Source organism: Oculina patagonica, chromosome 2 (assembly GCF_052425735.1).
Source record: "Oculina patagonica isolate OP01 chromosome 2, crgOcupat, whole genome shotgun sequence".
Lineage (NCBI taxonomy): Eukaryota > Metazoa > Cnidaria > Anthozoa > Scleractinia > Oculinidae > Oculina > Oculina patagonica.
In genome coordinates this window covers 36,879,835-37,021,520 of record NC_135759.1, presented here as the reverse complement: position 1 = coordinate 37,021,520, position 141,686 = coordinate 36,879,835, and the positions used below count along the sequence as shown (strand labels likewise).

The following is a 141,686-nucleotide window of genomic DNA, read 5'->3' as shown; positions in this document are numbered from 1 at the left end:
GCCTGTGTTCTGGCTTACTCTGCTTACTAGCTCTTTAATGACATTGAATCCAACAGAAGAACACACAAACGTTTCTGCTGTTACAAGGAAAGTTCCTCTTGAATACTATCACCGGCTAGGATGGGTTAACTTCATTGTCTTCCACCCACCCAATGAAAGGTACTTTAGTCCTATTTACTGCTGGTTAAGTGGCTATAACAAGATTTGGTATGGAGTACTGATTTGTATTGGTCATATAGAAATTTCTGAAAAGCTAAACGTCAAATATCTCATCCATTCTACTGAAATTCGACAATTTTGCTGAACCTTCGTTGTCCCTTCAAACTTTGACACGAAGACTTGGAAGACCTCGCAGTAGGAGAAACAACTTCTTTAATCGAAACTGATCTCGAGTTAAGGAGATTAAGCACCTTTTTTCTGATGAGGTTAGCCAATAACCCGCTCTCGGAAACTTCAACGAAGAAATGGCGACAACGATGACTGTTACTTCGACTGCAAAAAGACCTTTTCATATTTACACGGAGTACCTTAAAAGAGTTAATGTTAATGCCACAGTGTTTTATTTTTCTGATGAACAAAATTAATCTCAGAGAACGAAAAACACCAAAGAAGTAACAACAAACCAAAAATAACAAGGATGTTTACGACAGAGAAGATTAAGATAAATTACAAACGACAAGATTAAAAAAAATGGTCAAATTCCAAGATGCACCGTCTCCACGAATAAGCTCCATTACTCAAGGTTCATTCCAGACTCTGCAGTTTGGAGTTCAGAATCTCGAGGTGCACTAATACGCGCAACTAACTCCTAAAAAAAAAATTTACAAATCAAAACGTACGCCACAAACGCGCGCGCTTGTTAGAGTGAACATTAGAGAAGATCAAATAAAGCTAAAGTCCACATTCAGTCCACAAGGTCGCAGGGTCTTGTGCCGGAAAATCAGCTTTGCCTCAAAACGCTTCCTTTCCATGCGCGTTTGTGGCGTACGTTTTGATTTGTAAATTTTCAAATACTTTGATCACGCGCGCGTGCTGATTTCAGTTAGATGGCATTTCACATTTTCCACTGAAGAAGGGGCAGTAGCCCCGAAACGTATGGAAACAATATACTACCATCAAGCGCATTTTTCATTTTTCATTTTAATTATCATTTTAAATTCACTAGTTATATGCGCTACACAGTCACACGAAATTTCTTTAGAGATTTCTATTTTACTTTATCTCTAGGAGGCAACTTCACTAAAACTCAACTATTTCATATATTAACACTATGTAAATTATATAGATATCACAAGTAATAATAAACTAAAAAAAGATTGTTTACATATAATTATTTGTCAATGACTGTACATTGTACAAAAATACTGCAACAGTGTATACACTGGAAATAAAACAAAGTTGCATATGACTTATTAAACAGAAATGAGACATTGAAAATGACAATTTGACCACAACGGTGACAACAAAAAAGAAAAAAAAAGCAAACACACAATTGAAGTCCCAAATGACTTTGATTTTCAACAAAAAATAAATGACATATTTCCCTAATCTCTATACGGTTATTTAAAAAAATGTTGTCGGATCCAAGGGTCAAGCTCACACCACAGGACCAAATGGTAGTCTGAGGATGGTTTCAAATTTCACAGGCCAACCAGTCGGAGACACTGTTGTAAAATCCCCTGAAAAGTGCAAGGACATTCCGACTAAATTGTCCAAAAATTTTGGGTTAATTGAAACATCCTTGGTATTCATTAAAATTTTGCATAGAGAGGGAAAAGAAATCAACAAGGCTATGTTTTACACATGGAAGTACTTGTTTCAACCCTCAAGCGATCTTTTGTTTTTGTTAAGGCTTTTTTCTTTCTTATTGTGAGAGGCTTGGGGTTTTAATAAAGTTTGGCTGAAGTTTGCGTGTTTAATTGTAGCATGCTCCTCTTATTCTACCCATTCCGCCACATGGCCTTTTTGCATAGGCTTAAAGCTCTCATTAACAACTTTTTTTTGAAATAGCCATATCTTTGAAATAATCATGCTATCAAAAATATCAGAACCCTTTGACCAGTGTATTTTTTTTCTCAAAAAAGAAATTCGTTTTCCTTCTACCGTGAAAAAAGCATCATTTCTTTATGACTGCACAAATTTAACAGCAACAATGCACTGCAAACTACACTTAATTGATAAGCAAAAATACAAACACTGAGGCCACGGACCAGGTGTGTCAACAGCTAGATCAGCTTGTTCACACCACCAAAGGAGCCTTGTCATGAGTTGACGCTGTTTGCTCTGCAAACATAGGCTGTCCATAAGCACCTGGAGGGTATCCAGCAGCAACTGGGGGGTATCCTGCCTGCATGGATGAATGTGTGACCATGACCCCAGGCGCAACCATTTGTGGTTGTGCTATGATCACTGTGGGTGCATCCTGTAAGAAGCAATTTGTATAAAAGTGCAATGATGATCAAATGGATTTGAAACATTAAATATGAGACAACAACCCACATGGCATCGTTTGGTTAAGACTGATGTAAAATCTTTCACTGGCAAAGTTTGCTTGTATTTCACTGTTGCGTTGCTAGGGACAGGGGACGTGGGTGGGGTGGGGTTCGGAACCAGACAGAAAAGGGGCGAGAATGATAAAGGATGAACTAAAAAAGGGGGAGATGAAAGGAAAATAAATATAGCTATCCTTTCATGTATGGAATATCACTACGATTTCCATTCTAAATCATCAGTCGAAGGAATTTTCAAATCTGAGTAAATAAAGAATCCCACTTGGCCTAAAGAAGGGCTCATTTCCATTAAGGTCGTATCCCTTCCCTGGCAAACACAGGACAAAATCATGAAACCTAAACCAAAAGCAATGCATTTAAACCATCATGGGGCTTTTTGGCATATCTGGGTGTTTTTTGGCACAGAGGGGTCTTGGAGTGACTACAGATTGCAATTAGTGATTTGGCATTCAAGTGAAGTTCAGTGTGCTCAAAATTTATGCTGTTTGCACAATAAGTGCACTAAACTAAGTGAATCATACAGGAAAATACTTCACTTACCGGTGGGGCACAACAAGTTGCAGCGCAACCCAAAATGGATCCAGCAAAGGCCAAACCAGCACAACAATAGCAGAAAATTAAGACTGCAAGCAAAGCGACTGTGACGGTATCCAGATAATCGCAGTTGCTAACTGGAATAGATAACAAGTATAAAATACAAGAATAAGTGACTAATGACTAATGCTTCTGTGGTTAAATATGTGTCCAGAAATAAGAAATGAAGTTTTGTTTTAATTAAAACAAAAGAAATATCCATATGATGTGTCATGACAATGGCTGACTACTGGTAAACGTTCAATCTGATATGCTAACTTGCAGCTAGGCAATGGTTTTTATGTGCAATATGGCTTGTATACCCAAAAAGCTCTAAACACACCCTAAAGGATGGGCAATGCAATTCACTGGAATCACCGTAATGACTGGTCTCATGCAAGGGAAACAGTTAATTTTATTGCCTGAGAATATCAATGCTTCCTGAGGTGGAAATTAACTGGTTTCCCACGCATGCAGGGACCAGATTTGTTATATAGCAAAACATTAGACTAAGAGAAAAACACTAGTTGTAATAGATTTTGCAATGTTGCCCCCACAGAGACATTTGGCAGAAAACAGTTTTATTGTTTGATGTCACATAGCCAATAACAGCGCAAGCTGTTGGGGAAAAATTTCCAGTTACCGTAAAGTTCCGTGTATAAGCCGCACCTTTTTCCTCAAAATTTTGGTGAAAAATCGGGGGTGCGGCTTATCTACGGAAACATCTCTGGTTGGAGTTCCCAAAGGCCTAATTAGTATTCATAAAAAACTTTTCAAAACATCACTGAATAAACATATAACAACCCATAAACTTTGTTGTTGTTCACTGCCTTTTCTTTCCTCTGCAAAGCTGTTTGCAGTGACGCCTGCCGGTCACTTCAAGGCATCTCTTTCCGCCAAGATAGCCGCAAGTACTCACAAGACAAAAAAATGCCCGACCACTTCACTTTTTTATTGACCTTCACAGCGATTTATTTTTTGGATTATCAGACTCCTATTCTGCATGAAGTTTTTATCCTGTTGTGGGTAGCAGTCTCCAAAAATCTTAAAAAGGTTGTTTCTTCCGAGAGCCAAACCGAAAGAAAGAGCCGCCATGTTTGTTTTCATGCCCAGACTCCTCTCTTCATTTCAAAGCTTGGCTACTAAGCATTCATTCGCGTACGAATTTCATTGAGTGTTCTCGAGTGTTTAGAAGTGATTATCTTGTAAAAATGATATCAAGAGAGCATCTCAAGTTTAAGATATTGTGAATTCAAACTAAAAAAGAGGTATGACAAGTGAAATTTTGCTTTCGTAAGACTTAAATCATATTAAACTTTGCAACAACCTCCGTGTCAGTGTTTTGAAACCGTGCTTGTTTGCCCTTGTTTGTTTATTTACCAATAGCACTTCACTTGAACTTCAAACTTTTTTGTCTCTATTTTGTTTTTCTTCGAAATTTGAGTTTCCATATCAGGGGTGCGGCTTATCTTACAGGTGCGGCTTATACACGGAACTTTACGGTATATATCAATCTCAATTCAGTGCAAGGACTAAACTGATTTCACTCACAACTGAATCACTCAGTGAGATGTGTTCACATCTTTTTTTTGGCAGCAATGACTATAAATTATAACTATATAAAGCAATTATAGGATTTGATTTTGTAGTATCCAGGAGACTCAAGATCAAAGGGTTATAACAATAAATACCTGAATCAGCCTTAACTTGATAGATTTGGATATCAGGAAAACCTCAACCAGTAATAATTTCCACTTAAAAATAATTGTTAAGTGGTGTTGAGCATTACAGAGACCTTCCAAGGGGTAAAAGCGACAAGGGACATGACCCTGAATACTGGTGACACAGGAACATTTAATAGCAGGAAAACAAACAGCGACATTTAAAGCTGCTGGCTAGGGGACATCAATTCTCAGAAACATGCAGCATTACGAGAAGGCTACCCCTTTGGAAGGGTGGCCATAAAGTGACTTGTCAAGACCTCAACCTTGGATTACTGACATAACCTATCTAGATAAACTTAATAATAAAAATTAAAACGTACTGTTATAAGTCTCAGTATCATAAGGATTTCCTGTATCACAAACGCAAGTGTTATGCACAGTCCTACAGTTTGAGGCATTAACTGCACCATTCCAGAATGCCAGGGCAACAGTGACAACAATAGATGCAGCTGCCGTTGTAATGGTCATGATAATGTTCAGCACCAAAAATGTAACCATCTGAAAGGAATAAATCAGGACTATGTAAAATTCCTTACAAAATCTTTCCAGAAGACATATGCTGTGATCATGGCTACACAAAATTCAACTGTGACAATTGTTTTTCATCAAGACTTATAATTTTGTGTTTAAAAGGACAACAGTGACTTGTGGTGCCAGCTGAGATATCCATATCCAAACCTTTTAAGGGAAGGTAAGAAGTTAAACTGAAATTTTCGTTTCAGCATATGGTTTAGGACTGGCACTAGCTAGTTATGCAGTACAGTGCCAATTACTAATGATACTATACTGGACGTTCCATCTGGCCAAAAAATAAAAAAAATACTGTAGTGCTTAGATCCCAGGAGGGGTACTCCCATCAGTGGGCTATATAGGTATGTGCCGCAGGATAGGGTATGGTTTTTGAGGTTCTCGGTCCTTAAATAGGGTATCATTTTTTTCCTTTTGGCTTTGTGTTCCCGGTGTAATCCTTAGATAGAGTACCTAAATTCTATCAGCTAAAATAAACACCCAGCTAAACGAAAAAAAAAAGTACTTTAAAACTGAACGTTCTATTAAAGAATTAGTAAAGTGATTTTATAAACATTTGTGTTTTGCCCTGTGCGGTTAGCTGTTATTTGGGTCGTCACGGAATGCTTCTCCTCCCCTTGAATAGGGTGTCATTTTTCGGTTTTGGGACTTAAAAGGGGATCAATTTTCGCTTTCTTTATCCTTAAATAGGGTCAGGGTTTAAGAACATTCATGGCACACCCCTATCTGAAATTTACGGGAGTACCCCCTCCCCCCAGCTTAGACTTACTTTAAGACTTACTCCTTAGAGCAGTGTTCTCCCTAGGTATTTAAGGCCAGGCGGGCTGCCTAGCTTGATTCACAGGAAAATCGTTGCCGCCTGGCTTAAAATTGAAGATTAAATACAACGTAACCTTTATTTGAAATCTGAAACTGAGAATTCCTATTAAGAAAATAAGAAATCACTTAATTAAGTCAATGAAACTGGATGGTTTTTATTTTGACAAAGTTCTCTCTCCATTAATACGATTATAAAAGTGATTTACTCTCGCATTAATATGTTCAAACCTGTGACCCATTCATTTTGTTGGACGGCTATCTTTGTCAAATTGTCACAGAAACCACAAAGGAACTTCAAGGTGTCATACCCGGGATACTAAACGAAATTCCCGTGTTCGTGGAAAGAATGGTGAACTCAGTTGACTTGGGTTGCTCGGAACAGAAACAAAAAGCTTCTCAAAGCCTGGCGCAAAGTTAATAAGTTCATTTCTTACTCTGGAAAAGAGACAGAAAAGTGATAGTAACGTGGGGGAACAAGTTCCGCAAATCAGGTTTTGACATTTGAAAATCACAGTCAGAATACCCCCTGGCCTTCCCAAAGTCCTAGGGAGAACACTCTAACAACACCTTCTTTATCCCCAGGACCTAATAAAACCCTCCTGGAAGGTCACTGGAAATTCTGAGGGGGGTGGGGTTATACTCAGAGATTTCTGAGGGGAGGACAGGGTTCACAGGCAGCTTCTCTTCCAGAAGGTAAAGAAACATGAAAAAAATTAAAGCGACACATGATTGACCCGAAGTATGAATTACCTACATATGTTGTTATGAAAAAACAAAGATTCCTGAGGGGTAAGGGGTGCAAACCAAAAACTTACGTACGACGGTAAGGGGTATGGATATTTTCTGGAACCAAACAATATAACAATGATTCATATAACTTACACAGCACTGATTCTTTGTGATGCCTGCAGCAATTCCGAATGCCCCAGTGATCAGGAACTAAAAATTAAAATAAGTAGTTAAATTGTAAATTAAAGGTATCACTGCTTAAGAGCGTTACAGTTTCTTCTCAATCTCGTACCTTGAGTCTTTGTTCCTTATTGCTCAAGCTTGATGAAACAAGTGGCTCTTGAAAGTTCCATTGAAAAATTGATTTTGATCGGTTTCCAAAACAGTATTAAAATGGTCAGAAGTAAAACACCAATAAGTTTTGTTGACTCATGCTTTTGAGTGCTAGGCAGTGCAATTCAATGGGAAGTCCAATGGTTGGTTTCTTCTACATAATGGCTACGCTGCGCATACGCACGTAGCCACAAAAAAAATCTCGAGAAGGCTTTTCGGAGTCTTGTTGAAGAAAACACTTATTCATCCTTTTACAACATGGAATCGTGTTTACCATCTTAGCTCATCTTTACAGTGTTTATGAGTTTTCTATGGTCTTGGCAAACAATTAAACTACTGGTCCGTGGAGCTCTAAATTATATACAATGCAATTTATAAACGAGTGCACGATTTGCGCGAAGAACCCGGAAAAAGTGTTCCATCTAACTATTATAAAAATCTGAAATAATAAGTTCGCTATTATCAACTTTGTTACAAAAACAATTCAAGCAACTGTTGCATTAAGAAAGCACTTGTCAATTAAAGAGCTGCCTCGAAATAAATTTAAACCTCGCTGTAGACTATTTTTCAAAGCAAACAATCTTTGCAGTAAGCAACATACTCACCGGGAATCCACCCCAGTATGGCGTCTGCGAGGTATTCATGGAGCCATAACTCGCAAAAATAAACGAAGCAATTATCAAGCCTACAGCCAAAACGAGCTGCAGAACACCGATAGTGATGGAAGTAACAGCATGGCATTTGGTCATCCCCATTTTAGCTGCTGGTCGTCGTTCTTTAAGCGTTTCAGGACCGAATCTTCGACGCAAACTAATCTCCCGAAGTGCGTGCAAATATTTGCGGGGATCATTTGCGGGGATTATGCTTTCCTGGAAAACACGTGACTAGATCACATGGCTCTTTCTAAAATAGTAGTCACGCGAGCTAAGTCACGCGATCTTCATTTCGGAGCGGAAAGTCGAGACTGAAATGGATTGATGTACTAAAATCCCCTCAAAAAATCGAAACGAAGCCACCGAAACGAGCAAAATTAAACAAAATCAACGAAACATGAAGCAAAGTCATTTTCATTAACCCTTTGAGCCAACGGAAGTGTTATTCGGCTAAACCTGAGCGATATTCAGGCTAACCGGAGTGCAAGGTTAGCCAGGTGCCTGCACTATGGTAAGACCCTGAATAGAACTGTTACTCCACAAGTCCAGTTAGCCTGAAAAACGCTCAGGCTAGCCCGTTTACAGTTAGCTGTCAGTGATGGCAATGGGTTTTGCTTGTTTCGGTAATTTTGTTTCGTTTCGCTCGTTTCGGCGAAGCTCTAGGTGGAAATGAGTGACATCCACCAAAACCCATTTTTTTGGTCTAGAATGTTTGCTCTGAAGGTCGCGTGATTGATAACCGCAGTAAAGCGAAACTCATTCGCCCCGATTGTACAAAGAATAAACTACGCCACCGCACAGCATAGTTACGCATAGTGATTTACCTAGTGGATACTCACGCCTTCACTTACTGAGTTCTTATAAGTTTGACCTGTGACAACCCACCATTATAGCTAAACGTATTTGCACAATAAAATTCTTATAACTCTTGTATCCTGACAACTGTTCCCCGAAGGGCAAATTCCGGTTATATTATTGCTAAATTTCTCAAGCAAAACTTTGCGCAATTACAGACAAACTGAAAAAAATAAGGCTAACGTCAAGAAAAAGTATACAAGGAGTTTGTTCACAGGTTTCTAAGAAGGAAAGAGCCATTAACTAAATGCAGTCATCATCTGAAACATACTCCACCTGGGTAAATCTGGTCAGGGCTGATGGAAAAGTTTCAGGGATGTCACGTGAACCGGCGCACGATATTTAATGATCTAGTTTGCTAAAGCGGCTTGGCGATAGAAAAAAAGAATTAATTCAAAGGGAAAAAGTATTCTTTTTATTTTCTTTATTCACCGCGTATTTGTAATTTTGTTGTAGTCCGTGAAACCACACCCGGTACATCGAACAATCTGAGGCGAGTTTGTCGAAAATAACAATATTAGAAATAAATTAATTGCCTTGAAAGCTAGAAAAAAAATTATCCGAGAGTCAGTAAAATTAAATAAGCATTACAAATTTGTGTCGGTCGCACAGAAATTAAGGTTTAATTCGACCTTCTTGAGAAGATAAACGTCAAATGCCTTAATCCATTCCGCAAAAATTTGATAATTTTGCTGAGATTTCGTTGCCCATTCAAATAAAAATACTTGACACGTATACTCAAAGACCTCGCAGTCAATAAAACTGTTCCTGAGATCTTGACTTAGTCATGGAGACTGTCTTAAAAAGTATCTCTTCTCAGTTCTGACTTGCCGAAAACAGTCGGAAACCGCTCGGAAACTTCAACGAGAAATTGGCGAAAACGTCGCCTGTTACCTCGACTGCAAAAAAGCCTTTTTTTGTATCCACACAGTAGTGTTATTCTTCCGATTTTTTTCAAATTGAAGGAAATCTCAAAACACCAAGAAGTAACAATACAACAGAAAAAAGACAAAGAAAGTTTTAGATGAATAATGAACGGCAAACTTGAAAAAGTGACCACTTTTTTCTAGAAGCGTCGTCCGTGACGCACTGAGCTCTTTTAAGGTTTATTTCGAATTCGAGATGACGCAATTAGCGAACCTAAACTGTAAAAATTCTCTTGATTTCTTTCTATGCCATTCTCAAGTGGACTAACAGAGGGTTAAGATCAGCGTCCTGCTCCGGGACATCATCTCGGCTGAGCCAGAGAAGGAGGAAATAGCCTTGCCTGTACATAATCGTCAAGAACCTAGAAAATCAGTTAAAGAAACAATTAAGATGCTGTTCTATTATCACTGGAGGCGTCAATTCGATCTAAAAGCCATGAACTACTGTATATTGTAGAAACGATCAGGATATATTTGAGGAGGAAAAAATAAAAGCAGCTCACCTCTCTAAGCGCTTCCACAGTAAGTTCAGGATAATTATAGGTAAAACCTAATTCTTCAAGCTTTGATCCATTTATACACAAGTGATTGTCATACAGAAGTTCCTGTTAAAAATACATAATATAATACACTTGTTGGTTTTGGGGTAAGTCTGAATCTTGTCAGTGTCCAATACCACCGGAGCTTATCCCAGTTTCCGTAGCATTAAGCGACTAGCAGTCTAGATACAGGTCTATGCTTCGAAAGAGTGAAGTATAAAAGCAAATACTTAAATGAAAAGCTTCAAGAAATGTACACTTAAAAAAGAGTGATGCATGGTTGATACAGGCGCATATGCCATGTATTTCCTTTTTGTCTCGTGTCGTCATGACGACGTTGTCATGACGACACGAGATAATTCTACAGGGGGAGAACTGCATTCCATGCGTGTTTGCTTTCTGAGGCCGCCGAATTTTCCCGCCATGTCAATATTTTTCCCGCCATGTCGGGACCGCGGAATTTTCCCGCCATGTCAACATTTGTTTTGTGATCGAATGCCGCCGGAATTTCATATCAACGAACAGATAATGTTTCTTTACAAAGGTCGCAACTAACGCGCTGGTTTATCAAACAGTAAGTTAGGAGTATTTATTGTAAAGGGCTTATTATGTAAAAATACAGGCACGCTAAAAAGAGATGACGTTTTTTTCTGAACTTGCAGCAAACGAGCAAATTTTAAGTGGTCCAACAGACAATAAAAATGGAACAGAAATAAGGCCCCTTTTAGCTGGCAACAGTGTCTATCCGCTAACGAACTGGCTAGTGAAACCCTACCTGGACAGAGGACGCCTGACTCAGGAGCAGCGAAAGTTTTTAAACCTAAAGTTCGGTGCGCTACGATCTGTAGTGGAACGAGCATTTGGCATGTTCAAAGTTCGTTGGAGAATTGCGTTGAAAAAGGTTGAACAAAAAACGAGCATCCTAAAAAAGACTATGATTGCTACGTGACTTTTGCACAACTTTGTATTGAAAGGGGTGACCTTTGTGGCATGAATAACAACAATTTAATAACAGACGATAAACGATTAGATAAAGACAATTATTTTGATGCCAAATCTTTAAAAATGTCAACTGTGGCGTTTGTTTGTTCAAATCTTGCGTTGTGCTGTTTCATACTTTTTCCCACATTTCAATAAAAGAACTCTGCCAGTCTGGAGTCGTACTTTTTTGCCTTTCTTTTTTCAGGCGGTTCTGATTCATCGAGAGAAACATTTACACTTTCGATTTGCAAAGCCTAGTTTACACTCGGCTCTGAGGTAAAGGTAGAACTTAATGTATGACCGAAAGAGGGAAATTATATTTGATGAGTTTTCTTAGGATTGAAGAGCAGAAATGTCAATCTAAAGCGCAAAACATACATTGTTTTTTTTTTTTTATTTTTTTGACCCGAAGGTTGACCTGAGTCAAGAGGCACTACATGTAGCTTCATATATCCTGCTGTGAATTCCACGCTACGAACACAACTTTTGTAGACGACAACAACAGCATTTTCAGTGCATGAATGAAGCTCTAAAGAGGAATACACGTAGATGTGACGCATTTTTTTTCTTTAAATTAGCTGTACGCTTTAATTTTGGATATATTTGAGCTGCAGCCAGCAGTTATCAAGAAAAATACAGACAAGTTTTACGTTCTTAAAATAACATTCTAACCTTTGCCGACAAGATTGTACTGAAAATCAATGAAATTCATTGTAACTCAAGCAGAAAACGCGTAGAAGAATAATGAAATACACCAGGTTATTACAAACGCATAATACAATGTACTAACCGAAAGAGAGAAATTATATTGATGAGTTTTAGAACGGATCTGAAAAGCAGAAGTGTCTAATAATCAACAAGATGTCATTAGACGGACCTGCCTGTAAATTTTTCGTTGTCGTTGTTGTGCATATAACGCTAGTATACCGCAACTTAAATTGAGCGAGAAAAGCAGTTTTTAACATGAAGCTCTAAAATCTCTTTGGAGTGTCTTGTCTTGTGGTCGCTTGTAAAGTTTTAATTTGTGCAATTGTGAGATGTATCAGAATAACAGCTTCACTTTGCCAATTTAAAACATGTTTTAAAGAATAGCGTGCTTTCATTTGATATCTATTATTTTATCTTGAGAGTTTTGGAAAGTAGTTGAAAATCATTTCTGCTTACAACGCGTAGGAAAATGGTGGAGGTTTCAACAGGATATTTACTGTTACAACTGTATTTATAGAGATTACAGTCGTGGAATATAGCAGATATAGCTTTTATATCAACGTAACTAGTATACCTAATGGTAAAAATGTTGCTGAAAGAGAAGACGATGTAAATATCAGTTGTTCGATCTGTAAGCATTGTTCTTATCTTTGTGTAGACAACTTTTTTTAAATTTAGCCGCGGCAACAGATTGTATCGGGGTTAAAGAGGGATTGTAATCTAAGCAATTAGTTGGCGGTTCGGGATTGAATGTCAAAATTAATCTTGCACACATAGCACATGACGTTTGAACAAAAGGTTTGAATCGTTTAAATCGTTAGTCGATTGAATACCCAACAATTTTAAAGTTATGACCAGTTATGGTACAGCATAGTAAGCTCTGTGTAGAAGTTAAAGTCTCTCTTTAAAAGTGAGATTGGTGCGAGTTAAACACTACTACATAGTTTATTGCGTACGTTCGCGCGGAATCACGTGTCAAGCAAGATCGAATGTTTTCTATTAGGCAGAACCTAGCAGAATATTTCATTCAGTAGATTTCATCCAATAAGCAGGCCAGAGTCTAAGCGCGGGCCGGCCGAAAATAGCGAAGAAAATGACTGTAATTTACACGTTCTTCAGCCGCTGCGTTGTAGCTTTGGCGTTACAAAAACATTAAGACCGGCTCAAGAGTGACCAAAACCAAATTTCTCCTCACAATATCAATACTAAATCAGGAGAAGAGGTTATAAGAATTAACAAAATCATCACCACTCGCATGTCATTATCACTTAACAGGCTAAGCGTTCACGAATAAACACCCAAAGCGATATCTCATGCATATAGCGTGAAGAAAGCACATAGAAGTCATGATAGTATACAGTAGAATGTATGCTTAGTGAACCAGTGCAATAAAGCGTTTTTCCACAGCTAAGTATCTGTCTGTCATCTTTTTCTGCTGTTATTGGAGTCCTATAACTGATCAACGGCCAGATGCTGAAGTGTACTTTGAATTTTGTTTTTTTATGTTACATACACGCTTTTCAATTTTTGATATCTTTGCAAGCAATAAATAGACGTGAAAAGCGATCTCTTTTTTAAATAAATTCTAAAAAGTGACACGAGACACTAAGCCCAGAGGGCTTTTGATTCTTCTTTTGGCAAGCAAATTCAAAAGCACGCCTTCTTATATTCAACTGCAGGGCTGCACTGGAAACTAAAGAACGACTTTAATATTTAGATATTTCGCTTCAGAACAAGTTAGAAATTAATACATTATAATTTATCATAATGAAGTGCAACTTGACCTACCTGATCCAAATAAGGACTAAGAGGGGTAGTCTGAATACCATCCCTGTCACAAGCAGCTGACCAAGGTGCTAAGTGTTTTTCATTAGAATCTTCAACAGTACTGGCCATGTTCAACTAAAGAAAATAATATGTAAGTCAAGTTCTGAAAATAATTCAATTACAGTTTAAGGCGTATCCCCTAGTATTTATGTTTTGGAACATCTACGGTTGCTTCTTCTGCAAACAACCTTTTCTCTCCAAAATTGGGGTGACCGGCAAAAAGAGTGCACAGGGATCCACTCGAGGCAGAGCATTATGAACTACAATGTTAATAAGAATAACAATTTATCATGGTTTTAGCCCCTCCACGGCTCGAATTTGATTGACCAATAAAAAAGAGACAGGGGCACCCAGCGAGAACATTTTACTATAGTTGTCGGAACAGTACCGTTTTTACGTTATGAGTGTCCTATTTGTGCGTTTTAAAGCCTTATTTTTTGACGCTTAGAAACGTGTAACTTAGCTGAACGTTCAAACTTCAAAAAATTTTAGGGAGAGAAATATTATTACTCGAATTTTCGAGCCGTTGTTGCGTTTTCGAAAATCGTAGCTGGCCTTTTTATTATGCTTAAAACGACATTTTTTTTCTCTCCGAAAACAGAAGGCATTACTTTCCCCATGGCACGAAAGTTTGAGCTGTAGAAATCTTCAGATTTTCATCACACTTTAATCCGCAAATCGTAGGCGATTATAGGCCCAGGAGGACAAAACGGGGTCAAAACAAAGCTGTTCCACAGATAAGCTGTTCTTCATGCACTTCCCAGCTGGCTGAGAAAACGCACGATTTCTAACGAAGGAGTCATTAGATTTTCATGAAATTTTACATGTTATATATACTTTATAAAGCAAGAAAACTGCTGATTAAAAAAAAGCCAGCCAGATGGTTCCAATGTTTTTTTCTCATCCAGCTGGAAAGTGCATGAAGAACAGCTTTTCTGCGGAACAGCTTCGTTTTGTCCTCCTGTAGGCCTTCCAAACAGATATTCACCGAAACGTTCCGTTGAGTGGTCCTGACGAGAAAACCTCTGGTACCTGGAAAACATGTAGGACTCACCCGTGCCATATTGGACAACACAGTACCAAAGTAGTCATGTTGAATTCCAAATATGTCACACACAAAGTTTGTAATACTTCCTTGAGCTGAAAAAAAGAAGGTTGTTTTTTAAAATAAGATGTGCAATTTCAACACCAATCAATCAAAATTTAAATTGCACTGGACATATATGTGGCTGTTTCACTGTATTTGACTACTTTATTTTTCTTAAATTACTTTATTTTGTCTTGTTGGTATTGAACTGTGCTCACATCGTGGGTGGCTCTTCCTAAAATGTTCTGCAATTGGTATAGGATTTAATGGAGCCAAAACCAATTGTGGAATTGCACGCATTTTAGGTATCCTACTGATGAACGGTTACGGCAATAAGATTTTGTCAGGAGCGCCATTACGTTCATGGTCTGCCCCTTTATAAAATTCAGTAAAGAGCCTTACTGGAATCACTTTTGTCTGCCAAGTTGAACACATCCCCACTGTTGCCATGGCTGGTTAGGTGCCACAGCGCACGACACACATCAGTCACATGAACAGTGCTCATCTTCAGGTCCTTGGTCCACAGCAGCTAAATTAAAAAAAACAAACTTAAAACTGACGAGTCCATTTCCAGTTCAGGAGTAGATCCATATAAATGCTGTTAATAAGTTAATACATGGTTTAAAAAAATCTCTTTTACCAGCTATACAGAAAGAGAGAGGAGGAGAGGTCAGCTTCGAGCCAAAGTGGCGCATACTGCCGGAGCTTATCCCGGTTTCCTTAGCATTAAGCAGCTAGGAGTATTTCTACTCCCCCCTGGATGGGATGCTAGTCCATCGCAGGGAACCCCCCCAGCATTATATCGCCGGTACCCATTTATACACCTGGGTGGAGAGAAGCACTATGAGAGTAAAGTGTCTTGCCCAAGAACACAACACAGTGACCCCGGCCAGGGCTCGAACCCGGAACGCTCGCTCCGGAGTCCGGCGCACTAACCATTAGACCACCGCGCCTCCCACAGAAAGCTAGCAAGGAAACTGAGTACTCTACTCTGTAGGCAACAAGCAAGCAGTACATCAAATTAAGGAGAATTTTGGTACACACACATGTATACTTGGTTTTACGCCATCAAAAGATATTCATAGATCTATTTGAAACTTCAAGTGATTGTAGTTACCTTCATTTTCTCTTCCATTTGTTTATAGACAGCACCAATAATCAACCTTGGGGCTGGAAATTAAGAAAATGAAACATCTTTGTTGAAAACAGTCCAATAACTATAAGCTGATTAAATTCCAATGAGAACAGAGTGAAGGGGACAATAATATTATTATAGGTGGAAAAATTTAAGTAGTAGGAAGAGGAAAGGAAAGAAAGCAAGGGGTGGGTGAGGGGGTAGGCTTTGGTAGATTGTGCTCCTAAAAGTAACATATTATGCTACTAGCAGTGCTCAAAATTTTGCCAAATTATGCCAAAATTAAGCCAGAATTCCCAAATTATGCTCCTGATTTCCGAAATTATGCTCAAAAAATGGCGTAGATTCTGTACATAGAGGTGCGCAATAACGACACCAAATTATGATGTTTTTCAAATAAACTGTTGTTGTAAATTTATTTGTGTTTTATGGCAGTTTTTCACAGCCGTCAGCTGTCCAAATTAGCTGCTCGCATCTCTGAACCGTTTGTAAAATGCCTCCAACGACTTAACAATTACAATTGTATAGCTAAAACACGTATTGCAAGAACAAACTACCTAAATTTCATTTATTTCTGTAGAAAGTACACCATATTTACTAATTTTTATGAATTTATGCTCCAAAAATTACTAAAAATCGCTAATTATGCCGTGGCAGTGCTCGTTTCACAAATTATGCTTTTTAGCTCCAATTATGCCAAAAATTATGCTAGCACAATCTACCAAATCCTAGTGGGGGGGGGGGGCAATTAAATTACCTATTAATCCCCCTAATTTGGCTCCCCTCCCCTCCCTCCCCTCCACATAACATGGTAAGATGTGTCATGGCTTAACAATTACACACCAGGCAGCCCTTTGGCCAAATCTTTTCACAAATTCGTTTTTAAAATATCTTAAAATAATAAACTTTAACTTACTTAGTCCTTGTCGGTCAGCCAACCCATAAATGATTGCTGGTCGAACAATGACATAGTTTAATCTGAAAAATAAAGGTGACAAAGAAAATATAGCTGTTACAAATACCACTGACAAAAAAAAAAAAATATATTTAACAGATGTCTTTGATTTTATTTAATTTCATACCCTTCAAGTTTAGCTAATTCTTCCTCAACCATAAGTTTGTATTTTGCAATCTGTGTCCAAGGTGATGTTTTGCTGTTCTCACTACTTACACCCTGCCACAAGAACAAAACTTCATGTAAATAAACAGTCACTGTGGTACATTTCTATATTCCTTAGTAGCTTAACTGCCCTAACATCACTAGAATATTAAGGTTGAGAAACAATTTCCCTTGTTTTGCTTTTCTTCAAGGAATACATGTAGGTCAATTACAGTTGAAGCTAGTAGTAATGTACTACACTCTGAGGCAAAAATTTTTGCCACAGAGATTTAGTACATACTACTTCCAGTGCTGAATTTTTGCGCTTGATCTAAAACTGAATTTTTGCGCTGGACCTAACCTGGATTACAAGCGGAGCGTTTCATAGTATTTTATTTATAAAATGCATGAAACTTATGATCAAATATAATAAAATATTATATTTGCTCCTTATCTTAACAACTGACACAAGCCTGAAAACATTCTTATAATCTTTTTTATTTTTTTACTGGCCTGAATTCTAATCTGGAAATTAAATCTTGAATACAGTGCTGGCAATACGCGATAGCTTTTTTGGCAGTGAGACGGAGTCGAGCCGGGGATGAAAAAAGCGAGTAATCGCACAGGTGCTTGGTGGGAAGAGAGCTTTGCTCGATGGCACCTGTCAGCACTAGAAACAAAACTGAAAAATAGGCCTGATTTTTAAAAATGACTCCAAAACTGTAATCAACACTGGATCCAAGCGGAGCAAAAACCAACCCTAACTCAACCCTAGGTTCAAAATAAAAAAAACTTCTTATACTCTTTTTCAAAATTTTGGATACAGTGCTTTTCAACAAGCCGAGTTTTTATGCTGTTGTTATTATCATGGTAAATCTCTTGTACTGAATATCTGTTGTGAATTATCTTCTAAAACTGGATCCAAAAATGGATTTAAAATTGGATCCAAAAATGGATTTAAAACTGGATCCAAAAATGGATTTAAAACTGGATCCAAAAATGGATTTGAAAAATGGATTCAAAAAATAGAATCAAAAATAGAACTAAATCTTAGAATCAAATCACAGAACCAACCCTTGCTAAACCCTTTAATCAAAATAAAAAAATCTCTTATACTCTTTTTTAAAAATTCAGTGCGTTTAAAATCAACTCTTTTATTACTGCTTGCCTTTTCATATGCAAAAATCAGATTTGGTTCCCACTGTTATCATATTATTAATAATTAAATACTTCTTATCCAAGGTCATAAGAAAATTCAACCATTTATATATATATATACTTTAGAAATTTTTATATGGTTTTATGCGTTTTTTACTAAAAGTTATATCAGTAATATTCATACTAATTTAAAATATAATTTAAAATCATTATATGTGTTCTTTGATATCGCCCTTAAGGAAAAAACGCATAAAACCATATAAAAATAAAATCTCTTTGTAATATATATATATATGAATGATAAAAGATTTATAATCGGTTTAACCTCGGATAAAAATGATAGATCGAATGATATTAAAATAATTGCTAAAATCTTAGAAGATGAATTTAATTTCAAGCACATGGTATTTAATCAGCCAAAGAGTGTAGTTGTTATGGATGGTGGTGCTAACCCATGGGCTGATTATATTGAAGCATATTTTGATAATTATAAAGATACTAATTACGTAATATCAAATTTGTTTAATTTAGATATTGTCGAAATGCTTTTTGATAACGGCTGTAGTATTATAAATATTGATACCTTTTTTTATAATGAAGATCAATTGGATGAAAAATTAGTTGTTGATAAATTCAATGTTTTTTTAAAATGAGTGTATGTCTTAAAATATTTTTTGTAATCAAATACTGATTTATAAAAATATTATACTTAATATTTTTATTTGCATGTGTAATACTTGATAATTGATTTTGCCTCCTCATATATATCTTTCAAATCCTTCATTGGTATCCAACTATTAAAATCATCACTATATCCTTTCCACTTTACTAAAGCTTGTTTCTTCTTATAATCCCTCCGAATGACTTTATCAATACTGAAATACTTCTTGTTTTGCTTTCAATAGTTCGGGTTCATAGAAACTGCCTTTTATTTCTTCATTATTCAAATCTTTTAATTTATAAGTAATTGGATTAGTGTATTGTATCTTATCGATTGTAAAAATTTCTTCTGTCCAGTTTGGCGTGTACCCTTTATCGAAAATATTTCTTTTATACTTCGATATTCGAACCTTATCACCTATTTTGAATTTCGGTTTCTGTTTTGATGTTTTCATATCACCGTATAAATTGAAATATACTAAGCCTTCATTCTTTTTCCTCGATGCTTCTACGGGTGTCATTTTAATGCTTGAGTGTTTGGTATTATTATACTGTTTTAACAGCTTGGGTAGCATATCGAGGTACGTCGTATTACCTTGAGCAGTGAATTGTTTCCACATTCGGGTTTTAATTGTCCTATTCCATCGTTCGCATACGCTACTTTTCTCTTCATTTTCGGTTGAGTATAGTGTTATACCATTCTTTTCCAAAAGCTCCTTCATATTTTTATTGTAATACTCTTTCCCTTTATCAGTCCAAAGATATTGAGGTTTACGCCCCTCTTTGAATATGGTTTTGAATGCTTGAGTTACAGTTTCACCTTTTTTGTCTTTTAGAGGCACTATCCAACCATATTTACTGAAAACATCCAGTACCATGAGAAGATATCTGTATCCCTTGTTCCATTTACTGAACTGTTGCATTTCGACCAAATCCGAACACCATATTTCATCAATATGGTTAACTATAACACGCCGTCGAGTAAAGTTACGCTTTATTGGTTTGTGTAACTCATCAGCTAATTCTTTTTGCCAACTTTCTTCACTCGACGGCCTTTTCCGTTTTTTGACTTCTTTTTTTTTATACCCATACCTACTTTTGATTTACCAGCTATTATATTTCGAGCCAAAGCATGCCCCCATTGCCTGTCTTTCCATGGTATTGCGTCTAAGGATTTAACCATTTTCCTGTCTGCTTCATTTTTACACTTTACTTGATCTTTTGAGGATTTATTTGCACATACGCTGTAATCTACATCATGTTGCATGCTGACGGCATCTGTTTTTCCTGTTGGTTTTTCATATATTTCCAGTATTTTACCTGTTTTTTGATCCCACTTTACCTGTTTCTCTAAAGGATTACCAGGACCTGTATACCGATGACCATGCATTACAAAACCCTTTTTTGGTGCTACTTTTAAAATAGCTTTATGGATATCGATACCTTCACCTTTGATGAATTTACTCTTTTTGTTTTTACAGATTGAGCAAATTGATTTTTCCATAAGTCGGCCATTCTTTGCTTTTACTTTTTTAGTATTGATTGAATTTGTTTTTTTATTACATGAAACGCAGTATGACAGGCACATATATATTATATGTTAGATATTAATCACAATAATGATTAACCCATTTGCCGTTTTTATATTCTGTGTAATTACATGATGGATTAAATTTTTCATTTGTATATGCACCAGCAGGCTTCCAAAAATTAGATGTCTGAATTCCGCTTTTTTTATTAAATATACCTTTAGCAAAGTCACCGCGCCAATATTTTTTAAATAGATCTTTATCACCTCCGGTAACTGCCATGATAGCCGATGCTAAGTCTTGAGCCTGTTGAAACCCTGGAATCTTTTCGCCGACCTTTTTGTTAATCGTTTCACCTACTCCACGCCCCTTTTTCTCACTAACAAAACGGGTTTTAGTGATACCACAAGAAACGCATTTCGATTTGAGTATTAAACGATTGTTTTTTGTTCTCATATATTTTTCAGAATTAGGAACTGAATTAGTTTTTATTTTTTCACGTACACAATACGATTTAGTCATTGTATATATATTACGTTACATATTTTTGAAATAATGTTGAATGAATTTTTCATTATTCATTGTGTCATATATGTCAAACACTTCTAATAAATTATAATACGAATTCCCCTTATTCATTTCGTTGAGAAAGTATAAAGAGAAGTATCCGCATGTGGTTGTATTTATATTCTGTATCTGATTGTTTTGATGTATCAATGTTAAATTCTTCTTTTTTGCGTGATCGACTATTTCTTGAAATGGATTCATACCAAAACTATCAAAATAATTGATTACCTTATCTTTTACATAAGTTGCAACCCAATGGCTACCGCTCATATAAGATGGTTCAAGATTGTAAATAAATAATGCTTGTCTATGGTTATGTGGTACTCTTTCATTCCTTGACAAAACATCACTGATTGGGATGCTTAAATATCTGCACCATTTTATTAGATCAAAATTACTCATCGGTATATTCTTATGGAATGTTGGCTTTCTTACTTTCTTTTTGGTTTTAAGATCTTTTTTTTTTTTTGGAAGCACCAATCCGCCTTTAAGAAATTTATCATATTCAGCCCACGAACCAATAATTGGAGGACTCCTATAAGATAATGCATCTCTTTTAGTCGGTAGTTTGATTTTACCACCGTTTTTTGATCTTTGTTTCCTAATGTTTGGTGATGGATAATAAGGGTATTCTATTTGCATACCGGACCCTCCTTTATCAGGAGTGACTTGTATTCCTTTTCCAATCACCTTTCGCATTTTACTTATTTGTGTTTTAGATAAACTCAATGTAATCCCTTTACCCTTACTTTTTAGTTTATTATACCGTGTTATTTGTCTTTCTGTAAGGTATAACTCAGTATTACCCTTCTTTTTGATCTGATGCTTATCAATCAATAAACTCACTTCACTTGAATTTTTGATTGCTCTGGCTAGCTTTTTCATTTGGCCTTCTGTTAAAGGAATATATGTTGAAATATATTTTGTGCTCATAGTCTTGCTCTATATATAATAGTGTTAGATTAAATATTACATAAAAATAAGTTCATTCCCAATTTTGTCAATTACAATTTTTTCTTCATAAAGAACTACAGCGTATATCATGTAATCGTCAGTAGCTTGTACATTCAATCTGTAATGAAACAATAACTGTTTTGGATCATCGGTAACCGATTCCTTATGATTTCTTAAATCGAAATAGATAACAGGAAATAATTCAGAATAATTTTGTAAATTTAACTGAGTTCCTGTATTGTAGTCGTTGGTTCTAAATGCATATTCTTGAATGTCATTATATAATCTTGGTTTAAAATCACAATCATACTCTAGTTCTGGAGTAAAATATGAATTTCCAAGTTGCAATCGACAGGTAGATAGTGTACATGCATTATCACCCGCATTTATTTTAAAAGTATCAAAAATAAAGGGATTTTCTAATTCATTATTTGACTTGTTTCTTTGTAGATATACAAAAACATGTTTTGCATTTTTAATAGCTGGTGTAATTTGATATATTCCGGAAATAGCATTTGTTGGCGATGAATGTTTAATAAATTCTCTTAAATATGTCCATTTTGTTGCTGTTAAAAAACTACTATTCACTAATTTTTGTCCTGCTGATGTAAAGTTCAAACGTGGTAACCATAACTGAAAATCTAGAACAACATACCGTGTTTCATCCCCATCAACTCTATAAATAAATTCTCTATCATCATTTAGTGTTATGTTTAGTTCAATTTGCATAGGTGGTATCATTTTATCGCGGAGTTCTTGAAAAATTGAAAACCTATTTAACGGAATTATTGCGTATACGTCTTTTGATTGTGAACACAATTCAGCTCTTTTAATTGCTCCTACTTTTGGGGCTGTTGTTAAATTGCCCGCTAATACAGCTCTATCGTCGAGATACCAATTGAAATTGGTAGCTACTGTACGACTATAGTCATCAGAGAATTCAAGCAATCCTTTTATGAAACAGATTTTATGCAAGTCATTACCATCGTAAGGTTTTTTACCTCCTGAAGTTATCATAATGTGATTTATAATACTGGTACTATCATTTATCGTTGACGTTAGCGCAGGTGTTTCTAGAGCATTGACCGCAATGTTCGATCCATCAGCCTTTTTCTCAAGTTTATATTTCACGATAAAATACCCATTATACCAATCAAACCAACTAGACCTATCAGTCATATTGAATATATACCCTGTTTTTTCCTGATATAGCCCATTTGCAGGTCGAATAATAGGTGTTTGCAGATTGAATCGGAGATAATCAACTTTTTCAACATTTTCTATGCTTCTGAAACTCATTTATATTATTAGATTATATAATTTACTTCAATTGTGCTAATCGTTTTAAAATAAGATCCCCAGCTTTTTCACTTCTATTTAACACGGTTTTTAAACTTTTCTTTTGTGCTTTGATTATTGGTGATTTATTGATATCTTTTATCATTTTTTTAGCATATTGTCCGATATTTGATAAATCATTAGTTATTAAACCTGATCCTTTATGGCGATATTGATATAAACCTTTTTTAGGGTTATAAAATTTTGACCATTCGTATACTCGATTCATTTTATATTATTAGTTTAGATTAATTCACCTCTTTGATAACGATATGAAACGCCGTATCGATTTCATTTAAATCAATGGGACGATTATACGAATCGGTTATATATATTCGAATTGAATCAATGCTATTTTTATTAATTGGAGAAAATTTCAATCTTCTCGGTTCAAGAGTGAAAGGAAATGACCTACGAATTCCTTGTGCTATAATACTAAAACAAAATAAAACGTCTCTTGATTCATCTGTCAAGGATCTTTTAGTCAAATCGCAATGAATACATATCATATCAACGCTCCTTGTTAAATCAGGTATTTTGTCACTTATATTACTACCTGAAGTTAAAATTTTCTTATCAAAACCCAGTATCATATTAAAGTCTGATACAGATAGATCTAATTCATAATTTGGCTGTATGGTTATTATTGTTCTAAATAATGATAAATCAAACGTAACTAAAAATGGATAATCATCGCCATCTTTACCAGTTGTATTTTTTAAAAAAGTATCAATATCACTATATGAATACATGCCATTAGGAAATTCAACATTTTTAAAACTTGTATCACTACCTGTTGTTTTTCGATATCTAATCTTATTATTGGTGAATGAAGCCGAAATATTATACCAGCTATACGTCATACTGATTATTTCGTCTAGTGCCATCTCATAATTTTTATTTGGATCAAGGAATAAAGGCTGGTCAAGATAAATTGTAAAATCATGTGCTTTCTGATTATAATTATTGGCTTGTCTTTTTGCCCTAAATGAACTAAGTATCAAATGTTTCTCCATTATATATATTTAAATTAGATAAAATAATTGTTATAAATTTTTTCATATAGACGCTTTGTAATTCTTTTCACTCTTAACAGTTCGTCCAATATTGTAACACCTTGATTTCTTACTTCATTACTTGAATTTCCAGCGTTAATGCTTCCGCAAATTACATCCAGTTTTTCAATAAGTTTTTCAGGGTCTCTGTAATAAATAGCCTTATAATTATGGGCTAGACCGCCACCTTCCCATTCATCGTCTTCTCTATCAGAATCAGGCGCTGTGTCCCTTCTCATAGCATCTATCTTATCAAATAATGATTCCTCTATAGTTGGTTTTTTTTTATATTTAGTTTTTTTGGGGGTCTTTTTCAATTTTTTTGATTTTTCCTGTAAATCCGAAGCTGAGAAAGGAACCCGTTTGTACTCCATACGTTGTATTTTATGCTTAGTTAATAACAACTGGTTTTCAATTCTATCAATTTGGTTTGTAAAATCTTCATCTATTTCCAACAGGTCATTATATGATTTTCCTTTGTATTTACCAGATTTGATCATATTTTTACCACTTTTCTTCAGTTTGCCTAATAAAACACTAACCTGACGCCTTTCTTCGGCGAGAGATTCCCTTTGACGATCTAACTCCTTTTGATTAGCACTTGTGTCCCATTTTTTTCTCTTCTGTTCTATTGAGGGTGGTGGATCAAAATCGGGCATTTCATCTTCATCTTCTGTTTGAGCTTCATCAATGGGTGGCGGTGGATCAAAATCGGGCATTTCATATTCATCTTCTGTTTGAGCTTCATCAATGGGTGTCGGGGGTGGATAATTTGGCATTTCATCTTCATCCTCATCTTCATCAATTGGAAATTCTGGAAGAGGGTCAAGCTCTTTTAACCCTTTATTATTCAACTTTTTAGTTGCTTCAATTTGTGTATCGAGACGAGATGTTACTGGTTTAAACATTTTTGTGAATTTGATTTGGCCTAATTCATCTGCCAATTTTGAAGACATTATTTGATTATTAATATTCTTGATTTGATTTTCAACTTCTTCTTTTTGATCAGCAATTTTTTGCCAAGCTAATAGACTCATTTATATATATTAGTGTAGATTATTATCAGTCTTTCATCAGTCTTCCAGAAGTCTTTCATCAGTCTTTCATCGGTCTTCCAGAAGTCTTTCATCGGTCTTTCATCAGTCTTTCAGGCGTCTTTCATATTATATAACTGATATATATAATATGAAAATACCAAATTATGACACTGAAGACGATATAGTCTCGAACTTTAAACAAGTATACGATTTCATGCCAAATCAATGTTTTCGTATGCTACTTTGTGCTCCGAGTAATATGGGAAAGACTAATACTTTAATGCATATGATTTACAATTTATTATATTTCGATAAAATATATTTATATGCAAAAAATTTAGATCAGTCTAAATACCAGAATCTTATCAATGTGTTCCAACCAATAAGCGATGAAGCTGGTTATAACATTATTGAAGCTAGTAACGACCAAATAATTCCTGTTTCTAAACTAAATGATGATAATCAAAAGCTCGTGATATTTGACGATTATGTTTGTGATAAAAATCAAAAACCATTAATCGATTATTTTATACAAGGGAGACATAAAAACTGTAGCGTGATATATTTGTCTCAAAGCTATTTTAAAACGAAAAAAGACATAAGACTTAACTGTTCGCATTTCTGTATTTACGAATTCCCAAGTGCTAATGAGAGGGCACTGATATGCCGTGAAAACAGTATTCCAAAAGAGCTATACGAGCAAGCAACTAAAGACCCATTCAGCTTTTTATATATTGATAAACCACGTAAATTCATAACAAAAAATTTCGATGAGAAGATTTAATCTAACATATTAACATAAAATGGGTTACATTAATGACGAAAATGATTTTATGCATACCAAATATTCTCAAAGTGCAAAACCTGCAATTGGTTTTAAACAACTGGGAGCTGATTTCGATATGGATAACAAAAAGATATTCAGGTTAAAGACTCAATCCGATGTAGCCATCGACGCCGATTACGATTCGTATGCTCTTGATTTGTCTTCAGGTGTCAACAAAGGATATCTTAAATTGAATTGTTTGACAAAAGATGTTGCTGGAAACGATTTCGATGCCAACCAAGCAACGATAAACAACAGTGCACCGTACTATGACGGATTGTACCAAAAAACAAGTCTAGTATCGAAAGAATACGTTGATTTAATGGACACCAACCTTGAACAAAAAATAGATAGTAAAATACAAAATAAAGCCGATCTTAGTATCAATAACGAACAAACGTTTAACAGCATAATAAATGTTCCGAATTTTGATCAAGGATACAGCAATATGTCAAACGTAATGAATAAAGAATATATTGACTCCAGAGACGCGCTTAAAGCCGATAAAACATATGCCGACAATACTTTTCTAACGAAGAAAACAGGTGCTATTTTAGCTAATACCCTTCAGAGCAAGGCTTCCAAAATATATGCCGACAGTACTTTTTTAACGAAGGTTGTTGGTAATGGTTTAGCTCAAAACATACAAAATAGGCTCAATATTCACGGTAGTAACATGATGCAGGCAAATCTCGATATGGGTGGGTATAATATAACACATCTAAAAGACCCAAGCAATGATACAGACGCTGTAAACAAAAAATACATGCTTGATTATGTTGGTGAAAGTCATGTTCAATCAGCTAATGGTGAAAATAAATTCAAATATATAATGGATGATCCCAATGCACAAGTGAGTCAAGAAGATGATGTCGAATTGCGGAATGTTGTAACCTTTCAAAATTCACCACATAAGGTAAATAAAAAGGTTGTTGACATGAAATTATTGCTTGACAATTCTAAAGGCTATTACAGTTCAAGAATTGGACTAAATCTGTATTTATTGACCAATGATCAATATACTGCTGTTCTTGAGATTATGTGGGTTAGTGATGATATTGACCCTGACAGTTTGGAAATATATGGCACATCATCCATAGAAACTATTCATAACGTTAGCAGAAAAACGTTTAAAACACAAAAGTATATCAGGTTAATAAGTCAATTCACAAAAAGTCAAAACATTGGGAATAATTACCTATATATTGATATAGTCATGAAAAATATGCCTGGAAGCTCTTATGATCAAAAACTACAAACATATTTTACTGTTTATGGTATATCTGGCCATCAATCCAATGTCGAACCAAGTATTTATGATCAAATATATTATATAGCTAATGACCAAATTAATTTCAACACAGCCATCAATATGGATAATAAAGCTATTTATGGCGTTTTAGAGGGAAATAGTGATAGCCAAGCCGTCAATTATAAACAACTGAATAGCTTCAATGATAATCTTAAGGCCTATCTTGAAACAAAAATATTATCACTCCAACCCAAAAGTTATTATAATGAGGTGTTTGAATACTTTTTTGATTTATTAGATCCATCAAATTTCATCATGTCAGATAGCAACGGAGCTGTATTGTCTGGATTAAATGATAATCTTGTCTTTAATCCCACAAAATTGTTAGCAGATTTTGATCCGAAGAATGGTTTTTTTGGTGTTTTTAAAATTAATTTAAATACAAATATCACTCACGCTGATAACTGGACTTTTTATATGGGATTTAAATATGACTATAAGCCCAGTGATAATAAAAGGATTAAAATTGAATTTATCGATGGTGATAGCTTTAGTTTTCCGTGGGTTAAAGTGGAGCATAATAAGCTATTCCTCGATTATGATCTAGATTCATATACAGAGCAAATTAGAGATGGTTATATAGGTAAATATATGAATCTCTGGTATACAAAGATACAGGATCAATTTAGAATCGCTGTTTGCAATAATGTTATGAGTATTGATCAAACATTTTCTGGGTTTAATATCAATACATCTAGCATTAAAATTTCTTCAGATTACTTTGTACAAAGAATCGGTTTTAGTAAAAATATATACCCGATAAATGGGCCCATCTATCATAAAATTCAATTTTCAGATAAAACATACGATGTATTCTTTGAATAAATCGATTTAATCTAATTCACTTATATGAAAACAGTGAAATTGGTTAGCAATATTATTGATTCTATTGAGAGATTAATTCAAAACATTAGGAAGCTGTATTACACAATAAAGAACAAGCGCAATGCTAAAATGACAAAATGATAAAACAAAAAAATCATATATAACTAATATATATGACTAAACATCGAAAATGCATATTTACATGGAACCATATATCAAGCGAACTGACTGAAGACCAAATTATAGAATTGAAAGCTTATTATCAAACATATCATCGAAAATGTTGGGCTTACAAGCAGGCTGTTAAACGTTTCAAAAAATGGAAATTATTAGGGAATTCATTGTCTATCATATTTGCATCAAGCGGATTCGCCTCCTCTATAGCGACTGGTGGTATTGCTTTGATCACAATATCAACAATTTCATTATTGATTCAGGCTTTGATGATACATAAGAATCTCGAACTAAAAATTCATAACTCCATATATGCTTACCAAAGCTATCAACACCTTTTGAACTCTATTAAAGGCGCTATGAGAAGTGGCGATTATAATCCGTCTAGCATCCTAAATACAATGAAAAGCATTGACGATTATATATGCGATACCGGTCCAATAATCGATCGGTATCTGCTCAAGTATGATGATAAATTTACCAAATAATCCGTGCGATCTGGGACGATTTTAATGCTAAAATATTTGCCCAATATCGATTATAAAATTCAAGCGTTTTTATCGATTTTGAAACCTTTATAAACTCAAAAGGAAGATCAAGCAATTTAAATAACTGCCTGAGGATATATTTAGTGCTTATCATTCGTCTTCGGAGTTTATTTATAGATGGAAGAATACTATCAATCTCATGAAATATTTTATAAATTTTATCGCGATTATCATGAGACAATTGAACTCCATTTTTAATACATAAATCGTTTAAAACATTCTCAATGTGGTATTTACGATTATAGATGCTTTTACGCCATATCTTATTTCTGTTCTTGTAAAAATCAATGAACTCATTGTAATAAATAGAACCATGAACCAAACCGCAATTAATACAAACATTTATACCGTTTTGATTTGACATATCCTGCTTACTACAGCATGGCTCAGCATCCTTGTTACCTTCTATCAATAGTTGATCGCATAAATGGCATATAGGTTCTTTTAAAATTTTTAAATCATAGTGGATTTCAGAATTACAAACCATTATATATATAACACACATAACTTCACGGCACAGCTGTTTTTGGCAGTAAATTTCAGAATAAACTTTTTGAGTAAACTTTTGAGTAAACTTTTGTGTAAACTTTTGTGTAAACTTTTGTGTAAACTTTTTGAGTAAAATTTGTTGAAATATGATTGGTCAATAGAAATCACACCAGATTAAAATACCTGCTGACGCGTCAGCAGGTATTTTCGGTCAATGGTTTAGTCATTAATCATTTATAACTTATGGCTAAAACCGTAAACTGAATAATTATTTATTTAATGTTGATCTTTACGAGGTCTTCCACGTCGTCTTTTCTGGTCTTCAGGTATACACTTTAAACGTACATGATTTTTGTCTTCATTTGATATTTCAGATCTGCTGTTAAGGTCTGAAGATAGCATTTTAATAATACAAATATTTGTTTTAAGGATGCTCTGAATACAATACATTTTATTAATGAAGGCTATATCATTCGAGCTTTGATCAGCTTCTAGTAGGTGTTTGATATTTAATGTTATATCAGTCATTCTATATATATTAATAAAGAAAATAATTATCTGTTTATATCTAAACGCACTATAAAAAACATATAAAGAAATATATATATAGTATATAATAAATGGGACGAAATAAAAAATACGATAATGAAGAAGACAGACAAAACGCTATTAAGGAAAGCAAGACCAGATATATGCTAAACAAATCATGGATATGTGATGCATGTCAACATGACTACACGCTCGCTGGAAAGCACTCGCACATGAGGACAAAGAAGCATATTAAAAATACTGTTATCAAGGCTATTGAAGACCAATACAACATAATACCAGTTGAAAACATATAAAGCAATATTATATAATTATATATTGTATAGCACAGTATATATGAATTGCTGTTATCTGTCGCCTTAGGTGACCAAAAATATATTTATTTCTGGTTATCTTTTAAACGCACCAAAAAAATCTCAAAAATAATTTTTACTATAAAAGGACTTAAAGGTTTGGTGATTTTATATAGTACACAAAAATGGATAAAAATATCTCATATATTAATATGAATGAATTAGATCTAGAAAAATTATCTAAAACTGAACTCATAAAACTTGTATTATCACTAAAAGCAAACCAACCAAGAGTTTACAAGCCGAGACCCCCAATCCCAACTCCTCGTAAGAGTGTAAAACAGAGGGTTCAGGATTATGAAGACAACATAATTCTTCCACCATTAGAATTTAGGGATGATTACAAGCCTGTGCCATTGCCAAGAAGTAAAAAGCCTGTTCCATTGCCTAGAACTAAGGTCTCAAATGAATTTAATTTCGATGACAGCATTTTTGATTCAACATCCAATGACCAACCTCTATTCAAAATAACTGAAATCGGAAATACGGTAAATAAAAAGTACAATGCTTACACAAATGAATTTAAAATAATTGTACGCAAAAATTTCATAGGTAATAAAAATGACGTTTTCAGTGTCTTTGAAAAAATGGTTGAAATGACAATAAAGAAAAGACAGTTAAAACCAAATGATAGGTTCAGATTGGTAATTTCAAATAATGAATTAACACATCCGATTTCAACAAAATTGTTAAAAGTTTCTGATTTCAAGTTAAATCAACTTTTAGATGTAATCAATACGTTGGAGTATAAAGAAATAAATTTAGAAAATTGCAAAATAATTATTCAATCTGTTAAAATACCTTCAGGTAAAGGGCGGTTATATTTATCAAAACAAACAGTGAATAGAAAACAATGTATTATTACGATAAAAAATAATGATACATTATGCTTAGCAAGAGCCATTGTAACAGCTTATGCTAATTTACACCCTGAGAATTACACCACAACTCAGTTAAAAGATGGATTCAATAAAAGTCGAAAACTACAACAAATTAAAGCCAAAGAGCTACATAACAATGCTAATGTTGAAATTAATGATTATGGAAATTCTTTAGAAGATGTAAATAGCTTTGCATCACATTTAGATATTGAGATTAACATTATCGATTCTGAGCAGTTCAATGAAATCATATATACATCCAATAATGGTAAAACAGACAAAATTTATTTATACAAAACACGGAATCATTTTGATGTCATAAAATCAATGACAGCTTTTTTAGATGTAGCATATTACTGCCATTCTTGTAAAAAAGCTTATACGAGACGTGATAAACACAAATGCCCCCAAAAATGTCTATCTTGTTTCAAATATTTTCCAGATGGAAATAAATGTAATGGTAAAGACGTTACATGTAATCAATGCAATCGTGTTTTTCATGGTAATACTTGCTTCAAAAACCATACTAGTAACCGATCGAAAAAAGATAGTGATGATTCAGTATGTAGCAGTGTAGCAAAATGTTTAAAATGCAATCAAATCATACTAAAACCATATATTAAAATACATAAATGCGGTTTCAAAATGTGTAATAATTGTAATAAATATTGTGAAAGCAAACATGAATGTTTCATGAAAAAGATAAAAGTTCAAGGGTGGAAATTGCGTCAAAAATAGCAAAAAACCATGCCGATTAAATAAAAACATTCTCAAAAAAGATTATTGTCTACTCATGTAAAACGTATAATGAAAAATATTCATTTTTTGATTTCGAATGTACACAAAACACTGGAATACACGACGTCAATCTAGCTATCTGTCATGATTTTAATGGTAATGAATCAATCTTCAATGATATTAATGATTTTTGTAACGGAATTCTAAATGAAAAATATAGAGGATACACCCTTCTTGCTCACAATGGCAAAGGGTATGACAATCATTTTATACTTAAATGGTGTATAGATAATGGATTCAAACCTTATTGTATTTACAGTGGTGCAAAAATTATGATGATGGAAATTTCACAATTAAGAATCAAAATAATCGACAGCTTAAATTTCATCCAACAATGCCCTTATCATCGTTTCCTAAAACGTTTGGTTTAAACGAGCTGAAAAAAGGATATTTTCCACATTATTTCAACAAAGTTTGTAATCAAAAGTATATAGGAGAGATGCCTTCCAAAAAACATTATGGGTATAATCAAATGAAAACCCAAGATAGAGAGAAATTTTTACAATGGTATAATGATGGTGTTAATGAAAATTATGTTTTCGATTTCAAAAAAGAAATGATTGAATACTGTCGTTCGGATGTTGATATATTAAGGAGATGTATGCTAAAATTTAGGCAAGATTTTATAAATGAAGAAAATATCGATCCACTAAAATACATCACAATAGCTGGTGTTTGTATGGCTATTTATAGAGGGAATTATATGCCTAAAAATACCATAGCTGTAGTTGATAACGTTGTTCAAACAGAAAACCATAGTGCAGTCAGTATTGCATGGCTTGATTACATAAGTAAGAAAAACAACATTAAAATTCAACATGCCTTGGAAGGTGGTGAAAAAGTTATCAAATCAACAATAACAAATTAAAAGTAGATGGATTTTGTGAATCTACAAATACTGTTTATGAATTTCAAGGTTGCTTCTGGCATGGTTGCCCAGATTGCTACAAGCCTGATGTTATCAATAATAAGAATCAAAGCGATATGGGTAACTTTGTATAATAAAACACAAGCAAAAAATAACAAAATAACAACTGCTGGTTACAATCTTATTGAAAAGTGGGAATGCAAGTTGAAAAATGATAAAAGTTTTCAGAAATATTATAAAAATGATTGGTATAGAGAAGTCGTCGCTCCATTAAACCCAAGAGATTCATTCTTCGGAGGTAGAACTAATAGCACAAAGCTACTTTATAAATTCAAAGATGATGAATGCGGAAAATACGTAGACTTTTGCTCCTTATATCCCACTGTTCAGTTCTACAAAAAATACCCCATTGGACACCCTATAAAAATTATATCACCAGAAAAATACGATAAAAAATGGTATGGACTAATAAAATGTAAATTTTTACCACCAAGAGAGTTATATCATCCTGTTTTACCAGTCAGAAAATCCAATGCGAAAAGGCTGAAAAGCTAATGTTCCCTCTGTGTATATCATGTGCAAAAACAAAGCAACAAGAAAGATGCCAACATAGTGAAAATGAACGATCATTTATTGGTACATGGACAACAGATGAGGTCAATAAGGCCATTAAAAAAGGATATAAAATTATAAAAATATACGAGGTTTGGCATTTTGAGAAGTCATTTGATGATCTATTCAAAGGATATATAAAAAAATTCATGAAGCTAAAACTCGAATCAACAAAATACAATTTTAAAAATGACAAAGAAGAAATGATATTCAGAAATAAAGTCAAAACGAATTTAGACATTGAATTAGGTAAATTACATGAAAATTCAGGCTTACGAGCTATTTCAAAGATGTGTTTAAACTCACTTTGGGGTAAATTTGGACAGACGAACCAACATGAATCAATGTAAATACGTAACTGATATAAATGAATTTTATCAAGTAGTTCTCGACGATACCATTGATAATTTAAACATGAATTTCATAAATGAAGAAATGGTACAGATGAGTTATACTTATAAAGATCAGTTTGTTGATAATAGCTATAATACAAATATCTATGTAGCATGTTTTACGACTAGCAGTGCACGGCTAATGTTGTATGAAAAACTAGACTATTTAGATAAACAGGTATTATATTTTGATACAGATAGTATTGTGTATATCGAATCCAAAAATGGTAAGGCAATAGAAACAGGTGATATGTTAGGTGATTTAACAGATGAGTTAGACAGTGAGGTTATAAAAGGTACCTTTGTAAGCGGTGGCCCTAAAAACTACAGTTTCATATATGGCGATAATAAACAGAAATGTGTTATTAAAGGTTTTTCCCTTAATCATGAAAATTCACAAATACTAAATCACACAAATATGATTAAGATGGTTAAGGGCGATATCAAAGAACTCACATTAGTAAATGAAAATAAAATAACCAGACAGAGTAAACAAATTTTTAACAAATATGAGGAAAAAGTATACAGCTTTGGATATGACAAGCGCGCAATAAAATACATATCGGATAGCTATATAGAAACATATCCTTATGGATATTAAAGACAAACTCATCTGTTTATCCTAGGTTTTGATTTTCATTATGTCAACGAGGTTTGTTTTAAACGCACTAAGATGCAAGATTTTTAAAAAAGAGTATAAGAGATTCATGAAAAAACGCATAAAAATAAAAACATACACTATATATATAGATAAATGACCAACATGAAAATAAACATGGAAAATTTAAAGAAAATATGTTTCAAAGCAGATACATTCAAAAATATGCCTGATGACGCAATAAACGCACTGAAGTATATCGTAACATTAAAAGAATTATCAAAACTCGGAGATTTGGTATATGAAAATCTAGACACTTTAGTATATTTAGAAAAAAAACTAAAACAAGATGGACATTGCAAGCCATTAACAAAATTATTAAATGAAGAAAATGAAACAAGTAAATACCTATGTAACATTTACAATGATTTAAACAGTGTATTATCCGACCTTGAAAAAGAAAAAATGAATTCAAAAATAACAAAAATCATAATCGTTTTAGAAGATAATTCACAACAGATATTCAGTACAAGAGATTTACCATGATAATAACAACAGCATAAAAACTCGGCTTGTTGAAAAGCACTGTATCCAAAATTTTGAAAAAGAGTATAAGAAGTTTTTTTTATTTTGAACCTAGGGTTGAGTTAGGGTTGGTTTTTGCTCCGCTTGGATCCAGTGTTGATTACAGTTTTGGAGTCATTTTTAAAAATCAGGCCTATTTTTCAGTTTTGTTTCTAGTGCTGACAGGTGCCATCGAGCAAAGCTCTCTTCCCACCAAGCACCTGTGCGATTACTCGCTTTTTTCATCCCCGGCTCGACTCCGTCTCACTGCCAAAAAAGCTATCGCGTATTGCCAGCACTGTATTCAAGATTTAATTTCCAGATTAGAATTCAGGCCAGTAAAAAAATAAAAAAGATTATAAGAATGTTTTCAGGCTTGTGTCAGTTGTTAAGATAAGGAGCAAATATAATATTTTATTATATTTGATCATAAGTTTCATGCATTTTATAAATAAAATACTATGAAACGCTCCGCTTGTAATCCAGGTTAGGTCCAGCGCAAAAATTCAGTTTTAGATCAAGCGCAAAAATTCAGCACTGGAAGTAGTATGTACTAAATCTCTGTGGCAAAAATTTTTGCCTCAGAGTGTAGTACATTACTACTGAAGCTCTCGTAAGCGGACGCCCTCGGGACACGAAAAAAGTGTCCATAACTGGAGCTGGCCGCCGCGGCCACTAGAATTGTAGCAAATAGATGGCCGCTTACGGGAGCTTGCCCAGCTAACAATAACCAGACGGACGTAGATGACGACAAAACAAACACTGAAACAGTGTACTGTAGTTACTGTAAAGTCATTGTGACCAGCGGCGATGTGAATTTAATTGATAAAAACAAGATACAGAGGTTGTTAACAGGATTTTCTTTGGGGTGTCCGCTTACAAGAGCTTAAAAACAAAGAAAAAGTCTAAGTCGTAATCTCTAAAAGTGTCCACGGCCGCTTACGAGAATGTAAAAATACAGAGTTTGTATGGGAGTTAAAACAGAGTTTCAAACAAGGCGGCCGTAAGTAGAGCTGTCCGACATTGACTGATTAGCGTTTACCTTGAAGCATTGACTTCAAAACCATGACTTTCATGGCGCCAGTACATGAAAGCGTCATACAACTCAACCACCAATCAATGAAATCAATATACATTTAGGAGAGGAGTGGTAATAAATGGTCATCCCGTTGTTTGATTCCAAATGTACATGCACTTTAAATCACTTGCAATGACTTGCAGAACTTTACACTTTTTTTCACTAGAATGATTTCATCTGATCTAAATTTTAAAACACTTAATTTTCAGTGGCCTCTATCCACCTTTGAACATCAGAGTAAAACGAGTTTGTTCTTTACACTTCTCGCTTTATAATTTCTATTTATTTTCAATTGTCTTCTTTATGAAGTTAACAGCTTGTTGTTTTTCCTTCATTGTTTTAATGTGTTTGGATTTGAATGGAAGGTTATTTGATTTGTCCCAGGGGCACAACCAGACGCAGAAAAAATAATGATGTCAGCAAGATACTGTATTTTGTTCTTGCACCATCTGGCTGCTAACCTTTCTTTTACATTAATTGGGTGACTATTTTGTCTTTGCTTGTCCCAAAGGTGACTTAAGACTTTTCTTTTTTCTTTTAATTTCAAACCCTGATTGCACACATGTAGCTATTGTATGATTGATAGGTAGCCTAAAAATAATGCAACTTTTGGTTAGTTCTCAGAACTTAAGAATTTGTGAAAATTTGGTAAAGGCCGCAATTTGAGAATTGGAATAAATAAATCCTAAAACTTGACTCTTTGCATAAATTCATACCTTGTCACATGAATACACCTGAGCTGTGGAAATCTCAATGTACCTCCTCACGTTACACTTCAATGCTTGTTTTGCACAGTTCACGCTCAATGTAAAAACCCCATCTGCATAAACCTAATTAAACAGTCAAGTTAAAAAGTAAGGAAATAATTACCACAAAGTTCAGAAAGAAGCTACCCATGAGACACTTATGGATTTATAAAGGCAGGACACAAAAATTACAGTAGTCACTGTTATTTATACTGAACTGTGTCACTTTTTTTTTGAGAAATATGCCAACTCCATCATTTCGAACCCCTGCTATCTCGAACAATTTATCATTTCCCTAGAGAGTTCAACATTCATGGTCTTCTACTGTTATGTGCAATATGAAACTAATTAATTTGAACTTTCACCTGTTCAGACTGTCCATATCTGGTCTCTGCAGCACAGTTGATACAAATATCAAAATCTCCTTCAGCATCCAGAAAGGCTTTCTCCACACTAGCTGTACAAAGCAAAAAACTAATAATAAATATATTATAAAAACCAACCTCTTTAATACAGACAAAAGGGACAGGGAACAGTGACCATGTATTATGGAGGTTCTGTATTGGTATTAACATAAAGGTAAAGTTTATGAATTTTTGTCTCTTTTGGACCAAGTGAACTGACTGTAATAGGGAGGCACTGTCATAGAGGTGTTCATAAGGAGAGGTTCAACTGTAATTAGCCATGGTTTTTGTGCTGAGCAACATATTAATGAAATGTTTCATGAATGTGGATCTTGATCCAATGCCAAATTAAAATTGCCACAACAATCAATTCTAATTGGGTGCAATCACCATGATAATGACAGATTCAGAACCCTTGAAGAATTTACAATTATTTCTTTCTTAAAAGTTTTTAACTAATAACCTTCTAAATACCCGGTATTAAGATTCTTACCAAGATTTATAAGATTGGCACTCTTGAATTCAACAATACTGTGCTGAAAGGCTTCCTGTAATAAATTCAATTTATTTCATTTATTAATTATTAATTGATTTAAAGCATCAATAACAAATTACAGTGAAACCCCGTTAATACGGACACCAAGGGGACAGGCCAAATTGTCCGTATGAACGGGGTGTCCGTATTAAGAGGGGTCTCAGAAAAAAGTCATGTATACATGTTTTATCGACACAAAGACGAAGGGAAACGTTTTTACGGCAACAAAACGTTATGTAATTGTACTGTAATTGTAGCAAATGCAAACTATAAACTCTCTCTTAATAGTTTTACAAAACCCTTAGGAGCTAGTCAGACACTCGAACTAAACGTTAATAATTTCAACAGTGGAATTTTTTGAAAATGTCGCACGTGGATTTACTCGAACAATTACTAGACGTTGATAGTAACCCAGCAATATGAACAGAGGCTGTTGTTGTAAGTGGCAAGCAAAGGACCTCTTAGAGGAAGAAGAGTACAAGATATAGCCATAGTAGAGTAACTATGCTATAGCTGAAGCAAAAAGCAAAGAAAGTGAAACTTTTAAATAGGAACAGCAGTCAGAAAACCTTGACTGTTGTTCCTTTTTAGAATTCGTCGAATGCTGTCATTATTTGACCAGGGTCAAATGTCTTCAAGTTAGCAAGTAAACGCGACAGAAAAAATTAACAGTCAACAGATAAACGTCCGTACAGCGGGGTTGACAATGTATGACAGTTTGTCACTCGGGACACGGAAAAGTGTCCGTTGTCCGTATTAACGGGTGTCCGTATTAAGCGGGTTATTTTTAGAGAAAATGTATGACGTTTTCGTCGGGACCAACAAAACTGTCCGTAATACCTGGGTGTCCGTATTAAGCGGGTGTCCGTAAAGCGGGGTTCTACTGTATTGTGTGGTTCCAGAAAATATCCATACCCCCACCACGGAAATTGGAAATTCCAGAGGGGTGGGGGGGTCAAGGGCCCAGGAAATTCCGAAGAGGAGGGGGGTTGCCAGTGGAATTATGTTTCCAGACGGTCAAGTTTGATGCAGTGCAAACTAGTTTCAAAAATTGTTTCTTACCTACTCTACAAGTGTTTTACATAGCAAAAATAGCACTCTGGGTTCTTGATTCACAATCGCTTTACATTTAAAACGGGTTTTCTTTCTCCTGAAAGCACACTGAAAGCAAATAATTTCACTGAAATCCTCCATGTTCGTTCGTCCGCCATTACTTGTTACCAGTCCCCCGAAACACGGTCACGTGGTGACGTGTCACGTGGTTTGACCGAAAGGCACTGGTGTCAAGGGTTGCTTGTTTCACGTTCGATCGAAGGAAAATCGTCCTTGTTTGTGAAAAGTTTCATGTTTATTAGCGATGAAAATAGTGTAATGATGTCAGAAACTCGAGATTAACATGGTTTTGTTATTTCTGGCTATTTGTTTGTAATTTTCCTGTTAAATTTTGCTTTCTCAGCGAGCATTAGCGATTTTGCGATCACGTTTACGGTGAATGTTTATGGTTTATATCAACACTTCAAATTCGTGTTCTGATACATTTTAATAGCGGTTTTCTTAAGCGATTGGAATGAAAAGGGATGGATGGTTATACAACAAGGTAATTTGACAAGTGACTACCAGATATTTTGTTTGTTTACTTTTGAGGAAATTTCTTATTTTGTCTTCAGCAGTACATGTAACGTATGTATCGTTCTAACATATCTTCCGATCGATCAGTTATACACTGTAACTGTTTACAAGAGAGGTGGCCTAAAATTTAGAGCATTGTACAATTTATCTTTTTTTCCAGAGGGGCTGGGGGGTACGCAATATACTTTTGGAAATTCCGGAGGGGTGGGGGGGGGGTTATTTTTCTTAACAAAAACGGAAATTCCAGAGAGGTGGGGGGTCTTACGTGAAATACCCTCCGTGGTGGGGGTATGGATATTTTCTGGAACCACACATTATAATTAATTAGCACTCTGCACACCTTGCAGACCTATGAAGCTAAAAAGTTATCCTGCTCTCAGCTCACATTTTAGGCTATGATACAGAATATTAAATGATTATTAACAATGTTTTAAACTTGCACTTAATAAAAAATTCTTAAAAACTAGATTTGATTAATCATACTGATAATGGTAAGAGAATGTTGATAATCCATGGCAGACAAAATCAAACTTGACATTCATTCCAATCTAAATCCCTGAAAGTAAAATAATATGTACATTCTAAAGCAAGAAACTCTCACTTTATGTCTTTCATTCAGCCAAGCAGTCTGTGGCGGGACTTTATCAACAGCTCGAATCTGAAAATCATACAAAAGACTTAAAAGTAACATGCAACCCCCTATTAAGTCCCCCCTTGGGGGGGGGGGTTGAGGCTTTTTTCTCTTTAGGACCTTTGAGGGGGCTTAATAGAGAGTCTGAGTGGGCCTCGTATATCAGTTAGGGTACACATATAGAAGAAATAACATATTAGACTTTTCAATGTTTAGTGCTGTTTCAGCACAACACATAAATTTTCACAAATTGGATTAACCTAGCTTGTTTCCCTGTTCTTAAATTGCATCAGTTATCATCTAAAGAAGGGGGAGGGGGCTTAAAAAAAGACGGGGCCTAATAGAGCTTTTACTACATATGTATCAGTTAAAGTTACAGAATTTATGTACATCTTGAAAAGTATAATATAGTGGTTGTGATTTCTTGATTGATATTGTACTGGGGATAAACTCCATATTCTTACCTTAGAACACAGTTCATGCTCAACAAGATAGCATACAAGGTTACGACCAACAAATCCTAAACCTGCAAATTAAAAATCAAAACACATAGACATTCTCAAATTAGTCTGATCCTAACAAAAGCCTCAATGCTCCTCCGCATTTTCACCGTCCACGCTAATTAAAACGCACTAAAATGCAGATGCCATGAAATAAAACAACAACAAGAGGTATGTCTTAATGAAGAGAAGATCCTTGCAGTTATGAACATATTTTTTTTTTCCAGAGGGGCTGGGGGGTACGCAATATACTTTCGGAAATTCCGGAGGGGTGGGGGGTTTATTTTCTTAACAAAAACGGAAATTCCAGAGAGGTGGGGGGTCTTACGTGAAATTCCCTCCGTGGTGGGGGTATGGATATTTTCTGGAACCACACATTGTCTGGATCAGCAGCACACCCCTGTAGTAAATTTCATGGAGTTCCCCGCCCCCCCCCCCCCCGGGCCCCAAGGCTTGACAATGACAAGCTCTGAGGTACATAATACAGAGATTTTATCTTTGACGTTGGGACTGATCTACTATATATATCATTATCTAATAACTAACATCTAAATAAATATATGGCAGTCAATTAAATTAAGTGAAAAACTGGGAATATAATCGACAGTTACGTTATTATAATAAGATAGTGGGCGGATCAAGGCTTATTCGATCGAATGTGAAATAAATGAACCGTACGTAAATAAGCTTATTGTTAATTACAAGTTTGGGCCCTCGATAAAAACAGTACAACATTGATGAGACACTCACCTCCAAGTACAAGAACTCTGGGTTTTGATGCCATTATCTTTGACCTTACAATTTCTCTAAAGATGGACGGGCAGCTGCAAGCTAAAAGCATATACGATCGATAATTTGCGGTCAGTAAATCAGGACCTCTAAAGCCGGCTGTTGCCGAAAAATATGTTTAAGGAGAGAAACGAGTGAAGGAATGTTGCGTTTCTTACCCACATGGAGACTTGCAAACGATTCCTGTTGGTTTTAACTGCAGTAAGGCATAAACGATAATGAAAGGCTCATAGAATCGAGAGGAAAATGACGAAGAAAACTAAACATATCCGAATGAACAGCTCCTGGACAGATCCGAAACAGATCAAGAGATGACATTCGATTGAGCAGCCGCTGGTCAGCACGTGGTTACTGTATGAAGTCGGCTCGAAAAACAAAATATCCGGAACGGAAAATTTTACAGCGTAAAATTCCAATAAGAAAGCTCGGTTTCTTGGCTACTGGGCTATAATTGGAACTTCCTGAGAGCTATATTCTAAATTTTAAGAAATTTGATAAATAAAATAAGGTTAGCCCCTCCCCTCAGGCCCTCACCCCTCCCTCAATAGGCCGTTTTACGGATACGGCATTTTGCCCCCTTCGCATCCTATAATGCTTATTAAAATGATTTATTCTTTTATTGTGATAATTCCGAAATTACCATAATAAAAGAAAAAATATATATTATAGGATGCGAAGGGGGCAAAGTCAATATCCGTAATACGGCCTATGGAGCAGACGCCGGTTCGCACCGGTTACCTGCTCTATGCACCTCTTGGCTCTTGCTCTGCTACTGTATATTCTACAAACCGGTAAATGCAATAAAAAAAGAGTTTAAGGGAAAACAGTCCTCAGTATAAAGGAACGTTCCTTGTGGTGCCCTTACTCCCCTGGGCCGGCCCTGACTGCCCTATTAATAAAATAAGAGATAATTTTCCTCTGGAGCAAATTTTAATTTGCTGCTATACCTGAAACCGAACACTGCATAATTTTGATTTGATTCGTATCTATCAATAATAATCTACTTTTTTAAAGGAAAGATCGACTCTGGGACTTTCTGTTACCAGTCAGTTTAGCCTTCAGGAGTTGGCTGCCACTTAATTCGCTTGCAACGTGCGGGGCTTGCAAGGAGGGGCCGTAAGGGGGTTTCTCGTGAAACGTGATTGTACGTTTTTATTTTCCGTGATCCGTGATTATAAAATAATATTGTCCGTGAACTGTGAATGACATACTTGTTGTGACACGTGAAAGCAAAAAATAAGGTTGTGTAATCATAATATTTGACTAGAATTCAGCACTTTCTCCGTAAAAACCAACCTGCTGTGCAAGGAACATTACTTTTGGACACAATTTGCGTGATGGCTAAATATTTAAGAACAGGTAGTCAGACATTTTTGCAAAATCGCCCTTGCAAGACTAAAAACACTTCGATATGGAGGCTTAAATGCACAAGACTTCCTCGTCTATGTTATTTTCCGTGAAACGTGATTTACCATTTTTAATAGTCGTGAACTGTGCGCATGACCCCCCCTTACCGCCCCTCTGCAAGCGAGACCGGCTTTGTCAACTTCTTGGTTACCAACTAAACTAATGACAGAATTTAACGTGTAGTTAGGAAAAGTAAACAGTTTTCTTAAAAACAATTTACATGGATACATGAAACTTGCAACGATATATATGCTTTAAAATGACCTGAAACGACTCCATTTCTGGCGGGAAGACTTTCGATATACGGGATCTTTGCAGAAAACTCAATTAATTGAAGTAGGGAGAAGTTTGAATGCGATCAAAACAAAAGTTAGTTTGAAGCGCAAAATAATCGTCAACAGCGACAAATTATAACCTGTCTTTGAAAATTATGATTTTAAATGTAGCGTTTGATTTTAGTGTCAAATAAATTCAAATTCAGATGAACGGAAGACGTTTCATTTGTGACTGGGAATTTTCACAACGAGTATTTTCTTGTTACAGACAGATCACGTGATCATGCGTACAACGGCGTCCAAGGAGCAAAGGAAGTTCCAAACGAGTGACGAGAACCAACCATGTGCTTCCGCTGCTAGTTTCCGGCCTTATTTTGCAGCCTGTAAACTTTAGATGGCCTGATTTTTTCACGCAATATTTTCCAGGGCATCGTGGATCATTTCAGGGATTAAATTGCGGAAGGAGTGCTTCAAGGTAGGTCCAATCCAGTCGTAATTTCCAGAGTCGTCGAGCAGAAGTTAAAAGGGAAAATTCTCGCTTCCGTGTTGTTGTTCTTTTCCTTCGAGAGTGGTTGTTATACGAAGACGGCCCGTGTTTTTATTTTGTCCGCGAGAGAAACACTGCGAATGGAACAATTGTTGAACTATATACCAACTCCGGCATTTTTTGAGCCTAGATGCGGCGAGTTCTCTTCGCAAATGGAAGTTTGCTGCACCGGTAGTCTGTGTGTTGTGGACGCGTTCGTATTTGTGCATAAATTAGAAACTCCGGATGTGAAAAGTTGGTTGGCGTGTGTTTTCTATATCATTGCCCCGTTCACCCAGCCTTGCACCTGTCCTTCTATACCTTGAGTAAAGTACCTTTTCTTGTGGATTTCAATATTTTTTTAGACTTTTTACCAGTAATTCAGTCTGCAATCTGGTGAAATTCGTACTTGTCAAGTCATAGTGAAGATGTGTGTTTACTCCGCCGATCATCTCCGATTCCAAAATTCGTGTCTGTCGTTACGTTGATATGATATGGATAGGTTTAAAACAAAACTCGAATAGAACCATTCTTTCGTGTGAAAAACTTTTCCCTTGATTTACGTACTCTATATGTCTACTTGTTTATCGTATCGAGCGTAAGTTTTGTTTGGCGTTGATGAACGCTGTACGCCTGTGTACGCGGAGCCAAGATGGCGGAGTTGACTTCCGGACGAGCAAACTTTGCACACAACAATCGTTTTGCGCTGTGATCGTTTCGTTAGGCATGCCTTGGTACGAATGTTTTTACCTGTTGTGAATCGGTAGAAGTCTAATTTTCTTATATATAAACTTAAAAACATTATTCGTTTGAATCAGCTGACTACAGGAAATTTGTTTTAAGTTTATACAGTGCACAATCGTTTGCTTTATATTTCGTACAATTTTTGGTTAATTTTTTTCTTTCTTTCCTTTTCTGATTGCCACTTTTTTAAGCTGTGAATTTTATTTAGGTACCAATAATTTAAAAATAGTTTTCATGTACGACAATAATAACAATTTTTAAACTTACAATATTACATTAATTATAAAACGTGTTATTAAATGAAATGACATGTATCATATTCCAGCGATATTTCTTTCGAGTCGACTTCGGTTACCTTATGTAAATAATACCACTGTGTGAATTTGATTCTCGCTTTTCTTTAGAATTTTAACACGTAAACGTAATTTAAAGTTCTATATCTACATGTAAGCCCTTTGTTGCATTTGATTTGGAATAGTAGTCAACAATGACATGAAAGTTTCTGTATTTCCCCACCTGTGGGGGCCTTTTTTTGTAGAAAAGTCCCCAGATTTGGGTAAGGTGAACACCCAACAGATCCAGGCATGTCAACATGACTGTGTTAGCCAGTCTGCAATCATTGTTACATTTGGCAACAATAAAATCAAAACGCAATATTTTTAATAAGCTCTAAGGCGACAATATTGATAGATAACAGAACTTATAGAACATTATGCCATCAGTACCACAATACTACATTTTAAAGGACAAATAGTTGAAACCCCTACTGACATTATAGAGGAAAAAGTTACAAACTGACTGTACCAAATGTATTTTTAATTTTTAGGTTTTCCTGCTATATAGTTACATACAGTGACTGTACATAACCAGTATGAAAGAGAAGGAAAAGTCATCACTAGTAGACCTAGGAAAGCGGTTGCTAGAAGCGTCTCGTAAAGGACATGCAGAAGAAGTTAGTATGCTAATGGCATCTGGGGCACCCTTTACAACAGACTGGGTAAGAAATAAAATTCAATGCTTCTTAACACTTCTGAGGATCAACTCAAAACTAGTAGATTCATAGATTGACACTTTAATATTTGTTTCTTGTAATCTATATAGCTCGGTACCTCTCCACTACACTTGGCAGCCCAGCATGGTCACACACAGACAGCAGAAGTGTTGCTAAGGGCTGGGGTCAGCAGAGATGCTAGGACAAAGGTACTCTTTCCTTCACACCTCTAATGGTACTCTTGATCAAAATATATGCCTTGTGTAGATGTTGCAGTTAATTTTTGATCTCAGTTATTTTTTTTTTAACTAGTTAGTATTTTTTCTAACTAGTTTTTTTATATTCTAGGTTAATCAGTAGAAAAAGTAATACACCTCCCCTGCCTTGATGTTTCATTACCCCAACCCCCCATCTTTACTAACACCCCCCTTACTATCTGCTATAATTAATATTATCCCCCTCCTCTAAGTACTATCATGTATTTTTTTTTTTTACTAACCTGCACTGGATTTGAACTCTTGACCTCTGGATTTGCTGTCCGACCCCTTACCACTTTGCCACATAGGAAATGTTGGATGAACCACTATTTTTTAAAAAAATATATGACTCCAACCCAAACCCCAACCCTATTATTTACCTAGTATAAAAAATTAACTAGTTAGAAAAAAATTAACTAGGTAGAATTTAAAATTAACTGAGATCAAAAATTAACTGCAACATAGACATACATGAATGTGAAGTACGGTTTTGTGTATACATGTACAAAAATTACATTTTATTAATTTAATAATTCCGATGATTGTTAGTCTTTACAGTGCGGCTACTGTTACCGGGGTCACCCAGACAAAGTTAACCAATCACAAAGCAGAACAGAAACAATAAATTTCAGCATTTTTTCCTTCAGCCAATGAAATGTCGAGTACAGAACAAAGAAATTTCAACTTCTTCGTTCGCCACGAAAACACATCAATGCTAAATTTTGGCTGTATGGCGCTGGATTTTCAATTAACTTCGATTTGCATCCCTTTTGAACTTGAGTAGTTGTGACAGCACAAGTTGGAAAGTAAATATCAGCGACGTTAGTGAAAGAGGAGTTCAAAACTGTGTCAAAACAGGGAAAGCAACAGCCATGCCATACGTCTCCAGACGTAAAAGTGCGTGGCGGAGTTCACTCAATTTCCTCTACGGCATCAACCGAAGTTTTGGTAGTACCATTTGGATAATAAATGCACGTAAGGCCAGCAAAGGAAGACATTCTAAAGTGCATATACATGTAGATGCTAATACTGAACTTTGTTACTTGAAAGCAACTTACAGTATATAATTTTTTTTCAGGTTGACAGAACACCTTTGCACATGGCTTCTCAGCATGGTCACACACTTGTGGTAGAGCTGCTTATATCTTCTGGAGCCTGTGCAAACAACATAGACATGGTAACGCATCAAATATTATTTCAGGATTTTCCTCTGTGCTATATTTTCATTGGTACTATCATTTTTCTCGGTAGTACTACCTGAATGTATCTTGCCTTTTCATTGTTAGTAGATGGAGTTGTCAGGCTGAATTGTTTTCAGAATGTCCCTTTGTTCATTGTTCTTTTCTTAATTTGTCTCCAGTTGAACATGACTCCTCTTCATTGGGCTTGTGAACACAACCATGTTGATATTGTCAAAATTCTGCTCAGGGCGGGAGCCAAGATAGATATCAAGAGCAAGGTAGGATTTGTGTTGGTGGCATTTTTTAAATGTGCAGTTCCATAAATTATGCATACCGTATTTACTAGAATAAGTGCCGCGGCGCTTATTCGAGGGCTGCGCTTATTTGGGGGTTGTCCTTATTCAAGTAAATACGGTACCTCCCCCCTGCAATAAGCTTGTGTTGTGGGCTACTGAGTTAAATGATCGTAAATTGTGCATCAATTGGTGAAATTGTGATGAAGTTTCTGTTGTTAATTCAGTTTGGCAAGACACCAGTTGATATTGCAAGAGCTAAGGGCTACACTGAAGTGTTGACAGCATTATCATCAGATCAGGTTAGTTCATGTAACTGATGAGTAAAATCTCTGAATTCTCCATATTGGTTTATATTTATGCGAGAAGAGTATGAACTGTAAAAAATGGTATTATGTACCTGTAGTGTATCATCAGCTTCCAGGCCAAAAATACTACTGAGTAAAAATCAGAAGGTAAAATCGTGTCTACCCAAAATAAGTAGACTTGGCAATGATATGTCTTTGATCTTTTTGCTTGCTTTAAATTCTCCTAAAGTTATGTTGAGAGAATACATGCAAATAAACCATTCTGTAGCTTTAAGACTGTTCTGCCTTGATACACATCTGAGACTCAGTGTTATTAAGGCTTTAGCAATCCATGGCTTTTTTTAAATTGTTTATAAATTTTTCGTTCTCTAGGATCAAGATTTAACATTACCAAAGACTCCAAAGAGACAAGGTAAATATTGCAAATTAACATCATGTACCAGCATGTACCTATTATACCCTGTTCAGACTGCTCTTATAATTATTGTATCAGATGAGTATTCAACTTGTGATTACTTTACTTAGAGCGATTTTACTTCAACCGTGAAATAGTTTCTACTCAAATAGACACTATTAAACACTAATTTCATTGTTTTCTTTTGTTTAGTTTTGACTATTTAGCACTAATTGATAGATTTTGTTTCACGGTTGAAGTAAAATCGCTCTAATATTACTTAATGGTTTATTATTTATCAATTTTTCATAGCTGATCGCAATAACCTCTCACTGAACTCAATGAAAAAAAGACAAAGAACAAAGAAGTTTCCCATGACGGCTGGATCCTGGACTGGCCCAGAAGGCCCTACAGGTAAGTACTGTTAGTACCATGCTCCCTCTGCTGGAGTCGCTATGTACATAATACTCCTGAAGCTTCATGTACATCCCTTGTAAAAATTTTACCGCGATCGCGCTGCGAATCGCGGCGCGTTTTTGGCCGCCGCGATTGGCGCGATCGCGCCGCGATTGAGCTTGGATCGCGCCGCGATTCGCGTCGCGATCGGCTTGGATCGCGCCGCGATTCGTGCCGCGATTCGCGCCGCGTTTTTGGCCGCCGCGATTGGCGCGATCGCGAGCACAATTAAATTTCGCAAAGCCGGAGAGCGTGATTGAGTCTTTAGTTTACAAGCAAATAAGTGAACAGTTCTTCTGTAAAATGTGAACAACACATACATAACGGCAACTAACCTTTTACTCGTGCTCAAGCGAAAGAAGATGCAATGATGTGATCTACCAAACGAGCGAACTATCTCTTGCATCTGCGAAGTAGCCGAACCGTCGAAGATGCGCTTTCTTTTCCCCGAAGCTTTTTTAAATAATACAACATTTAAGTCCCAAGCATCAACAGGTACAACTATGCATTGAATGGTCCTTACCGTCAAAATGTTTTCCTCTTTCCACTGTTCGAGTTTTGCATTTTTTTTATATTCACAGTTTAGCTGTAGTTCAGTCAACAAAGTCCATGACGAAGCGACGAAGCGCTAGCTGTTGAAATTATAAACAAGCAGTCGCTCGAATTAACAAAACAAATTCTAGCAGTTTTCACAGAGACGCTTTTCCCTCAAGTTAGGTCGCTTCTAAACTCTTGTTATTAACAGAAGCAGCTAAAAAAGAACACATTTTTCCAGTCCTGATTGTGAAGAGAAAACATACCAACTTTCTCGAAATAAAATTTCTTTTCTGCTTGGGATGGCGTAGCGATTGCGTGTACTATGCACTACGTGACCTAACTCAGCCAATCGTAACGCTCAGTTCACGACACCTTGCGGCAAAAGGCGGGAAAGGGCTTTGATGTGTGTGGTCTACGATCGTGGTCTACGGGAAGGTAAATATAAAGCTCTAAAAAAAGCTCATTCTGACAGCCTCTTCGGAGCCACAATTAAATTAAATGCCATATAGAGGATTTTTCATTGCAAAAAACGCAATTGCAGCGAATTCCTGATTGTATTTGCATTTGAAGAAAATGGCCGACAGAAATTTGTCATTGGATTGCTCAAAGGTATTAAGGCTCCTCAAAGATAAGAAAAGAAAGAAACAAAGTGTTTGAAAAGATTAAAAAACGGACTGTTAAGAAATAAAAATTCTTATCTTTTAATTTATCTTTACTCATTATCACGCGCCGCTTTGTCGCGCCAGTTCGTCTAGACTAAAACTAAATAAAACTTTTCTCGTGGGAATCACGTCCTCACGGCTCACCGTCACGTAATAAAATGTTTTTCGACATTTTAAATCAAACTAGTTTTATAACTACTTTGATTAATACTTAAAGTTTAATTCATCAATACAAGTCATGATTTGCGTTACGACCACAGCATGATTTGTGAGAGTTTCAAAGCATATTGACTTTCTCCTGGTGATCGAGAAGTGAGTTCTCGCCGGGAACACTTCCCGAGATTTATTCCAGCCCCCCAAATCGCGGTGCGGTGGTAATCAATCGCGCCGCGATCGCACTCATCACGCCGCGATCGCGACTTCGGCGCGACCGCGATCGCGCCGCGATCGCAACTATCGCGGCGCATTCGCGTTCATTTACAATCGCGTCACGCACGATCGCGTCGCGATGACAACATATTGCGGCGCGATTGCGTCAGTCGCGGCGCGATCGCGACATTCGCGGCGCGATCGCGGTCGCGGTAAAATTTTTACAAGGGATGTTATGTAACCTAGATAAGTCCAGTTAATTTGTAGTCACAAGCCTAACAACCTTAGCCTCGTATCTGCCTTGACTTTGGTTTTTAATAGCATTGCGTGTCGCAAAACATCACTGCTATTCCCTTGATTGAGACACTTGTCTGCAAGATATTTGGTAAGCCACAAATTTGCCATATGAGTGATATCTACAGAATGAGTCATGACTGTGTTTTATCAGATTAAAAAACTTGAAAAAAAGCAAGAATTTAACAAAAAATTAAACTAAAAAACATTTTTATATGTTGTAGTTTGACAAGTTTACCCCTTCTTTCGTTTTGGTGTATGGTAATATACCTGTATTGTGTTGTTCCAGAAAATATCCATATCCCTCAAACAGAAGGTTTTTGTTTGAATCCCCCCCCCCCCCCTTGGAATTTCCAGTGATCTTCCATGGGGTGGGTAGGGATATTTTCTGGATCTACACATTGTACCAAGGGCAAATTTTTAATAAAATTGACCCACAACATTTATTCAACACTACCCCATTGCAGAAAATGGTAAGACACGTAGAAAGGCAACTACACCAGGAACTGCACCCAAATCTGCAGTGGGCGGAGGCAGACGGGTGTCGGCACCTCCTCAGTTTCCTAATGCAGGTACTTGTCAATTATTTTACATTTGTACCAATAACTTGTTCAAAACAATAAGGTGCCAGGGCATCTCCGATGTCTACAGTGTGCAAAGTAAGCAGATGATATTGAGAACGAATAAGGAGCTGATTGTCTAAAAAACAGACCTTGCATGTTTGTCACAGGCCAGGAAATAGTACGATTTTTTTTTATGTCAGGGAAAAGTCAGATAATTTACTGTACTCTTTTAAGGTGTCCAAGGGCTTTGTTAATGAGTGTTGTTCACTGAATGATGATAGTTATACATGTAAACTTTAAGTTTTTTGCAAAAGAAACTAAAGAAATTTCGAAGCAGACATGGATTTAACTGGCCTTGTGGTCAATATTAAAAAGTTGGGGAAAAATCAGGGAATTAATAAGTTTTCTTCATGTGTGGCAACCATACTTTAACAAGAAGACTTACAAAACAGCGTGAAAAGCAGTGAGGAGAAATCTTTCGATATTAAACATGGGAGTCGAAGGTCGCACTGGACATTTACAGTTACTGCAAACATGCATGCATGCCTAAATTATACTAAATAGGCACACTTTGATTTTCTAAAAAAGGGCTTTGATTTGGAAATTGATTGTACTTGTGGTCTTTCCAGGTTCACCATCCCTGCGTAGTCCAACTGAGAACTCTATTGCCTCCCTCGTGTCTGCGGCAGCCATAGTAAAAGCAAAATCTGAAAGTGAAGGAGAGTGTCAGGTGTCGACTGGTAAGCATTTAACTGATATTCTACCTGACTGCTACAATGGCGTTTTTTAAGGCAAATCCCAGTGTTTAGTTTGTTATTACAGCTTTTAACACTCCTTCTTATTAAAGCGTGAACACTTAAAATATGTCTGGAATGTTCTTTGTGTTTTAACCAATCACATGCGAGAACTTCAGACCGCAGAAACCACAAACAACGAATGATGGGTTTCCATCGGTCACGGAACAATATTCGGTTCTCGTTTCGCTCCAATTTACAAGGAAACACTAATTGTAATTCCTTTCTTTTTGAGAACATTCACTGCCGTACTGAAGAATATGTATGAGTGATTTTTTTATAGAAAAAATTGAAAAACCAATGCGCCCGATGCCACGATTTGCCCCAGTTGCCGCCAATTTTCAAAAATTGTAAGGAATTCGTTTCTGCAGTTACCAGTTCGCCTGATGGCATGTTACAATTTGAACTGAGGTAAGCTTGCATTTTCCGGTTTTTATCTCACCCCAACTATTGTAGCAGACCTAAACACTGATAGAAGGAAGGTTCGTTTCTTCGATATCAGCGAAACGATAGCGGGAAGGAAAAGCGAAAATCAAGCGATTGAGGTGTTTACTTTGCACCAATCTGTTATCACGGCAACATTTTGAATAATTTTCGTCTGGAGCCTTAACAGTTTGCAGTCTTACGATCACGGAACCTCTGATTGCCTTAGGGTTGAAATCGTTTGCCGAAATAAATCGAATCCCTTGTTCTACCGAAAAGATTTACAATCAGTAACGAAAACTCCACAATTTTGTATTTTATTTTTGGTTTATCGTGTTTACATCTTATGTCTAGACGTGTCTACAACATACTGCATGCACTGAACCATGTCGTATAACGTCGCTGAAGGAACCGTCCTTTTTTTTTTTCCTTCAAAAATCCCTGAAACCTTGTTCTGGATGGCCCTCGATACGACAGAATAGCAGTTCTTTAAATTCCTGAAAAAGACAGAGCGTGTATCCTGAAACAAAATAAGAACTAAAGTTGCTCCGTGACCGATGGAAACCGATTGGTTGTTTGTGGTTTCTGCGGTCTGAAGTTCTCGCATGTGATTGGCTAAACATAAACATTCCAGACATATTTTTTAGTGTTCACGCTTTTATAAGAAGGAGTGTAAGTGGTCTGAGCACTGTCCCCTGCCTTTTTTATGCCAGATTACTCAGCTGTTGACCAATCCAAGGTGGGAGCAAAGTAATTTCAATCAACACCTCAACCTTTTTTTAACTTGGGCAGTACTTCCTTTTTTCGCATCAAATAGTCTGTTTGTTGGTCTTCAGTGTGATGTATCATTAATTGCGCTTTTTTATTTTCTTGTAGTTTTGTCTGAGGGTAAGAGCACCTCAAGTACCACCAAACCCCAAGATTCCAGTGTTCTTGACACACTGGCTACTCTTGCTACTGCTACGTTTAGCCACAGTACATCTGCGACCTCCACGACGCCACAACAGCAAGTTTCAGCCATGGCTGGCAGACCTATCGGCATTGCACCACTCACCCTCCCACCAACGACGCCCACCTTCACCACTCCATTGACTCCTTCAAGTCTCTTCCCCATGCCGTCACCCCTCGCAGCACTCTCTGCCCTGTCTTCCTTATCATCACCTGCTCAAACATCACCTCTGCCACTGTCATTCTCAATGCCAATAATGACGCCGCAGCAAGCAGCCACATCAGGGGCACAGCTTATGCTGCAAACTGGTGCACCTTTTTTCTCCAACGCAGCTGGCATGTCCATACAACAGGCAGCATCTTCTGTGACATCTGCAGGAGATGTGCATGCACCGATGTCAACAAGCTCAGGTGTTACAATGGCAGGAGCAGATTCTGCTTCAGTGAAAAGTGTTACTCTTGGCACTGCAAGCACACAGTCTCTAACACAAACGATACTTCCACAGACCATCATGGCTCCTTTTCAGTTGCCAAGTGGTTCAGGCCAGACACAGCTCCAGACACAGCTTGCATTAAGTCAGATGCTTGCTCCGATGCAAGGTGTGCAGCCCTCAGTCGTTCTTGAGCTGAATGCAGCGACAAACAAGGATGGAATAGGTGGGGAACGTGATGAAGCTTCAATTTCTTCTAACATCAATCAATTTCTAGTTTCTCCTTACGTTGCCAATACAGTCAAGCATTTACATTGCGAGATAAAAGCAGTTACTCAGAATGAAAAGAATATTTTCATACATACATGTACAGTAATGTATGTTAGCATAACCCAAAGACTGACTATTTGGCAAACTCGCAATATGATTGGCTACGCAAACTTGTGCGGTCTAATTTTGGATAGACTACCTGGGATGCACATGCAAGTAAAATTGCCAAATCACAGGCTAAAACTATGAACAACCACTTTCACTGATCTTTTTGTTGAATAGATCGGTCTCTGGGTTATGCTAAAACAATTAGATGGCTTGTTCTCGGTATCTATCGGCAAGTTTCATAGTTGACTCTGGGCTCTTGCCAACTATCAGCTGATAGAAACCTTGAACTTGCCGTCTACTTCCAATTACATACAGTGGAACCCCGATATAACGATCCTTGATATAACGATATTCCCGATATAACAATGAATATTCTATGTCCTGGCAAAAGTTACAGTAAAATGTATGGGACGGAACCCCGATATAACAATCTTCGATATAACGATGAGAATTTAGCGGACCAAACGTAAAATCCTCCCGATATAACGATATTATCAGTACACAGTCACATTTAATTTGTAAAACATCGAATTTAATGCAATAACATTACAGTAACCGAGTCATCTATAACGTTTCTAAAAACAGCTTTTTACGATGATATACGAAAATGATACTGTGTTCTAAGCCTTCTTAGTAGAAACTCAGCTGTGTTCTATTGGAAATCCGCGAATCTGATTGGTTCTCCCACTGTTTTCTATTCGCCGATAGAAAACAGTCGCGCGCGAGAGTAGCTCTTTAAGCGGTAAATTTTCTTGATTTTTGTCTTCAAAGTGCACAATATTGTAGGTTTTGGACTGCAATCCTTTAGAGTTTCTACTAAAACAATTAGACTACCCGCCCTCGTTTTCTATGAGCGATAGTCAACTCGGCTTGCTCATAGAAAACTCGGGCTCGTAGTCTAATTGTTAATTATCAAAATTATTCTCTTTATCCTTCTCTAATATGCAGTAAAATTAAAAGTTCTTGTTAGGTTTACCCCGATATAACGATATTTTCGGTTATTTTATGGCCATATTGTTATATCGGGGGTTTCGATATAACGATTCTTCGATATAACAATATTACCGTAGAATTCCGGTTATAAGCCCTGGGCTTATACAACTTCGTAAGGGGTTTTGGGTGGGCTTATTAGCGGAGGGGCTTATATCCGGGAGGGCTTATAAGCGGAATAAAAAAATCGTTTCGAAACGAGCCACGGGAGTGTTGATCGAAATACGTTTTTAGGTTAAAAACACATAATAAAGCAACATTTAGCCCTGTTCAGTACCGTCATTCAGCAGAGGGGGGCTTATTCCGGGGGGGCTTATAACCGGATGCATTTTTTTGTTTCAAGGTAGATGGGCCTATAACCGGGGGGCTTATAAGCGGGGGGGCTTATAACCGGAATTTTACAGTATGTTACTGCTCCCTTGGCATATCGTTATATCAGGGTTCCACTGTAGCACCACAAACTTCATGTAGAACAGATAATTTTATGTGAAAACTAGTAAAGAGAATTTATGTGTTAACCTCTGTTGACACATTGTGCTGTTGAAATGCTGATCAATTCATTTGCTGTATTTCGATAGCATCACTGTTAGTAACAATTTTTTAAAACATTGCAATAATATTGACAGACAATTCAATTTTTTCATTGTAGCTCAAGTAAAAATTGACCAAAATCAAGCAGCTGAGTTATTAAAAAGCCAGAACCAGTCACAGGTGTGTAAAGGTTTTCAATAATAACAAAACACGGCTTTAATGTATAGGGGAGGCGCAGTGGCTTAATGGTTAGTGTGCTGGGCTCCGGATCTTTAGTGGTCCAGGTTGAAGCCCTGGCTGGGGCACTGCGTTGTGTTCTTGGGCAAGATACTTTACTCTCATAGTGTATAAATTGGTACAGGTGAATTTAATGCTGGGAGTAACCCTGCAATAGACTAGCTAGTATCCCATCCAGGGGGGGGGGGGAGTACAAATACTCCTAGTCACTTAATGCTACAGAAACTGGGATAAGCTTTAGCCTGATTGGCCAATAGGCCCAACTTCAGACTTTACCTCTAAGGTGCACATATTGGTCCTGTTATTCACAAGTTCACCAAAGCATAGTGCCAGACTCGTCTCTCTTGTCAGCTCTAAAGCTCTCAGAAAACAGGGTAGTTTTTTGTTTGCCAGCTCACGTCATACATAGGTGATACTTGTAATTTTGCCTTTATTTTGCCTTTAAATACATACATCTTATTAGATTTTTTAATGTGTAGTATTGCTGTACATTTTTACGAGTCTTGGAGTACAACAATACTTCACAATAAAATGTCAAAAGAGAGATCGATCCAATAATCTTTCCCAAAATCCTGACTTTCCTTACTGGTCTCCTAAAAGAGTACAAATACCGTGTGATATTTTTTTAGGCTAATAAACGCATGTGCAGGCTTGTGTTAACATTTTCTTGTTGTCACACCCATTCAGGAAGTAACACAAGATGGCAGTGAATCAAAACAGGATGATATGAATACACAGAGTATTCCAGGAACACAAGAGCTGTTTATAACACTGCAGGTTCCAGCAGGACTGCAGCATGTACAGCAGCAGCTTCTGACAGATCCAAACTTTGCACTTCAGCAGGTTCAGCTTGTTCAGCAAGTGGCTGCACAGGACTCCCAACAGGTAGTACGTACAGAAAATTCAAAATCTCTTTGGTGGGATTTGATAATCAATTGCAAAGCGCACAGGCTCTAAAATAGGTTGCATATTTTTGGAGCCCCCACGAGACTCAGACAACATTAGCTTGTTCTGAGAGAAATAGACGGAATGTAGGTGAAGTTTTCGTTTAAAAAAGTGTTTTTTCCGCTTCATTTCGATCAATGTGAAGAAAGCTCAGATTGTCCACCATTTTGGTTTGTTTGTCTGAGTCTTGACGTCACTCACACGCTTTGCCATTCCAATTGATAATCAACTTAGTGGTCCACTTGCCCTCTGAAGCAGCACAACAGTTTCTGTAGAAACTAATTACTTGTTCACAGTGCCCAAAGAAGACCTTTACTCGTAGAAGATTAACATATAAAATTCATTTTATTTGAACTACGGGAGAAAGATTTGAACACATGAAGTATTACAAAGTGACTAGTTGGTGGTCCCAGTTGGTAAGAGCACTGCACCGGTATGGCAGAGATCATGGGTTCAAATCATCATGGCTTTCTTTTCACAACTGCTTGGGTTGCGTACATAACTGGGATGATCTTTGATGTATTTAAATCTTTTTTCTGGAGTTCAAATGTATGAAATTTCAAAATTCACTTTCTTTCTGTTATAAAGACTGTAAGTCATACCTGATAAGGCATCTCCAGGAGTAACAACCAGCGGCTTACGCTTGGCACTGCTGATTTGAAAAATTTTGCGAGGAGAAATAATAAGGGTTTAATGATTTGTTTCTTGTTTGAATGCAGCAAACTTCAGCAGTTACTCAGCAACAGCAAAACCAAGTTGCTATTGTTCAGCAACATGACTCTAGTACCCAGACTACACAGGAGCAAGCTGCTGGCTCAACTGCACCGCAGACTCCTATCGTTCAGTTACAGCTCCCACAGGAACAGTTGAACTTGGCACATTTGATGCAGAACGTTGGCCATGGAACATTACCGCTGACACTATCGCCTCTGACACCACAGCAGATACAGCTCTTAGCAAGTAAGTGAACTTCAATGTACCAACTCTACAATCACTTCTTTTCTACACAAGAGAGTTGCCACAGCTCAGGAAATGATGAGGGAAAAATATAATTCTTGAAGGTCAGGGAAAAGTCAGGAAATTTAATTTTGAGTCAGGAATAATTGAAATTTTGAAGAAAAGTCAGGAAAAATCGAAATTATAGCACCTCCAAATTTATGCAATTAAAAGTTGGAAGTAACATTACTGGTCACTATATCCGACGTTTTGTATATATTTGGTCAGGGAAATTTTATTTTTATCAGGGAAAAATCAGGGAATTTTGAAAACTGATCTCTGTGGCAACCATGAAAAAACTCGTATAACTAACCACAGTAGAAGGATTTTATTTATAAATATTAGTGTTAAGTAGATTTATTTTTTATTGTAAATAGTTTCTGAAAAGCCCTATGGGGAGAGTACTATTAATGTTCTTATCTTATCTCAAGGATAACTGCCATTTTCGCGAGACATATTATAGCACATAACTCGATGCCATCTCAGCTTCTTGTTTAGAATTAAGCGACGTGCGTACCGTTTTCTGACTAAGTAAATAAAATCAGAATTTTAATAATAATATTTGGCGAAATCCCGAATTCCTTAGGAGTTCTTCTAGTGGTTTCTTGTAAGTATACTAATTATTAACCTGGGCTTTTGCTTTAGATACTCAGTTACAGATTGGTAATCAAATGCCTCAGCTGACTCAGAACTCACAACAGCAGCAACGACAACAACAACAAGCCACAGGATCACAACAACAACAACAGCAGCAAAACATCACTCAACAATTACTTGCTCAATCAGTGCCCCAAAGGACATTGTTACCCCAGAATTACGTCGCCCAGCTCGGCCAGGTGATAACATGAATGATAATTACCGTAGTTACTTTGAGGTCAGGTGTACATGTAGTTAGCACTGATCTTGATTGCCTGTCCGCACATTAACGTCTCTAAGTGTGAACGGGCCAGTTGATCTTATTTGAGATTATTTTGTGCAATATACTGGGCAAAGCAATCCCTGTTAGGCATTGCCTAATGTAACTCCACTTTGTAAGTAAACCACAAGAACCCTTTGTTCCTTGGAGTCATAAACCCGACATTTTGCCATTGTAGTTAGAGGGGGGCTGAAGGAATGCAGTAACAAACTAGTCATTCATCAATTCACGTGCACTGTTACAGTGTTGCGACACGCCGTATCACGGGGCAAAGTTTCTGGCCAATCAAAATGCAACACGTGAGGAGGCGGAGCTGGCTGGCAGTTGTCGGAGAGCGAACGTAGAACTTGACAATTCCGCCTCTCACAGTTCTAGCACTTTAAGCCTGGTTTTCACTAGCGACGCAAGCACAGACGCAAGCATGACAGCTCTTATTTCATCGTGAAAACGGCCTCGAGGCAAGCATAAACATAAGCGCAAGCGCAAGGATCAAAATTTTTCCTTTTTTTGTACTTGCGCTCAACGAAAACACTGCATAAGCACAATTAAAACACTCGTTCCAGATTCTCCCACGTCTGAGCATTTTAGCCTTGTAACTAGTAAACATCGAGTTCTTGTGCTTGTGCTTATGTCGACGTTCGTTTTCACTTGGCACAAACTACTTATGCTTGCGCATGTGCTTGCGTCTCTAGTGCAGTACGGTGCGCAGCATTGTATCGGGCATGTATATCCTATCCATTTGATTGACAGGTTTTTTTTTTATTTTGCTACTAGACTCCTGTCCAAACAACAGTCGACATTCAGCAACAACAGCAGCAGTCACAGCAGCAACAGCAGCTAATCGGTCCTCAAGTTCTGCTACAAGTCCAAGAAGATCTTCGCAAGTTGCTGGAGCAGCGGCAAGCAGAGGAAGAAAAAGTTCGCAAGGAGTTGGAAGGAAAAGTGCACGCTCTTCAACGCGACAGCGACAAATATCGCTCAGAGCTCGTGCACGCGCAGAAGGAAGCGGAGAACTACCGCGGGCGATTAGAGGTAGAACGGAGAGAAAATTCCAGGCTAAGTCAGTTGTATCAAGCTGCTAAACAACCTTCTTCAAACAGCGCAGCTGAGGAACCGGCGAGCTCCACTAATGACCAAAACTGACAACGATCCTTTAATTTAAAACGTGTTGTTCTGTTTTTTAACAAACTATTATTTAGTGACTGAACGCATTCTGAAGATTGAGTTGCTGTTCAAAATTTTAACCACCGCACAAATTTTATCAGTGTGGAGAAAAGCGGAGATCATTTACCTAAACTGCGAAGCTGGCGCGTGATTTCGCGTGCCAGTGCTTTGTTTCAGCGGGGAGCCTCTAATAAGTGGCAAATTACTTGCACGCGAAATCCCACCAGCTACGTAGGCTAATTACCTGGCGTTGAAGATGACAGAGTTCATTTTAGCCCTTTATTTTAAGCGATCATTATTTCATAATACATCTTGTAGACTAAATTAGTTACGTGCGGAGCATGTTTTGGTTTGCTAAATGCGCGCTGCATATTTAAAAAAAAAATCTTTCAACTGATTATTAAGTTATTCTTTATTGTAAGTTACAAGGATATAATTATCTTCTTAACATGAGCTCTAGTAGTTTTAGCATTATTTAGTCCTGAGTAGAGGAGGGGAGGTGGGAGAAGTGCTAACATGACGTAACCTATTGGCGAGTGACGTGACCCTGATTTCCTGTCATTGAATAATTAGCCCGTTCCAGGCTCTCGGTTGTTCGGGGCGTGCGAGGAAAAACGAGGGGGGGGGGGGGGGGGCAAGGCAAGCCTTAGTTCCCGCTCGCCCCAAACTACCGAGAGCCTGAAACAGGCTTTTGAATAATAAGAATCGGTGGCACTTCGGGTTCAACGAAGATTTGCCAAAATCGGTGCTTAATCTCTAGTAGTACTGGTAGACTAACATTGTAAAGACTGTATATAGTCCATTCGCAAAAGAAAAAAAAAGATGCATGTATATTGTGTTTCGGTAAGTTATTGGGTATAGTATTTGTCGCCGGTATTATTATACGCAGTTTATTTGTATTTGTACGATGTGCAGAGAGATAACTCCGGCAATGTTTTCGTAGTATTCGAAGCATGACGGAGTGAATTAATATTTCATTCATTATTTGTTCCAAGGGACATTTTGCGTTCTTTATAGTTACTTTTTGTACCTCGAAATTATACCCACGTAGATTCTTTGTAGAGTGAAAAAATATTTCATTGATTCATTTATTGTGATCTTGAATACCCCATGGAGGCATTAGTTGTTGTAGCCTGCAATTGTAAGTCTGAGGGCGCCAGATAACTGGGTTTCAGACTATCATTATTGACGAGTGCAATAAATTTAAAAGATTGTCTTACGTTTGCTTTGAGTTTACTTTTGAATTAGACACGAACTCGATTTGTAACACCAAGTAAAGAACATTTTGTGTTTACAAACGCTTTAATTAACAGAGAGGAAATGCTCTTTGAATGGACTGGTTTTCTTTTCACTGTCGAAAACCAGTCTAGGTAGGATTTATTTCTTTGCTTCAGTTTTGAACTGAGCCTGGACTTGGAGTTCATTTGAAACTTGCATGGTTGTTTTTAGATGTAGTACTTGTAAATACTTTGAGTAAACATAGGTAATAAATAGAAAACGTCATTAGTGATTGAAAATACGTTGATATGCGCTTCCGTTATATCTCCACCATTGATCGTCGTGATATTCCTGCATAATAAAGGAGGGACAAGAAACCAGCTATTTTAAGTCTTGTTTAAACGTTGGTACAACAACCTATAAAAGTCGTGTAGCCGTTTTCCGTTACCCCGTCTGAAACAAACCAAAACGGGGCGCTTCTTGTTTACAGAGTCTGTTTACAAACCCGATGCAAACACGTGCACTCAAGTAAGTTTAGAAGAATTCAAAAGAACGAATCATTTAATATCGAGTGGATATGTAAACCAGAGCTGCACAATAAATTGTTCCAAACTTTTTCTGTTGTTTGCAGCAGGGAATATAAAGAAAACGCGCCATTTTCGATGATCCAGATCGACGCAGCACGTCTTGTTTGGTCAGAGAAGAATAAAGCTAGGCCCCCTTAGTAATCCAGATGGCGGCTACCGTCGAAAAACGCCTACTCCGCGGGTCGCTTTATCTCGGCCTCGGTTGGAGCGCAACGAGCGTGGATAACGATTAAAACTCCATGATCCTCTCTTTCCACCAGATTAATGCAACAGCGCCTAGACAACTACAAAAAGGGCGTGTTACCTGAAAGGGAACCTTAAAATTGGTAGCTTAATTATCATGATTTTGTTTTGTTTTGCTTTCGTTACCTTGTGAAGGAAGACTTTTGAACTTTTCAATTATTCATACGGCCGATTCAACAAAACAATACCAAGCGGAATATTAAATGAAACAAGTAGAACAAGTCTAAAGAAGGGATTTATTATTAAATAGTATTCACAGGTTGTTTGAAAAACGAGTAACGTGGTTTAAAATAATACTGCAGTCAACTGCTGCTTTCTTAACTAGCAATTCCGCGCTGAATCCATATCAAATTAAAAGTTTTAATTTACGGTATGTTTCCATTATTGTATTCCGATACATAAACAGTTACAGGCTAACTCTGGAGTGACGTAATCCAAAGCAAAAGTTTACCACAAAACATTCTAACATAACTGAGTCAATGTGGCATTGCATTTAAATGCGCCGCCCCCTTTTCGTCCCTACTCTCCCACGGGGACTGGGCGTCTTCCTCTTCCCGGTGAGTAGTACCCCAGACACTCTCCCGGGTGGAGTGCGGCTCTGACTGGCAGCAAAAGCAAAGTTCTCATCAGCGTCATCTTGATAGGGTTGCTTGGGAGAGTGGTCTTTCAGTTTTCTCTGACGTCCCGGCCTTCCAACACTCCCTACGGGTGATTTTGCGTCTTCAAAATTACTGTGATCCTGCAGGACTCGCCTGTTTCTGCAGCGAGGAGTGCCTCGAATCGAGCCGTCCTCACTAGCCTGTAGAGGCGATACAGAAGGCACAATCTGTGCATGTGCTGTTTGCGACTTTCTCCTCGTCTTTTTAGTGGACAGCGGTGTTCGTTTATCCCTCTGGTCAGTGGTAACTTCTACCGAGGCTGCTATAGACGTCATGTCGGTGCAAATTCCTGAAATTACACCGCTGGAAACATGGCCGTTTTCCTCGATGCCTGGATTCGAAATAATTTCCTCTACATCAGCACCCTCCTTACTTTCCACCAAAACAGTGATGGTAGACTCCTGGCTAGGGTCCCCTCCGGGCGAGAGCAAAATTCCCAAGGGGGAGAGGAGGGGTGAGAGGGTGACACCAAGATCACTTAAACCCTCTTGGCTGATTGTAGTCATGGCGCTTAGAAATACGTCTCTGTGGGGAGAAATTTGACCCTCATGGACCACATTTACGTACTCGCCACTCGCTGTGTAACCAGGTACTTCAACGACTGGGATTAATCTGGTTAGGGGCTCTTGCGATAGGGACTCGTCTGGAGACCGAGGGGTCAATACTGGGGTCTCGTCGCTTTGGTCCACCGCTACGAACTGGATTTGTTGGAATGGAATCGACAGAGGTACCTCTTCGACTGTTACCCCCTCTTGGTTAGCGTCCGCGGAATCAATGGAGACAACAGATCCTTCAGAATTAAGAAACGAACACGAGAGTTCTTCCGTAGATAAGGAAATTGGTGGAATCAAAATTACAGGGGAAGTTAAGGCAGTTGCTGGATCTTCTTGAGAATGTTCGCCGCCGTTTTCTTGATGTATTATCTTCAGAGGCTCTTCTACTGTATTAGCAATTAAGTTGCTGCATATGTCAGGAACATCGTAGCTCATAGGAGATACCAAGTTCTCCATGACTCCTTGTGTCGTCCCGCCAGGCGTTTCTAACTGAGTACTGCGTTCAGCTTCTAAGGATTGTAAAGTTGACAACAACCCTGCATCTACATGAAAATAATTCATACAAAAGCCAAGATTAAAAAGATGAGAAACATTCATCAAACATCTCAAAAGAGCAAAGAAACTGACAAACTGAACTCTATCACTTTGGTCTCTTATCATTACCTAGAACTTTTTTCTCGAGGATTCCAATATATTTGATGGCCTCTTGTAAAATCTGTCCCTGAAAAATAATTCAATAAAAAATAAATTAATTTCGAAGGCTGGTTAGAGCAAAAACACTACGTATACCTATTCCAGTAACAGTAAAGAACTCCCCGGTATTTTTGATACTTTAGTTAACCAAGCGTTTTAGCAATAAGAAATCGTTCTTTAAGACGGCAAATGTAGGTATAAGCTGGTATAGGTTTTTAAAATGACGCACAACTCACATAACTCCATATCCAGTTAGCTAGCCATTGAATGGGGGCATAAATGAGCCATGTACACGACATTCGTCGATATTTCTAAAAGAACAATATGATAATACTAACTCTAACCCTGAGGTAGTCCTATGCTATCCCTAAAACGGACTTTCACCGATTTCTAACAAGAGATATTCCCGTAGACTGATTATATATGAATTGACATCACCGCTTGGTACGGAGCACTTAAGGAAACAAAGTCATGTGCACTTACTCGACTGGAACTCTTCTGAAGGCGAGGCACCATTTGTCTTAGCTGATGAAACGATTTCTTAAGCTCGGCATCATATCGCCTACGAGACAACAAACATATCCATTTCACGATTTGAATAGTTCTTCTACTTCTGCACCACAAATGCGGTAGAAGCAGGGAAAAAGCGTCCATCAAGTTTGAATATCATCCAGAACATGAATATATAGTAAGACTATGCTACTAATAACAGCATGCGTATCAATGAAATAATAGTTAATCAGGACGCAAAAATTGAGAAAGAAGCCATTTTCAAACCTGTCTCGGAGTTTCTTCTTCTCTTTGTCTTCTCCTTGTTTGATCCTCGGGGTCGGCGTCGTACTACTTTCATCACTTGCATTGGTTTTGGATTTTAAGGTAAGCTGTAGCTCGCACTTATTCTGACATTCCTGTACTTTACCAGCTGTAAGTAAACCCGAAACCTGTCTTTTAGACTGTTATCAGAATTCTACATTGAATATACGTTGCCTTTGTTTCACTTGCTCGCGGGTAGAAGAGATTCTAAAATAGATAATCTCTAAGAAAGGCACTCAATAACTAAGCAACACGTAAAGTTTGTACAACTTTAAGCTATCTGCTGTAAAACGATGTGACAGAGAGAATTCACTATGTTGCCACAAATGAAATTCCAACAGTAAAATGTGAGTGTTAGCAGGCACGTACAGCTGATTTGATCTTCTTGGTTCTCAATATCTAGCCAAGCTCTCAGACAAGCTGGGCTCCCACAAGATCTGCCAAGCGCCAAATTAAACTCAACCGTCGACAAACATTCAAATCCTTACAGGATAATAGCAATAGAAACAGTTCACTGTGTCGGCACTATTTACTCGGCACTATTATATACGTCTCACTCTGTGGGCAACGATATAATCCCACCACAACGACATTCCCCATAAGGTAACAGGTAACACTGATTTGGGCTGATAATTAATTGGGACTTAAAAAGTTTCTGCGACTGGGACCACGATTAATTGCTTATAGAGCAGGCGAAGACCGTCGATTAGAGAGGCAAGACTGTCTGTCGTATCACCTACCAGGTGTAGTCTGGGATCTTGATTCCTCTGCAGCTGGTGCTGTTGTCGAAGTAGCCGAGTTTTCATTTGTCAACAGCTTCCTGTCTGGACTCTGCAAAATAGAAGGATTTAATTTACGTTTGGTATCAATCAGAACTGGTCAGTGAAAGGAAGTCGTAGTTGCACAACTTTGCATTTCTTTCTGCTAATTTCCTCACATGTCATTCAACCAACTATGCCATATGCTATATCATGATAGCGATAACATTGTTGCACTTAAAAGTAACAGTTTTAAAAAAGTTGCTCTCGGCTACATAAATTCATGCTTACACTCCCTTTAAGCGAAAACATAATTTTGTCAGCCTAGAGGAAACAGTCAAGGTTTTTTTGTTTGTTTGTTTACATATCTGCTTTAAACTTGTTCAGTATTTGCCATCAATGCTAATTTAGGGCCGGGAAGTTTTTTTTCCCGTCTTGTTCCAATTTCAAACCGTAGGTCTAAAGAGGTTTCTTTACTTTTAAGCCCAATTTGTACGTGTAACATGGTCATTTCAAAGGACTCCTCACCGTGTTGTCAGTCTGTGGCACCTCCCTATCACAAGGGAGTTTGCTTCTTATGCAAGTCAGTGGAGACTTCTCGGTCTGTGGAACAGTAGCTTCTTGGCTATCACATGGTGAAACCTTTGAAAAAAGTGGCGCCAGCGACCTCTGAAAACAAATAAGAAATTACACATAGTAAATTGCTACCATTTATTTTATTATAAATGCATTCTTTTGGTCTTATTCGTTTTCCTGCTGGTCATTAAAGGAGTAGCAATTTTACATCAGCGAATCAATCAAGTAAGGTATATTCAGAATATACTAAGAAAAACGGCTTTAAAGCAAACATCAGAACAGAACAGTGACATATTGCAATTCACCTTGGTTGTTCTTTCAATGCAAGAGCCTTCCTTGGTCTTCCAAAATCTTCTGAAACCTTGAGGTGGTAGGCCTATGGAAGAATGATTCAAGTTACACAAGATATTCTTTACTAACGGAGAATGAGACATCATTCTCAGGGCTCGAGACTAACGGTAGCCAACAAGCCAAAGGCTACTAAAATTTAGGTTTTGGCTACCAGGTTTAGCATTCCTACTAGCCATTTGGCTAGTGAAAAACTCGGAAAAGTCAACTGTTCTTGATAGAAATCAATATACCTGACTAGTGAAAAATTACTATTGGCTAATAAAATGGCTAGTAAAATCTGACGTCACTAGCCAGTAAACCAGTGAGTTAAAAAGTTTGTCTCAAGCCCTGATTCTGATCTATAAATTTGATTCCCGATGGTTGAACACCAAGGAAACTGAAGTGGACGAGTGTGCAAGTGAAGAAGCATTACTTAGTAAGGGAATGCAGAATGCAGGTGGCAACAGGCCTGAATAATATGGCGACTTTGATCAATTAAAAAAAGCAATGTATAAACATTAAATTAAACGCACTGTACGGTGCAAAAGCAATAAAATGGTTTCACCATATAGCCAGTTTACCTTGTAGATAGATAGGCTGATGATTTCCTTCTACCGTGGGAGTAGTAAAACTGTCTTTGTGATGTGAAATCCCCTTCAAGTGCCTGTTATTTCCTTGGACAATGACATACTGTTGTTTGTTGCCTTGCAGTGGTTGAATTGGAGTTGAGGTGGTGGATACAGTAATGACAGGAGAGGATCTGTTACCTCTGTTAGGACTTGGAGACACACGGATCATGGTTAAAGGTAAGGGTGTCCTGGCCGGCTTTTGAGGCTGTGGTGTCCACTCAGGAGGATGCATAAGCATTGGATTGGACAGGCGTACAGCTGAGAATTAGTAATCAATATTGTAGAACCAAAAAGAAATAAAAGAGTTGAGTTTCTAACAGTGACATAATAGTACAATCCTTAGATTGACAATGATCATGCCGCACACAGTGAAAGAGGCCACAAATGATCTAAAAAGCTCAAACAATCACTGTTTTTAACATAACCCTCTTTGGGCATTATTTTATTTAAAAATTATTTGAAGTAATCCCTTTTAAAAATAAGACAGTATTTTAAACTACATGTGCATAAAGTCATATGTGAGATGAACAGTTGTACAGCAAGCAGTGCTAGATGGCTTGATCACTAGACTTATGTAAATGGGTCTGAAAAAAGCAGTCCTAAGCAAATGTGGAAGTGCATCCTTTTTAAAATTAATTTCTTGTGTTTTGCAAATAGCATGTACAGTGTAACAGCGTTAAAGCTTCAGAAGTTGCTGCCCTAGTATAACTTTGTAAGTCAAAGGCAAATCTAATTTGCTTGCTCTTACCTTCAGGGGTAGCCTCAATTTCTATTAAAGCAGCATGACCCTCAGATGGAACAGTCTCAGATCTATCATCTTCATGAACTTGTTTCAATTGAGGACTCTCTTGTGGGACAAAATTTTCATAATACATTGGAGCTGGAACCACAAGCACATAACATTTTGTATTTGGATCTGGCTTGGGTGCAATAGGTACACCTTGACTGCTACTATGCATCACAATTGAAGAGTTTGGTTTGCTGTTAGACACAATCACTCCATGACTTTCTTTTGAGTAGTACTGATCCGAATGCTCATATCTGCGATAACTGTAAGAATCTGTAGTACTCAGCTTGGGTAGTATTGTTGCTGGTCTCTTCCAAAGTTTTTTGAACTGTGGAATTGATGAAAAGAAAGCCTCTGGAGAAAATGAATCTGCCACTACGGAGGACTCTTCTACATCTCTTTTCTCTCGATACTGTTGGTTAAACGCGTCTGCAGAATCACTCACACCTTGCAAGTAGCTTGCATCACATGAGTCTTCATCAGTCAGGACATGGTAACTTTCATCTTGACTTACTGTGAAGGAGTAGTTGGTACTTCTGTCTTCTCCACTACCATAGCTCATGACTTGGTTATCAATGGAAGTGAAATCATTAACATCAGGCGCCTCCTCACTATTAGATGTAGGTGCTGTTTCTGATAGTAGAGTTTGTTCCTGCAGTTGTTGTATTGGTGTACTTTCAATTGTTGTTGGCACTAAGGCTGCAACAGGTGAGGATGCTGTGATAGGTAATGGTGACTGTTGACAAGGCACACTGTGATCTTCAAAACAAAACAACAACAAGTGTTACAGCTTATGGATCAGGAAATAAAAATTAGTCTCTATGAAACGTCCAAAAGTTTGCAGTGAGTATGAAGCCACTTGAGATTGGAACACTGATTATGATGTCTTTTATAAGGCAAAAGACAATCACATTTGTTCTTGGACAGAGTAAAAGTTTTAGTTCCTGTATGGCCTTTTCCCCACGTCAGTACTCATTTTGATCTGGTGAACGACAAGGAAAAGCCCACACTTTTTTCCTCACACCACATGACCCAAAATGGATTGATCAAACTAGGCAAGATAAAGGTAAGGTAAGCATGCACACCCCAGCACATTTAAAAGCAAAACATATAGAATCATTGCTGTTAAAACCAAGCTCAGCTTAGGGTGTATTGGTTAAGAGAAAGAAGTTAGTATACATTCTTCAATGCGCAATTCCCTCAGTGAGACATGCTTGCAGGGAGTCACAGTTGAGTAAAGCAAATCAAGTCCCAAACTTGGCAACGCTGAATACAACTACTATGATTTCTGGCAGGTGAGTCTCATAGGGAATTGGGCAATAATGAAACCATACCTGATATTTCAGACGAACCTTCTGCAGTTCCCTGGACAGTTGAAACTACTTGCTTTGAAAGTTCAGTGCTGTTTACTGCTATGTTTGGGCTACACAGCTCAGCTCTTCCAGAATCTTGATGCTGAATAAAGATATTTGGTATAGATCAGTATAAGTCTTGTGTTCTCAGTGCTCAAATTAATGCTGTGCATATGTGAATGAGGCAGTCACTGTCTACAGATGGGAAATTCACGACTCATAAAAAAAACTTATACAATTTGTTAATATCATCATGAGAGATTATCAATTCATTGGCCGTTTTTATACTAGAGACGAGTTACCCGTCTAGACGAGCTTCGGCAAAAATTTTGTTGCTCGTCTGGTTATGCGTCTCTAGTATAAAGACGGGCACAAGACGCGTTACGCGTCTAGACGAGCATCCTTTCGTTGTCCGTCTTTCAAGACGCATTTCGAAAAGTAGCTAGACGGGTAACTCGTCTTGTGCCCGTCTTTATACAAGGGACGCATAACAAGACGAGCAACAAAATTTTTGCCGAAGCTCGTCTAGACGGGTAACTCGTCTCTTATATAAAAACGGTCAATATTCATGGCAGATTTTGACTTGCCTACTTGAGTTTTTGCCACATAATAATTAAGATCGAGAAGATGAACCTTATAAATCTCCATGTATAAACAAATATAAGTTGATCTGAGAATATAATTTACAGTTAATCACCACCACAGCAGATACATTTTGACTTTATAAAACAATTTTTTCTTCGAGTCAAATAAAAGAGACCGTACGAAAGCAAAAGCGAGGAATTATTTTCTTGTTGACATCAGCCGCAAGCCCAGAAGCGAGCAAACATTTTTGGCGGGATTTTCAAAATTGAATATAGAGGACACGGCGAAATATTATTTCGAGGACATTTCCTTGAATTTACGTCGTTAATAACCGAGTTAGGGAATGATATGAGAAAAAAAGTTGCTTATTTCAATGAAATACACTTACCATAACCGTGTTGGAAATGCGTTTTGCTGAACAATTTTTCTCCTGATCCGACGATTGAGGTGAACGTGTGAAATGTGTCGAAGGGAGCTCTCCTATAGGAATAGAAATAAGATACGATAAAAGTGTAATATATTTCTTATTCTCATAGAACCACAATACAATTTTACCATTTGTTATAGAGTTTCGGCAATAAAAATTAGCATAAGGGTACCGACACAGAAGTTATCATGTCAACCACAATTCGGCATAATCGCCAAGAATCGATTTGATTAGCTTCAAGCTTAGTTTGGAAATTTCAATTTCTTCACAGATCAAATTTCTTACTTACCTTTAGTCGCACTGAAGAAGGGTTCCTGAGTAACAAAACTGTCAATAGAGTCTTCACTTTCGTCCATACCTTTCTAAAATACAACCAAGATATGGTTTCTCTTCACGAGTCGTGGAACGCCGGTGACCTCAAAGTCAAATTTTAGATTACCTTCGTTCGACGTTAAAACCGCTCACTAAATGCTTTTGTGAGCGAAATGCAGGCGGACTTAATCCTTCGGACTGTTCCCAAGAGTGATCATTCCTTTTTTAAAAGTCTCTTCGTGGGAAAATGTTCATTTCTAGTCAAAATTTCTTGATACGAACCCTGAAAGTCGACCTACAGTCTAGCTAGATATGGCCGCCAAAAGTTAAACCACGTGACCTATGGCCTCGTTTCAGAGAACGGAAAATATAAAATAAGGATCTGGAATTGTGGATAAAGGATCGTGGATCGAACTTAGAGGGAGAAATATCAGACACGGCAGACTGGAAAACATCGGCAAAGCAACACAGTAAAATATTGACACGTGTTATATAATACAAGAATCAGAGATGGTAATTCAAAAATGAATATTGCACTTGTGAATTCTTCCAAACACATTGCTGGTGTGTTTGATACTGTATCAACAATTAGTAGCAAAGACTCGTAGTGATTTCTTAGAGGCCTTGTACTGACAGCATGGCCCATACCTCTGTCTGGTGCTTTTGTCACGTTACCATGGCGTAAAGTGAGTACAAGTCTATTCCAACATTTATTTTGTCTGTTCTATTTAATTTCTGTTTGGCAAACCAGTAACTTGCAATAAGCTCTAGAGAAACGGATGCTTTGCTCACCCTGAATCACTTGTAACACCCGGCCATATTGTGCACATAATTTGTACATACATCTTATTTCAATTAAGGAGTTAAAATTCATTTTTCCTGACCCTTTACCAAAAGTTTGGCTTTTAGCTCTTTTGCATCTCCCCTTGGCTTGGCAAAGAGCAGCAGATATTGGACAAAAATCTTCCAATGCCTGATTCCCTCTATGGTGCCGGCCTGCTGGGAATTATGGTACCATATTTATTCGATTAAGCGCCCAACCTCGATTAAGCGCCCACCCTGTAGGTAGGAAAAGTTAATAAGCGCCCAGCCTCGAATAAGCGCCCACCCCTACCCCCTTAAAATAAGATCACAAGAGAAAATTTGATTATTGTTGAAGTTGAGATCAAGAAACCCACCCCGAAGGCCAAAGATTATTTAGTTTTTTACTGAAACTGTCAATGAAAATTTAAAATTCAGCTTTCGTACACCTTGCATTATAAACGTACTACTTGCTAAACATGGTGAAAATTTAATAAGCGCCCAGCCTCGAATAAGCGCCCACCCTCAAGGTCCAAAAATTTAATAAGCGCCCAGGGCGTTTAATCGAATAAATACGGTATTTGTATTCATCAAACAATGTGCCAGACTTAGCAACGATGAATACGACTACCATGATTCCCTGCATACACACGCCTTAGAGGGAATCGGGCACTCTAAAAAGACCACAAAAAACATTTTGACTCTGAAGTCATCTTTTATTGTAAGCACACAACTATAAAGATTACATTAGCAAATACCTGATGTGTTAAATATAAATTTTTTGTAGGATTATGTGATAAAACACACTGGCCACCTTACATATCCTGCTACTAATATCTGAAGTTGAACTTAAGTCACAATGTCAACACTCCAGTGACACTTTGACTGACTCAAACTCTAGCCCAGAAAATTTCCCTTTACCCAAATTAAGTTTGAGTTCTCTCTAACTATCTCATAGGCAAGCTTAAATAACTTTATGCTACGATATGAAACACATTACCTTATAAATTAATTTAAAATCCTGAACATATAAGTATCAGTACCCTTTCTTATTACATTACAATAAGCGTCATTTTAATGATACTAATGCAGTATTTCACTACTGACAGACCACATTAATAAATATGTCAGGAGAATTGTTTTAAAAAATAGTCACCAACAAGAAATTCATATTTACATGTAAAGATATATTCTCCAAACCATTATAGTCATTATGATAACAAATGTTTATAAAGATACATTAGGAGAATTTTTTATGTGATCCCTGGCAACACATGCATGTAAATTTCAACAGACCTTCCAAATGAATGTCATTCTTCACTCCCCCAACTTGCTTTTAGGCAGTCATAGGAGCGGAGAAAGAACAACAATGGAAATAATTGAGCTGTACAGTTGGGTTTTTTTCCAGAGATACTGGAAATACTATAATGTTGTCATAATTATACTACTACCGGCAACTATTAGCCCCCAGCCCTATGCCCACTTAGGGCTTTGGCCATAAATGAAGTAAGTCAACTATTAGCCTTTGAAAGTGCTAAACCTGTTTTCTACTTGAAATACAACATGTCAAGTAACTGTGAAGCTCCCTTATGTAAATTCAAATAATGCAAATATATGTATAAATACTGTCAGAAAAGACACTGGGATTATTCAGTAAATACGAAAGATTCCATTCTAACCTAACTGACCGCCCATCTTTAGTTTTGTTTTAGCTTCAAATTCCATATGGGTTACAAAAAATTCAGTTCGTATTTGGGCAGCGGTGCTTGAAATTGTGATTACAGTTGAATCCTGGTAACTCAAACCCTCAAAAACTCAAGCCTCCTGCTAACTTGAACCTTTTTCGAATCCCCTTCAGGTCATTTCCTTACTAATATTACCCTCGATAACTCAAACCCCCGATATCTTGAACTTTTTTTCCGATTTCCCTTGAAGGTTCAAGTTATCAGGACTCAACTGTACATAAGTGTTACTTGGTTTACATTATCAACCAATTATTTGCTAATTAATTGCTTAACATCACTAGATAGGCTGTCTATCTGTGACCTAAACCACTGACTGTGTTTACACTGAACAGTTACTCCTGTCTCTGGTACGAGAACAAGCTGGTTCCACGGCGCTTCATGATAAAGTGTGCAATAAGCAAGCCTCCGCCAATTCCTACTGCAAGCATGAGGAAAGAAATTCCTGCCGCTGCGCCACTGGACACACCCTTTGTTTTTATTTTACTTTTTCCTCCTGGGTTTGGCTGGCTTGATGGTTTGGCACTGGAACCTGCTGGATGGCTGGGAGGATAAGTTGGCTTATTGCCATTATAGCCAACAAAGAATGAATACTTGCCGGCATATATTTTTTCTGTCAAGACAAAAATTAATGATTAACAAGGTAAACAGCAAAAAAGGTACAAAATGTTGGTTAACAACAATTTCCAGTTTGAAGGGGGGCCACAATAGAAGTAAAGTAAATATTTTGTTAAACCAAGTGAATTATTACAACCCATTAATGTATATGTATGCAAATCCATTTCCCATAACATGTAGCCCACAATCCTCATCACCACACAGCCGTTGCAATATGGCTAATGGAGAGAATTAGAGGTAGTGTCACGCAAGGTCCCCAAACTAACCTGGCACTACTAGAGTTTCAATATAATTAGTACCGGTAAGACTTACTTAAGTCTTGACCACTTCACTTTGGTTGAGATCAAATTTGCACTTAAATTAATGGAATTTTTCCAATGTTTGGCCACCCATCGCAAGTCAATGAAATTTATGCAGTTTACTTTAAATACTGAATTGCACCTCGTAGCATTTTAAATGACTTATTGCAAATTATTTTGTTTGACTTATGACTAAAGAACTTGCATGTCCATTTGGCCACCCACCACAAGTCTGTACACAAGTTGAACTTGCAACTACTTGTGTCCACTGTCTTGCATTACTGTTTGGCAAGGGCTAATTTACTTACCGCCACCATGTCTGTGTGGCAGTCTCTCCAACCCTGCTAATCTCTAGCCAGTTTTTCAATGGTGCTTCAGCTGTTACTGAGCTCCCTTAGCTCCCCTTCAACTGTTCTGTGCCATGGATTTTTGGGGCCCTCTTTTGTGTTTGGTAAGCCGACTACTGTTATATAATATTATTAATTCAAATTTCCACCGCTATCACCAGTATCTTCTTGACTTTGTAGCCCAAAAAACCAACAAATCTGACTTACTTTTCTGGAATTCCACCATGAATTTCCCAGTCTGCACAGAAGTCCTCAAGGCATCCACTGCTTCCATGAGGTCTTTCTCAGGATACACTGTAACCTCCACGTCACCACCCATGGGCTTTGTTTTGTTCAGCAAGATGAAGCTCACTACCATTGCTCCCCTGTTATTCTGCATCTACAAGTATATCAACAATGCCATTTGAGTTATTAATAGCAGTTTCTCCAATTATCTGATTACACTGTGAACATTCAATTACGCTATTTTAAGCAACAATGCCATATATTATGGTGTTCAACTGCAGCCTCTGTGGATGATATCCTATTACAACCATGACCATTCAACTGATGAAGCTGCCTATTGATTAGTATTTGTTTGTGGCTGTATACAGCTATTTCAATAAACGTTGTCGGGTCAAAGCTTAAAGCTAAAAGGCAATACCGTATGGCATTCTGGGTTTTCACTACAAATTTGCATATAAGCTTCATTAAATGCACAAATTTGTATTTCGCACGTGGAGAATTCACGAGTTTGTTTTTCTTTTCAGGAGGCCTTTCTGTAGCTTTACTTTCACTATCGCTTTGCTCTGACATTTGAAAATTCTTTTTTAATTCAGTGTGGCTAAAAGCACCTTGTTTCACATGTCTGAAGAGAAAGAAAACGTGCAAATTCGCGTTTGTCATGTCACTATATATTTTAGTATTCAGCACGCGCAGTTGCTCTCTTCTTCTACCCATACTGCCTTTCAGTCTTGTCTTTTAGCTTTGATCCGGACAACGTTAACTGAAATAGCTGTATGCAATTAAAAGGTGTTTGAATAAACTTATTGGAACACTATTATAATACTAGAACTTGCTACCACCTTTGGCATTTCAAACGGGATATTAATTACTAAGTAGACAACCCAGTGAACTTACCCGAAGTCCATTCACTCTGATTATTGACGCATTAGCAGCTCTGCTGATGGCTTTAGTGACACTCAATAAGAACTCCCTTGAACCTTCATAATCGTCATATTTACCTATATGTGCAACAGTAATTTCTGTTATTATATGGCTCCAATAGTACACACGCTCTGATTGGCTGCTGAGCGGGCATTATTTTCTTGTAATGACCGGGCATTATGAAAAGTTTTCTTGGCTTGGCGGTTTTTTGAGTTGCGAGTAAAAGCTACTAGCGCAATTGCGAGAACGACAATAAATACCGACAAAATGTAACTATCTTTTCAACAACTGAAAGAAAAATATTAGCATACCGATACTTCTTTAGTATGAGCGACGAAGAGAGCCACAGAGAGCGAGAGCGAGTTTCACCTCGGTGTTTTTTAGATATTTCAGTTTAGAATAGCGCTAAAAGGCCATATAATAAATAACTTATTAACCTCGTCCATTCGGTCATTACTGGGCAATCTCAGACCGAGGCCTTGATGTATTGACCGAGCGATAGCGAGGTCAATACATCAAGGCCTCGGTCTGAGATTCCCCTGTAATGACCTCACTCTCGGTTAATAAGTAGTATATAATTATAATTATGAACTTCTCTCTTTAATAAGTACTAAGAAAGACTTTATTTTCTGAGGGAGACATTTAAAAAAGCCATCATTCTCACAATTTATCTCAACATGCATCTATGAAATCTTGTAAATGAATACCTGACAAAATTAAACTGCCAGGAAGGGGATGGTTAGCTAGCCTGCAATGAAGTGGTTTTATGGCAGCACAAAATTTCTTATTGCTTCATGCTACAAACTCAGAATTCAAACTAACTATAATTAGCCATAAGTGGGCCCCTTGAAACCTTAGAATTACATTACATCAGACTTAACTTTACCCTCTAATAAGGAAGAATTTCTTAGTGTTGCTGTATTTGCTGAATTTTTTTGCTGTAATGCAATTTCAGCATCCCCAAGGCCCCCATTGATATTATTAAAGAACCCATTACAACCTGGAGATGTGAAATATTCCAGTAATAAAAATGCAGTAATGTAGCACCTTCCTGGAAGTTGTCCTCTCATATACCTGCCAACTCTCACGCCTTGGGCGTGAGTCTCACGCCTGCGAGTTAAAAACTTTGATCTCACCCCAACTCACGCTTACGAACCAATTTCTCACGCCTAGTCGAAAAATGTGAGTAATTACAACCACAAACGACACACTTTCCAATAAAAATGTAAACGCAAACCAATGTGAGAAACGAAAACCCCATGTAAAATGAGTAAATGACAATACTTTCCCCGAAATCGCAGAGCTTTGACAAAAAAATAGCATTGGGAACAAGGTCGTGTTTAGCAAAACACGTCCACGCACTGGGATCGGGATATGTTAGGAACGTCTTCAGAAAACTTTGGATATTGTAGTATCGTCTTCGGAAATCCTGGCACTCTCGGGATAAAAACCTCACGCCTTTGACCCAGAAAAAGTTGGCAGGTATACTCTCATGTCCCCCTGCCCCTGCCCCAGTCAATAATTATTATACTGTATACTAAGTAAACAACACTGTATAAATCAGTTTCATTCTCACCAATAAGAGTAAACCAAATAAAGCGCTGCTCTTCCCACTTGAAGCAAGGTTTAACATCAAAAGCCGTTGTTTCAGCAGCCTCAGCATCAAAGTTGAAAAGGTTCATCACGGTGTGCCCTCTCGGTGAGTAGAAGTCAAGCCTGACAGGAACCTGGTGTTCATTATTTTGGGTTCCTGCCCTGACACGCCAGTTGGGTTTTGAAAAGTACCACTCCATGACAAACTATGTAAAGTAAAAATGAAACAATCAGAGACAGAAATCAGGGCATTCAAGGTTTGGAGCAGGTGGGCATCAGAGTTTTGCACCCTCAGGGGGGTACTCCGGCTTGAAAATGACGGGGATGATCGAATGGAGGCAAAACTCAGGACCCAAAAAATCCCTGGACCAAAAATAACCCCCCAAAAAATCCCTTGTCAAATTACCCCTAAATTGCCAGGAGGGGCAATAATATAACACCAAAAAAGTCTTAAAAAATTAAACGCCATGTTTGTTTATTCATCATACCATAAATACCCCCCAAAATCCCCTATTTAAATCAAGTCACCCAAAAAAATACTTGCCAAATTTTCCAACCCAAAAAAATCCCGGAATCGATAATTTTAAACCCAAAAGAGCCAAGTCTAAATTAGCTAATCTCTCAGCGCTATATTTCTTTGAGTCCGCACAAGTATGGAAGGGAGTCGATTGTATGATGACCTGTACGATACGATATGGATCGCACGCCCTTTGGTTTAAATTACATAAGCTATGGAAACTAGATCCTGATGAAGGTTTCTAGGAAAAAAAACTTCCGAAGTAATAGAGTTGTAGCAAATTTATTTTCCATGAAATTAACTAGTCTAGAGGCTAGTATATATATAGGAGCATACTTTTACTAGCCCAGAACAAAGTTTAGCACAAAATGGATATGCAATTGTCTCCAAACCAATGGATGGATGGACATGATGGTTAAATTCAAATTCTATTTTCTCCTATCTTCTTCTTGATTTTACGTTTCAGTCACAAGGAAATAATACTCATTCATGAGCATTACTTTTAGATGTTATGTACTTCACCTCATAAGATTTGTTTGTTCTCCTGCTCACACCCTTGGCGTTGCTAACCCAGATGTCAGCATCGATGCCACGCACAGAAGCAGAGCCCTTGTATACCAGTGGAGACGAACCATTTCCAGGTGTGTTGAACAGCTCTTGGGTTGTCTTCAAACGAATGTGATGGTTTCCACTATCAGCTGCAAAGATGTACTTGGTATTTAAAATGGTTGTGTTGCACACTGTTCCAGACTTGCCAGTTGATATATTATAGAAAATACCGGTGTTGAAGTCATAAATTTCAAGCCTTGGACCAAGATTGACATTATACCAGTTTGGGTGCTTCAGCAAAACAAGCTTCTTTTCAAAATCATAAACTTCCTGGTTTAGACAAAAACAAAATTTAACAAACAATGTTTTAGTCCATGAATCAGAACTGATGTCGCGACACTTTAATTTTGCGATTTTCGTGATTTTAAAAATATCACGAAATTATTAAAGTGTTGCGAAAAATAAGTGTCGCAAACATAAGATGACGCGAAAATTAAGTGACCATCATTATGTCCATTATTTCTTATAAAACGTTCAGTAAAGGAAGTTCATAATCACTGCTGCCTTCAAACTTTCCATTAACTGGTTCTTTAAACTTAAACACCAAGCACTATGTTCCACGCTCTTTATGGATGTATCAATTCTCACAGTTGACTCTACTTATATCTCTAAACCTCCTTGTACAAATGGTGGCAGCCGGGAATGTGCGTCTTACAGTTATGAAGACTTCAGCGCCCCTTGAAATGAGAAATCTTGTAAAGCGTTTGATCTCACAATGTCAAGAAAATGATCAAACTTGTAACGTCATTGGTAAAATGGCGAAATTAAAGTGATGTTGGATACAACATTTTTGTAAAATCACAAAATTTAAGTGTCGCAAAATAACCGATCTCCCATATCGCGAAATTAATGGTCACAAAATTTTCAAGTAATAAGGTAGTTTAAATTGTACACTGGTACAGAACTTAAATTGTAAAAAGCATCGAGACTCCCTCAGGTTGTAAAATGCGTTTTTTAAGCACCTTTATTATTATTATTATTATTATTATTATTATGTTCCTTACGTAATGTTATTATTATTATTATTATTATTATTATTATTATTATTATTATTATTATTATTATTATTATAATTATTATTATTATTATTTACCTTCCAGTTTGTCACCGTAAAATGGCTATTGTTTCTGCTCCACACTGATTCAAATTCCATGCTGAAAACTGAAGGAACTTTAGGGACAGTCTTGTTTTCGCCTTTAAGCCCTGAGCAGTAATATCCATCTGGAAGCTGGAAATTGGATGGGTCTGGAGAGCCAGGGAGGAAATCGAAAAAGTCATACACATGATAGAAATCATGGGTAGTACCACCAGGGGTTCTTGAAGCTCGAGTACCATTGATAACAGCACGGACAACCACAGAATTCTGCCAAGTTGTTTTCCAGCCTGGTACTGAGAAGTAGTAATCCAAATAGTAAGAGCTTTTGGTCGGCACATTTATGCAAGCTCTCCAATGATTGCATCTGTGAAAGAAAATAATGACACATCAGCATGTCATATTTTACATAAAATGCAAACAAACACAATGGCCACACTAATAATTAATAACAGAACAAACTTAACTGTGAAGTAGCATGTGCTCATTCATGAGTGAAAATAAATACCGGTACTACATAACTGTACATGCAGTGGATCAGCCTCAAATCCTGAGGTTGCCCTTCACTGAACACCACTCCCAAGGGGGGAAAAATCCTGTTGATTTTTTGGGAGTTAATAATTTTTGGGCTAGGGATTTAAATTGGGGTTTTGTTGAAAGCCCTAGGGATTTTTTGGGTCTTAAATTTTATCCCTCATTCGATCATCCCCGTCACTTGAAATCCCAAAATCCCAAGTACCCCACCTGGGACACCACCTGGCAAAAGGAACCAGGTGGGCAAAAAAACACCCGGCCCCAAACTGTCATGGCTGAGCTCAATGGCATAAAACTCACATGGGGCAAAGCACAACATGCTGTGCACTGAACAGGGCTTAATGAAAAGAGTTTGTTGACACCTTATTCCCACGGGGGATGAAAAGGATTTAGAATTAACAACTGTACATGCAAAAAACATTGTCATTCATGGAATAAATTTGGTAAATTATTTGTTTACCATATCATGGTAAATAGTTATCTAACTACACCAGATGTTAAAAGGATAGACAGTGCTGTCCACTGGATAAATTAAGTACTATCCAGTGGATAGCCTAGTTTGTTTTGGTAACACTTATCCCGCCTGGATAGTGGTTTATTGGGTAGATATTCTTATATCCACCATTTGAATGTTTATTTAAAATATATATTTCCTTTGTTTGAGTGGCCAGCATGCCTATGAACTAAGAGCATGATTGAAAAAAACTGCCAGTAATCATATGTCAATGTACAACATATTTTTTTTGTGGTGTCTTGTTACAGAAAATGTTCACATCCTCCCACAGAACATTTTGTACTTTGGCTTTTGAAACCCCCTCCCCCTCAGAATTTCCAATGTGTGGTTCCAGAAAATGTCTACACCCACTCCATGGAAGGTCATCGAAAATTCTGAGGTGGTGAGAGGTTTTACAATTTTTTTTAAAAACTATATGATGCTAAACTAGAATTTCCAGAGGTGAGGAGGGGGGTTAAAACCAAAACAAACTTCTGTGGGGGTGGGGGGGGGAGGGGGGAGTGGATATTTTCTGGAACAACAAATTTCCTTTACCTGCATGCTATTACACGAGGCTGCTTTTACATGATAGAGTGTTTACACAAGTTTCAAACATAGGGAAATACAGCATCCAAAGATGGCTTACAGTGTTTGTACAAAACAGAAATGCAATATCACCTATTTAATAATTAATTATTGATAATGGCTCATGATGTTCATGTCCCGAGGAAACAGAAAGTCTAATATGTTTGACCCTCTTTCAAATAGAGATATGGTTGAGTGATTTTACATGACAGCTATGACACAGCAAGTTTACCCCAGACATGCATAATGCTGTGTCACTGCCCTGATGAATATAAAACTACTGATTGAACCATATCCTATATGAAGGGTCATCAAAATATTGGGCTTACAAGAATATGGGCTTGTTTGTACTTTACACAGATCAAATATAATAACATTTCATTCTGATAAGGGAAACTTTCAATAAAATATTTGCGAAATGTTCGAATAACGTTACAATTGATCACAAAGTTTAAACAATATAAGAATAATAATTAATTCAGTTTCATTGTTTGATATTTGTGTGGTCATATGCATGTCGCGTGATCTTAAAGCCACTACGCAAACATTTAAATGCGGCTTAGCAGCTTACTTTGCTTTAAAGGAGCTTTATCTAACGTTGATATTTGTTTATAAGTGTATGCTTACGCAAACTTTGTGGGTTATTAATTAAAATGCTGCAGAAAAAAACGAAGGGTGCGGGTTCGGGGATTGTGCGTAGAACTCAAAAGTGAAATTATAAAAGATGCAAGCTTAAGCTTTGCTAATTACCCTATAGAGTAGAGGAAGTTATGCAAGACCATACAAGTATAAAATCCGCAATGTACTTACTTTATTCCACGTACAGAAACAACACCAATGTACGTCTCGTTGTATTGCTTTGCGAAATGAAACAACTGGGACACACTTTCAATGTGAGAGTTGTTGTTTCCGAAGAAGTTGAAAGTATTGCTTCCATTAATAGTCGAAACGGAGCAGTTTTTAGTGCTCAAGTCAATAGAAATTTTCTCGTTCAAATTGTAGTCGTAGATTTGTCGGTGTGTTTTTCCATCTTTTGTCCGCTCTAGGCTTCCCTTGTTTGCTTTCAGGTCGTAGAATTCCTTGTACAACGCAGTGTAGTTTTTGTTGGCAATGTTCACCTCCACTGATGTCGAAAATGCCGAGGGAAACGTTGGCAGTTTTGGATCTAAAACGTTGCTGCTACTTTTTGGTTGGCAAATGGGTGTATATTTTCCGTTTACAGCTTGTAAAACTGCTATCAACCAGTAAAAAATTAAGATGTACATGTTGATGGCTCGTCGCACGTTGCAGAACACAAAGCGCGCGGAAAGTGAAAGCAGATGGTAAATTGAATTTTATTAAGCGAGGGTACGGTGGGGTTTCTATGAAACCATAGTAATAATGCTTTGAGAAACAATGACGAAAGTTTATATGAACCAAATATCATAACATAGAACTAAATATTTTAGAAAAAGTTTTTAATCTACTTATACACATATTTACGACAGTTTAGTGACAAAAGACTCTTCTGGATCTACCACCCCACGCTCACCCCCTCAGTATTATTGTGACTATTACACTTCATTTGTTTTACACAACGCTATTGGTCCGTTTCAGCTGTGACATCATTCCAGAACCCATACAGTGTTGCTGTGATCAGTGGAACAGAATTTTACATGTTTGTATAAATCCTTTCTGCGAATTGAGGAACGTAACTTATTTGTGTTCCACGCTGGTAAGTGAACTCTCTAGTCTCTAGTTCCTTTCTTCCTTTGGTCTGCTTCTGATTTAACATTAAAACCGGTGATAAAATCTACTCTTGAAATGAAATCACAGTTTTACAAGGTTGTCGGACTGAATCTTACTGAAAATCTCGCCGTCTCTTGTGTATCCTAACGATAGGTATATTTCTTTGTATTTGAGCACTTTTAAGAGTCCTTAGAATTGATCCACAGGTAGCCCAAGCTCGAAATATATACATGTATATGATGAAGTACAAAATAGTCCTTATTAAGTTAGAATTCGACTGTTGCGTAATAACAGTGTACAGAGATCATGCTTGGGCACCTAGACAAGTTTGGATGTTGACCAACAAGCTTACAGTCTTGAGAAGCCTTTGAGTTTCAGCTGTTTTCTTGAAAATCTCTGAATTCTGTCAAGCCCTTGAAAAGCCCTGATGAATTTTTGAATGAGTCTTGAAAAGTCTTTGAAATTTAGATAGGATTCCCACTGTTTGAGTAGAAACTGGACTCCAAGCTTACATTTCCACATGTGCAGTGCAAGCGCAAATGCAAGGAAAAAATGCGTGAACTACACAAGAAATGGAAAAAATATCATTTTCATGCGCTTGTGATGGCGATTGCATATATGCATTTCACATGTGTGAACGGGGGCAACGCAGACCCAAGCAAGTGAAGTGAGTCTTGTCCGCCATCTTGGAAACAGATTCCAACTGTGCCTGCATATCTCGCGTTCCTTGCGATTGCGTTTTTATGTGTGAATATCTCTTGTGTTTGCGTTTGCATTTGCGTCACACGTGTGAACTTGGCTTAAATATGCTATGAGAATCAATGTAAAACATAAATAGTTGAGAAAAGACTTTTTAACTGCCTGATGTTTGACATCTAAGGGCTAAATAACAATAATTATTTACTGGGGTATTTACTTCTTATTCACCAACCGTGAGAGGGTCTGGAGAATATCCCCCTTGGTCTTTCTGGTATCAGTCCTGAGCAAAGCGAGTTGTGTACAAGGAAGAAAAGAAGTTTATTATGTGGCTTTCTTTGCCATGCCGCTGGAATTTTGGCTAAAACTGCTTTAACCATGGCATGTTAAAGTAAAATAACTTTTAACAGCACACCATCATGTAAAATAACAATATTTAGAAACATTTTTTGGAACAAATTTCAATTGTCCTTTGAAGCTTATGCAACTGTTTGGTGTTATATTTCAAACAGAACTGATACAGCTCAGGTGGACCCTGTAACGTACATGTAACAATGGCAGAAAAAGGTAGAAATGTCATTACTGCGGTCTTCAAAAACATGTGAACTCTGAAATTCCAACCTCAACCAGTGGTTTATACTTTTTGCTGCTATCATTCATCTTAGCAGACCTCGATCTTGGGAGACAGAAGTTCACCACGACCAGTCAAAAGGTCACGTCTGTTGGTTGTGATCGACAGCAGCAAAAAAACGCAGTTGTCAGCTTGTTGGGTTCTGAGAGTTCGAATGTTTTTGAAAGGCACAATAACATTACTGACAATGGAACAATAAGTTGCTTACCGTAGCTCTGATTTGTCCAGAGAAGTACTAATTAAACAAAATCACAGTACAAAGCTGTGATTGAGTACAAACTGCAGAAAACCTTAGAATTAAGATTTCTGAAGATGACCCAAAAACTTTTAAAAGGTTTCAAGTAACAGCCAAATCTTTCTGATGTTACCAAAGATCACTCAGCGATGTTCGCTGTGAACTGAAGACAAGAACATACTCCAAGTTATACCCCTCCAAATCCTTTTTGAAGTTCTACATGTAAGTTTCTGTCAAGTTTCTAACAAAGAAACCAATTAGAGTGTGCACAGGATTAATCACCTGAATTTGAACCTGTAGTTATATGACCTGTCTTCCACACATTCAGGTTTAAAAGGTGTCCGGCCGGTATACAATTCAGATCATTAGTTTGACTTTTATTAGGAGAAGAAAACAAAGAAATTCTGATTACTTGTTTTAGCTTTTACATACTGTTCTTATTTATTGCAGTTGCAACTAACAATTAATTATAATGGCAGCTGCCAACAAACCATGAAAAACAGAAACAAAACAAAAAATGGATCAAAGTCTAATAACACTCACTGACGGACGTGACCTTTTGACACAGTTGAAGTGAACTTGTGTTTGCTGAGGGGTCTGCTAACAGATGAGTGATGGCAGCAAAAAGCTTAAGCTGTTGGTTGAGGATTGAGTCTCAGAGATTTGCATATCACTGAAAACCACAATAATTTTTTTTTCACAGATACTGATCCTCAAGCAGCCGCAGACAACAAACCAGATGATGGATCCCCACCAGCCTATCCAGTAGATGCCCCACCCCCTTACACTCTACAACCAGGCTATCCTGGACAGCCAGGTCACCAAGCCCAGCCTGGTTACCCAGCACCACCTGGTTACCAAGGGCCACCTGGTTACCAAGTGCCGCCAGGTTACCAAGTTCCACCTGGTTACCAAGCACCACCTGGTTACCCAGGGCAACCAGGATATGGTGGTTACATGGTCTCAACAGTAGGTTCTGTGTTCATCTACTTAGTTAATAATACATACATGTATTTGTTGATAAGCTACCTTCAAATTTTCAGGACTGAACTAGCATGCAAATTTTATGGAGGTTATTGCATTTGAAAAGATTTTCCCATCTTAGTCTCCATTACATGCTAGTGTCTGTCCTATATACTGAAAAAGAAGTATGGACAATTTATGGAACTACCTTATTATAGGAATATAACGAGGCATTTTAACAACGCGAACAAAATTGACGCGTAATAAAATTAACGCGAATTTGAGAAAAGTTCTGGTTAAATGCTTATAGTAAACGTGTTTATATTAATTAACATCAATAAAATTAACGCAAATTTTTTAAATTCGCGTTAATAACATGTATCGTTAATTTCCTATTATAAGGTATACATTGAGGTTGGGATGTCACATAAAAAGAAACTTAATCAATAACAATAATGCTCAGAATTTTCCAGATGGCCACATACCTTTCAGATTGGAAATATTGTATAGGAGCTGTTTTGAATAATTAGATGGCTGGCTAAAGCTTATTGAAATCAGTAATTATTAAAGAAGCATAAAGATGATTATAATTATAATGATCATAATAAGATATTAATTGTGATAAAATATTGTTTGCAGCAACCTGGTCCAGCCTTTATGGTGCAACCAGGTGCACAACCAGCACCCCCTGACTACCAAGGTCTGTCCTGGTTTGCCTGCCTGTGTTGCTGTTGGCCTCTTGGTATTGTGGCTATCCTGAAATCTAATGAGGTAAGCAAGCTTACAATTGGACATGATTAGGTGGTACAGATGAGTGTTGGTGCAGTTAAGTACAGTACAAAAGACTAATATCAACTGTTGGGAGATTATATATTATTATATAATGCATGCATTCTTGAATGAAGCAAGGTAATCTGGTATTTGGTCACTTTGTTCCATTGTATGGTCAGATTGTTCCACGAAATAGTCACTTTTGAGTTCCACCAAATAGTTACTTGAGTGAATAACTCCATTGATCATCCGTTCTGAGCTGAAACAAGCGCCCTACACATAAATATACCTTGTTCCTCAATCCATGAGCTGAAACAAGAGTGTTACACATGAATATTGCTTGTTCTTAAATCCACGAGATAACAAACAACACTTCGCTGACACTGGAACAAGTGACCATTTTGTGGAACGAAATGACTTGGAATAAAGTTACCTTGGAAGGAAGTGATGGCAATTGCATAATCTACTCAGGTGGATACATGTAAATAAATTATAAGTAGCTAAAAAATCCTTGCTTCTGGGATGTTTGACAAAAAACTGGTTACGGTATGCTGCATTGGAGTGGCGTACCATTCAGAGGCAGTAGCAATTTGGCCCAGGGTTCTAGGCTTCAATGTAGTTTTAAAGAGTCAATGGACATGAGCCTCACCAAATAATTCCAAGAAGTTTTCATTAATTTCACTAAGGTAGTTACGATAACCTCGTTGGGTTTGAAAACCCTGCATGCTCTCTTTGACTTGATAAACTAATTATACTTAATGCTGTGAAAATGTAACATTTTATTGAGAGTTGTCAAATACCTAAATGCCATTCAGACAGTAATCAATTTAATTTTGGCTTTTCTGATTGTTTTTCAGGTTCGAAATTCTATTGCCCGAGGTGATTTCAATTCTGCCAGAATTGCTTCAAACTCAGCACGGAATTTTGCCTATCTGGCCATTGGTCTTGGAGTTGCATTTCTTGTCATGTACATCATTGTTATGATTATGGTTTTCACTTTATTGAGTGTCCAATAATAATTATTAATTATTATTACAACTCACTCATTTAGTCACAAGAACTATCTACTGAGGGTATCACCATCAAATTGATCTCACTTCATGTTATGCACTTTATTTATAATGCGCAGTTCTGTAAATTATCCATACCTCCCCCACGGAAGGGATTTTCCTGAGAACCCCCACCCCTCTGGAAATTCCAAATTAAACTTCATACCTTTCCTTAAAGGTTTTGGCCTTTGAGACCCCTCCTGCCCCCAGGAATTTCCTATCCCTTCTGTGGGGGGGGAGTATGAACATTTTCTGGAACCACACAATGGTATGTTATTGACCAGTTTTATCTTTGCAAAGAATTTAAGTTATTGTTCTGTCGTTGTTATTGTTGATTTAGTTAAACACCAACTAAATCTGCAATTGATGTAGCATTCACAAAATTGTAATTACTATTTGTTAACCCAATCAACTACCTGTAAGACAGTTAGTTAATATTTTCAAGAAATGCTGGTCTTTCTAGCTAGGTTTAAAATTGAATTTATGTATAGCAACTAGGTACTATGTACACTTTGACTAATTTTTAATTTAAAATAGGTGGTGGTCTTAATCTTAAAAAAGAAATCTTGATTATGTGATAATGATTGTAAACACAGGCTTTTTGCAACTTACAGCACAATTGGATACTAACAACAAAATTTATTCAACTGATTGATGTGAAAATCTGTTTTCTTTCAGAAGTTAATCTTTACAAACCTTTTTATTGAAAGGAGCTAGGCATACAACTTTTGATCATTTAACGCTCAGGATAACAAATCTTTCAGGTAGTTTTAATTCTCTTGAAATAAAATATTAATTTCATAGTTTTGTTTGTAGTTAGACAATATACAATTATTTTGGTCGACCAGTTCAGGACTGAAGTTCCTTATAGGTAGTACAACTATATAATTATAATGTAAATAGAAGTTCATCACCTTCATTGCTCACCTTCACTGGATTTATAGTTCAGTTGTATATTAATTGATTTTAGAAATCAGTTGTGGTAAAGGACATGTACAGTGTATAAATTAAACAAAGGTTAGTTTAAAAACTTCTAGTGGTAAATTGTGATTACTTGTAAATTATAATACTACTGAATAATTTCCATTGAAAGCAATTTAACTGTTTCATTCTTATTCAAATATTGCTCAAGCTCCGCCTCAAGACTTTCCGAGAATAATGTCAATTTTCAGAATCGTCACGCAATCTCTCCTTATGAGGAAGATTGCGTGACGAGCCAGACGTTTGCGTTCCACGCAAGATTTGATTAGTCACGCGAGAACGCGCAAACATTTTACCCGCGCGGGCGATCATAATCTTGTTAGAGACGTGAAATGAATATTGCAAATATTGATATGGCATTTGAAAAATATGTCGAGAATTGACTTCTGGCGGAAACTATATCTGTCTACCCTGTTGAGCAAAAAAATCGCGCCGGCAAAATGAGGATGCCATTTTAAAAGACAACTGAGTTCTACGGGATACTGAAATTCGAACAACTCAATCGACCATATCATTATCTTTTTTGGGCATCAAAAAAACATCATCATATTTCAGTTTTGAGGCGAGCCTCTCACTGCGAATACCAGTTTGTTTATTTCAACCCGGATCGCAGACTCTTAGCTGAGACATTCAAAGGTGAGTGCCACGAAAATTCGATCGAGTCAATAACATTAGATGTATTTATGAAAGAACAGATATACATCGGGCTTTTTTTATAAATCTTCTTTGTGTGCCCTCCATGTTTATGTCTCTGAGTAAGTGAATGTTTCCGAGAACATGTTGTCTGGTATTAAAGCTCCGATTACCAACTACCGCGGGTGCGTTTGACGGTCAAATAAAAACACTCCCTTAGCTTTGTTCGAGTTACAGTGCTTGTTACATGTAGAAGCTAGGAGCAGGAAGTTACCGGTATGTTGTTATCTTTTGACAAGAACAGATGTACGCCATGAATGCAAGGCATACCGTATTTCTTTACACAAAGATGTTTTCTTTTTTCGGGAGGATTCAATGTATTGTTCTCGAACGATCGCTGGTCTGAAGGAACCCCTTCAAATTTTCTTCTGATCTGTTGTGTAGTCTCGGCTCTTTATGACAATTTATTCGACAAATTTTATTGCTAGAGGTTCATTAAAAGGCTGAAATTTTATTAAAAACATCTGAAAATACCATTATGAAAATGCATCACGTATGACATGTGTTCCATAGGGTTCTAGACGAGATCGAATCGTTGCAAAGGTAAATAATACACGATAGAAAGTAAGGCTTCTAAATATCTGTAAGATCACTAAGATGCATATTGAAAAATTATTTTATTTTAAAAACAAATCATTCGTAAAATTCACTGACCTTTTCGCTGTGAAATTATGCTACTTGTTTCCGGGGGGCAAATAAACGTCCGCCGCATTTCTAAGCTTCTCGAGATTCTTAACATTCAAAGTGGTTTAATATACTTAGCTCATTTTAAAATTCATGCAGTAATGTCATTTCTTTTTCCAGAACAACATTTCTTTACATTATAATTTTCGGTCATTCGGATCGACGGACCAGTTCTGTTTGTTTATGTTGATTTCTGAAATTAAATTAACCTTTCAGCGATTTCGTGATGTTGATTTCATGAGCCAGTGAATGTCTGGATACCGGATCTGTCAATCGAAGGCAAGTCAAAACATTATGCAACCAGTACAATTTTCACCCTGTTAATTAAGCTTGTTTCTTTAATTATCTCTAAGCCAACGGATCAGCCGGGCTTTCGAGTAAACACTTAATATCGCAATCAGATTTTACGCTACCTCGCTCTCCTGTTATATTGATCGGGTCATTGTGATTTCCGTCACGGTATTATAAACAATTGTAAGAAAATGGATTAACTATTTCAGATTGTGCTAAAACACGTGGGTACAAACATAAAATGGAAAAGGCGTGGCCAATGTGAGGGTCCTGAAGCCTAAAGGGGGTATAAATCCCATTTTCACAGCCCAAATTTTACCCAAATCCTATTTCCCAGCCTATTGTTTTCCCAAATTTCCGAAATCCCAGTCCCAGTTCCATTGTTTTTTGTTTTTGATGCTCAGTCCCAGTGATCCAAATTCCATTTTCCCAGTAGAAATTTGCCCAAATCCCAGTTCTACCCCTTTTACCCCTTCAGGCCCCTCTAATGTCTATACACCGTAGAGCGGACATTTCTATCTCCCGTGGCGTACAGAACAAAAGGAAACCATAAACATTTTATATTTACCCCCAAAATATATATTTATTTACTTTTATATTATAAAATCCATTTCAATGCTGGTTGACCTTGGGATCGCGTCATTTCTAATCACTTTATATTAGAACTTTGGAAAAGATGTAGCCGTGAATTCAAGCCCAAAGTATACGGGAAAGCCATACCAGACGCAAGTTGTCGAGACTACTTCTTAAGGATTTATGATAAATAAGCTCAGATGTAATTCCAGCTGGCGAGTAACCTGAGATCATGCCCTCCCTCCCTACTTACCACTCCCCTCTCTCATTTTTGCAAGGGAAAAAAACGCCTGATCGCAGGTTAGCTAGCGAGATGCAAATCCACCTTCCGAAAATTGACGATGGATATTTCAAACAGCGGGCCACCAGTCGCAAAAATTTAGGCCTGCGGAGATCACGCTTTAGTATTCAAAGAAATTTTGATCCATCAGTCGAGGTTTTTCATCAGTGGTACAATTTGCATCAATTAAAAAACGTTTCGTCAGTCGAGAAATTTCATTGGTCGACGGTTGGCACAGAATTAAGCTTGAGAAACCTGAGACACTGCTGCTCTGTGCACTTAAGTTATTCATGTTTGTTTATCCAGGCAATTTAGTACCGGATGCATGTAGATTAAACAGACATAATACATTAGTTATTGGACCCGTCACTTGCTTTTCTTTTTGCGCAACGCAGGATTGTTATGGCTAAAATTTCCCAAATCTTCATCATATACTCCTAAGTACCTTGAGAAAGGGTTCCCCCCCTTCAGGTCCTGGGGGGGAGGGGTATAAATCCCATTTTCCCAATGACCCAAATTTCATTTTCCCAATGAAATATTGCCCAAATTCCAGTTCTCATTTTACCCCGATAATACCCGATAACTTCTCTGCAGATGAAAATATTTCCAAGTCCTTTAAGGAAGGGTTTATCACCACCAAAGATAGGATTGGGCTTGATATTGCTCCCAAGCCCTCTGTTTCGAAGCTGTTTATGTCGAACGTAAGTTAAGGTGTTTATTTTTGTTGTTTCAAAGTGCTTTTTCCGGGATGCTAATTTTTAAGTTAGTTGGCGCCTGATTACTTAGAAAAACCCCGGCGCGACTGGCGTTTGCTCCGATTCAGCCCGCAATTTCAATAGAAACTCGCCGTAATCCACTGTCAATTCGTGATAGAGACCTTGATTGGCTGCCCAATATCGAGCTCAGCAGACGCCAACCTCGCTCTTTTTCCCACCTTCTGTCGCTTGACTCCATCCAAGGAACAAGCGGAAGAAAGACCCTAGGAACGAAATAGAGAAGTAATAGAGAGGTCGTGTTCCGCGCCTGTCACTCCCATTTTATACCGAACATATATACCTACATTATCACGTTCCCCGATAATTGGAACAGCCGCTCTATTTTCACTCTAATTTTTGTTAAATTCGTTTACCCTGACAGAATAAAAGAACACAAGAAGCCAAAAAACGATAATGGAAGAAGAAGCAGATCACATGTCTGTGTATGCAAATGGCCAAGTTAGCACTGGCCAAACTGAGACGTTACAACAACAGACAAGCATTCTGAGAGTCACAGTTACAGATAAGCTGCAAGAAGAGTCGCCAGTTGTGGTTGTAAAGAAAACGGTATCGCTCCACAATCCGGCCATAATTGTCAACGGCGTTTCTTCAAAGAGTAAACAGTCCATGAAAGACAATTTGGCCGAAGAAATGGAAAAAATTCCGGTCCTGCTTCCCATGACCGCCCCAGACCATCCAGCCGTTCCTGCAGACGATGAGCAGGTTGAAGAATCAGAACTCATAGCAGTGGAAAAGAAACGCGTGTCCTTACATATGGAACCGATATTTGACCCTGGTGTTGCAGACGGAAATGAGAAGGAAGAAATCCCAGGTGAAGCACCCTTATCAGAAGAGGCTGAACCCACTGACGAGGGCTCTAAATTGCAGGAGCCAATAGAAGAAGCTTTCGCCGTTGCTGTAGAGTCGGAGCCTAGATTACGTGATTACCACCCTATGTTAGAAGAAACGGAAGAGGATAAAAATGTCGATAAAAACGTTGATGGCGACTCTGTGGAAGTCGAATATGAGCCAGCTGCTACGAAACCTGCAGAAGAGGAAACAGAGGCTGAAACAAGGGAGACTATAGAGGAAGAATCCCCTCTCGTTGTTGAAAAGCGGCCTGTATCACTTCACATGGAGGCAGTGGTTGGCCACCAGGAAGACGATATAGGGCCAATAGAAGAGGCCACTCACGAGTTAGTAGAAAAGAGGCCTGTGTCACTTCATATGGAGCAAGTGTTCAATGAAGAAGGAGACGCTGAAGTTCGGGAACCAATAGAAGAAGCTTCTTCTGTTGCTGTAGAACATGAGCCTAGATCTTGCGATTACCACCCCATGTTAGAAGAAGCCGTAGAGGATGAAAGCGTCGATAAAAACGTTGATGACGACTCTGTGGTAGTTGAATATGAGCCAGCTGCTACAAAACTTAAAGAAGAGGAAACAGAGACTGGAACAAGGGAGACTATAGAAGAAGAATCCCCTCTTGTTGTAGAAAAGCGGCCTGTATCACTTCACATGGAAGCAGTGGTCGACCACAAGGAAGACGATAGAGAGCCAATTGAAGAGGCCCCTCACGAGATTGTTGAAAAGAGGCCTGTGTCACTTCATATAGAGCAAGTGTTCAATGAAGAAGGAAGTAATGAAGTTCGGGAACCAATAGAAGAAGCTTCCGCTGTAGCAGTTGAATCGGAGCCTAGATCTTGCGATTACCACCCCATGTTGGAAGAAGCTGCAGAGGATGAAAATGTCGAGGACACTGATTCTGTGAAAGTTGAATATGAACCAGCTGCCTTGAATCCTAAAGAAGAGGAATCAGAGACTGGAACAAAGGAGACTATAGAAGAAGAATCCCCTCTTGTTGTAGAAAAGCGGCCTGTCTCACTTCACATGGAGGCAGTGGTTGATAAAGAGCAAATAGAAGAGCCTCCCCACGAGATTGTAGAAAAGAGGCCCGTATCACTTCATATGGAGCACGTATTCAATGAAGAAGGTGACGCTGAAGTTCGGGAATCAATAGAAGAAGCTTCAGCTGTTGCAGTAGAATCGGAGCCTAGATCTTGTGATTATCATCCCATCTTGGAAGAAGCTGTAGAGGATGAAAATGTCAAGGACACTGTTTCTGTGGAAGTTGAATATGAACCAGCTGCCTTGAAACCTAAAGAAGAGGAATCAGAGACTGGAACAAAGGAGACTATAGAAGAAGAATCCCCTCTTGTTGTAGAAAAGCGGTCTGTCTCACTTCACATGGAGGCAGTGGTTGATAGAGAGCAAATAGAAGAGCCTCCTCACGAGATTGTAGAAAAGAGGCCTGTATCACTTCATATGGAGCACGTATTCAATGAAGAAGGAGACGCTGAAGTTCCAGAACCAATAGAAGAAGCTTCAGCCGTTGCAGTTGAATCGGAGCCTAGATCTTGTGATTACCATCCCATGTTGGAAGACGCTGTAGAGGATGAAAATGTCGAGGACACTGATTCTGTGGAAGTTGAATATGAACCAGCTGCTACGAAACCTAAAGAAGAGGAAACAGATACTGGAACAAAGGAGACTATAGAAGAAGAATCTCCTCTTGTTGTAGAAAAGCGGCCTTTATCACTTCACATGGAAGCAGTTGTTGACCACAAGGAAGACGATAAAGAGCCAATTGAAGAGGCTCCTCACGAGATTGTAGAAAAGAGACCTGTATCACTTCATATGGAGCACGTGTTCCATGAAGAAGGAAGTAATGAAGTTCGGGAACCAATAAAAGAAGCTTCCACCGTAGCTGTGCAATCAGAGCCTAAGTTATCCCATTACCATCCCATGCTGGAAGAAACTGCAGAGGATAAAAACATTGACTACAACACCGTGGAAGTTGAATACGAGCCAGTCGCCTCTAAAGCCCCACAGGACACGGAGACTGAAAAGGGGGAAACCATAGAAGAAGAATCCCCTCTTGTGGTAGAAAAGCGACCTGTATCACTGCACATGGAAGCTGTGTTCGATCCCAAGGAAGACCGCGAAGAAAGAGAACCGATAAAAGAAGCTCCTCCAGTTGTTGTAGAAAAGACACCTGCCGTGTCCCTGCACGTAGACGATGTTCCCGACGAAGCGCCTGAGAAGGAGGTTCATGATGAGCAGGTAACAGATTTGAAGGAACTTGTCACGGAAACCGAACTTGTGGTGGTAGAGAAGAAACCAGCTTCACTTCAGACGAAGGTGCTGTTTGATGAAGGAGGTCCTGAAGACGAACCCGTAGAAGAAACGAAGAAAGACAGCGATGCTACGGTAGAGTCCTTGCTCGTCAATATTAAATCCATAATTGATACGCCAGCGACACAAAATACCGAAGAAAACGAAGGCAAAGACAAAGAGCCGATTGAAGAAGGCGTGCCTGTGGTAGTTGAGAAGAGACCAGTTTCACTAAACATAGAACCGGTGTTTGATACGGAAGAGACGGCATCGACGGTAGAAAAGGCAGCTCCAGTTGAAGATGCTAATTCTGTCCCACAAGACAAAGGAGAGATAGTCCATGAAGTCGTCACGGATGTAGTTGAAAAGAAACCTGTGTCTTTCGCTTTACACAGCGAGCAGCCGAAGGAGAGCGATGAAAACGAATCCGCCGACAAGGAAGAATCATTGCTAGTAGATATACTAGAAATACCTGAAGTAGAGAAAAAGATGGCAGTCGAAGACTCTGTACAAGAAACTGTTGCCCCTGCTGTAGAGAGAAACACTCCTGAATTTCATCATGAGCTACTACAGACAGTCGAAACAGAGGATCAAAAGCCAGAGGTCACAGCTAAAGAAATGGACGAAGAAAAAAATCAGGTCCGTGAAACAGAAATTCTTGATGATAAAGTTCGAGGACCTGTACAAAAAGAACAGGAGACGCAACAGGAAATTCAACGCACTGAGGTCTTCACAACCACAATCACCATTAATCAAAAAACAGGCGAGGATCAAGCTACGCAAGAATTGGACACCAATGTGGTAAAGACAATTTACGAAAAGAAAACAGTGGAAGTAACTACCGAATCAACGAGTTCTGTTCCAGAAACGACAACGACAAAAGAAACGTTCACGTCAACATCCTTCACCAAACTTCAACACGGCAGGGATGACGATGAACAACTCTTACGTCATGTACTTAGGAAGAGGCTTTCAGCACCCGAAGTACTACCAGAGAAAGAGAACGATGGTTCGGCGCCTTTAGCTGCATCGGAGGATCGTGGAATTCTCGAGTCTCAAGAGCAGTTTTCCTTTGCAGAGAACTCCCGAAAGAAGGACTCAACACCTACAAAGACACCACAAATGCCGAGCGATGTTCCGTCTGGGACAGAACCTTATGAAGACGTTCCAGATGAGGAGAAGCTTATTTCTGACGCTTCGGGCGAGGCTGTAGTTGGAGTTGCTGATTCGGATGAAAAGCCGAACGAAGGTGCCGACGAAACATTACCCGTGCTGGTGTTGTTGACGCCCGAAGAAGAAGACAAAAGTGAGCTTGAAAAGGAACGAAAGAAGGGAAAGAAAGGTGGACTGTCCTCTCCCCAGTGCAAGTGCTGTTCATTGATGTAGTGTGGAAGACATTTCGAATGTTTGAGAAATTGAACGATTATTCTACTTACAGCTGAAACACACAACGATTCACAGGGCTTCGTTCTAACTTAATATTCGTTTGCCATTACCAGAGTGTTCTTCTGCGCTTCATTTAGATATCTCCAGACGTTTCTTATTCATTACAGAAAATCGAAGAAAAAAGGAGTGCTGTACTGAAGTGTGCAACGTGGAGAGTAACTCTAAAAGCTATAATTATAGTTTTTGTCACATTTTTGGGACTTTGCCGTTGGAACTTATCATATAGTGATAATCGTTTTGACTATCAAAGAACCTAATCGCTGCCTACGACCGCGGATATTAGCTAGAGTTTAATGTTTTACATCAGAAGAGATGATATTACTCTTACGACTTATTCCGGATGTTCTGTTCCGCCTAGAGCCTTTGCAACCTGAAAGGCGCTTTGGACCAGAAGCTTTACTCTGTACAAAACAGTATATATTATGTTACATAAAAAGGCGAATAATGTATTACAAGATGCCCTATAGAGAATATAGTGACCGCGGGAATATACTAGTAACAATTATTAAAAGGAGTAATATTGTGGGTTCTATATAACAAACTGAACGTTTTCATCAAAGTACCATAGGCGTACGAGGCGGGGGGGGCGAGGGGGGCTGCAGCCCCCCCAGTGCCAAAATTTTTCGGGCAAAATGCTTGGAATTCGGGCAATAAGCCTAGAGAAAAAATAGAAAATAAGCCGAAAAGTTTAGTCAACATTACGTTCAAAACGAATTACATCAGCAGGAAAAGCACTGGAAATATATACCGACCTTTGTGGTTCAAAAGTCCAAATTTCGTTTCTTCTCGCAAATGGCTATAATCATGTTCGATTTTTCTCGCAAATTCTGCGTGAGCCCTCAGTTTGATTCAAATGCAATCAGCTTTTCCATAGCTTGAGTGTTTGCGCACGGTGGATTTAGTGCAAGACCTTGAAACAAAGCTGTTTTAAATGTAATGAAGCTAATGCTTTCGACTCAGATGTTTAGTTCTCAGGGCTAGCTTAAAACTTTCAACGAAATGTTTTAAATCCCATTCATCCCTGAATGTTTTACACGCTTTTCTATTACTTTCAAATGGGGGGGGGGGGGGGGGGGGGTGGGGGGAACAATGTAAATTGGCTCCCCAAAATTAATTTAATTTTTGCTGAACTAAAATGAATAAACAAAATACTTCCGAAAAAGGATTCAATGTATTGACACCTTCGGACGACGCCACGAAATTAATTGAAGAACTCAAAGCAAGAAGGCGAAGTTTGTATATAACTATTTTAATGCATGTTTTATTTTTTTTTATATGCCACTTTTTTCGGCTTTCAACCCATGCCATTTTTTCGGGCAAAAAGGTCTCCGCCCCCCCAGGACCGAAGGTGCCCGTACGCCTATGCAAAGTACTGTCAAGAACCTTGCATGTTTAACCGTTTTCAAGTTTGCGACGCAAGCATAATTGTAAAGGAATAGACGTCGGCTGTCAAAGATATTATAAAGTGTTCATAGTTTGCTAGGAATTACTATTTTAATATATTTTGCCAGTTTGTAGAGGAAAATCTTAGTTATAAATTGTAATTCCAATCGCAAATAGATTGGTACAGATTTTGATTTTTAAAATGTCAACTTCTTCGCTTTCTAATTGAGCGTATTGATTTAGTTATATTAAAATAAAACGCTTTTCAGTAGTCGCATTAGTCGCTTTTCTTGCAATTCGCCACTCTAATGACCTTTCCTTTATATAAAGGATGTTAGGTTATTTTTCCTTCATTAGAAAACAACTTCTGATCAATTGAACTGGAGGGAGGGCGGAAAACCTTGTGGTGATTTTAAATGGATACAGGACATGACGTTTCCTTAGCAACCATGGTTTGGCAGAATCTCTACCCAAATTTAGACTTTTCGCCGTCCATTTTTAATTTTGATTAGTAGTGCCTTTACAGTTCTCCCATCCGTGTATTATCAATTTTGGCGATTTTGAAAAAATACATATATTTAATATGGCCGATAGGAAACTTCATTTTTGTGTGGTGGGATGTCATAACTTTAAACGTCACTGGTGTTCATAGTTAGAAGAGGGTCCCATCTACTAATGATGCAGCGTTCAAAAAACATCTTTGGATGTATTGACACCAGTGTGTCGCTGGCGGAGCGGGAGATTTTTTCTTCTGGCGTCTTGGAAAAGAATGCGGACAGCAGCGTTCGTCAAAGCGAATGCTAATGGTGGTGTTACACGGGACAACTTGCAACAACGATTTTTCGCGTAACAATGTTGCGCGAAAAATCGTTCACCGTGTAACAAGGTACCGGGGACGATTTTTTGCGCAACATTTTATTCGGCAACACTTCGCTGCGAGTCTTATGCACCGAGCACAGATCAAAAGGGAATTTTGGGTCGCAATATTTGAACTGAAGTCGCATTCCAGGAGCGGTTATTGATATGGTACCGCTACACCAATAAGAGAGGGAGAGCTATGGCGAAAACATACCGTTTCCATAGACGGAGAACTTTCATCTGCTTGTATCCTTTGTGTCTCAAAATGCGCACACGTTTGTTCAGTATATTATCGATGACTCCAGTTAACATGTTACAACATACTGTAACGGTGCGGCCAAATGTGTGCAACACTTGTGCACAACGATGTTGCGCTTTGTTACGTTGAAATGTTACGTACGTTTGGTCAGCTCCTTGAAATCTCGCAGTGTTGGGTTGAAATGTTGTGTGCGTTTGGCCAGGCATTTTAAGATATGTTAAGAAATGTTAACGAGATGAGGACCGCCCTGCGAGCAGAGCCTCTTTTAACTTCCCCGCGGCTGAGAATTGTCAAGTATATCAGCGGAAAAGAAAGGGCTCTGCTGGCAGGGTGGGTGGAGACAAAGATGCGTCAGTCAGACCGCACGTTAATCAGTTCAAACTGGTGCTCACGCAGATGAGCGCGTTGTAAAAAAAATCAAGTGTTGCGGCCTTTATGACGTCAGTACTTTTCAGTTCCGTTCGTACGGCGAAGTGAAACGAGTTTAACCAAAAATCCTTTTACTATCCATGGTTTAACCGTGTTGTGCACACGGAAGAAAAAGACACCTACGAAACATGACAGTGTTATTAATTTTAGTGTTTTTAACTGTGACTGCGTTAGGAACCTTGTCTGTTTCGGCAAATGCCAACAAGGAAGGTAAGATTTATAATTAAAAGAAGACGCAAAGTTTCGTTTATTCGCAAAGCGTTAGGCCTGGTTCAGATGTGCAATGCTAACGCAAGAAAAATATACATATAAGCTTGCACAACGAAGATAAATGTAAGCGTCGTATAAAGTATAGCGGTATTTTTAACTTTTCATTGAACTCGTACTTTGAGCTCGTCGTTTTTTTATAGCTTTTACTGTTTTAAAACGCAGTAGTCTTTAATCGCAGATTTTTATTCTTGAAAAACATCGCAACTTTCGAAAGGAAGTCTAAGTTTAATGTTAAACATCTGCTACTATTAGGGCTTTGAATGTCAGAAGGCAGTAAAACTAGTCGGTTGAAGTCATATTGACTTAATCAGCTGTAGAAGATTACTTTTGTGAGGATCGGTCTTGTTGCTCAGTATGGCTGTTTGCCTGTTTGGCGTAATAATTTTAAAGCCCCACAAACGCGCTGTGCGGAAGCAGCACATGCACGCGCTTAAAAAGGGAACTGCAGTTGGTCTGCAGGTCTACAGTACCATGCAAACATTTATTTCTTACTTCTTTGATTAATAACCGCAACACAGAATTTGGACTGAAACTTCTCCGAATCAAACTACACACACCAGAAACATCTCTCCACTTGCATACAGTTGAGCTTTACTGAAATTCGCGCACGAGCGCGTTAAGAACGTAAATTGACGCGTGTACTGTTTGATTTCGTCAACCCATTTAAATCAACCGGTGTGAACGTTAGGCGCGTGCTCCAGTTGACACTGCTACAGAAACTGTTTTGTCTGCGAGTAGTGTTATTTTTTAAGACAAACCACAGAGATTGCTCCGGTCCCCAGGATGAAGTGACTGACATCGGGACAGAAGGATGGGCGTACCCGAAACGTAAGCTCGTTTAAATTTTATTGTGTATATTTAAGTTTGTAAAAGATTGGTAGATTGATCGAATAACAAGTACGCGCATGTCGGCCAAACAACCTTTTAAAATTGCTTTAAAATATCATCGGGCAATCATTGAGCGTACTATTCCGATATAGCTTTCGTTTTTTCTCTAAATTACAATCGATGTGCAAATGAATGCATGGTGTAGAGTTCTGTAATGAATTTCTATATCAATCGACAAATTCTCCCAAGATCTTTTAGGTTTAAACGTTCAAATAACAGGTGGTCGCCCGCACAACATTCACGGGAACAATGTTTCTGCAAATTGTTTCCAAAATTTCTCCTTGCTTGTAAGTGCCTTTATCAGACTGCAGGCATGTAATGGAAAGTTTGGTATTTTTGAACCTTTTTGGCCAAAGAGCGTCTCGAAATTAAATATATATTTTTCGTGCAATAAGGTAGTGGTGATGATTGGGTGCTTTTGCGCCGCTCATGATCATGCGCTTCTCCGGGCGATCCGGCCCTTGGCGCGCTTCCGTCCATGTGTTGTCTCCCTCCCCCCACCCTGGGACACCCGGGACTCCCCTCTCTCGGGCGGTTCCCCGGTCGGTTCCCCCCCGGTCGCGGCTCCCTCCCTCCCCCGGGCCGCCCTCGGCGGGCGGTCCCCCCTCCCCCCCCCCGGGGGCCCCCACTCCCGGGGCATGTGGCCTCGTCGCCAATGTCTCGGTGTCCGCGACATTCGGGCCGGACAGGTTCGCACAATTTCAACCTTTGGCTTGTACAATGTGAATTTGTTTATTAACAGTTTTAGGTATCTGGACACGATTCCAGATCAAGATGACAAACTGGTCATGGCAAGACACGTTTGATGTAATGATCAATTCCTGGTTGATTAATTATTTGTCCATCGCTTTTTACCTTACTATTCACTACATTATGGAGATGAGGAGGTAAGAGATTAAGCTTACTGTGATACGAAAGGTTTCAAGGTTGTTGACGAGATCATTACTAAAAGTTTACGAATTTACAATTTCCTTAGCAAATTTTTGAATGCGCACGTATGACACTAAAAAGAATAGTTCTATTATTTGGTGAAACTTCATTCTTTTAAGTTTCAATTGAAAATACAACATTTTTCTTAAAAATACCTTCTCTTAAAATATTAGTTACGACTTCCAAAAGTCGGAAAGTTAGTTATATCAACGCTATGTAGAAAAATTTTAAACTTTAACAGCTAGAACTCGTTGCATCATCAAAAATACAACTGGGCAGAGCTCTTGGCTCTTCAAAGTGCACTTGCATTTAAACTTGCTTCTGCATGTTCTTTGGTGCTCATAAATAAGTAATAATGTCCAGTGCATGTGTGTTGTATCAATTGACACCATTGCGATTAAAAATAGTTCTTGTTGGTTTTCTATTTGGCAGGTCGATGTGCAAACTTCACAAAAGTGAATTAAAGAAACAACGGGACCGAGTACAAAGACTTGAACTTGCGCGCGAACGAGCAGCTCAGCCGAAACCATGGCGACCGAAACCGAAAAAGAAACGTCACAAAAAGAAAGATGATTGGAGTAAGAAATAACGATTGACTTGAATATCTGATGAGGACTATTTCCTTCACCTTGTTCTATTTTGTTTTTTTTTTTTTTTTATTGTTTTGGTTTTTTTTTTAGTGTGTTTCCCAAAGCTCAATGCACTTCACAATTTAACTCACGGGATGAGACAGCACGTTCTGCTGAATGAAAAAAAAACTATATATTTTATCCTTTTTTGACTTGTTATGCAACCTTTTCTTAAAAGTTTGAAAGGATGAACGTCATTAATTTTAGGGGAAGATTAAAATGGCCGGAATTTTAGACGAGTAGGGGCCAGAATTTGCTCCAGTTATCTGACCAAATCCGTGGCGTATATGTTTTGTTTATCGCCTTCCCCTTTCTTATCGTTAATTTTATCAGGGTTTTCTGGAATGGCTTTAAAGTTGTTCGCACGAGGGTGTTTTTCCCCTGACAGTTTATCTTATCTCTTTGGTTTTCGCTTTCTTTTTAATTCTGTTAATTTTACGTCAACAAATCTGCCAGCTATAGAGGCTTACTATGAAATTGCGGTATATTAAGAATTTGTTTGGCTGTATTGCGATATTTGTCGACTTTTTTTGCGGTTATACGGTGTTCAGCAACCCCCCATGTCCCCCTCCCACGACTTTGTACATTTCCCATTATGGGTTTCAGTGATGTTCAGAGTTGTGCGGCCTTACCCCACAGAATACTGTTCGTGTGGGGTGAAGACAACTTGCTGCCATAAGATAGCAGTTGAAAAAAGCCTTGGTCTACCCGCTTCGCCTACTCGTCAAAATGGCGTCGAAAACCGTGATAAGGCCTATTGACTAGAGTGATTACTTTGGTTTTGGTTTTCTGTGACTCAATTGAAACTCACTCTATTTGTCATCCCGTCTCATTCTGGTTCCTTCTACGCCGCCGAGAAAGAGGAGCTTTAAATAATAAATAACTTACAAGGCGGTAAAACACATTTAAATGAAGCGATTGCATCTTAACACCTATCAATTAGTGCAAAAAACTTGACCGTGTGAAAGTTTGGAGAGTGTTCAGAATTTCTTTGATAGAAAAGAAACCGCCGGAAATCACTTCTTTGACTGTGCTTGACTAGCAAAGAAAGCCGAAAAAAGTTTCTATGCCTGAAATTTGAGAAATCACGATGAAAATAAGACAAGTTAACTGATGGACTTATCACTCAAAGACGGTCGTTATGGGAATCCAAGAATTATTTGCAGTTTAGCCAATAAACGACCAACATAAGAAAGTTTTCTCAGGATAAGAATAGTTCTGTATCTCAAAATATTCCTTCTTAAGTAAAGACGGAAAATGTAGACGGAAGGGGATATCAGTCATAAAACTCCGATGTTTTTCCTGCTTCTTTAATTGCAATGGCTTAAAATTGGCACACAAAAACATCTGCGAGCATTCATTTTACAATCATTCTATACATGATGCATAAATATGCACCTTTTGTCAGTAAAATTGTTGTTGTTGTTTCTCATTTCGGTGAAAGAGGATGTTGAAACAATAGTTATATAAGGAGATTTAACGCCACGGGACGGTTACATAAAAACGGCTTCATGACAAACCGAACAAGTAGAAAATGCGAAGAGGCATAGCTTTTTGTACCGATCTCGTTGCCTTTAAAAGTGACTTTTAAAGTCATTATCAAAAGCCGTCATGAAACGTCTAAAGTGCTTTAATATTCCAACAATGATGTGATATGCTTTGTTTTAAGAGTGCCTGCATGTTTCTTTTAAGAAATCTCCTGTGAACGCATTAGATATCATTTTTTCACTCATCCTGCGAGCGAAATATTTAACACTTATTAATAAGAAATATAGTGAGCCGAGCTAAATATTTTTTTAAGCTAAAACACCAATTTTTATTACTGACGTCGAAATATTTTTCTTTTTTAAAGAAGTAAATTACCCTAATAAGACTTTAATCAATTTTTTCCTGCCCCATGTAGGCCTTTATTAAACAAATGGGCGCCGTTTCTTCACATAAATTGGCCAAAACGTGTTTTAGGGTGACACTATTTACACTACTCGCAATTTTACCCATGTTTTCCTCTCACGTTTGTTATATTAAATTGAGTATCATTCACATTATGACGCGAACTGCCAAAACAAAATGGAACAGCTAATTTTATTGATTCATGTAAAGTGCGTAAAGCGCTCTTTTGTTACGTCAGTGCTGAGTTGTCGGAAATTCCCAATTTCCAATTCTAATTTGTCATTTAACTACCCGCGTTCCTTTTCAAGGCTTTCGGCTTAATTCACAAAAGAAAACAGCCCGTATGCTGAACAATAGACACGTAAAGTTTATTGGTCATCATAAAAAGATGAGAAACTGAAATTGTCACGCAGAAAAAAAATAGCTCTAAGTTGCTTCTCATAGCGATTAATTCTTTTAAGATATTTTGACATCAAGAAAACATTTCGCGGCAGTGATGTCTCGCCTTTAAATATTACCGGACTAAAAGTGGTTAATATGCTTTTAGCGGCAATTTTTATCTTGTTTTTGTACAAAATTTCGCTCGGCGCCTCAACAACGCAGGAAGATGGCTACTTCCCTGGTAATGCAGAAAGAACGATTTTCAACGTGGATTGGATGTCTTGCCTTTACGCTTGCCACGACGAGCCAAGATGTATCTCGTACAACTTCTTTAAAGAAAACAAGACTTGCGAGATAAACTCCAGTGGTATAAAGAAACAATGCGACAGCAAGTCGGTGATATTTTCAAGAGGCTGGATATTCCACCAGATAAGGGTAAGTGTAATCTAAGTTATTGATTGGAAACTTTTTACTTTATATCACAGTTTAGTTACGTTTATGAGGCTTCTGCCAAAATAACTTTTAACGCAAATCGGGTTGTGCAGTCGAACATTTGGTACGCAACTGAATTATGGCGGCATGTGAGCTTTAGTATATAACTTAGTCGTAATTAAAGGAAGCCGAAATACGCGAGTGACCTGGAAAATTCAAACTTACAATATTTCAAGTTAATTATATTCCGATCGCCAAAAAAAAATCAGCTCATTACTTTAAAATTGCGATGAAAGAAACAGCATTTTAAATACTCGCCCAAGAATTCACTAAATTTCAAAGTTTATGATAGCTTGAATTTCGGCGAAGTTTATGATAATTTACCTAAAACTGTCAAATGCTGCACTGACCATAAATAATTTAACGACGTTGGTATATGTATTGTCATTATACACAAAATCACCCATTAAATGTTTTTAGCCAAGCTTAAATCGGGTAATGCGTATTATCCAAAGCGCGTGAGACGAAATAAAAGCGGCTAAAAATCGAGAAAAAAGGATATAAAATAAAACATATTATTAAGGGAAAATATTTTGCAATGTTCTTGTATTTGTATTATTTGAGGAGAAAAAAAAAACACACAAAGAGAACATTAAAGCGCTCATGTAGTGCCAATCTCTTAAGAATATATCGAAGTGAGAACCTTTTTCCCTTAACGGGTTTGAGGAAAATTTGCCTTTCATTTTCAGTTATTTTTAACAATTTTCGTATTTATCCCCTTCAATTCCAAGCCAACAAAAATATATGCTTTCTCATAGTTCTCTGTCTGAAACATGCCCGAATTTTCTTTATGTCCTTTAATACATTTATGACAAATTAAATCAACCAAGTTCTCTGAGAGTCCACGACGTACGTATTCCGCCACTCAAAAATTTTGCTCATTTATTGTGTTAAAAATTAATTTTCCTCCTCGAATAACTACGCGACAATTGGAAGACGAGAATATTAATACAAAGAGTTCAATTCTTTTAATTTCCTTCGACCCAAAAGGCAAAAGATAAAACAACAACAAATTTAATTTCGCGGTAACCTTTAATTGATAAATTTGTAATTTGTGTTATGATATGGGCAATACGAGAATCATTTGTAACATAATGTTATTTCCGACAGAGGCAGGACTTTCAATCGTTGAATAGCAAGCAGCACTTATGAATGTATTGTTTGAACTAGCTTAAGTATCCAATATTTCAGAAGCCTTCATTTTATTTTGCTACCAGCTTCAAATTATGCAATTTACCAAAACAGTACGCATGGTCAATTTAATAAAACACGTTTTTAATGTGTCAAATTTTCGAGTAGAACCTAGCAATTGGTGCGTGTGAATAGTATGATTATGTTTACAGAGCCAACGGCTAAGGAAAAAAAGAGCAAATATTTGGATTTTAAGGAAGATTTTATGAAGAATTTTGAAATATTTATTCAACAGCAATAAAGACATTCTATTGGTTGTCGTGGAAACAAACTTAAAAGCACCCGAAGCGAAAAGTTCCCAAAGGTAGTTAACTGAGAAAGAAACAATATGATGACTGTACTATAGATATTTTACAGAATCTAGGATTTCCTCGATGAAATATAGCTCCGTATTCCATAAAAACGTGGTCTTTCAACCGGATACTAAAACAGAATTTTGTTTTAAAATTAAATTATTAAAATTCTAATATGTAAAAAAAGACCACGAACACGTGAAGTTTTAATTTTTTTCCTAAAGTTACAATGTTACTAATCAGCGACGAAAAAAAATAATAGGATTCAGTTGAAAATTTATGAAGTTACAATTTTTTCTGGGTTATTATTCCTTTTAATTTCCAGCTTGCAATTCTTTTTTATAGCAATTCTTTTTACCCCTGATATTGTGAAAGTAGAAATTGGAATTGGAATCGGTGGCCAAGGCCATTAGGAAACCCAGGTTCTTTTTAAGTGAACGGTTTATCCAAGCGATGTTATGTTACAAAATATCGATTGAACAAATTGGGTTTTCTTCACTGATTAAAACGTTACTTTATGCTCTAGCTGGACTGCCGGTTGGTCAGCTTCATTTGAAAGGGCTAGGGGATAGCTTCGTGTGATTTATCTGAAAATTTTGCTTTGTGCGCATGCCCCAGGAAAACATGCTTGCCTCTTACAGCATACGGGAATGCTAATTCTGAGAGATGGTTTCAATGTCTTGACTGAATAACAGCCAGATATGGGCTTCTGCAGTCTAAAGATCATAAATCGGTCCGAACGTACCTCTGCTCATCATAGCCTAGCTAAGGGAAGAGAAACATAGTTTGATGTAATGTACCCAAGTCAAAACCTTATCGGGAAGAAGAACTTTCAAACATGCTGGGGCAAGTGACTGGAACTCGCTACCTATAGAATGAAAACAAATAAACTATCTTCTTTTAAACTACAACTCTTTAAACATCTGAAAGAAATTGACATTAAGAATCATAAATGCTCAGTCTATTTTTTTTTTTATATATACCAATGCATTTGATATATTTTAAAGTAGTTTTAGGTAAATTATATGTATTGTAATTTTAATCTTAATTTTATTACTGGACATCTTGTTAGACCAGCATTTTTTATAAATGCTGATAGATTTCTTTCCAGTTTAAATAAAGCTTTTATTATTATTATTATTATTATTATTATTATTATTATTATTATTATTATTATTATTATTATTAAAAGAAACTCAACTTGTATTTTTTCTGAAATCATCCGGCTTGATAATAAATGTAGATGGGTAAAAGCTAATAAGTGACTCATCCTTTTCTTGTTCTGTATTCACTTTAGCCGGTTCCAGAAGAAAAACCTGAACCAGGTATTTATGGCAGCTTAATGTAAATCCCTAATAGAGCGGTTTTCACTTGAGTGTCGAAAGTTAATGCGTTTGCTTTGGTTTGCATTGCTACTTAGTGATTGGCTTAAATCTCGCGCACTCTCCCTCAGACTAACCAAAACTCGTGCTCGCTCGCGCCGTTCCCGCGCTTCGTGCCGGCTACATGTATTTGCTTCGAGTTTTGTGGTTCACTGGATTGTCTGCGTCCTGTTGGCAGAGTAATTACTTTGGTTTTGGTTTACGACACTCAACTGAAAACTGCTCTAAGAATTAAAAGTTCAGTTGCAATTGCACTGAGCGAGCTTCTCAGCTAACCGTAATCACTCTTTGCAAAGTGAAGCTAGGCAGCAAATTTGCCGTGAAAATGGTTTGTTTTTATTTCTGTATTACGTAACACAAATTGGCTGGTCAAGAGAAAATAATTGTAAAAAGCAGTTTTGTCGTGAAATGATTAATGGTACTATAACTTGGCTCAAGTTTGAGTTCTATTACTGTTTTTTGTTTCTGGTCAGAGTAACTAATCAGCTCGGTTTATTTTTGTTTTCCACTGAAACACTGTTCTTCCCCTGTTAGCTTTCCTTGAATTTGAAAACGAAATTTCACTTTATTAGTTTTAACTATGTTTTTTCACTTTAAAAGCTTTTGTTAGCTTTTTTCAATTTATTTCTAGAATATAATATATGGTTTGAACCTTGGAGTATTAGAAGTTCGCATAGCGAACTGTTGGTCCCTAAAAACAGTTCTTTTCAGAACTACACTTCGCAGGACGAGATCTCACGTTATACGAACGTATTTCACGAATCTTCTGATTTTTTTCCATTACCTTTCACTCTCTTTACAGAATTAGGAGATGATCCTAGCAAACCAGCTAAGTCTTGCCAAGAAATCTTTACTGAAAGGTAGTAAGTTATATTATGAAAAGTAGCTGTTTATTGATAATGATAATAAATATTTAACGTCTTTATTGCTTCAAAGTCTTTACCAAAATTTTTTTATAACGTTCTGTATACATTTTTGTGTGATGACTTAACGCTTTTTGACAAAAGGAGTAGGTTGTAGCCTTCTTTTTCAGCATTAGATTGTAGATTGTACAGCGCAGAATTCTGCAGGGAGTGGGCTTTGAAGATTTTCCTGTCCTGTTTATCTAGCAAGTCCTATAGCTGTAGGCTGTCCATTTTTCTTTTCTTTTTCACGTAGAAATGTTGCCAGTGGTGCTTATTACATAAAACCCCATGACCAAACAAGCCTGATTTATTGCAAAATGGAAAACACGCCGGAGTGCGGCGATGGAGGCTGGACGCTAGCTATGAAAATAAACGGCAGCAAGGTACGTGATATTCAAAGCACAAGAAAGTTTTTACTGTTAAACAACTTTTAAAACTAGCAATGAGCCTGTTGCTAATCTTAATTGATGTAGCTAACCTACATCGCAGGATATCCGTTATGTACGGGTGACGGATAACAATAATATTCTGACCATATATGGAAAACGTGCGCATTTATGATTGTTATTAAAACTAGCAATGGTATATTGTAATCTCTGCGTTTTGATTGGTTAACAGGCATTGGTATATGAGCTCATATACCATCAGGACCACAAATATGGTAGCCGATACGCGTCAACAAAAACAGCTGGGAAGCTCAAATATTGCAATTCTTTGGGCGTCTTTAATAAAGCAATTATTCCACTCGCGCTTGTTGGATATGAGATCGTTATAGCTAACTAGGCGCGTAATATCTACCATCTCATATCCAACGCGCGCTTGTGGAATCGGAGCGCGCGCTTAGTTTTTATTGACTTTATCAACCAAAATCTTCAATAAACTACTGAATTCTAGTGATACTTATATTCTGTGTTTTTAAATAGATCAGCCACTGGGAGACGGCTCGATCTCGGTTTCTATTGACTTCATAGAGCTTGTTGTCTAGTTGTTAAATAGAAAACAGTGAGGGAAACAGTCAAATTCGAAATAAGAAACAAAAGTACTGCCGAATTATTAGTTTCTTGGAGTTTATGAGTAAATTTTCTCTGTTTCATTTATTTTTTGTTGATCGCATGAAAGATATTTAAACCACGCTTTGGCGGTAATGGTTGCTCAAGCATGCACATGACCGAAGAAGTGCGCAATTCTTCGTTTGGGAGTGACATGATCAATAGAGCTCTCTGCATGTTGGTTTGTTGAAATAATCCCTGTGATTTTATTGTAGGCGACGTTCAAATACTCCTCTGAACTGTGGACAAACACAAACCCCTACAATGAAGCAGGAGGAAAAGATCTCAGCAATACGGTATTAAAATAAATCTGTTTCGAGTTTCAGTTCAGAAGATGTTCTAGGAATTAAAAGATAAATAAAATACTTCGAATTGGGTGCTAACAGGTTTTTTCCAGGTAATCGAAACAATTTCCCACAACACTGTACCCATTTATACACCTGGTTAAAGAGACTTAACGGAAGAATCCGGGAAGACTGTGAAATTAATGTAACTGAAAAACCATTATAACTGATTAAAAATGAGCCACATTTGTCTAAGGTCATTCCGTGAAATTAAGTTTAACATAGAAATTGTTTGAAAATTTTAAATAATTTTCCTTCTTTACAGGAAACAAAATTTGCCTTCTTTGCCACTGCTACTTTCCAGGAAGGCTTATGTGTTGGAATGAAAGTTAACGGAACTACTAAATGGCTCAAGATACCCAAACGAATAAACAATCAGCTCTTTGGGATATTTTCCGCTGGAAATAGCGATGTGAAACTAAACATTGAGCGCTCAAAATGGAAATCATTAATAAACGGATCATCTATGCATGTAAGTACGAAAAAAAAGTACATTGCAAACAGTGTTACATGGCAAACAATGAAGTATCCCTTTGGATCTACCCTTTTTTTTATTTTCGGCACTTTACAATTTTTCTCATTTAGAATGGATGCAGTACCGCCAAGGAAGGGTTTAACTTTGAAGACAGCTCTGCAAAAGTCCGAATAGGTATGATAGGATATAAGAACTGCGGAGGCGGAGGCGAGGCCACGTCAAGGATTGGGTTTGGGACCGAGGGGAGCAGCGGAGGAATGGACTCCAGCAACTCGTGTGGGAACGAGGCTACTTCTGGCGCTGATAACGGTGAAAAATCAATCAAGGCTTTCTGCTACATCTTTATTAAATAGTTTATATCTTGGCACACGGGGCACATTAATGAGTTCTTTTAGCAGTGAATAAGCAAAAACAATACGCTGTTTGTAAATTAGAGCTAGATGGAAACGCAGTGATGAAAATAACTGATATTTTTTTGCATATCATAAACGAACTGAATGATATTTAAATCAGGATAGATTTTGAAAGTATTAAATGCGAAGATCAGTTGTGCCACCATGCAACACTTTGCTTTGATAAAATATTTCGCTTCTTTTGCGCTCTTTGTAAAAGATTGAAAACAATGTCAAAAATTATCCGTACAAGAAAAGTTCCGGGGATGAGGCAAGTTTCAAGCCCGCGCAGCAAAAAAGGACAGATAGATAGGTAGGTACAGTAGATAGATTTGGCATATAAACATTTCATAGATATTAGTTATAGCATCACGTAAAACATTAAATGGTATGGCTTTCAACTTAAACAGTTATACAAGTTATATAAAGGTTGTACAGCGAACAAAACGTTTTAGGTTCCTTCGTGGCATACACAACTTTGTTCAGCGTAACTTTGTAGTTGAAGTAGAACATTGAGTCTTTTGAGAAATGTTTTAAATATATATTGTGTGATAAGTTGCCTCATGATTCACGGAGCAAGTGCTCCCGAGCCAATTGAAGATAGCTCGGACACTCGCGAGTTGTACATACGTCATGTTGCCAAGCAACGGCAGGCTCATTCAGCTATCGCAGAAAGGTTTAATCAGTCTAGTCCCTTAGGCGCTCTCGGCTCAAGGGAGTCTGGGCTCTATCTGAGGGGCGACGTCACCAAAGGCTTTGCGCGGTTATCGAAACAAAGAGAACACTGGGAGTTGTAAACAGCCTTCAAAAATAACAAAACTAATAAATATAATCAGTTCTTTCCAGTAATTGATTGTAAGTTGATAAGTATAATAATTTGATCATGAGTTGTTTTGCTATCATTTTCTTTTGTCTGATACATCTCGCATTAAAAGGTAACGTTGCCTTGTATTATTACTTAATGTGGCAATTTAGAATTACCCTGGGTGCCAGATGGGTTTTTTTTTTGCGGCGACAAAGAGCGGCGAAGCCGCGATCGTTGAGGGGGGGAGACGCGCCGACACAAGAAAAAAAAAAAAACCCCGAGGGTTTTTTCGCTCGTCACGATCGCGGCTTCGCCGCTCACAAATAGTGTCTTTCCTGCAAAAAAGAAAAAAAAACTTCTGGGACCCAGGGTAATTTAGAATATGCGATTAGTTAAAACTTTGTACTGTATTGTAGTATACGTAAATTTTGTATTTACGTCTGTAAATTGCTTTGTGTGAACGTCAATAAAAAAAACCTGTGAATTGTTCCCTTAACTTCTTACGTCAAACATCTCCGACCTAAACCAAGGGCTCGGTTGTAGATGGGAGTATAAGAGTCTATAATGGTCTTAAGACTGAATTTCAAATGCCCTAGAAAAAAAAATTAGTCTGTTCTGTTGCGTTCTATTATGTTCCATTCTTGCTCCTTGGCAATTCTTATATTTTACATCGTTTTGTTGCTTGGTTTACTACAATGATAAAACAAGCGTACCAGAAGTGTTTTCTCGTTTTTTCACTTAATTTTACCATCCACAGTTTAGTATTGTTCTGGTAATACAAATCGACATAAAAATGTTAAACAAATGCTAAAACAAGAAACGTTACGAGAACCGCAAAATCACTTCGCGGGATGGCGATATCCACTTGGAACAGTCACAGTTATCCCGCGTGCCCGAGCTTTTGATATTTTTCTCAGGGTAAAAAAAAACGTACCGAGAGGCTGTCGAGACATGACCCAAGCCGCCAAGCGAATGAAGCCTTTGGGTAAAGCTGAATTGATAACTGTCAAATGTTTTGTCTAAAACGGTAATGTTCACTGCGCCACGCGCTGTCCTCCGTTGCCTTGTATGACGGGCTCAGACGGCCGGTTATTGATTCGTTCACCTGTTGACTGGTGGCGTAATTTGGTTTCACCGCTGTCACGACCAAAAATAACAATATACTCCATGCAAGAAGTAGCTCGGGAGAAAAAAAGAAAAGTTCTGGATTATCTCGCGCGATATCCAAGTTTGTTTCAAGGAGGTTTTCGGAAAGAAAAATATTGCTTTTGCGTTTGTACCAGGCACGCGTTTGTTGGAGAATTTGGCTGGTTGTGGTTTGTGTTTCTTTGGGTTCATTTTACGCTCGATTGACCGTGGACTTCGATCACTGGGCGACTACGCAATTTTAAGGCGTTTCCAAAGTTGGACATAGTACTTTCCTCGTAAAGATCTGCAGTCGACGGAACGAACTTTGTGCGAAATAAGGAAAAAGCGACCCTGGTCATATTGCAGTACCCTTTGTATAGAATATATGGAGTTACCGGGAAATGGAGATTGAAACTTACAAACGATGGCTTATCCAAACATCAATTACCTGTTAGACTAAGTAAATCGACAAACCGCAAAAATATAACTGTGTAATTTTGCGGAAAGGAGGTAAACTCTACACGTAAACACTCTCTGGTGAATTTCTTTGCGAACAAACTGCCTTTTACAACTGAAAGGTTATTTCGTCGTCAAGCAAATTTGAGAAAATTGTTGCCTATCAGATCAACAACAACGCAAAGCTGTGAAATCTTAAAATATCACATCAAGAAATTTGCCAGTTTCAACGATTCAGCACGTTTTGTGGCCTAAAACAAATTTGGAATTCTGGTGGTTAGGTGGAAGAAAGACTGACAAACAAGGCTAAAGTTATAAAGGTTTCTCGTGGCATCGAATTACCCAAGAAGGCCTGACAAAGCTGAATGGTTTTGAGTATCCATTTGTTTATCGTTCAACCTATCCCAGAGTTCTTTATGGGTTTCTATGGGAGCAGCTCTACAGACTCTGGGCTTAGCGGAAGTAGCGAGTGAGGTCGCTTGTTGCGCAGGCTCAGCAGCGTGCAGCTTATTTTGCAAAAAGAAAGTTGGAGGCATCAGATCGAGGCTATACTTCACTGTCTTCTTACTCCTGGGTACGATTCTTTGTCTTGTAATGCTTTCTCCGAACATGCGGGTGTATCTTGATAAAGTCCCGTTTTTCTGCACAAAACTTGCTTCTAAACAGGTGTGCGACAACCTCGTGGGATATGGAGCCGTGTACAGAGTTTCCGTCGCCATGTCTGCATTCTTCTTATTGTTTTCGCTTCTCACCTACAATGTGCACTCAAAAAAACAGTTCCGCGCCAGAATTCACAATGGATTCTGGTACATCAAACTCTCCCTGTTTGTTTTGATTATAGGAATCGTATTTTACCTACCGAATACGGACCCCTTCAGCAAGATATGGATGTATATCGGACTCACAGGAGGTTTTATGTTTATTCTCATTCAAATAATTCTCGTGATCGACTTTGGTCACTCGTGGAGCATGTCTTGGGCAGAGAAGATGGACACTCTCGACACGAAGTGTTGGTACTTCTCGCTGGCGTTTTCAACAGCTTTAGTGTATTCACTTTCTGTCACGGCCGCCGTGATGTTTTATCTCTTTTTTACAAACCCGGACGACATCTCGCAGTGCAAAGCAAACACATTTTATATCAGTTTTAACGTGGGACACTGCGCGCTAGCCACAATTATCTCCATACTGCCTCGAATACAGGAAGAAACAACGGGAGCCGGTCTTCTGCAATCTTCAGTTATTACGATATACACCATGTATCTTACATGGAATACCCTTTCATCTCAACCAGACTCGAAGTGTAACCCGCTGGGCGCGGTCATACTGGAATACGATAAGGTTTCTGGAGTGAACGGGCAAGCTATATTCGGAACGCTTTTGATGTTTTCTTTGCTGGCGTTCGCATGCACTGTCCGAGCCAGTACGTCACAGCTCGGGAAACTCGGTCTGTCTTTGTCGGACAGCCCTGAATACTTGCGAAAGAGCGCCGAGAAAAATGCTAAGCATCGAAAAGGGGATAAAGATTCTAACGAGGAGGGCAAAGGCGACGAAGAACAAGAAAGAGAAGACGTTGCATACAGTTATTCTTTCTTCCATTTTGTCCTTTTTCTAGCGTCGTTACATGTGATGATGGTGATGACGAACTGGCATAGTCCAGACCAAAACGTCGATTTCAAGAAAATGATTAAGAACTGGGCAGCCGTGTGGGTGCAAATGGCATCAAGTTTTATTTGTTGTCTGGTGTACATATGGACTCTTGTGGCACCGTTAATACGCAGCACGTGGGGTCACTATCTTGGACTGGAGTTAGAGCCTGTAAGAGTTCCTAGTGCGAGAAGAGCGAGTGCTGCTCGGCTGAGAGACGATTTCAAGAAGGCTAAGGAGAAATTGAAAACATCTGAAGCTACGCCCGACAGGACTAAACCGAAGCAACAGCTCGAGCAAAATAATAAAACCAGGAAAAGAAACGTGCAAGGAACATCTGAAAATCCTCGAGCAGACGAAATTTCTGTTGTGAGTGAAGCGAGTAAATCGGAGTCTAGCGCTAAAACATTAGATCATAAAAGGACAGAACGTCAAAATTCGAATGATTTTACGCGTACAAAAATGGAAACTAATAGCCACGGACGCACAAGTGAAAAAGCCGTCGAAAGACAAAGAGATAAACACCCAGTTACACCTGCTTCGTCGGCCGATAGTACCTTGCTTTCGCGTGATATATCGGTAAATAATCGGACAGCTTCGTGTTCTTCCGACAGAACTTCGGTAGAACAAATAAAGCTTCCGAATCCTTCACTTCCAGTTCGCATACAGATTGATCATCCGTTCGAGAAAATAACACAAGAAAGTGTTTTCAAGAATAGCGTTAAGGAACCTGAAGTTTCAAAGGAAATCCTTAGACTTCAAGAGAGAATTCTCAGATTTCAGGCGAAAATCGTTAAAATCCAACATAAAATTTTATCCATACAAGAAACAGGAGAAGTGACTATTCCAAGAACAGATAACGTTACAAAACGAGGATAGTTTTCTATAGGTATAGTTTTGTAGTATTAATAGGAAAATATTTAGCGGAGTGTCACGGGTGTGAAAGTGAAAAGAAATCCTGGAGTGTTATAAAGTTAAACGGATCGTGCAACTTTGTTTTACGTCGTTCGTGTTTGTACCATGCAGCTTGTTGTTAAAATTAGGTTTACCAGTTAGCTTTTAACATGGCATAGGCTCGGAGCTGAACACGGGACTAGCGACAGCAAATTCGGCTAGCGTAGATAGTGGCGGGGTGGAGGGCTTGATTTTGGGACCTCGGACTACAAGACCAGCACAAGGCTTTACAGAGAAAGGAAGATCTTAAGTCAGAAAACGTTTTTCAATTATTTTCACAAAAACCTCGTGGCAATGTGGGATTAAAAGGCAGTACTGATACTGTAGATATTCGAAGTCTGCCTGTATGTTATTTATATCGCGTATTTTTTTACTTGTGCTGTATAAAGTCATAATGATGCTGGCTCGAATCTTGCTTTTTGGCCTTCGCGTTTCTGCGTCACTTTTTACTCGGTGACTTTTATTTTGTATTATAAGCAAGGAATTTTTTCTAAGAATTTGTATCAAACTTATATTGAAACTTATATATGGAATATGATCGCTGAAATTGCGGCGAAAAGAAAAAATGAAATTAAAAGAAAACATTTAATCCAAGAACTGCTTTGTGACTTGTGTTTTCATATACTTTTAAAGGACACAGAAAGTGTCGTCTGAAACAATTTTGCTTGCGAAAAATTGTTTCAATGGTTTATACAATCATTACACTGGAGCTCAGCTAATCTCACTTATATGAACTTAATATAGCACTGATTTCTAGGAAAATAAAGTGAATATCCTACTTCTTTTAAAAGTTAGAATCGTGGTATTTGCAGTTATGCATACGAACACCTTTTCTTGAAGATCCATTTCAATTCTCATTTCTTATTCTCGTACATTTTGTGTGATGTCAGTGGGGAGAATAAAGTGGCAAATCAAGGGAATATCGCCAGTCTGTTTGAAAGAGAATTCGAATCATAACTTTAGGATATTTAAAAATGTTATATTTAGGACCAAAAGTTCGATACCAACATGCCACTGGCGGAAAACGCAACTGTCACCTTCTTTCATGGTCTCCCAAGAATACTGAAAAACTGAGTTAATGAAAAACAGCGGGGAGAATTAAAATTAATTAAAATTCTGGCTGTGTGGGACATTGACTTTATTCTTGTGCCGGCATTGCACGGTTTTCCAAACCACTTACATGCAATGATCGTTGGAAGGAGAGGAGCCCTGCAGAATTAAAAAATCTTGCCCGAATGACCCAACTAGAAAGCATTTGATCATTCAACTATTCTTTCAAGTTGGGGGTATACTTCCTATCTTAGCTAGTTTACAGGTACTCTACTAAATTAAACGTATAAAAATAAAAACGATTACAAATAAAAATACTACTTTAAAAATAAAGTTCTGGTCAGGTTCTATACTAAGCCCCTCTATCCGGAGTTCAGCGCATGGTTCATTAGGCCACCGGGCCTCCACAAACATTTTATTATTATCATTTTTAGTTAATTATGTTAAATTGCGGTTGTTAAGCAGAAATTATGAAACTACATCAGAAAAGATTCTTTTCACTGATTGAGCACCGCAACGACGAAGTTTTAATTGTCCTGTCAGAGTGGTTCATAATTGTTTTTTGTTTACGTACACACACAAAAATAAAATAAATTTAACATCGCACGAAATTTCACGATCTGTTCTCAGATCAATTATTTTATAACCTTTTACAAAATAGATTGTTGCCAGTTTATGCTACACCGTTTATGTTACAAGAAAGTTGGTTTATCATTTCACAAACACATTTGCCCGGTGACGTTATACCGACACAATAGTGCCACCAGCTGAGAAAGGTAGCCAAAAACATCTTTTTTTTCTCGCGAACCAGTGCAATAAACAAACCTCCAGCTCGCTAGGATGAAAGACCAGTCCGAGGATCGACAGGACTGCAACCAAGGCATATGCTCCTTCTGTTGCGTCTGCAGCAGACTCAAGCGATCGACAGTAACGCGAGTTAACTACACACTGCTTCTCCTCCTAGTGACTGTATTGTGTTTTGTTCTGTCAGTTCCACGCATGAGAGACAAGCTCAACGCTATTCCGCATTTCTGCAACGAAATGGTGGATTCGAGAAGCTGCGACAATCTTGTGGGTTATAGAGCTGTATATCGTGTGTGTTTGGGCACAGCTATGTTTTTTCTTGTGCTCTCCGGGATTTTATTTGGCGTGAAAAGTGCGGAGGAAGTCCGCGGGCGTATTCACAATGGATTCTGGTACATCAAGTTTTTGATGTTAGTTGGTTAGTAATTGCAAAACTTGCCTACAATAGTTGGCCTCTCTTAAGTTTCGAAACTTTCTTCTATTAACTTAATGTAAATGTGTTTTCGTGTAAGAGAAGTTTTCACTTAAGTGTCATCTCGACAGTAATTTCGCAGTTGTTTTGGTTTTGCATTACTACGCTTAGTGATTGGTTTATAAAATTCGCGCCACTATCTCAACCAATCAGAAGTCAAACCAAAAATCTATTGAGACTCTCTCATACACGTTTCGCGCGCTTACCACTGACTTCAAGTATTTCGCTTCGAGTTTTGATTGGTTCAATTCACTGGCCTGTCTGTGTCCTTTGTGATTGGCTAAATATAGAATAATTTTATTGGTTTTGCTTATACGACACTCAATTCAAAATCGCCCTATGCATGATTACTAGCTAGAAGTAGCGACAGGTCAATAGGAAGTGAGGGCGATATTTCAGTCAGAAGATGGTCGCAGCGAGTATTTTATATTTATCATGAAAACACAAATGTTCTTATCAGTGACCACTCAGGCTAATTTAAAAAGTTTTGTTGTGCTTTTTTTACCCGATAGCCAGATAGCGTACTTTGCCTAAGCTATGAAGAGAATTTTGATTAATTACAGAGAACAACTAAGGCTAGATTTCCTTTACACTTTCCACAGCTAGTTCAAATTTTACCCAAGATATCATATAAATTTATTTTTAAACTTCAAAAAAAAAAAAAAAAATTTTGTCACTAAAAAAAAAAAAAAAAAAAAAAAAAAAAAAAAAAAAATTTATAATGTTTACACCCTGTTTGTGTTATATTTCATAAATCTATTTTACAGAATGAACACTCGAAGTATTTTTTGGTTCCGTTAAGTAATGGTGAAATGTCTTTCGACAACAATACGCAAAACTTGTGTACTTTTCTTTTTTCTGACATTTAATCGACTTCTTTGTTACAGCTTTGATCACGTGTTCGTTGCTGATACCCCAGTCTCTCTCGTTCCACCGTGCCTGGATGTACTTTGGACTGGGCGGCGGATTTCTCTTTATTCTCATTCAGCTTGTTTTGTTGGTAGACATGTCTCACTCCTGGAGTGAGACCTGGGTAGAGAAAATGGAGAAAGCATCGACCACATGTCGTTCAAGAAGTTGGTATGTAACTGTTGAATAGCCAGTTAAAATATGACGTCATCTTTACTTAATTCCTAGGTGTAAAATAATTTTGGTGTTAAATGACCATACGCTAACTAGTACATAAAGCAATTTTGGACTGGAAAAGAAGACGGTCAGAAGTGAGAACATTCGCAGAAATAATGAGAGGATACGGAAGACTATATAAGACAAAAAAATTGTAGCTACGTCACGCACGGATGGTTGGTTCATCGTTGACATTTTCTTTCAACTTGTCCCTTAACATTGTTGCATTGCAAGTGTTTTTTCGCTTATTACTTTCCGTGTTGCAAGTTGCGGTAACAATGCATGATGCGCGAAGGAGGCGTGGGTTCAACTTTGCACCGGTGGTAATGCGCGCAACAACACTTTACTGAAAACTTGCAATTGCAACAATGTTGCGAGACAAGTTAAAGAAAATGTTGCCCGTATCACAGGGCCTTTACTGGAACTTTAAGTTTGTTTGTTATCCGTTTCAACCTTACCTAATTTTAACTATCCTTAATTAGTTTTCGTGTCACGTATACCTCTTTGGTCAAACTCAATTATGGTAACTGAATTAAATCGTTCCGGTTAAACATTTGCATGATAATCTTCTGTCTTTTCTCCAGGTACCTCACTTTCCTGTCGTGTACCGGCCTGTTGTTCATCATATCCATGGTAGCTATGATATTCTTCTTCAAGTATTTCGCTCGCGATGCCCAGTGCCGAACAAACTTATTCTTTGTCTCGTTCAGCTTGTGCCAGTGCGTCGCGGCCACTGTGATCAGCGTTCTTCCCAAAGTGCAAGAGGCGCAGTCAGGCACCGGTAAGTGACGTCATAAAATCACACATGCGCCGAAGTATTAGCACAATCGCAAAATGAGGGAGGATCAGCATGGGGATGACTGATAGCTGAAAATTGGTCAAAATTTTAAATGTCTGCTGAGAAATGACGCGTTTTTTAACTCAATAGCAGAGATGCGAGATGAAATTTACTGATAGCTAAGAAATGGACTGAAATTTTAAATGAAAGCTTATATTCTCGTCTCCAGAGCCGCTTGTCCCTCTTATCCGGCAGAACCTGGGGCTCGAGGAAAAAGTGGCTCTGGGGACACATGATTTGGTTGGCTAGAACTCGATAACAAAGGCAATTTTAATTTAGCAAATCAAATCAACCGTTTTAAAATCCCTCTGTTGTAAGGAATTTTAGTACGGTTCAATTGATTGGTCACATTCAAAATCTCTTTGTTAAAGTCTAGCCAATCAAATCAAGTTTCCCCAGAGCCACTTGTTTCTCTTGCCCCAGGCTCTGCCGGCTAAGGGGGACAAACAGCTTTGGGGACGAGAATCGCTAAAAATGTAACTGATAACCAAGATTCCAGCACCCCCATCCAGGCCCTTTAAAATGGTTCAAGTTATCTTTTCTTTCAAGGTGGGAGCCCTGCTAGTTATCCATTATTTAACCATCTAAGACCATTGTTCATTCTCCTCAGGTTTGTTTCAAGCTGCTGTGGTCATAACGTACACGACATATCTCACGTGGTCTGCCCTCTCTCACGAGCCAGATGACTTGTGCAATCCACCAGGCTACGTCATATCCGGCTACGACCAAACTACTGGTCTGAGTATGCAGGGAATTGTCAGCGGTGTATTCGTATTCGTCATGCTCATTTATGCCAGTTTTAGCACAGCTATGAGTGCTTCAAAGCTAAGTAAGTTATCTGGCATGGTCCGTTGTTCTGGTAGAATGCGCGCGCAAAAAGAGCAAAAGGTCCGATTAAAGGTCTCCAACACTTATAAATTAAAGGATCAATACTACCACCGCTTTATCAGTTGACGCTATAACTAGTATCAAGCGAATGCCCAATTAGCCATAAACAAAATTGTGGGCATCTTCTGGCATAACAGGTTACCATAGGGACATTACAACCTGTCAAGAACACCTTTAATTTAGCTTTAAGTGCTTAGAACTCGAAAACGAGCCCAGTGACCCCCATATTATTATCTAATTTTAATTAACATGTTAAGATACAACGTTTGGCAAAGTTTTAAAACTCTACGGAAAGGATTGATAGCCACCTTACCATTTTGAATTTAATTTCATTGAATTCGTTTGTGCTTTGTAATGTTATTTTATTTTATTTTCCATGGCTAGTTATCAGTATCCCTATCTTGTTTGATCATTTATCATCTGCTATTTTATTTCTTATCAGTAGACATTACTTTGTAATTCGTTTAGTCATTATTTGCAAACGATTTTTAACTTGCCATCATTTTCTACTTTACTCAGACAGATGGCGCATTCGCATACAAGATGAACTCAAGACAGAGGCAAAGAGCTCTCCTTCGAAATGCAGTGACGACGTAGAGACTGCTGATAAAGACGAGGAGCATCTAGCATACAACTATTCTTTGTTCCATTTTATCATGTTTCTTGCTTCTTTACATATTATGATGACGCTTACAAACTGGTACAGGCCGTCCCATGCCACAAACCTTAGCGGGCTCGAACGGTCGTGGCCAGCGGTTTGGATCAAAATGGGTTCGAGTAGCGCATGCTTATGCCTCTATATTTGGGCATTACTCGCCCCAGTGCTTAGACCAATGTTTCAAAATTACGTCGATGGCGAGGAAAAAGATAACAAACATCAGTCTGATGTGGTCAGCGTGCATTCCAACCGGGAGCATGCTTTGAAAGATTCTCAAAAGTCGGGAAATGACGAGACAAAACTGGAGCAACCTGTTAAGCAAGTTAGAGACAATCTGCAAACAGACTCCAAAGTAGACAATAGCGAAGGAAATAAACTCAAGGGCAATACTAACAAGGAAAAAGAACATAAAGCGAAAGATTCAGAATCTATAGATACTACACAGACGCCCTTGTCAGAAGCTGATAAAGAGGTTTTAAGACTTCAAGGCAAGGTTTTAAGATTGCAAGAGAAAATAGCTAAGTTACAACACAAAGTTGCTGAACTTCAAGGACTCAATGTCTAATAGCCATGTTTGCTTGACCACAAAACAATTCCCCACCTTCCTTTTCCGTTACTTATTCGCCTTGGAACTGGAGTGAGGTGGTCATATGTTGCATCCATTTGGCTTGTTCAAATCAACCCCGCTCGCTGGTTGATTAACGAATGTATGATAAAATTGAAATAAATCGCTATTTTGTAACTATTTTTGATAGAAAATAATAAAAAAATAATGGTAATTTACAGTGGGATCTTCCACTAATTGGCTCTTCTTGATCCCACTGATTTTATCCCTTATTTTTTTATTTATTTATTTATATATATATATTTTTTTTTTTGGGGGGGGGGGGGTCGCCCCCCCGTTTTGATATGTTGTAGGACTTTCAATAAACAAACCTCCTTTCTCCATAACGCCACTAGTAGAGGTCCACAGACTGTTAAGATTGTTTTTTTTTTGACGTTATCTTTGACATTTGCGACATCAGAGCCTCATTCTATGCCTTCTGAAGACAAAAGAGCTACACAAGAAGCAAGGGTCAAGAAGCACCATTTAGTAAGACCGTCTGAACTAGGGCTTTCCACAAGTTGCTCGAGATTTCCAAAAAAATTGCCAGTTATTTCTCAAAAAGTTGCTCAAAAGTTGCTCCAAAAAAGTTGCTTCTGATAATAAAAGTTGCTCGAAAACTGTTCCAAAGATTCCAAAACGCTGCTTCTAATCAAGAGAATTTCTATAAGCTATGCTAATTTCCCTTTGAGGGTTAGATTTCTGAACATTTTTATTTGCAATTTTACAGCAAACGAAATATCTTAAAAAACATTTGTAGGGGAAAATTCGTTTAAAAACAAGGATTTCTTTAACTGAGAAAAATCGTAAAGATATCAATGACATGATGTTTGCTGACGAGTTTTGAAATGTTTTAACACAGAATTAGCCGAAAGTTGAAACGATAATCTTCGGAAATCTTCGGTCTGAAAATAACTCAAAATGCAACAAGTTGCTTAAGAGAAAACAAGTTGCTCAAAGGGGAAAAAGTTGCCTCAAAATATAAAAAGTTGCCAAAACGTTGCCGAGCAACTTGTGGAAAGCCCTAGTCTGAACTGTCCTTTTAAAAATTTAGGCCAAAACTTGTTAGAACAATCGCGAAGAAACGGATGACGTCTTTTCTGCTGACGAATTTTTAATGCTGACCTCGATCGAAAGTTCAAACATCAAAACTTTCTTTGAAATCTTCGGTAAACTTCGTTTATCTTCGGAAAAGTTCGAAAAGTCATCGGATACGTTCGTATGGCTTTCGAACAAAAATCAGAATCTTCGGAAATTGTCGAAAATGTTGTTAGAACGGAAAAAGTTGCTCTAAATATAAAAACCTGCCGAGTAGTTTTGGGACAGTCTATTGACCCAGACCCCAACCCCAGTAGGCACCCCTTCACTTATCTTTGTGACTATATTTAAAAGCTGATTCTGTGAAAGCTTAGCTTCGATTTTATTTACCTTCACTTTATTGAAAAAAGAAAAAAAAGAAAAAAAAGAAAACGGTTTTAAATTATACATAAATATACAGTGCAGAATATGTGCAACCCTTATATAACATTACCATTTGACTATGTTCAACATTTTTTTTTTATACAAATTTTGTTCCCATATAAACCTACACGTTACAACGTTTGTAATAAATAAGCCGTTAAAACAATGGCTGATAATTACAGGTCTACTGATCTTTGTGTATTTTTTTTCTCAATGCTAATATCATTGCATATTAGGTTCCGATCAGATCATATAACAGAATCTGCTTTCAGTTATAAGCAAATTTTGTCAACTCAGCATCAAGTGCCTGCAATATTCGTTTGGGGTTAAAAGAACCATTCACAAGGCTAAAAAGTTTTAAAACTCTTAACAAAACTTAAACACCATTTACGTTTTTCACTTGCAAACATAATACATGTAGGTCATATTCAGGATTAAAACTTTTAGCCTTGTAAACAGTTCAGTAAATTGAGTGTATAGTGGTGTATAGTGCATGTGTGAAAAGTGAGTGAATTTGCCACCAATCCAGGCAAATTAGTTGAAACCAGCTAATTACATACTGAGTATAATGCAAGCTACTGAGTGTGGAAGTTTTCTTTTCATGATCAGTGTGTGACAGCTCGTACAAGATCTGCAAAAAAATAAAAAATAAAAATAAATATTGGAGGATAACACTGGCAGTCTGGAGTAAACCTGACTTCTTGTTCGTGTCAGAAATTATACTGGTTTTCCAAAACAATTTCCCCACAACTTTTCAGGACTTTTTCCAGATCCAAATGCACAAGGCAATTGTTCTTCAAAACAAACATTTTTGCAAACTGAGAAATTTATTCAACCAAAACAGCAAGGTGGGAGGTGCGGTGGCCTAATGGTTAGTGCGCTGGACTCTGAGGATCCCAGTCCGGGTTCGAGCCCTGGCCGGGGAACTGCATTGTGTTCCTGGGCAAGACACTTTAGTCAGACTTAAAGTGCCTCTCTTCATCCAGGTGTATAAAAGGGTTCCAGTGAATTTAATGCTATTCCCCCTATTCAGGGGGGATTAGAAATTTGTCTTAGTCACTTCATGCTACAGAAACCGTTTTATTTTTTTTGTGTATACCAGGCCTTGTTGTAAAGACAGAAGCAAAAAATTACAAACCTGTATAGCTTATAGTGGCACTGCGGTCCAACTTAAGGTCTTTTAGCATTTGATCAACTACAACAAATCAAAGTACATGTTAGAAAATATTGGTTAATATACAACTAACTGCACAGTGCCTTAACAGTGAAAACACAGTTTCTTGCCCCGTATTCTAATGATTTTATGAAGACAAAGTTGCCCATGTCCTTTCCCCTTCAAATGGCTTCAACTTCCAAACTTCATGTAAGCTGAACCCAGGGAGAGTAAAACATGCCTATCTGTTCAATAACCAACAGCCATGAACTAACCTCACTGAAAATTAAATTCTGAATCTAACAAACACCAAAACAAAGACCACTGAGATGCTAAGAAGCAGTGAAATTAAGCCTGAGTCTCCCTTTGGGGAGTGGTGCCATATAAATTAAAGTGATGCAGAAACCGATACTTCATAGAAACATTTAAAGAACCCAATGAAGGTTCTAGACTCTCACTTTGTGGGTATGGACTAAAGTTGTTTTTATTATAGCTAGAAGCTGAAAACTTAATTGAGGGTTACAGTATTTACTAGACTGTTCACATCCCCATTCCGTGAGTCGAGGCCGCCCCGCCCGGGGGGCAAACCCGGGGGGGGGCCGGATGCTCATAGCGTGGGGGTGGGGGCGGTTTTTTTCCCCCCCCCCCCCCTCCCCCACCTACGGGTTTTTTTCCTCTCCCCATTTTTTCTCCGTTCGTACGTGGCGGCCCGCGGCGGCGTTCTCGCTGGGGGGGACTGTGAGTCTAGTAAGTATTTACATTCTCCTGTGGTGAGCTTATCACCGGTTCCTGTCATCAGATGTTGCAGTTGTTTGCGACTCACAACACCAGTTTTCTTCCTATCTAAAGCTGTGAAAGCAGCCAGAATTTCATGTTCAGTGTTGATGTTCTTGCCACGTTGCTCTGCCATCATCCTTAAGAATTCTGGAAATCGCACCTTTTGTTTTCCTAAAATAAAAAAATGTCTCTGACTTAAAACGACAACTAATATGCCTCCTCCAATATAATATTTCACATCTTTAATGACAATATGCCTTCAGTTAGAAAAATGATTTTTTTGTTTAAACTGTATGCATGTATGCACTGATAAAATAATTAGTATGCATAAATAGGCCAAAATGTCTCATACGTCTGGAGCTTATCTGGGCTTTAACACCAGCTTGGGTCAGATGGGTTGCTAATCCCTCACCCTGGGTCAGTCACACAGTATGCATGCATACACTACAGCACTTATTGTGTGCAAGTTTATGCTTGCTCAATCCAAATTCAAGGCTCTGAAGTAAGTTGCAGTCTGGGGATTTTTTCTGCAGGTTTAGTAATTTTGTTGGGACTTTTTTGGGGGTGAAAGATTTTGGTTAGGGTATTTCAGGGGGTGACAAAAAGCCTAACCCACCTTGTCCTCTTTCTATGCAGACAGTCAGTTTTAGTTTCCAGGGGAAGTTTTGGGAAACTTGGTTGTTAGACTTTTCTGGTTCTGGTTTTGTAAATATATGACTGTTCAATTGGGTTTAACAATGATCTGCTCTCATTTTAAAACAACAGCTCCATGTCACTAAATATACCTCAGTGTACCCCCCCCCCCCCCGACATTGCTTCAAAACTATAAAAGGCATCAGTTTTTGGCTCAATAGCAGTGGAGGAGTGGGGATTATTTGGACGAACTAGCAACAATAATCCTGGAATTCAAAGGACATTCAGTAAATTTGCAAAAATAGGGCACATTATTAATGCAAAGAGCCTGACATAATGGTAGCTGGTAATTAGTAGAAAGAGTTCATGAAATAAATCCTCAAGTCTCACTGTGCCATTTGTAAGCACACATTAATTTGCCCTTCCAGTCATAAACTGATGGTTATTCAGGGTTCGTACCCTTTTCCAGGTCTTTTCAAGGACTCAGATTGATTTTTTCAGGATTCCAAAATTTCACATTACTGGTAACCCTTACACTGCCAAGATCTCAATGAATATAATTTCTCCTTACTCTCTGTACATTTCTTATAAATATGTCAGTTCTGAGAATTCAGTTGCTACTTGAGTTTAACCGATTTGCAGAACTTTCCAGGACCGGTCTTCTTTTTCCAGGACTAAATTCCAGTCCTGGAAAGTTCCACAATAAAATTCTAGGACTTTCCAGATTTTTCAGGACCCATACGAACCCTGTTATTACATTGAATTTGCCTTAATTCTGATTCTTGAACCTGGATTAAGACATTTCTGAGAAGCCTACAGACTTACCAGCTTTCTTCATGAATGCTGCAATTTCACTGTGTGTTATATTCTCTCCTAAGGATCTCATTATCAGGCCCAATTCATTTTCACTAATCATACCATCACTATCACCATCAAATAGGCAGAAACATTCTTTGAACTCTACAAAACAAACAACAGCAGAATAAGCAATTTAGTCTCAAAAATTGAAAAAGTACATGACATTGTATATTCAAACAGAATTTCAGTACCTTAATTTTTGTTTTTTGTTTTTATTTTTTGGCCACACAAAGGAAATATTACAAAACAGGAAACAGTAGAATGACCTTAATTAAGTTAGAAAAAAAGTGGCAGGGAGATCGAGAAAAAAAAAAAAACTAGGAAGCGTATGCATCTTTTAGCCACCCAATTTAACTAAGCTGACTACAAATAATTAAGTTAGTTAGTTACATGGCCTAAAGTTACTAATAAAAATAATAAAAAGTAATAAGCTAGAAAATGAAATGCTATCCATACTTCATATTAAAGTAATCATTAATTATCATCCCAAGAAATGTTCTACTGTACCATCAATTTGACTCTCTGTAAATCGCTCAACCTGAAAGGAGAATTCATGCCAGAGTTAATAAGACCCATATGGACATTGCTTTTATGAAACACTGTGCTATAAGCTTTTGATAGTCGGCGAGGCTTTCACCCCTCACCAACCATAAGCTGATAGAAACCTTGAGGCTTGCTGTCTAATTGTCACAGTGTGACCCAGGCTGCATTCTATGTAGGTTACGCCGAAAATCTTCGGCGTGGATTTCAAAATTGCATGGTGTACCAGTTGGCGTACGATTGTAGTCGGCACCTTTGAACTGGCGTACAGATGACTCATTTTTGATAAGAATAATAGAGGATCTTGGCATAGACCTATAAAAATATTTGGCATATCTTCGGCGTGGCATGGAATGCACCCTGGAGTGTGACTTCTCCAACCAAGGCCACCCCCTGACAAAATTTTGTGCAAATAATTTGATAAATAAAAACCTTGGACACTAAAAATAAATTTGCGACAAATTGCTTCCTTACAAGCTGCACACTACAGAAGCAATAAATTTATGACATTTTTATCATTTTACCACTAAAACACTATTGGTAAATTTTCAAAGTATTTGCTTGGGTGACCTTAGTTGGAGTAGTTGCATGCACTGTACAGTCAACTCTTGTTATAGCGGACACGCTCGGGACTTCGTTTAGTGTCCGTAATAGCGAGAGCAGAAGTGAAAACGCAAAGTCTGGTAAACAGCTACTGACGCAATTGATGCAAAAATAATTATTAAAGAAGACTTCTGAAGTGTGTTTCGACAAATAGTATTTAACACACTGCAATTTTCTGCAATAATGTTATGTGAGAAGTTCATGGTGTCCGCTTTATCGAGAGTCAAAACAATAAAATTGTTCTTTTGGTACCACGAAAGTGTCCGTAATTCCGTAATAGCGAGAGTCCGTAATAGCGGGAGTCATTTCCAGTCAAACCTCTATAACTTTCGCCGGGGATCTGAATTTTGTCCGTAATATCGAGCGTCCGTAATAGCGGCCGGGGGTGTCCGCAAGGCGAGAGTTGACTGTAACTATTAACTCTAACTCTAGCCAGGAATATTATAAAACCTTTTTAATTAATATTTTCAGAAAAAAACGAGGTTATACCTGACAACAGAATAACTACCTGAAATAATCTGAGACCAAAGTTTAGATGTATCAATTGAAATTCATTTACAAACATGTTGTCATGTTAATTTTAAAAACAATGTAAGTTTTATTTTAATAAAATTGTAAATATGCATTGAACGTCAAGCTTTTTTTAGGATTCTCATAAAACTTAGTTTATGTGGCAGCTAGATCAGTGGCTTTGCGAGCACGATATAGCATTTGTACCTTATTGTCTGGTAATATAAATCTCGTATGTAACTGTAATGACGAAGTACAGGAATGTGACAGCTGCAAAATACTACTTGTGTGGAATGATGGAAAATATAAGTGTAATACCATTTGCAACGGAAAATACACTATTCTGATTACTCACCATTTTAAAAAGGACTATAATTTACACAGAAGAAGGCCGTGTAAGAGGATTTAGCAAGACAAAAACATCAAAATAATGAATCCAATATGACAGCGCCGGCTGGGAGAGTCGCTTGTTTGGCCGGTGGAAGAGCAATGGAACCCAGTCTTTGACGAGTTTTTTAAAAAGAAAACTGGAGACGAGAGACACGAAAAACGTGCATCGCAGCGAGTGCAAGAAAGAGCTTCAAACCTCGATCATAACACCTGAGATCGCCTGAAGTAAGGTAAGTTTGAAAAACTTTGTGGAAATTTAAATTACAGTGCAGTTCGATAGAGCGACCCGTATGATGCAAAGAACAGACCTTGCGGTTTAGTTGTCGCATTTTACACACTACTGGCGCGCGATGTTTGAAACAGGTTTCATATGCAGTGTGTCCGACTGCTTATTTATACTCCTAAAACGAACAAGATGTTTGCAACCCGGAGCCAGTCAATAAAATCTAGGTTGGACTGAGAAGCGAATTTATTTTAATATGGCGGGTTTGTCGCGTACCCCAGGGCATCATCGCTCGATCGGGAAAATGTTACTACTGGATAATGGATACGTTGAATTATCAATAGGTCATTGTTGACCACTGTTACGTACAGTATATTATGTATGTGCAGATTACAAACTGTAGACTTGGTATAAAATACAAACTGCAGACTGGGTAAAAAGTACAGTCTGAGACCAAAACTGTTTTTTTTTTAAATACTTGCTATACTAAGTGTCACGCGACAGTGTGCACGCTAAAGTGTGCACACGATCTTTTACCCGGATGTCACGCAATCGCTTTCCGAGTTTAAAATAACGCGATATTTGTGTACGATATTTTCAGTTTTCAATCCACTGCCGTGTAATTGGCATTCCGAGCTCAAAGTGATAACTCTCAGCAGGTTTTCTTGTAGACTGCGAACCGTTGGTTTTTGTTTCTGAAATCCAACGCGTTTCCCCGTCGCAGGCTCCACTGACGGATTTCCTGTGTCTGAAATCCGTCAGCTTAAGGTGGCTCGATCGGATTTTTGAGTGACGATACCTTTCAACTTTGAGCAACTTGTATGTCACCGTGAACAATCTGACTGAAAATCAATCAATATAGCTGTACTAAAGAAAGATGAAAGTTTCGAATGAGATAAGTTTCGTCGAAATCGGAGTAACCATAGCAACATAATGACGTCACCACCCATTTTACACGAGACCGATTTTCTTGTAATAGAGGGATAATTTTGAAAAAGGCTTCTAGATCTTGGACTTGACATAGTTTTCTCAAGGTCTGCGAAATTTGAAGAATTTCTATGAGAGCGTTTTCGAGAAAATTTTGGATGAAGTTTTCAGGTGCTAAAATACAACAAAAACAAAGCAGTCTTAATACATTATTGAGATGAACGTTCACAAGGCCCGATCAAGTAACATTTTGGCCTTAAGTGAATCTTGAACTATCTAATTACCTTGGAAGAAAATCTCAGAGAAATCGTTTCATTTGATTTCTTGAAACATCGGCTTGAATATGAACTGGTATGAAGTGTTATTTCGCTCTTTTATCGAAAAAGGGCCTTCGCTTACTAAAATGATCGCAAAATAAAAAACGCTCGATAGAATTTTTTTAAACTTGGCAGTCAAAAAGAAGAATAAGTTTGTAATGAAATGTCTGATTTTCAAAATAATTGAAACATTTTAAGGCAGTTAATTCAAAGCCTTAATTCAGGTAAACATTGCGCTGTTTTTCACCCTACATCGGATCGCTGCCTCATTATCTGTCTCCATTGTCTCAAGCCGCGTGCATTTGTAAATTCCAGTAGATCATGAATCACTAATTATTTATTACTGGAGATTTTTATGACAATTCTGCCTTGGCCTTGAAACTATTAGGAGACTGAAGATAATACAAGTGCTTTACTAGCCTATTCCTCGTTGTTATTGTATTTTGGCTTGTTAAATTAGCTTGTTTCTGTGCAGTTTTCGGAAAACAAGCAGCTGTCATACATATTCAAGATGTGCTGAAATTTACAAATGCACGGGGCACGACACAATAGAGACTTATAATGAGGCAGCGATCCGATGTAGGGTGAAAAACAGCGCAATGTTTACCTGAATTAAGGCCTTAAATTAACTGCCTAAGAATGTTTCAATTATTTTGAAAATCAGACATTTCATTACAAACTTATTTTTCTTTTTGACTGCCAAGTTTAAAAAAATTCTATCGAGCGCTTTTTATTTTGCGATCATTTTAGTAGCGAAGGCCCTTTTTCGATAAAAGAGCGAAATAACACTTCATACCAGTTCATATTCAAGCCGATGTTTCAAGAAATCAAATGAAACGATTTCTCTGAGATTTTCTCCCAAGGTAATTGGATATTACAAGATTCACTTAAGGCCAAAATGTTACTTGATCGGGCCTTGTGAACGTTTTCTCAATAATGTTTTAAGACTGCTTTGTTTTGTTGTATTTTAGCACCTGAAAACTTCATCCAAAATTTTCTCGAAAACGCTCTCATAGAAATTCTTCAAATTTCGCAGACCTTGAGAAAACTATGTCAAGTCCAAGATCTAGAAGCCTTTTTTCAAAATTATCCCACTATTACAAGAAAATCGGTCTCGTGTAAAATGGGTGGTGACGTCATTATGTTGCTATGGTTACTCCGATTTCGACGAAACTTATCTCATTCGAAACTTTCATCTTTCTTTAGTACAGCTATACTGATCGATTTTTAGTCGGATTGTTTACGGTGGCGTACAAGTTGCTCAAAGTAGAAAGGTATCGTCACTCAAAAATCCGATCGAGCCACCTTAAGCAACTGACCCTAGTGTCACACAATTACTCTTAAATTATTTAAGGGGTCATTTTAATTTGAAGGATAACTCCCTAAAAACTCAATAAAAATATCATTCTTCAAATGCCACTATCTCGTTGAAAATCATATCCCATTTGAGAAATAGCAAGAACAAAAGAACCATAGTACCTGAGGTTTATTAGACTGTCAACAGCCCTCTATTTTTTCGTGTTTTTTTTTTCGATCGAGAACCGAAAAATCGAGAGGCTGTGGACAGTCTAGAGGTTCATGCTCACACATGGGGTGGGGCATACGGACCGGGATAGTGATGAAAAGCAAAAGACAGAAGTCCTCTTGAGTTTACAAGTGTTGACAGACTGAAAATTAAATTGAAAACAAAACATCACGAACAATGATAGTGATACCGTGAGTAAACTGGAAATGGAAGTGTAAAAATAAATATCAAATCACGGACGGAAATGACAAAACTGCCACATTGGGTTTCCGTATAGGAATCAATGGTCATCAATGAAGTTCTCGCCATTAGCTTTTACTTCACTCCGTTGGCATTGTTTTTATTTGTTCATATTTCAGTTGAGTTGAATTCCACAGTTTGTTTTTTTCTTTTTATAAGCATCGGTCACTGATATGTTACCGGGTAAGTTGCCACCCGTAATGTTGAGCCTCGTATTGAAGTTGAGGTTACGTTTTGCGGTTCAGAACGTGGCTTATTTCATCATATTCATGAACTGTTACTCATTTTGCAGAATGGCGCGTCCAAGTGGAGTACTTTTGTGCTTGCTATTTGCAGCGGTTATTGGAGAATTTTGTCTGGCAGACAGCGAAGTAGATCAATGCATCAAAGGCCCTGCTCACAAGGACAAACCCTCCCCTGAGGGTCCAGGATATGTAGAATGCCTTCCTTGGAAGAAAAGTGCGTGCTGCACAGCCAAATTCACCGCTGAACTCAAGCGTAGCAACGTGGAAGTCTTGTATAACTTTTCATGGAATCACTGCCAAAATTTGTCAAAGGTAAGACGAGTATTACAGGCTTTAATAAGGACGTATTGATAGCAACTAGTTATTTTTAGCGTGGCTGGGCTCTCCTTGAATGTAAAGAGCGCTCAGGAATAAGATTTCGCCCGGGAGGTCTCGTAGACCTTTGGACGCACTGATGCAATGCGGTTGTCAGTCACGTCACGTAGTGGCAGAAAAAGCGGAAACGAATTAACCAACCAAAGCTTTACGCATATCGCGTGATCACAAGGCTAGAATAACCAATATCAATATTTACCTTTTTAATTGACTCTATTTTGAGGCTCTTAATGGGGTGGTGGCTTCTCGGTTACGGGTTAAAATTTTGGCTTATTTACGGCTAACGATAATTTATTTTCATTACGGTTAACACTTTGTTTTTAAAGTTAGAAATCAGTTTCCATTATTTAAAAACATATTTTAGGTCTTAGGGCCATTCTCGGACGAAAAAATGATCTTGTCCGTTTGACTTAAAATTGCTGAAGGATCTTTTACGGATAACGGTTACGGCTAAATGTTTTGGTCATTTTACGGCTAACTGTTAACCCTTTGAGACCCTCAATTTTTAGCGTGATGTAAATGAGAGCTCGAGGTTTTTGTCCTATTGTGGAATTGAACTCTTTATTAATACACCCCAGTGATGATTGTTATCCGGATCAACTTGAACCTAACTTACATTTTTCTTTCTTTTTGTTAACCTCCCGCACGCTACATAATCATAATTTGCCAGGATATTTAGCTGGATAATGCCGCTTTCAAAACAGAAATCTTATAATAATTACTAAAAATCGAGTATTCCAACTACGTGTGAAACGCCTTTGTCATTTATTAGTAAAAAGCATTAAATAATCTGCAATTCAAATTAAAAAAAAATCAAATTGAATCTTTTTTTCTTTGTGTTGGTGTTGAAAGCTTTTATAATAGACTAGCTGCTCGAATAAGTAAGCGTTCTTGGATTGGCTGCGTTGACTCGTCGATGGCCTGCCAACCGGCAACGTGTCCAAAAATTTTAATTTTCTACCATTCATGTAATACAGTTAACTCTCTAAGACGGACACCTTCGGTTTTAGGTCCATCTACCTGGAAACAAAAAAAAAATACACAGTACTAAACAGGGCTTAACGTTAAATTATGCCTTTTTAACTTAAAAACGTATTTCGATCAACACCGTGGCTTGTTTCGGAACGTTTTTTTTGCCCGCTTATAAGCCACCCCCCCCCCCCCCCCCCCTTTCAGTTTATAAGCCCACCTAAAACATACATACATACATATACTTTATTTATACACGGTAAAAACATCAGTTACAAAGATTAAAACACACACAAAAAAAATACTGATTTACATGTTTGCCGTGTGGGAGCACGAGGGAGACATCAGGCAATTGATAAATCTTTTAAATTGGCTAGAGGAACTAGCAGCTCTGACATCGTGGGGAAGACTATTCCACAACTTTGCCCCACTGTAACAGAAACTTCGTTTTAAAAAATCAGTACGGGGCTTAGGTAGAGCTAACTTATTTGCCTTGTCTCTAAGGTTATATTCTGTGCTGAATGGTGTAAATAGGTCTTGTAAGTACTCCGGAGCTTGTTTATTGATAGTATTAAATATTAGTTTCGCTTTAAGCTTTTTCCTTCTGGTATAGAGGGTATCCCATCCTAGCTTTGATCGTAAGGCGGTAGCACTAGAAAAGAAATCCGACTTCGTAATGATTCTTAAGGCGCGATTTTGTAACTTTTGTAATTTATCAGCTAGTTCATTGCTTAGACCATCCCACACAGGACAGCAATAGTCGAAATACGGTTCAATGAGAGCTCTATATAGCAAAATAGCTGTCTCTTCGCAAATGAATGGCCGTAGCCTTTTAGAGCACCTATACCAGAGGAAACAACCCTGGCAATCTCATTGACATGTTTGGTCCATGACAAATGTTGGTCAATGTGGATTCCCAGCGATTTAGTGTGGCAGACTCTATTAATCTGTTGGCCTTCTATATGTATATTTGCTGAATGGTCGGCGGTATTTGCAAGCCTCTGACGCGAGCCAATAAACATAAGCTCGGTTTTAGCAATATTTTAACTTAATTTATTTACCGTCAGCCATTCGTGAAGGTTGACAAGTTCGTTATTTATTGAGTGTTCTAGTTCGGGTAAGCTATTGGCGGCAATGCTAATGCTGGTATCATCAGCATACATCCGATGGGAGGCTTTACTTAGACAATTCGGCAGATCGTTGATATATATCAAGAAAAGGATAGGCCCAATTAAGCTTCCCTGTGGGACGCCACATGTAACAGGGCGCGCGCCAGATAGCTCACCATTAACTAGACACTTTTGTTGGCGGTCACTGAGATAAGAGTCAAACCACCTTAGGGACTTTTGATCAATTCCATAGCAAGCTAACTTTCGCAAAAGAATCTTGTGGTCTATTGTGTCAAAAGCCTTTTTTAAATCTATAAATACTACACCATTAATAAAACCGTTGTCTATATTAACAGACCAGCTGTTAGTGGCTTCAAGCAAGGATGTAAGGGTGCTATGCATTGATCTAAAGCCGGATTGACAGTTAGCTAGCAGATCGTTAACGTTAAGATACTCAAAAATCTTAGCAACAGCAGGAATAATCGAAATCGGTCGGTAATTATTAACATCCTGTCTAGCTCCCTTTTTAAAAATTGGCGTGACCCTAGCTAATTTCCATTCCATTGGAACAATACCAGAGGAGATCGATTGATTGAACATAAATGTTAGGGATGGTGCAAGATAATTGGCTGCTAATTTGAGAAACTTGGATGGTAGATTGTCAAGGCCAGTCGCCTTATTAACTTCTAAATTTTCAAGTAATTTCAGGACTTCACTCGTACAACAACTGCTGAAAGTAAAGCCGGTCTTGTTAGCAGAGATAAGAAAGCTTTCTGGTTGGGTATTTACCGGAGGTATTCCTCTTGCCAAATCATGGCCAATTTTCGCAAAATGATGATTAAAGGCCTCTGCCATGTCAGCTGCAGAACTTATCTTGTTATCACCAATTTCGATATGAGCAATAGTTTTTCTCTTGTGATGACGAGAACTTAGTTCATTGATAAGTTGCCAAGTCTTTCGGGGATCCTTTTTCATGTTAGCAGCAAGGTTTTCATTAAAATATCTGCGTTTAGCATACTTAATAGAATTGTTAACTTGATTTCTGGCGGCTTTGAAATCCGCCCAGTGAGACTGATCATTAGTTTGCTCCGCCTTCTTTTTCAGGAAGTCCCTTTTACGCATTTTACGAACTAATTCGTAAGAGATCCAAGGCGAATTCTTGTTCCTAATTCTTTTTGATTTGGAGGGAGCATGTTTATCTATACAGATGAGTAATTGATTCTTCCAAAACTCCCACATTTCGCTGGGATCTGAAAATTGACTTACGTCATCCCATGGTCTTTGAGCTACGTCTCTAAGGAAATCCTCCTTGTTGAAGTTCTTAAAACTTCGAGTAGTAATAATTTTGGCCTTGCCAAAATTGGTGAAATGCGTTTTTCGAATTAAGTAAATAACGGAGTGGTCGCTGATCCCTAAGGGCACAACTCCTGATCTGACTATTTTATCAGGGGTATTAGTTAAACACAGATCAGTTAGTGACTGAGATTGAGCTGTTACCCTCGTTGGCTCTTTGATTAATTGCTTAACGCCGTAGATATCACAAACGCTGTGGAGTTTTGGAGAGTTGCCGTCTACGGCGCCCGGTAACATATTTATGTTAAAATCGCCTACGAGATAAAGCTCCAGGTTTAGACCGTCAATTTATGCCAATTAAGTTTTCAAAATCGTTGAGAATATCAGGCGGAGAATTTGGAGGTCTATACCAGGTACTAACAAGAAATGGTCGTTAGCGGGGTTTGGTTATTTCAACAGTTAAACATTCTAGCTTATCGATAATAAGATCTTCTCGTACTCTATAATTGAGATTACTACGTAGGTAAAGGCAGACCCCGCCACCATGACGGCCGTTTAACATCCTGTCTTTCCGAACAATTTCAAAACCTGGTATGTAGAGTTCATCGTCATTAATTGTATCATCTAATTTGGATTCGTTAATGGCAAGAATATCAATTTTGGAGTCTTCCATGAAAACTCTTAACTCAATGTGTGCAGTTAAACTGTTTATATTTAAGCATGCAATAACTAGACCACGATTAAAAATGAACTTACGATTATCGCCAGACAGCACAGAACTCAGAACTTAAAACTCCTTAGCGCCCTTTTGCTATCGCTACATTCGGGAGGGTTGCCACTGGAACTTTACAAAAAATTTCGTTAAACTTAGTGCTGTTTTCTTTTCCCCGTTTAGGCATGTGAAAGGTACATAAAAAACGAAGAGTGTTTCTGGCAGTGCGAGCCGAATCTTATCAAATGGCACGTCAAAGATGGCGCTTTGCAAGGGGTTCCCATATGTGCTGACTACTGTGATAACTGGTTTGATGCCTGCAAAGATGACTTCACTTGTGCAGAGGATTGGATTAACGATTTCAACTACACTTCCAGTGTCTACAGTTGTCCAAAAGCGTCAAAGTGTCGCAACTTTAGCGAGGTAACGTAACCTTTTAGTGCCCACTACTCGGGTGGGGGGAGGGGGGAGAGGGGGGAGGGAGGTGGTACTCCATATAGTACGAGGATGGGGAGGCTTTGTCCTAAAGGCATACCTTTTGCAGGCTGAAGGTATACAAAGGGGTAGGGGTTTCATGAGTTAATGTATACAGTAGGGTAGGGAAAACTGCCATTTAGGTATTAAAAAGTTTCCTTTCAAAATATATATAACAGACCCACCGAACGGTCGACTTGTTTAACTATTTTCAGAGTTTCAAAAGAAAAAAAAAGAAAATAGATGGAGTACTATCCCTTCTGTAGGTATGTGAAATTGGTACCATTCAGTAGCGGATCCAGACCTGAAGCTTAGTGGCCTGGCGTCCCGATCATTCAGACCCTGGAATAAAGGGGGGGGGAGGGGAGGGGGAATGGGCGCTCTCGAATATAATTTTTCTCGACCCTACGACCCTCTATTTGGCCTAAAAATAAGGTGGGGCCCCGGGCCCCCCGGTTCCCTAGATCCGCCACTGCCATTTCCCTATTGAAGGCGTACACTAAAGGGTTACCTTTTTTGTCGAAAGTTGTATATGAAAGGGTAACGTTTTAGACCTCGGGGTGGAGCCTCCCGTATAGAGGGAAGTCGATAGTCGTAAACGGCTTAAGGGGTAACGAAAGGTAATTATTATTCCATTTTCTCTCAGATTTATACTGATGGCAAAGGTTTGTGCGAAAAGATGTGGGGAAACAGCTTTATCTATGAAAAGAGTGATAACTGCATGGTGATGTGGTTCAACGGTACTAACCCCAATGGAGATGTCAAGCCCAAGCCGACCAGTGCACCCAACCCGACCAGTGCAGCAACGTGCCATTCCAAGTTTATTTATCCAGCAGTGATTCTTAGCCTGATCAACTTGTTGCTGAACAGCTACTAGAAGTCAACCAAGCTTACAATTAATTACACGCCTATTAAACTATAATTTCGCTAGCTATTTTCTCACGTTACAATTTTGGAGTATTCCATTCTCGTCCTCTTTATATTCCTCGTTATATTCCTATAATAAGGTTATTTATTCTACGACGTATGGCGAACATACAGAAGTACATTTCGAGTGAATACCGTTAGGTAGCGCCCCTACCCCCACGGGAAGTAGTGACCCTCGCAAAGGAACAGAAAAATTTCAGTGCTGTTAGTAAATTCGAAAGAAGCAATGATCTACCAAATGCAGCGAACTCCCAAATAACTTGATGGTTGTTCTTTGGGATTAATGAAAGTACATTGTTGCTGTTACAGAAATCGTAGTAGAGGCTTCAGCTTTAATTGCCTCCTCACTCCAACGTCTTACGGATACCGTCTTATAGCAACAAAGAGATACGCAACTTCTTCTTATTATAGAGCGGTTTTAAATTGAGCGTCGACTCGTAGACCTAAAACCAATGTTATCACTCTGGCCAATCAGAGGACACGGACACACAGTGAACCAATCAAAACTCAAAGCTAATACATGTAGCCGGCGCGAAGCGCGAGAAAACGTGCGCGAGCGAGTCACGACTGATTTGGTTTTACTTCTGATTGGCTGAGAAGGAGGCACGAGATTTGCAAACCAGTCACCAAGCATAGAAATGCAAAACCAAAGCAAATGCGAATTACTTTCGATACTCAAGTAGTGAAAACCGCTCTGTCATTAACATAGTGCAAGGAAAACTGCAAAAAAACAATGATTGATTTCTTTTAAAACAATAATGCATTTAACCTTTCTTATGATATAGGTACAAAACCACGGTGCACATTACAACTGAAAGAAGCCTGATATAAAAAAAATAGTCTGCTAGGGTCACTGCGTTTGGCACTGTACAGAAGTTATCCAGTAGTTTTGCAGCTATAACGTTTTCATACAAACTTCTTGTACATCAATTGACAACTCAATTTGTAAACTGGCAACCCGGCATTTTTAACCTAGTGGTAATTTCGGGTTGCCAGAACTCCTTATCTTTAGTAATATATTTATATAACAATTCTGTAATCTAATTTATTGATAAGGAAATAAAGAGGATGTTGTTGCATCAGGTTTTTAACTACAGTAAAAACCTGCGAGTAAGAACCTAACATTTAAGAACCTGTTAGGCTAAAATTTGCCAATTATCTACCATTTTTATAAGAACCTATTTGGCCTACAATTTGGAAACAGGTTCTTAATTTTAAAAATTGATTAAAAATGTTACTTTTGGGAAAATATGATATGATTATTGCTTCATTCTGACATAAACACTATGTGGTATGCAAATTTTATACAAGAAAAGGGCCGAATACCACAAAATTCTCTATAACAACATTGAATTTTTTCTTCAGAACTATTAAGAACCTAATTAGCCTAAATTTTTGTTAATAACCCTTTATGTATGAACCTGTTTAGGCTAACCTGAAAAACAATAGGTTCTTAATCGCGGGTTTTAACTGTATTGGTCAAACGAGGCCAAGCAAGAGAAGATTCGTAGCGTCTTAAACGAAGGCCCCATCGGCTGAAAGAATCGAGCAGCTCCCGGGGACGAGAATGGCGAAATGGTGAGTTTTGTTTATCGAACCACCAAGTTTCAAAAACTGAAGACTACAATGCAAGGCTGAATTATATAATTTACTTTGTTCAACGTTTATGCACGGAGCTATTTTAAAACGGCGTTCTATTAATAAAACAGCTTTAAACAATGTCTGAGCTTTATATGATCAACGTATTATGCATCAGTCGATTGAAACCCCGGCCCCCGATCCCCGGGACTTACCGGGGAATTTAACATTTACCAAGTGTTAAAACCCGGCTTATTTCCCCGCCCTAGGGGCCTAGACGTCTTTTAAAAGCTTTGCGTAGCGGGGGCATCCAAATCGACTTTCAGCAAAAAAACGGACAAAAATCTTGATTTCGTTGCAGTACCTAACAGGTTTTTAAGAGAGATTATCAGTGTCATAGTCGGCGTACGGGCAATTTTTTGCCAGGGGGCGCGGTGAGACATTTGCCCAAAAAATTCTCGCAAGTTGCCCAAATGTTTACGAAACAGTCAAGAAGAAATAAGGGTCATACAATGCACTAACATAGGCTAACAAATGAAGTAAAAAATTGATACATAAGATTCTATCATATCAGCTCATAAAACATGTTAAAAGAAATAGCTGTCTCTACCATTTTGACGGCCGAAGATATCAGCAATACGATCCATGTCATTGTTGACTAGCTACAGAGTTGGAATATGCCCATAAGTGCGATGACAAGTAAAACTTTAGGCTAAGTAAAAAACAAATGTTTCTCTTCCGGATTTCTATAAAAGAGAGAGCGGGCGGGCTCATTTTTCAGTTTTATTTTTTTATTATTATTTTGTTGAATTCCATACCGTTGTTGTTCGAATATCGATGTTTTATCCTTCATCGTCAAATTCTCCAGGCCAGAAGCGAACTTTCAAAATAAATCCTGCAAGGTTATTGACCTATCCAGTACAGACCTAGCGTAACACGGGTTTAAAGTTTTTTTGTTCTTTCTAACTTTTCCAAAACAAATAATAAAAAAGAGGCGGCCCCCAAAAAATGAAGCGGGCGGAGACAAAACATTTTTTTTTTTTTTACTTGGCCATACTGAAACGTTGTCGCCCCATCAGGTGCTGCAGAGGTAAGTTTTCAATCTGTGCAACGCACTGAATGACCGTTCTGCAGAACACGATGTAGCAGGTATCACTGCATGAATATGAACCACGTAAGGAAGCTCTGAAAACTTATCAAACAGATCATTCCCTTGCATTGTCTCCGGCATTTCTGAAACAGTTATGTAGCCTAATCCACGCACACGATGAAAACTCGCGCACATTTTCTGCTCGGCTTCCAGAATCTCGCCTTCGATTTTGTAACATTTAGCATTGCAGAGAAGCTTTCTTTATCAGGTGTTTAACTGTGACAGATATTTGCAGTACAGTGCCCAACAGTAAAAAAAACTACAAATACGTATATCAACAAATGGTCCATTTCAACTATTAACCAGAAACTCATCAGGTGCTTAGCAACCACTGTCTCATGTGAATTTAGTTAACTGACTTTTTCACGCCGTCTTCAGGTTAAAATAGAAACTATCTCTCTCTTTGAAAAAAAAAAACTTCTTAAAAGCTGGCTTTGCCCAAATTTTCTCTTGCTGCCCAAAAAATCTGAGTTGCCCAACATTTGGGGGGGCTGCAGCCCCCCTGCCCCCCCGGCCCGAACGCCTATTTCAAGAAAGCTCGTTCCAATTCAATGGAAAAGATGAGCCATGGGCACGACAATCGCCGCAGTTTCTGCTGTCATCTTCACGGCCAAAATAGAAAACAAAATACACAAACCTATCCTTTGGAAACGTTTTATTGACGACGTCTTTTAAACTGATGTGGGACACAAGAAGAGACAAAATAGAAGAATTTCTTCTAAAGGTAAACAGCTTTCACCTTACGATATAATTCACGGCTGAAATCTCAGAAACCGAAACTACTTTCTTGGAGGCGATAGTGCACAAAGGTAGCAGATTACAAGTACAATATAATGAGTCTATTTTTATCGTGCGAACAGCGTCGTGAAAGGCTTATCAAGGAAGAAGCGTGGAGACTTTTTAGAACGGATTCCTCAGAACGAACATTTTGAGAAAAGCATTTAGTCCTTTATAATAAATCCCGGCTGCCGTCCCCGCCTCAGGTGATCGCGTGCTGTTAAATCACCGCTCCACGGCCCCGGTCTACCGACATTTTGTTAAAACCACCGCCCACCGGGGCCAACGCGCCGTTAAAAGTGCGTTAAATCCCGGCTTTGGACGCGTAAAATCCCCGCTAAGTCCCGGGGGTCGGGGTTTTAATTGACTGATGCATTAAAATGTTATACAATTTGTGGCAAAACTTTACAGAGGAAGACAATGCTGCAAGTAAGGGATCGAAACAAATTGGATGAAGATCTGACCAATCGCAGTTCGTGAAAAAAACTGTTCTCGGTAACTGATGTTTCGACAACCTGAGCGGAAGTCATCTTCAGAGTTAAGTGAAAAGTTGTTTGTGAGTCAATGATGTTTTAAGTCTGGTACGTTGAAACTTATTGGTCAGTTTTGCCGTAATGTTATTGGCTAAGTCTCGTGTAAAGATCATCAACAGTGATAAGACACATCTTCATCCTTAAATAGCACTGATGCAAGGTCAATACCGGGAGGACTAAGACAAGTAAGCTTGTTTTGTACAATTTTTTACTGTTCTTTAAACATCTTATAAGACATG

General features: G+C 37.9%; 11 protein-coding genes, 1 long non-coding RNA gene and 1 pseudogene across 20 annotated transcripts; 8 read left to right on the top strand and 5 right to left on the bottom strand.

Moving 5' to 3' along the window:
- Positions 1 to 1,509: 1,509 nt before the first annotated feature.
- LOC144644558 (uncharacterized) lies at positions 1,510 to 8,116 on the bottom strand. Its single transcript, XM_078504074.1, has 5 exons — positions 7,822 to 8,116; positions 7,037 to 7,093; positions 5,128 to 5,305; positions 3,051 to 3,181; positions 1,510 to 2,422 (listed from the first exon to the last, which is right to left on the bottom strand). Exons 1-5 carry the CDS (start codon positions 7,969 to 7,971, stop codon positions 2,240 to 2,242), a joined length of 699 nt encoding a protein of 232 aa, XP_078360200.1. The 5' UTR covers positions 7,972 to 8,116; the 3' UTR covers positions 1,510 to 2,239.
- Positions 8,117 to 8,954: 838 nt separating this feature from the next.
- Positions 8,955 to 41,850, bottom strand: LOC144644557 (putative dTDP-glucose 4,6-dehydratase). Of its 2 annotated transcripts, XM_078504072.1 has the most exons (15): positions 41,584 to 41,850; positions 41,387 to 41,467; positions 40,601 to 40,662; positions 40,107 to 40,163; positions 37,835 to 37,889; positions 37,303 to 37,394; positions 36,908 to 37,021; positions 17,010 to 17,101; positions 16,844 to 16,905; positions 15,910 to 15,962; positions 15,195 to 15,321; positions 14,760 to 14,845; positions 13,667 to 13,780; positions 10,154 to 10,255; positions 8,957 to 10,012 (listed from the first exon to the last, which is right to left on the bottom strand). In XM_078504072.1, the coding sequence occupies exons 2-15, from the start codon at positions 41,418 to 41,420 to the stop codon at positions 9,953 to 9,955; spliced, it is 1,110 nt and encodes a 369-aa protein (XP_078360198.1). In that variant the 5' UTR covers positions 41,421 to 41,467; positions 41,584 to 41,850; the 3' UTR covers positions 8,957 to 9,952. The 2 variants fall into 2 exon arrangements, with proteins under 2 accessions (XP_078360199.1, XP_078360198.1); XM_078504073.1 differs by lacking the exon at positions 41,584 to 41,850 and having other exon boundaries at positions 8,955 to 10,012; positions 41,387 to 41,463.
- A 1,449-nt stretch (positions 41,851 to 43,299) lies between these two features.
- LOC144644551 (uncharacterized) lies at positions 43,300 to 61,032 on the top strand. 2 transcript variants are annotated; one of them, XM_078504066.1, is made up of 16 exons: positions 43,300 to 43,582; positions 45,204 to 45,374; positions 45,479 to 45,577; positions 46,704 to 46,802; positions 46,986 to 47,084; positions 47,327 to 47,401; positions 47,780 to 47,819; positions 48,114 to 48,215; positions 50,587 to 50,691; positions 51,312 to 51,422; positions 52,776 to 53,504; positions 55,296 to 55,357; positions 56,102 to 56,302; positions 57,079 to 57,319; positions 58,001 to 58,191; positions 59,046 to 61,032. In XM_078504066.1, exons 2-16 carry the CDS (start codon positions 45,249 to 45,251, stop codon positions 59,412 to 59,414), a joined length of 2,649 nt encoding a protein of 882 aa, XP_078360192.1. In that variant the 5' UTR covers positions 43,300 to 43,582; positions 45,204 to 45,248; the 3' UTR covers positions 59,415 to 61,032. The 2 variants fall into 2 exon arrangements, with proteins under 2 accessions (XP_078360192.1, XP_078360193.1); XM_078504067.1 differs by having other exon boundaries at positions 43,306 to 43,582; positions 56,102 to 56,299.
- A 673-nt stretch (positions 61,033 to 61,705) lies between these two features.
- LOC144644550 (uncharacterized) lies at positions 61,706 to 70,269 on the bottom strand. Of its 3 annotated transcripts, none has more exons than XM_078504062.1 (13): positions 70,086 to 70,269; positions 69,936 to 70,008; positions 69,608 to 69,699; positions 68,617 to 68,737; positions 67,244 to 68,041; positions 66,448 to 66,753; positions 65,842 to 65,912; positions 65,489 to 65,629; positions 64,943 to 65,033; positions 64,167 to 64,311; positions 63,873 to 63,951; positions 63,360 to 63,417; positions 61,706 to 63,238 (listed from the first exon to the last, which is right to left on the bottom strand). In XM_078504062.1, the coding sequence occupies exons 2-13, from the start codon at positions 70,000 to 70,002 to the stop codon at positions 61,977 to 61,979; spliced, it is 3,231 nt and encodes a 1,076-aa protein (XP_078360188.1). In that variant the 5' UTR covers positions 70,003 to 70,008; positions 70,086 to 70,269; the 3' UTR covers positions 61,706 to 61,976. The 3 variants fall into 3 exon arrangements, with proteins under 3 accessions (XP_078360188.1, XP_078360191.1, XP_078360190.1); XM_078504065.1 differs by having other exon boundaries at positions 68,635 to 68,737; XM_078504064.1 differs by lacking the exon at positions 70,086 to 70,269 and having other exon boundaries at positions 69,936 to 70,067.
- A 1,185-nt stretch (positions 70,270 to 71,454) lies between these two features.
- LOC144644552 (uncharacterized) lies at positions 71,455 to 81,676 on the bottom strand. 2 transcript variants are annotated; one of them, XR_013569135.1, is made up of 8 exons: positions 81,146 to 81,676; positions 78,724 to 79,090; positions 77,544 to 77,900; positions 76,488 to 76,710; positions 74,885 to 74,988; positions 73,973 to 74,144; positions 72,727 to 73,114; positions 71,455 to 72,542 (listed from the first exon to the last, which is right to left on the bottom strand). XR_013569135.1 is itself a non-coding variant. In XM_078504068.1 (7 exons), the coding sequence occupies exons 1-7, from the start codon at positions 81,598 to 81,600 to the stop codon at positions 72,837 to 72,839; spliced, it is 1,956 nt and encodes a 651-aa protein (XP_078360194.1). In that variant the 5' UTR covers positions 81,601 to 81,676; the 3' UTR covers positions 71,455 to 72,836. The 2 variants fall into 2 exon arrangements, 1 of the variants encoding a protein (XP_078360194.1); XM_078504068.1 differs by having other exon boundaries at positions 71,455 to 73,114.
- Positions 81,677 to 81,917: 241 nt separating this feature from the next.
- LOC144644562 (uncharacterized) lies at positions 81,918 to 87,429 on the top strand. Its single transcript, XM_078504080.1, has 5 exons — positions 81,918 to 82,049; positions 83,272 to 83,326; positions 84,329 to 84,594; positions 85,228 to 85,359; positions 86,217 to 87,429. The coding sequence occupies exons 2-5, from the start codon at positions 83,314 to 83,316 to the stop codon at positions 86,373 to 86,375; spliced, it is 570 nt and encodes a 189-aa protein (XP_078360206.1). The 5' UTR covers positions 81,918 to 82,049; positions 83,272 to 83,313; the 3' UTR covers positions 86,376 to 87,429.
- Positions 87,430 to 87,738: 309 nt separating this feature from the next.
- LOC144644541 (uncharacterized) lies at positions 87,739 to 96,936 on the top strand. 2 transcript variants are annotated; one of them, XM_078504052.1, is made up of 4 exons: positions 87,739 to 88,025; positions 88,983 to 89,045; positions 91,048 to 95,852; positions 96,663 to 96,936. In XM_078504052.1, the coding sequence occupies exon 3, from the start codon at positions 91,080 to 91,082 to the stop codon at positions 95,220 to 95,222; it is 4,143 nt and encodes a 1,380-aa protein (XP_078360178.1). In that variant the 5' UTR covers positions 87,739 to 88,025; positions 88,983 to 89,045; positions 91,048 to 91,079; the 3' UTR covers positions 95,223 to 95,852; positions 96,663 to 96,936. The 2 variants fall into 2 exon arrangements, with proteins under 2 accessions (XP_078360178.1, XP_078360177.1); XM_078504051.1 differs by lacking the exon at positions 88,983 to 89,045 and having other exon boundaries at positions 87,740 to 88,025.
- A 3,147-nt stretch (positions 96,937 to 100,083) lies between these two features.
- On the top strand, positions 100,084 to 100,901 carry LOC144644540 (uncharacterized). Its single transcript, XR_013569131.1, has 2 exons — positions 100,084 to 100,256; positions 100,732 to 100,901. It is a non-coding gene; the product is annotated as an uncharacterized LOC144644540 (long non-coding RNA).
- A 1,885-nt stretch (positions 100,902 to 102,786) lies between these two features.
- On the top strand, positions 102,787 to 110,743 carry LOC144644539 (uncharacterized). The gene is made up of 7 exons (XM_078504050.1): positions 102,787 to 103,634; positions 106,473 to 106,500; positions 107,360 to 107,417; positions 107,716 to 107,845; positions 108,727 to 108,807; positions 109,121 to 109,327; positions 109,441 to 110,743. The coding sequence occupies exons 1-7, from the start codon at positions 103,356 to 103,358 to the stop codon at positions 109,681 to 109,683; spliced, it is 1,026 nt and encodes a 341-aa protein (XP_078360176.1). The 5' UTR covers positions 102,787 to 103,355; the 3' UTR covers positions 109,684 to 110,743.
- A 1,584-nt stretch (positions 110,744 to 112,327) lies between these two features.
- On the top strand, positions 112,328 to 115,416 carry LOC144644536 (putative serine incorporator pseudogene; annotated as a pseudogene).
- A 943-nt stretch (positions 115,417 to 116,359) lies between these two features.
- Positions 116,360 to 121,321, top strand: LOC144644537 (serine incorporator 1-like). The gene is made up of 5 exons (XM_078504049.1): positions 116,360 to 116,981; positions 117,923 to 118,115; positions 118,745 to 118,941; positions 119,609 to 119,827; positions 120,406 to 121,321. The coding sequence occupies exons 1-5, from the start codon at positions 116,600 to 116,602 to the stop codon at positions 121,107 to 121,109; spliced, it is 1,695 nt and encodes a 564-aa protein (XP_078360175.1). The 5' UTR covers positions 116,360 to 116,599; the 3' UTR covers positions 121,110 to 121,321.
- Positions 121,322 to 122,374: 1,053 nt separating this feature from the next.
- LOC144644535 (uncharacterized) lies at positions 122,375 to 128,161 on the bottom strand. The gene is made up of 6 exons (XM_078504048.1): positions 128,039 to 128,161; positions 126,538 to 126,568; positions 125,998 to 126,132; positions 124,522 to 124,710; positions 123,748 to 123,804; positions 122,375 to 123,240 (listed from the first exon to the last, which is right to left on the bottom strand). Exons 1-6 carry the CDS (start codon positions 128,039 to 128,041, stop codon positions 123,215 to 123,217), a joined length of 441 nt encoding a protein of 146 aa, XP_078360174.1. The 5' UTR covers positions 128,042 to 128,161; the 3' UTR covers positions 122,375 to 123,214.
- Positions 128,162 to 128,217: 56 nt separating this feature from the next.
- LOC144644534 (riboflavin-binding protein-like) lies at positions 128,218 to 139,128 on the top strand. Of its 3 annotated transcripts, none has more exons than XM_078504046.1 (4): positions 128,218 to 128,303; positions 131,598 to 131,862; positions 136,192 to 136,431; positions 137,129 to 139,128. In XM_078504046.1, exons 2-4 carry the CDS (start codon positions 131,599 to 131,601, stop codon positions 137,357 to 137,359), a joined length of 735 nt encoding a protein of 244 aa, XP_078360172.1. In that variant the 5' UTR covers positions 128,218 to 128,303; position 131,598; the 3' UTR covers positions 137,360 to 139,128. The 3 variants fall into 3 exon arrangements, with proteins under 3 accessions (XP_078360172.1, XP_078360173.1, XP_078360171.1); XM_078504047.1 differs by lacking the exon at positions 128,218 to 128,303 and adding an exon at positions 131,471 to 131,488; XM_078504045.1 differs by lacking the exon at positions 128,218 to 128,303 and having other exon boundaries at positions 131,558 to 131,862.
- Positions 139,129 to 141,686: the final 2,558 nt, after the last annotated feature.

Coding starts and splice junctions, on each gene's coding strand:
- LOC144644558 (XM_078504074.1), bottom strand. CDS start 7,971: ATGGGGATGACCAAATGCCATGCTGTTACTTCCATCACTATCGGTGTT. Junction 7,094..7,821: donor CATACTGGGGTGGATTCCCG/GTGAGTATGTTG, acceptor TTTAATTTTTAG/TTCCTGATCACTGGGGCATT. Junction 2,423..3,050: donor CAACTTGTTGTGCCCCACCG/GTAAGTGAAGTA, acceptor TGCTTCTTACAG/GATGCACCCACAGTGATCAT.
- LOC144644557 (XM_078504072.1), bottom strand. CDS start 41,420: ATGGCATCAAAACCCAGAGTTCTTGTACTTGGAG. Junction 14,846..15,194: donor GGCAGACAAAAGTGATTCCA/GTAAGGCTCTTT, acceptor TCTTTTTTTCAG/CTCAAGGAAGTATTACAAAC. Junction 10,256..13,666: donor TTAGTCCTTATTTGGATCAG/GTAGGTCAAGTT, acceptor TATTTTTAACAG/GAACTTCTGTATGACAATCA.
- LOC144644551 (XM_078504066.1), top strand. CDS start 45,249: ATGAAAGAGAAGGAAAAGTCATCACTAGTAGACCTAGGAAAGCGGTTG. Junction 55,358..56,101: donor AAAGCCAGAACCAGTCACAG/GTGTGTAAAGGT, acceptor ACACCCATTCAG/GAAGTAACACAAGATGGCAG. Junction 57,320..58,000: donor GCAGATACAGCTCTTAGCAA/GTAAGTGAACTT, acceptor CTTTTGCTTTAG/ATACTCAGTTACAGATTGGT.
- LOC144644550 (XM_078504062.1), bottom strand. CDS start 70,002: ATGGACGAAAGTGAAGACTCTATTGACAGTTTTGTTACTCAGGAACCC. Junction 68,738..69,607: donor GCATTTCCAACACGGTTATG/GTAAGTGTATTT, acceptor ATCTTTATTCAG/CATCAAGATTCTGGAAGAGC. Junction 63,239..63,359: donor CCTCGAGAAAAAAGTTCTAG/GTAATGATAAGA, acceptor ATTTTCATGTAG/ATGCAGGGTTGTTGTCAACT.
- LOC144644552 (XM_078504068.1), bottom strand. CDS start 81,600: ATGTACATCTTAATTTTTTACTGGTTGATAGCAGTTTTACAAGCTGTA. Junction 79,091..81,145: donor GTTTCTGTACGTGGAATAAA/GTAAGTACATTG, acceptor TTTCTTTCACAG/ATGCAATCATTGGAGAGCTT. Junction 74,989..76,487: donor TATTTGGTTTACTCTTATTG/GTGAGAATGAAA, acceptor TTGCACATATAG/GTAAATATGACGATTATGAA.
- LOC144644562 (XM_078504080.1), top strand. Junction 84,595..85,227: donor GTGGTTACATGGTCTCAACA/GTAGGTTCTGTG, acceptor TATTGTTTGCAG/CAACCTGGTCCAGCCTTTAT. Junction 85,360..86,216: donor CTATCCTGAAATCTAATGAG/GTAAGCAAGCTT, acceptor ATTGTTTTTCAG/GTTCGAAATTCTATTGCCCG.
- LOC144644541 (XM_078504052.1), top strand. CDS start 91,080: ATGGAAGAAGAAGCAGATCACATGTCTGTGTATGCAAATGGCCAAGTT.
- LOC144644539 (XM_078504050.1), top strand. CDS start 103,356: ATGCTTTTAGCGGCAATTTTTATCTTGTTTTTGTACAAAATTTCGCTC. Junction 103,635..106,472: donor GGATATTCCACCAGATAAGG/GTAAGTGTAATC, acceptor TATTCACTTTAG/CCGGTTCCAGAAGAAAAACC. Junction 107,846..108,726: donor TGAAAATAAACGGCAGCAAG/GTACGTGATATT, acceptor ATTTTATTGTAG/GCGACGTTCAAATACTCCTC.
- LOC144644537 (XM_078504049.1), top strand. CDS start 116,600: ATGAAAGACCAGTCCGAGGATCGACAGGACTGCAACCAAGGCATATGC. Junction 118,116..118,744: donor ACATGTCGTTCAAGAAGTTG/GTATGTAACTGT, acceptor TCTTTTCTCCAG/GTACCTCACTTTCCTGTCGT. Junction 118,942..119,608: donor AGAGGCGCAGTCAGGCACCG/GTAAGTGACGTC, acceptor CATTCTCCTCAG/GTTTGTTTCAAGCTGCTGTG.
- LOC144644535 (XM_078504048.1), bottom strand. Junction 124,711..125,997: donor AGCATTCATGAAGAAAGCTG/GTAAGTCTGTAG, acceptor TTTTTATTTTAG/GAAAACAAAAGGTGCGATTT. Junction 123,241..123,747: donor TGCCACTATAAGCTATACAG/GTTTGTAATTTT, acceptor ATTTTTTTGCAG/ATCTTGTACGAGCTGTCACA.
- LOC144644534 (XM_078504045.1), top strand. CDS start 131,575: ATGAACTGTTACTCATTTTGCAGAATGGCGCGTCCAAGTGGAGTACTT. Junction 131,863..136,191: donor ACTGCCAAAATTTGTCAAAG/GTAAGACGAGTA, acceptor TTCCCCGTTTAG/GCATGTGAAAGGTACATAAA. Junction 136,432..137,128: donor AGTGTCGCAACTTTAGCGAG/GTAACGTAACCT, acceptor ATTTTCTCTCAG/ATTTATACTGATGGCAAAGG.